Genomic DNA, 126,030 nt, shown 5'->3' with positions numbered 1-126,030 from the left:
ATACTTATACACATTTTGCTGAATGTATCATGATACAGATACAAGATACCCAAATCGTATTTTAATATAGTATCTAATATACATATACCTTTAATACTGCCCAGCCCTATAAGGAACACACTCGATGCCAACCAGTCTAGACGCCATAAACTTAGCTAGAGCTCACATTTCGAAAAGTAGACTTAGCATTATATATTTTGGCAACTCAAATTTGATTTAATGAGCACATACATGGGAGAAAAATGTTGGGCTAGTTGGTCTATATTGCAGAATTCCACTATAGCTTTACATCCAGTGCCATTCTTGTTCTCGTCCTAGTCTTTTTAGCGCTAGTTAAATACGTGCCACTTCAGGGACTCAGTCGAGTTGAGACTTGGACTAATGTACGGTTCTGTGTGAGTCTGAGTGTTTGCCGACCTATGGATAGGATGCAAAGACCGACATCAGTGGAATAAAGAAGTAGTCTTCATGCTTTCATGCTACGATGCAGTGGTAATCGGTAGCCATGTATTAACTGAGTGTACCCTTAAAAGGTGGGTCGTGCTGTACGTCTGAGAGTGTGAAACCTGCCATACCCACTGGCTGCTATTTATGTGAGTATGAATATCTCTTTTGCCAACGGAACAGGCCATTTTGGTGAATAGTTACCAAATACTTTGTTGTTGTTTTTCATTTTTTCTGCTGCTTTAAAATTTTTCCATGTGTGCCGGCTGTTCACTCTCGCATCAAAGCTTACCTTTTTGAGTTCATATGTCAACTTGCTATCGTTTCTGCATGGGCAGCATGCAGAAAAGGTCGAGGGCTTTCCACCTTAGGGACAACCTACCTCACACACTGCGACTATTATCCTAAAGAGAGGTTCACAAGAGTTGGAGAGCCACTCATGTCAATAACAGAGTGTAGGCCATGTGACCTGCTGCTGATATAGCACCACTTATGCTAGACCATGGATTGAGTGAAGAGAAAAAGCAGAGAAATTTTCCCCTTCATATTTTCCCAGCTGTTGTGGTTTTGGACAGAAAAGGTGGCTGCAACGGCACCTTTTTCCTAAACACAGAAAAAGAACAGGTCATGAGTACTTAAGTGGAGGAGGTGGAGGGGTTATAGTACAAGACTGTTCCAACAGCAAAGCACGGAGTGCTATTAACCCTTCGAGACGTTGTGTACACAATCGTGTATGCTAAGAAAGTGTGTCAACAGCAATAGCATTGATGAAAGCAATCGTACTTAAAATGTGTTGCATACATCTTGAAACTGTTCTTATTGGAATCGTGTTGCAAGTTTGAATAATGGGTTCAAAATGGTGCTATTATGTCATTGTATGTAGTGGGTGTACTCCTTTCATTGTTTTTCACAGGGTGTTGCATCAGGCATAAATTTCAAGTGCCTGGATGAGTGCATTTCAAGCCTGCTAGACATGAAATAGTTGATGTTCTCATATGTAATGTTCCTTTAGTGAGTTTTTGCATGGAGTCCATGTTCTGTAAACTTGACAGAACTCTACTAAAAAATTGAAAATTCTTAATCTATTCTGCAACTGCATGCTTTTTATTATTCTGAATATGCAAGAAATGTGGCGAAAGTAAGTTTTCAGCCAACAGAGCTCATTGGCGTCTGAAAAAGTTAATGCCGATGGTTGGTTTGGGGATGAATTAGTTGCAAGGCATATGCATAAAATAAAAACGAACAGAAAAGGACATTAAATCAATGCACACAGCCCTGTATGATGCACATACTCCAGCAATGAGTTTGCACATTTTTTTGTCCATTATCTCGCAAGTACTTTTTGTCATTAGGGAGTTTTAGTATAGCGGAAAATGCTTACGTCAGCGTTAGCGTGCGACGCAACGCTAACACAAAGAAATGCTGCACTGTGCGGTACAAGGTAGTGTTTTAGAATAGCGGAACGGAGCAAAACGCTAAAGCTAACGCAAATACACTTGGGCGCCATCTCGAGGCGGATACAGCAAACATGAGCAAACCCTCTCGTTAAACTTACTTTGCTGCTAATCGAGAACGTATATCGAAAACAGCCTCCATTTGTCACCTGTACACCGCTGTCGAAGCATCATCACACAGATCTAAAGCAAACACGAGCATTAGTGGGGAACGAATGAGCCGAACAGTCCAGGCCGACGACTTGATAGATCCGTAGTGGACGGCTCTCGCTTCAACAGGCGCCGCCATCTTGCCCTACGTACGGAATCCCTTGCGTGCGTTAGCGTTGAACGCTATATTCCGGAAATAGCGTACGTACATAAGAGTTATGCCTACGTTTATGTTCTGCGCATGCGCAGTTTGCAGCACGCAACGCTAGCGCCAAATCCTTGCGTTTTCTGTTTTCCGCTATACTAAAACTCCTTATTATCTCACCTCTGGAACATTAGGCTTAAGTTTGGCCTCCCATCATGTTGCACCTAATACCACGAGTACCAGGTCACACTCGGTGAAGGTGTCGAGTGTCCTCCGTAGATGCAAGTAATCACTAATCATTGTTCCTCTGCCAGAGGCTGTGCAATGTTCAACTTCAAATGCCTGGTTACATTCTCGCTTTTATGCCCTGGCTGAAGCAGAATGGGTGCAACTAAAATTATGTCATGGTGTGGTTGGTGTTATGATGCAAGCAGCACCCATGGCCAAATCAACATCAACCTGGTGTTTCTTGGTGCAAAGTGCATCGCCATGTTTCTTTCGTGTGCTTGCCCCTTTTATATGTCATTTCAGTGCTTACTGAAGGCAGATGGTCTGTGGAGTAGCAGTCAGGTGACTAGTTAGTCTGCAAGCCTATCTGTTGTGCAAAATACCCATTTGATGACAGCCTATTTGACAGCCCATTTGAAATACCCATTTGATGATTGATGTGTCTTTATGTGTAGAGAAAACATCTGTCATGTTCAGCTGTGCCAACCATATTTTTATATGGTGACTACTAGAGGGCAGTATAGTGTTGCAATCACTCTACCTCCATGGCAAGCATGGCTAGCGCCAGAGCTTTTTTTCTGTGGGCTTATCACAGGCTTTGTTGCGAAAGCACCATGTGACTGAGTTTTTTTATTTCATATTGTTTCGTTGTCTCCTTGCCTTACAACTTCCCCTAACAGCAACTAAGCCTTTCACATTAGAACTAACTATAGTACGATTTGGAACGTCATTCTTAGTGCTGCGTGTGACCAAATCACAACTGCTTGTAGCATGCGTTTTGCTGAACCTGGCTATACAGCACAACCCGACTAACGTAATTTTCACGAGAAAAGTGAAAAATATGCAAGTACTACATAGCTGGACAGAACCAAGGTAATGTTGTTTGCCGTCGCTTGGCACAAGTCAGACTACTTTTTATATTTTGCCTGATTACACCAATTATTTATTATGAATTAACTTCATTAATTATTACATTCAGAGCAAAAGTGTAAATGAGCAAATCGTTGATCATCCTGAAAAATACCCAATCCAGCTTTCTGTTGCTGAATACGTGCTACATAAAAGTTTTTTCCAAGCCTGAAAGAAAGCTCGTGAAACACGAAAAAGTGCTGCACGACTGTAGTCGCGTACAACTTAAGAAGGCAGGAGAGCCCCGCCCAAGTGACCAAGTTGCGGCAGCAGATTGCCTCCGCAACTAAAGAAACTGTCGTAACTTGTGTTACTTTTGGGTTTGATCATCGAGACAGAGACGCATGTCATCAAGACCCAAGGTACACTCCCTACTGAAGCGCCCCCTCAACGTCCTTTATTCAACTACCCAGACAACTACCCACATCTCTCTTCCCCAGTCGGAAAAGACGGTCAGTCCCGGAATCTGATGGGTTTCACAATGTGTCACGCATATCTTGAGAAGACACCCACTTCGTCACTTCGGTTGGGGTCAACGCTCTCCTCTTCATCTCTTGGTGTAGTCGTTTTCGTTTTGGGCCTTTCCTCCTGTTGTCAGGAAGTTGGTTCCATTTTATCCCAATCTGCAATGTCTACGTGGTCTTCCTGGGTTGCCACGACGGGGATCAAATGGTATGTGTTCCGAACAAGTTTTTGCTGCGGAGTATTTACGACCCAGGATCTTGGGTTGGTCTTCATGAGCCTGCCCGCTGTGTCAGGTATTTTCACCCACACTGAGCTTCCTGCGGTCAGCTCACCTCGATCGATGACGTTGTGCTTCTTGTTGTAACTTAGGGCTTGCTTCCACTTCTCTTCTTTATCTCTTCTGTGGAATTCCTCATAGTTCGGCAACTTAGGGGTTAGCTGGGATGGCATGGTAGGTAAAGTCACCCTAAGCTGTCATCCCATTAAAAGCTGCGTTGAAGTTTATCCACAACGTCCAGGACCCGTCCTGTACATGAGCGTACTAAAATTGGGTCTTCAGCTTTCTTGAAGATGTCTTTGGAAATTTTCACTATCCTTTCTGCTTCACCATTGCTCTTGGGATAGTGCGGACTGCTCTTGACATGCTTTATTTGCTACTCCTTTGTGAAGTTGACAAACTTCCCGGACGTGAATTGAGGTCCGTTGTCTGACCTATACGTCTCTGGTATTCCATGACGGGCAAACAATGACTTGAACAGAGCTATCACTGTATCCGTAGTCGTCTCTCGTAGATGACAGACTTCTAGATATAGGGAGTAATAGTCTACAACGACTAAATACTGCTTGCCTCTCAGTTCAAACAAGTCAGCAGCAACTTCCTGCCACGGATAATCTGGTAGCTCCAACTCTATCATGGGCTCTACTCTCAGAGTCCGTTATTGAATACAGGTGGGGCAGCTTGCAACAATCTCTTGAATTTGAGCACTTAGCCCGGGCCACCTCACTGACATTTTTGCCCTTTCTCTACTCTTTGACACCCCTTGATGGCCCGTGTGCAGTTGGTAAAGCACTTTCTTCCAGAGAGTATTTGGGATCACCAACCTGTTGTCTTTTACCAGCATATTGTCTTGCACTGTGAGACTGTCTCTGTATTTGAAGTACGAGGCTATCTCGGGTGGAATTATGTTATTGCTTGGCCAGCTTTTGGTGCAATATTCTATCATCTGTCGACACACTCGATCGTCCCGCTGTGCACTCTCTATTTCTGTTAGGTAGTTGCCCGATGCTGGTAGCAATCCTGTCACTACCTGAACATATGCCTCAACTTCCTCTTCCATGCTCTCTGCAGGTTCTACTGGGGCTCTGGAGAGTGCGTCCGCAGTCCACATCTCTTTCCCAGGAACATGCTCGAGGGAATAGTTAATATGCTTGAGTCTCAGCTTGAATCTCTGAATTCTTGCTGGGAACTTGGAACTCCTAGGAGTGGAATCGGAGGTCTATGGTCAGTTTGCACATGAAACTTCTTCCCTATAAGGAACTTTTCGAAGCGTTCACATGCCCATGTAACAGCATATGCTTCTTTCTCAGTCCTTCCGACGCAAAAGCAACTACGTAGTTTTACACGACCGTCATTGTCCTTCTGCAATAATACAGCACCAAGACCGTAGGAAGAGGCATCTGCAGAGACTATCGGCTGTTGTTTGGGGTAATACACAGTGTGTACCGCTGCTTCTTGGATGACTTTCTTCACCTGGTCGAATGCCTGCTATTGTTGCACATCCCACCTCCACTCCATGTCTTTTCTGATGAGTTCTCCGAGGTATCTCATCTTGTCGGACAGGTTCGGTATAAACTTTCCCACTTGGTTTGTCATGCCAATAAACTGATAAACTTCTGTTACTGTGCATGGTACAGGAAATTATACTATTGCTTTCACTCTTCCTGGATGGATGTGGTTGAATCTCGTTTTCACTCAGGATGTGACCCAAGACCTTCACTGAAGTTTTTGCAAACTCACATTTTTCATTCAGTGTCACCCCTGCGGCTTTCAGCCTTGATAATACTTCCTCCAGCCGCATGTCATGTTCTGGAAGTGTAGCTCCAGTGACCAAAATGTCATCCATGTGACACACTACTTCCGGTACGCCTTCCAGAATCTGAGTCATTCTCCTCTGGAAGTGTTCAGGCGCTGAGGATATCCCAAAAGGCAACCCCTTTGAAAGTATTACCTTCCAAATGGGGTTATGAATGTTGTGAGCAATTGTGAATCTTCAGAGAGTTTGACCTGTCAAAATCCGGCTTTTGCATCCAGTTTCGAAAAAAACTTGGCTGGCTCCTGACAGTCTTCCTAATGTTTCTTCCACTGAAGGAAAGATCAGTCTCTCCCTTTCAACGGTTTTGTTGAGGTTAGTCACATTTACACAAATTCTGACTTCTCCATTCGATTTGGGAACTACTACCATCGCTGAGCACCATGTGGCTCTTCCACTTTTCGGATAATTCCTTTCCTCTCCATGTCTTTCAGCTGGGCCTTGACCTTGCCTAGCAATGCCAAGGGTAATCTGCGGGAAGTACTGACGGATATTGGACTGGCCTCTGTATTCAGCTTGATCTGGTATTCTCCTTGCATTTCTCCAAGACCAGTGAATAGTTCAAAGAACTTCGCTCTGTACTTCTCTAGTCGACCTTCCATGATTGGCTGTAGAAGTTGCACAAGCTTCAAACCCAAACTTGCTCGACATCCAAGGAGAACCTTGTCAAAGGCTTTCCATTACATACAGTTCATCACGGAAGCTGTTTTCAGCACACCTAAGCACGGCGGTTAGCTTGCCTAGTACATTTAGCGGCTGTCCCCCAGCGCCGTACAGTTTTATCGTGGATGGAGTAGCAGTTCTCAAAGTAGTCGCTATTCCCGGTGACACTGCATTTACATCTGCTCCCGTGTCTATCTTGAAGCTAATCTGTTCTCAGACGATGTAGATAATCTTTCTCACGCCTCTGCTGTTTTGTTTGAACACAGGGCTCCAAAAGTCCATATCTGCGTTGGCATTGCTTCTTCTTTTACTTCTCCGAGTGTTTTAGTTCGACACATTTTCCTCCAGTGCCCTTTTTCCCCACATGAATGGCATTTTGTCTTCGATGCAGGGCAACTAATTTTGTCATGGATGCTCATGTCCACCACATCTGGCGCAGCCATGCTGCATTTTCCTCTGCTTCAGCGACCACTTTTGTTTGTTCGACTTTGGAGGAGTTCCACTACTCAGCCGTCGCACGACATCAACAGACATTTCTCCGGTTTCCGGTTTCTCCGGGTCTTACAACAGCTTGTTGCTTGCAGACTGCTTCCGTCTGTCGGGCTTTTTATACAGTCTTCTCTAAGGTAAGATCGGGATAGCTTTGCAACATTGCCGACATTTTGAATCCTGTAAGTCCACAACTAGCCTGTAACAGACCATTTTATCTTTTAGAGCTCCGTACCCGCAGCGGGACACCAGTCTGTGCAAAGCTGTTACAAACGCTTCCACTGTCTCTCCAGGTTCTTGTCGCCTCCTGATTGAATCTTGCTCTTTCATATATGATATTTCTTTTACCGATGAAATGATTTTCAAGCATGTCAACACTTTATCAAAGGCTTCCTGCTCTTCATTGGTTAGCGTCGACGCCGCTAGAATATCCTCCGCGTCTCTCCCGAGACAATAAATCAGAGCGTCTACTTGGTCTGCTACATCTTGCTCTGTCAAACGCGAGACTCGCCTGTATCGCATGAAGCATTGCTGCCATGCTGTCCACTCTTCTGGTCTCTAGAAGTCCAACGGTGCTGGTGGCGTGAACCCGATGTTCGGTTGCGTCTGCCGGAGACCACCTGTCGCCATTGTGATCTCTCCTTAACTGTTGTCATGGTTCTCGTTGCGTTCGTTACTCAGGCTCAAGGGCAAATCCTCGTCTGTTTCTCATGGACGTACTCTAGACGCTTTGAATTACGCGTTCACCTGCCCTTGTAATTCTGGCGACACCGATGGCACGAGACCGACACACGTTTGGCTGGGCTTCTACATGACCACCATGGCGTTCTCCATGCTGCATCCACTGGTGCCTCTTGATTTTGCCGTCAGCCAGTGAAGTCTCCTTCAGCTGCTGTCGTTCCTCTTCGCTCCGCTCGCATTTGACACTTCTGACACCATGTCGTAACTTGTGTTAGTTTTGGGTTCGATCATCAACGAGACAGAGATGCACGTCACCAATAACCAAGGTGCGCTCCCTACTGAAGCACCCCCTCAAAGTCCTTTATTCAACTACCCCGACCGTTTAATCCCACAGAAACAGTCCCGCTGATGCGACTCGGCCCAGTTCGAGTCACGGGCTGCCACATTCTCTGTTGGCGAGGTCACTGGCCGTCCAGCTCATGCCGTCAGTCTAGAGTGTGCGCCCATTGGTGGAGGCTCGTGTGCATCCACCTTTGAGGGGCAAATGCCGCTGCCTTCTTAAGTTGTACCCGACTATAGTTGCATGGCACTTTCTTATGTGGGACACGTGGTATGCGGCGGTTATATGTGCACCAAATGCAAGTGCCTGCAAACAGGCGTATATAATAACCCTTGTATGCCGATTGACACTGACAAAGTAGTGCTAGTAAGCGCACCTCTGTTCTGCGTAATAGAAAAGCAAATTCCTACATAAAACCCTAACTTATAAGCTCGTTTCAGAGGTATCTCAAGCAAACTCGCCTCTTCATGGAATAGTTAACATGTTCAATTAACTATTAAACCACAGGCACATTCAATATGTGCCTGTGGGTGTGCGCTTATTCTTCGCTAATCCACAAGAATGGGGATGTCCCACTGTGACACAAAACGTACAGAATAATTAAAGGTAGCTAGAGATAGTGTCGTGCACCTCTGCGCACGCACCTGTCATCACCACTCTTCCCTCGACAAGCATCATACACTGCCTTCGCCATAGTGACGTCACTGCACGTATGTTTCACACTGTGCATCCGCCTGATTTGGCATTTGAATGTCGGTGCACCTTGCGAGCGGTGCAGTGCATAGAAAGAACTTGGAGGAGCTTAAGCTTCGCGTTTAAGAGTGGTACGCGGTGGCATTCAAAGACCCCCCGAGTGCTTCTCACGCTTTTCGGCTACTGTAGCTTATGTAAGCGTAATATTTAACGGGAAATGCTGGCGGCGTATGCCATGCACGAAGGCGAGCTTTTTGGTAGAAATGCAGCCTCTGGCGTGGGGCGATCCCGGAGGGTAGTGCACAGCCGCGCCACAAATTTACATCATTTTCAGGTTTCTGTTATTGTTCCACACTTTTAATATTTCAGTCTGAGAACATTTAACATAAAAGGCATGTGCTATCGGTGTTTTGATTCATGACTTACGTTTGTGGGCTGTCATTCTCAAAATTCCAAGGCATAACTTTGTCAATAAGGCAAGACAAGGTATGAGCAATTTTAGTGATAGAATGGTGTGGCAATATAATCCGCATATACTGCGTGTCATATAGCAAGGTGCGACATATACATATACCTAAATATATACGGAAATTTTCACTCGCAGACAACAACGCCAACACCGGATTTTCTACGACACGGGGCCCTTAATGCTTTTGCATTAAAATAAAAATTGCATGAGATTAATGTTATAACCTTTGTGGTGCATAAACACAAACACCGAATGAGATTACATCCTATATAAAAGAAAAAAATATTATGGGGTTTTACGTGCCAAAACCATGATTTGATTAAGAGGCGCGCCGTAGTGGGGGACTCCGAAAATTTGGACCACCTGAAGTTCTTTAACGTGCACCTAAATCTAAGTACACGGGTGTTTTCGCATTTCGCCCCCATCGAAATGCGGCTGCCGTGGCCGGGATTCGATCCCGCGACCTCGTGCTCAGCAGCCCTGCACCATAACCACTGAGCAACCACGGCGGGTGAGATTACATCCTGAATATGCTTACAGCGCAAGGCTAAACACGTAATCATATTCAGGATAACCCTCCAACCAACCGAAACTTTTGCCTTACCAATGAGATTACGCGTTGTATAGGATGAAAGCAAACACATTTGTACACATTGTTGTTAATTGTATAGCATTTAATTAATTGCTTCACTAATGCTTCGTCTCACATAAATATCTAACATGTGCATAGGGTTTCAATTATCTTTTTTTTTTTACCAATGTCCTCACGCATATCTTTATTGCTACATGCAACAGCAAATATTGCTCTGCGTAACGACGTCACGATATTGAAGATGCCGGGTACGGCATTTCGAGATTAACTTTAGTATCGCGTTAAAATACCTCGTCAGTGCTTCCCAACCTTGCTAGATGTCATCCTTTTACGTGCAAGATGTTTTGACTACTATGAAAATCTGTTAGTGCTCCTTTAACATTGTGTTTGTGCCCAGGCAGATGAATCTGTTACATGCATGACAACCACATTGATCTAATTGCACACAGAGCATTATTGTTTATGCTAACAATAAAGTGGAATTCTGTCGAGAGAACTGCAGGTAGTTTGAGCTATTACCTACCACAAGATCATTTTGACCTTGGTCGATCTCTATCGGAGTGCCACATAGTATCTGCTACACTACTAAAAGTAACACTTAACACTACAAAAAAAAAAAAAAAAAAAAATTACTATACTCAAGTCAACTAACACCATGCAGTACTTCTGCAGATGTGACGTTACAGAAGTGAACGCGAACACTTTTTGCACAAAGAAGCACTTTCACAGCAGAGGCGGTCTAATAAAAGCAAATCTACTGATCTACACACATTCAGAAGTGGCGAATTCGACAGCCGTCAGTTGGCTGCACGGTGTCACTGTGTCTGTCAAATTTTGAGAAATTCCACACATTGTTTGAGCACACCTTTCAAGCTGGCCTCCCTGGCCTGTTATTTCATGCTGTGATGTACGTATGCAGTGTGTAAACTGCATGTTGTAACACTGTGTAATCTCCAGACTATGTATTTATTGAAAGTATTTCTAGACTAATAAATGAGCTTCACTTCATCCAAGCACCTTTCTTTTGTTGTGTGCATATGATCATCAGCTTCCAGACACACTAAGGCACCAACAGGTGATGTGCAAAACAGGGTGTCTACGACGTGTTTCCGACTCCACATGGCTTCAGGAACATGCAGTCAGCAAAAGCATGGCCTTAGAGATCGGCAACTGTTACCAGTAGACAGCCATCGCTAAAAAATTGGATTCTGGGGGGTTTTATGTGCCAAAACCACGATCTGACAATGAGGCACTCCAGAGAGTCATCACTGGGGTGTAGATATGGACACCACCTATTTGCACGATAGGCAAGGTGATAAGGTTCAACAACCTCAAGAAATGCAGAGGTTGTAAAGAAACACCATGGCGGAGGCTCTGGATTATTTTGACCACCTGATGTTATTTAGCATGTTCAATGCGCATGGGTCACAGGTGGTTCACAGCAGTTATTTTCCTCCTGTATAAGGCTTTCCTGTAGTGTGCAGGCGACATAGTTGCTAAATATCAACGGAGATAAGACGCATTGTGGCACCATCTCTCAGAGGAAGTTTCAAAGGAGCACAATTCCCGGGCGACCCACCGGTGGGTCACCACGCACAGGAATTGAGACTTCGAAAAGTGCTGCACGTGAGAATTCTTAAAATTTAGCCCTTTTTGGAATATGTTATCCGCTGCCAGGAATCGAACCTGCGACCTCGAGCTAGGCAGCAGAATGCCATAGCCACTGCAGCGGGTAGGTGACAAGCCAGAAGTGCGCCTTATACAGCTGTCGCACGCTCGCACCTTCAATGACCACTGAAACTGAAGACCATCGAAGTCTACAACGCCCATCGGCTTCCTCCCACGATTTTTAGTTTCAATGATAATTGAAAGTGAGCATGTGAGAATCGTACCATTAGCCAAGGTGGCAATATCCCAGTGGAAATGAAGTACCTAGAAATATGTGTACGGTGGACTTGTGTTATACGAAGAAATCTCGAACAAGGACGTTTTGTTGATGCATCTTATGGTTATGCCGCATGTTTAGTACTGGAGGTTACGTAATCTCAAGTTTCGCAGACACTTGTAGCGAGAGGCAGACAAAGCGTTCCCTCCTCACTGCCAGCGCTTTTCACAGTGGCGTCAACCCACAGCGCGCGCCACTATCAGCCGCGAGGGCGAAGTGGATGCCAATACGTGGCTAGCTTCTCTTCGTGCCGCCGATGTGAAGATATCGTCGACACAACACGAAACCGTATCTGTCGTTGCCGACTCTAAAATTCAACATGAATATTTTTCTCAATCAAATTTGCTTTTTCCAACTGCCCGATAATTCAGAAAATTTTGCGACGCCTTCTGTGTAAATAAAACCAATTGGCAACTGTACTTATTTGCATTAAGGGTGAAATTTCAATCTAACGAAATTTATACAATGATGCAAATTGCCGATTTTACTGATTTCGTTATGTATCAAGGTTTAACTGTATAACAAAGGTAGTTTCGCATGAATTGTGACTTCGTTACAATGAAGGTCGCCCGTACCGCTTTGTCACTTGAGAATTAAGTGTAACAAAACAGTGCCTTATGCTTTTCAAGTCTGATGCAAGTTGAGCACGCATACGTGCAAATACCCGCGACACGGAGACAGGCAGAGACGCCACTGACCTGTACGAAGTTTATTATTTTCCTCTACAGTGCAGGATGACAAAACACGATTCAAGCAGCATCTCCGTACTTCACCGTGACCATCTTTACAGTAGATTCATGCCCATTGTTGGCTCGTCCCATCACGACAGCTATAATGAGGCAAACAACCCACTCTCGATCAAGTCCTTTTACGGGTATAAGTACCCAAAAACAAAATCAGATATAATGAACACGCGACATCCTTCAGTTTATACATCTCATCATTATATGTACCTTCCACTTCAGCAGCTCAGCAGCAACACCAGGTGTCAGTCTTTGAACACAGCAGATGTGGTTACAAATACAGAAGGGTATATAGTGGGCACATCCTTGGTGGACATACAACCAAAAGGCTGCGGCCGACGAGGTGGTGAGGCGATCACTCGAGTAGCTCATCATCTTCCCGAATCTCCTTGATGCTGATGACCTCCACCTGACCGCAACCTCGGCTCTCCTTGCTCACGAGCTCATCCACCTGCTGGAAGTTGCCTGGGTCCGTCAGGAACACCTGTGCGACCGGCATGGGTGCCAGAAGTCACATGCTTGAGAAGAACTTGTTCTTGGCCTGTTTTATTTGCATTGTTTTATTTTAAAAGGTGTTTATTGTAAACAGTGTCCCTTTGTATGCATGGCAATTTGCTTTGCACAAATCAGAATGCAAAAAAAAAAAAAAAAGTGAGGTGCTGCCACACAGTTCACATCGTAGTCAACATGCCCCTTTCCATTTGCAAATGAAACTGCTGCATAGGTTCAGCATTACTTTACTATCACTTTTTATATCTACTGCCAAATAATGCTAATCTGCATTAAAAAAATTAGTGGCAGGCTGAACTGTAGTTGACATCTAGGTAATGTGAAGCATTTTTGTTTTGTAGAGAATGGTCCGCATTGATCTTCCCGGCGAGACACGCATGAATCGTTGCTGAACGCGCATGCACACGTGCGTTGTTACTTGCTGACTAACATCATTTGTGAGGCAGCGTGCCTTCCAAGTCTCAAAGGGGATCGCATCTGTTGGGGGAACAGGTGACACGAGTGTTCAGAAGTGTGGCTACTGCAAATTCACATCCCGAGACAGACCTCGCTAGAGGGAGGCATAGGAAGGAGTGGAGGGTCCGTGCCATTAAATCGTGCTCGCTTGAGACTACAATCGCAGCACACTGCAGCCACCTCTCGACAACAATAAAATGTCAGATGTGACTCTACATTATTTGGCGACAGAAATGACGTTACACTGAGCGCCTTATAAACGCACACAGCGCACGGTCGCAGTGCAGGTGATGACAACTGTGAACACGAGCCGAGCCTTGGCTAGGGAAGCTCGTTCGTGCGTCTCTTGCTCCAACTAATACGATAGTGGACAAATGGACGTAAGAGGAGGCACTCGCAGACCGCGTCGCAAGTGCGCGACGAGTTCACACTCAACGTGCTTGGCTGGTTCTCTGCTGTCATACCACTTCACAGTCACTAACCAAAGCCTCAGCTACTTCCCATCCCTGACTGCAAATGGTGGTGGTTGTCTGCTCGTTGACTTACAAGAACACCAAGATACACCGCGAGATTACCACTACGAATACTGGCTTGACTAGTAGTAGAATGCTTCACATTAACACCTTTGCTCTACCAACGCCAGAACACGCCCAGTATTCTACAGCAAGTAGTGACAAGGGCTGCAACTTTGACAGGGCAAATAAATTTTCCAGGACTTATGTTTTAGATGTTTGTGTGTTTCCGTTCCCTTTCTTCTGGTGGCCTGAGTAGCCTCCGAGCAGTCCAGGTCAATGTATATTTTGGGGCCGACGTGGCAATTTACGTGGAAGCCATAGACAGCAAAGAGAGAGAATAGGTGAATCTTTTCAGTAGAGTAGCAGTCTGGGTCAGTTGGTACATACTGAATATTAAAAACCAGTCAAAAGACGAAGGACAGAGAAGAGACGTGGCACACACGACGACTGGACTAACAACTGTGCTTTATTGAAAAACCCCGTCTCTCAGGAAAACCCGGCGAGCATGCGCAGCTCAAAAGCCGACACCCACACACAAACAAAGGTGATTGCAAAACGCCACGTAGCTAACGCCAGTGCGATAGGAAACTAAGTTCCTTCTGCATCAGTGAGAGAGAGGTAGAACTGATGCAATTATCCCCTTGCAAATTGATATGGTAAGCTTCGAGAATTTCACGCTCCGTCTTGCCCTTGCCCCTACCAAGGATTTTAACATTGGAAAAAAGCGGGACGCAGCCGCATTCCCGACAATGGCAAGGCAGATTTGCTCCATCAGAGGTATTCCAAGAATTGTAGTGTTCTCGCAGCCTCTCATTAATACACCGGCCTGTTTGACCGATGTAAACTTTTTCACAAATCAGCGGAAGCTCATACACCACACATGTAGCACAAGGAATGTAACCGTTGTCATGACACGCGGGGGGTCTATTCCTGCCGCGCGCCACACGTGAGCAAAGGCCTGAAAGTTTGCAGGGAGCAGAAAAAACAACGTTAACGCCCTGCCTCGCAGCAACTTTCTTGACGTTGTGGGAGACCCTATGAACATAGGGCATCACTTCAAGTTTATTCCATTCAGCCGCCGTTGGGTCAGCCCTTTTTTGCTCTCGCCTCTTAATCTTTTGCAGCAAAGTTTCTGCCACTGCCTTCAAAAGCGCTTTTGGGAAACCAGCGGCCACCAAACGATCGAACTGGTTGTCAAAACTTGATTTTATGCTGTGGTGGCAACTCTTTTTCAAGGCATTTCGAAAACAATACATAGCAATCCCTCTCTTAACGACTTTTGAGTGTGCGGACGCGTACGGTAACAGACGCGTACGGTAACGCACTGGCGTTAGCTACGTGGCGTTTTGCAATCACCTTTGTTTGTGTGTGGGTGTCGGCTTTTGAGCTGCGCATGCTCGCCGGGTTTTCCTGAGAGACGGGGTTTTTCAATAAAGCACAGTTGTTAGTCCAGTCGTCGTGTGTGCCACGTCTCTTCTCTGTCCTTCGTCTTTTGACTGGTTTTTAATATTCAGTGTGAATCTTTTGATCACACTGTTGGTCTTGCATGCTGCAGTCATCTGTCAGCAGGAGTGAAAGACTTGCAGGCATGCAAAAAGCATGCTTCGACATTAACCTTGAAGAACCGCGCATGCTAAACGTGACAATAAAGGTCACTAGTGCACTGACCATCTCGAGGGTGCCCGTGTCACCCTGAATGGTGGCCATCTCTACGGAGGACGCGAGCGCCTCTAGCCGTGACCGAATGGCCTTGCCCTGGGGCAGCACAACGCGCAGCTTCATCTGTGTCCACTGCAGGGGCATGATGTCTTTCAGCTGATGGATTGCCTCCAGGGCCTGCAGCAGTGGACATTAAAATACAACATTCAATTCAATAACGCAGTTGAATTTCCAAAACCAAGGCACTATGAGAGACACATAAGTGTGCAGACTGATTTCGACCGCCTGATGTTCCTGAATGTACTAAGCTTAATAAAGCACGATACACACGCTCTTTTTCATTATGTCCCTGACATAATGAAAAACATGCACGTGGCTGACTTTAACTTGGGCCAACATTGGAAATGTTGTGAAAGTGATATTCCTGAAAAGGTTAGAGAAAAATGGACCAGTAAAGGTGGCCCCTGTGCGTTTCCAAACAGTACAGTGCTCCTGCTCATTGGGAGGCTTTTGCCAAAGCTTTCTTTCATCGCAACGTCCTTGAAAAAATAAAAATTAAGTTCTGGGGTGTTGATGTGCCAAAACTACAATATGATTTCGTGCCACACTGTAGTGGGTGTGGCACGAATTAATTTGACCAGATTAATTTTGACCACTTAGGAACGGTTGTTTAATGTGAAATTCGTGGTACATGGATGTTCTTGCTATTCGCTCGTCGAAATGTGGCTGCGATGGTTGGGATTCGCTCCCACACTTGGGTTTAGCAGCGCAATGCTAATGCCACCACGGCAGGTACAACATCTTTGAAGTGCCTAATCATGCTTGTACGCACTCACCGCGATCACAACAATTGAGCACTCTTGCTACTTTATTATTTTTCTTTCTTTTCGACACTGATAGGTGCTCTCCATATTAGCATTATTGAAGTTTGTTCCATACTTGTATCAACAATATTCCAGTGGCCAGAACAACTGAAAAACTTGAATTATGAAAGCAATAATTTACTGTGCAAATGAGAAACACTCTAGCATCATTTTTATACATAATCTCTCCCTCACCCAAACAAACGTCAGCAATATAAGCTCTCTGGGCTACCCGATAAAAGAAATTGAATACTTTAAAACTTGAACATGCGGAGAGTGTTCAAGTTTACAAGTAATAAGCATACAACCTCCATGCTACGGTTTACTTAAAGTACTAAAAAAGTAACAAGACTTATCAATGAAAGGCGATAAAAATAAATGTGGAAACGACCACATTGGTGCCACAGCTTGTCAATTGCTCAGGCAGTTAGGTTTGGAAGCGATATGCAGGCATTATACTTTCATTAATAAATACTAATGAATACTGTTCAATGTCACAGGACTGAAAGAAAGTTTAGCATGTGCATCATGAAGTTTTTCATAGCCTCCAAGATTTACGACTTTCCGCTGTTGTAACAATGTGTAGCACCATAATCTTGAAGGCCGTGCTTCTGGCGCACTGCTATGTTGCTGCTTATCTGCAGGCAAACAAAACACACTGCATGCTAGCTGAAGTATACTAGAAAAGTCAAGCTGGTTCTGCTGAATTAACCCCAGAAAGGCCACACACCATTTCACATAAAATCAAAACTTGTTCACGTCTATTTCTGGCTATCCCTACTAAAACGTTCCGCATGCACTGCAATAATTCATTTGTTTTCGATAGTTTCTTACAGAAATTACACAAAATATATATGGAATCCAGGTAGATTCGTAATAACTATACGGAAATCATACAGAATTATTGCAATGGAATATTTTTTGTAAGAATATGGTAAGTACATGTGCAAAAAAAATGATAAATTAGTCATAATAATTACAATTGTAGTTAACTAATAACTGGTTGGCTGAACTACATTACAACTAAAAACTCTCTCCAGCGTATCGGAAACGCTACAAAACTTGGAGTACGTTTAAGCTTCACCTTTAAGAGTAGAACACAATTGGAGGCCGTTTACGCCGACACTGACACCGTATTTTCTGCGACATGGGGCCTGATCAAAATTTAATGGCATCTTCGAGTGGTCGTTTCAGAGTGCTCTGGCCGTGCTACAAAAGTGGTGAAAAACGACTTTAAAGCTGTATTACGAATATAACTGGGTGTGGAAGTGATGATCCTGCTTCGTTATCATCAGAGGGACCCGTTTCTGCAAACGGTAACGCTTAGTAACCGTTTTACACGACCTTTGTAGCGCTACCAGAGCGCTCTAACATGACCAGCCGAAGATGCCATTAGAAAGGCACGGTTTTCAACATACCCCTCAATGTTGCCTCAAACAAAAGTGCAGTGAAACACGATCAGAATTGGAGGACGCTTAAGTTTCGGCTTTAAGAGTGGAATGCGATAGCATTCAAAGATCCCTGGCTGCATATCAGCCTTCATTCTCGTATACAATGTAGACCGCTTATAACGTAAGTCGCCGGAGTCGCGAATATCTGCACTATAAGCGGTACCGCACTATAACCAAAGCAACAATTTTCAAGGCCTGCACATATGCAAAACATGTGCACCGAGCCGCCACGCGTATGCGACAGTCGAGGAATGTGGCTAGAACGTTTGCATTCAATGTACAGTCGAATCTCGCTAATTCGAACCAAATCACATGGCGGCGCCTCCGACCGGCATTGCTCCGGCACCGCCATAGAGTAAAAGCTTAGGAGAAACCCCTCAATGTAGTGCGCGAAAAAAAAAAAAAAAACACGGTGGAAATTTCACCCTCTCTCAAATGGCAAGGTAGCCGATTCTGCGCTGCGTCGGAACATGCGTGTACGTGCCGACGTCTCAGCCACGCTACCGTAGCCACGTGTAGAAAGTGGCAGTGAACCCTTCTTTCTCCTTTATGCTTCCTCTACTTTCTAGTCATGTGTTGACCTTGCACGCTGTGGCTACGGCGCAGAGGGAAGCAGCGGCGCTGTACCAGGCCAGCCAACGAAACTGCCCACGCCGGCAAACGCCCGCTTCCCGATAACGGCAGAAAACGAAACTTCGGGGAGCTGGCGCCGGGCTGGCTGGAGCTGGCAGCGCCTGCACGGCGGCGGGCGCGCACGGTGACAGTCGAAAGTGAGGGAGCTATGAGGGAGGTCGAGGGGAGCCACCAAAGCGGCGGAGTTGCCAAGGGAAATCCACTTCCCTGCCGTCCTCCTCCCTCACATTCCACGGTCTCCGCGTGCGCCCTTTGCCGTGCTGTGCCGGTGCCGCCCGCTCCCTGAAGTTTCGTTTACTGCCGTTATCATGAAGTGAGCGTTGGCCGGCGTTGGCAGTTTCGTGGCCCTTGCTCGCTATGCGCGCCGTGATATTTCACGACTCACACTCAAGATTCTGGTTTTAGCCTCACTGGCTGTTCATTCGTGCCACGTGCCCTTCTCCTCCACTTCGTCTCTGTTTCTTCCTCGAGCACTCCTTGGGGCGCCCGTTTGAGGCGAGCGTTCGCCGTCTCCGCTGACTTCCGTACTCCCAGGCAGCCGCACTGTAACCGGCATTTCATTTCCCGCAACTGCACTATAAGCGATACGTGTATACATGGAGTGCTATGGGAAAATTAACGGGAGTCTGAAAAGATCGCACTATATCCGGTCCTGCACTATAAGCGGTTACGTTATAAGTGGTCTATACTGTATTCAAATTACAATCCGATGCTATCACGTCTGCCGGTTGTGGTTAAGTCATACTTTACGATTTTTCTGATGGATTTCACTTTGAGAAATTCAATTTTTGTTCACTAACGCCTTGCGTCACGCGAAGGGCCCGGGCCGCCCGGTCGGGGTGGTTCGGCATGATTATTTCCGCCAGACGCCGATGCTTACGCCGCCACCGACGCCGGGTTTTATGCAACACTGGATCCTTTAACGATATCGCATTAATATACTTTTTGTTAAGCGTTGAGTGCTTAATTATTAAGAGGAAGCTTTAGCTCATGGCCAAATCTGATGCCGCCTATTCAAATACATGAAAAATGCATAAATGCTTTTATGAGGCAATCTCTGAACCGATCTGAATGAAATTTGTTGCAATTAAGAGAGAAAATTAAATTCTAGTGACTGTACGAGGCAAAATTTTGATTTAGGCCCTTAATCGTTTTACCCAAATTGCCCAAAATTGGCAAGGTAAAAAAAAACAACAATAGAAGCACGAAGTTTACGAAAAGTTTTGGCAACTTTAGGGCTAGAGTCCGCCTCCGCTTGCCAAGATGGTTGAGCGAAAGGCGGGCTTTGCTAGCAGCAGATGCTGCACTGCAAGCCCCACGTTTGCTCAAGTGTCTAGGGGAGCGAGGGCGGGGTCTAGCATGCACTGTATCATCGACCACAAAGAGTTTCTCACTATAACACCTAGAGGGTAAACTGGCGCCACCGTCTATGCGAGTTTCCTAAAGGGAGCCGTGCCCTCATGGGAATGACAGGATATGTGTCTGCGAGGCTTGTGTTGGCTGGTGTTGAACAAGGCTTCGTCTAAAACGTGGATATGGCTACACAAATAATGCGTTCTTAAAGTAAAATCTACATAAAAGGCTTTCATTCACCTATATTACATCTCTCAATAATGTTTACTCACCTACAATGCAGAATCAAGCGAAGAAAAGCAAGAACAGACGACAAGTTGTTCCAAAGCGAGCGATAACCTTGTCGTCTGCCCTCCAACTTTAGCGGCCAGCTGATGCTTTTTATGTTACATATAATTGTGCATCCAATATAAGTGCTCATAATTAAACAAAACATGTTTTTGTGTAATAATAAAGCTAAAGCAGTTTTTTACGAGCTGTTTTAGCAGGAAATGAATCATTGTAACAGACGGAACGGTGCTAGCCAGGCACATCTTCCAAGGCGTTCTGGCTCTCCAAGAATGATGCCAATCCGAAGTCACAATATACCGGCATTCCCATGGATACCACAGTGCAGCAGAGCCAGTTTGCCCTCTAGGTAATATAGTGAGAAACTCTATGATTGGCCATGCCTGGTTATTCTGGCCACCAGTAGCTGACGCCACAAGTGGACATGCCTGCTCCTGCTGCCATTTGCTGGTGCTCGAAGCAGCTGCCGCAGAGGACAGGCCACGTGCCTGTGTGTTCTCTTTTACACCCGATGTACATTCCCAGCTAGGAAGCGCCACCCACCTGCTGCTTAGTGCTCTTGTTGGGTCGCACCGAGAAGTGCACCTCCTTCATGGACTTCTCGATAATGGCGACGGGGTAGGGCCTCTTGGTCTCCAGGTTGACGCACATGTTGGCCACCATGGTGGCAATGTCCCGGTAGTTCGACTCCAGCTGGCAGTGTCGCTCCTTCTCGGACACCTGCAGCTCGCCCTTGGCCAGGATCTGGACGGGGATTGATCAGCGGGGGTCAATGGGGCCAATTGTGACAAAATCTCACTTCGGCTAAACTGGTTTTAAATGGGAAGCCATCATCTTTTATGCCCACTGAAGGAAGAACGCCTCTCGAAGTGATAGCCAACTACTCAGCTACATGATGTCAGCCAGCTGACATCATCTTATGCTTGCAAATCTAATTTCAGCACACCGCCTAGTTCTTTGCCGTCCCAGACTGTGCTTCCCTTCTCTTGGCACCCATTCTGCAACTCTAATAGACCTGCCCTACCGAACTCTATTTTTGATCTCAATGTAAATTAGAATATCGGCTACCCCCATTCGTTCTCTAATTCACACCACTGTCTTCGTGTCTCTGAATGCTACACCTATCAAATAAGCAGTACACACTATCCAAGCAACCTTGGCAAAGCTGCAGGACTGGTAATTGTCTAATCGTCTTAAAAACGGCCTTTAAACAGCACATAAGCAGAAGGCACGAGAAAGAAATTTACAGAAGAATAAAATTGGGTTGGAGTGCATATGGCAGGCATTTACAAATCCTGACTGGGAGCTTACCACTGTCGTTGAAAAGAAAAGTGTACAATCATTGCATCCTACCGGTGCTAACATATGGGGCAGAAACTTGGAGGTTAACAAAGAAGCTCGAGAACAAGTTAGGACCGCACAAAGAGCGATGCAACGAAAAATGTTAGGCCTAATGTTAAGAGACAGGAAGAGAGCGGTGTGGATCCAGAAGGCAAACGGGGATAGCCGATATTCTAGTTGACATTAAGCGGAAAAAATGAAGCTGGGCAGGCCATGTAATGCGTAGGATGGATAACCGGTGGACCATTAGGGTTACAGAATGGATACCAAGAGAAGGGAAGCGCAGTCGAGAATGGCAGAAAACTAGGTGGAGTGATGAAGTTAATAAATTTACAGGCGCAAGTTGGAATCAGCTAGCGCAAGACAGGGGTAATTGGAGATCACAGGGAGAGGCCTTCGTCCTGCAATGGACATAAATATAGGCTGATGATGAAGCAGAAGACACTTCCACGTTGTGATTAGCGTACAGGATGTAAACAAAAGCACATCATCTCCGAGAGTTCTCAGTGTGGCGTGGGCAGCACCCAATGTCGTAGATCATGCCACCAAGCAGTCAGTTGCTATGGGTTGTGCACCGCTTCTGGAAAGCAGTAATGGCAGCATTTTTTTTTTTCAGTTTAGGTATTGAAAACATATAGTACTTTTACAAGCTTTCCATAACACATTCACTCGTACTTCATGTGTAAAATATTGCGTGGAAGCTACTTGAGATCTAGACTCTCTGAAACTAGGCATTTTTACGTGGTCCAAAATTTCGTTGAAGTTGGACCTGTTGTGTCTGGCGGTCCTTCGGGACAAAGGAGGCCTCATCAACAGACGGGAAGCTATCAAGTGCTCTTCACGCTTGTCGGTCCTCGCGGCCGGGGAGTGTCACCTGGGACTGATGGATGAGCAATTAGTCTCCAGGCTGCAATGAGTCATCGGCCTCATGCGTCGCTAAACGGCAACATCGCCCTTTGGTGCGTTTCCGTGAATTACCAGCGCTGCCCGAACTACGACGAGGCCCGGCGCCGACTGGGATGCGCCAACCTGGAGCCCCCCTTTCGAGACAACAGCCACCGCCCTCCCTGGAAATGGTGGCTTCCGCGAACTGACCACTACGGAGAGGCGACTCTTGCAAAGGGCCAGCGTCTAGCATTCCCGTGGGAGCCACATCAACGTTTGGTTCCCAAGGTGTCAACCGCTGCCTGTGTTCGGGGGCGACCAGGCAAGATTGGAGCGGAGCCCGGTGGGAAACGATGGCACATCATGTGCGGGATATGGCAACCTGGTCGAAGATGGTGATTGGCTAAGAGGAACTAAAGGGCATTTCCTCGTCGAGTGAAAGAGGGAAACGAAAGGGATAAAACGCGGGACTGATGAGGATGCTCGACCATGTAGAGGCTCGGAGATCAACGCTAGAACATGCAAAGATGCTAGCATGTAGACAGCTCCAATATCATGGAGCCCTTGTGACATACCAACATGTACAGTGTATATAAAACAGTTTTCTGATCTCCCTGGATATCTCCTTCTCTCGGCACCTGGCACGACACCACCCATGGAACCTTCGTGGGCTGCTCGGACCTTCGGCTTTCGCAACAGCCCTTAAATAGCAGCTAAGCAGACAACGTTGGTGCCTGGTAGTTCATGGATTATGACAGATTCTAGAACATGGCCACCTAGATTTTCGTAGCACCACGGGTGCAGCTTAATCCCAGAGGTCATGCCCAGATGCCACACTCGTTACGTTCTAGATTATGGTCATTTCCAGCGAGCAATAGAGGCAGCGTTTGGATATTAGCTAACTATTTGGATTTTGACATTAGACAGTTTTAGTATTGCGGAAACGGCACCACGCTAAACGCAAAAAAATAGCGGGGTCAGACTGCGCATGCTCAGAACGCTATTTCAGTTTTGTGCGTAGCGTGCGTCCGCTATTTTTCGAATATAGAGGAGAAGCTAAACGCTCACAAAGTTTTTAGCGTTGTAAACATGGCGGCACCCTCGGCTTGAGCGCTTGACCATGCAGGCTCTTTTCAAGGCTTGGCGTGGATCCACACAGCTAGTTTGGTTGTCGAGCTGTTCAGTTTGCTGCTTTGACTACTCGCAGCTAGATGGCGCGGCGAAGTTTTGCGCTTAGTGGCGCATCGTTGTCTTACGCTATACTAAACCCCTATCGAACAGCGTTCCCCAAAGCTTTAGCGTAACACGCTAACGCTAACATTTTCCGCAATACTAAAACTCTCTATTTACAAGCTAGTCAAGCATGGCACCTTTCTATTTTCTCCTTTTTTCCAAAGCCTGATAGAGGGAACCTGATTTTCCCATCACAAGAGTTGTTTTTGTTTATGAAACAGTAATGTTACACAGAAGACAGAACATTACCCAGCTACTCCATACATTTCACTGGCCAGTGACAGCATTTGCAGTGACAACAAGCTCCATTACCTCTTTACAGATCTCGGTCTGGTCTTCTGAACCAAAACAATTCACCAGGTCCTCCGTCTTGGCAGCCTGGCCCTTAGCGACATTTGTGTACACTGTGTGCATCTGAAGAACTTCATCAATGTCCTTCTCCCTGTGCAAAGAAACAAAAACAAAAACGAAGCAGATACTATGCAAGATGTTCCACATAACCTAAACGAACGGAAAAGAAAGTAAGGAAGTGGTACTTTGTAGATGGATAACACGTGAAGCAAACACCAGAGTTCTAATCAGTTGACAACGCCAGTCTATAGCTTATACCAGTGTCACACGTACACTTCTGATCAGTGCTTGGGGCCGATATGGATCCCGTTGATCCGGATTGGGTGTTGCTACACGGTCATTTGCGATCGCAATCTTTCAGGATCCGGATCGGGGCGATCGAAGAATCGCGATCAGGGGCTCCTCGAGTGTGATCGCAGGCTGACGTCTGCGCACCCTAGCGCAGTATTCTGAAAACGCTAAAAACAAATAGTGAAGTCAGCTCAACAAAAAACGTTTAAGAACTCTTCATTAGCAAAAGTAAGCTGTAAAATTGAAAAATTGTCCAAATTTAACCATATTTTGCAAATCTGAATTTGTAGCCAAGGCATTATGCAGTCCTGAGAGTAGCCGATGACCAGCATACGATAATAACTCTATTCGAATCATGGGACCATGTAGCAGCGACCATTGTTGATTGCAATCAAGAAACCTGATCTGGATCAGCCCCGATCATGATCAGAAGTGTAAATGTGACACCGGTATTATTTCATGAAGGGGTTCATACCAGTCCCATGCACATGCTTCGCCCACAAAAGCAGGTAATACTGTGAACTCAATCTGGACTAAGCCTGCAGCGTGAGAACGAACTGCAATGTAATACCACGCTGCAACAATAACAAACAGTTATTTTTTTATTTCTCTATACAATAGTCTATACACACTATTTTACATATAAGCAGTGGTCACTTTCCCGTGTTTGGAACAAAGTTGCTGACATGGCTGTCTGGTCTATGCTGGAGGCCAGTCGCTCCTTTGAGCCAGTGTGTAGGTCTTATTCTTTGAAAATACACACGACAGCGGCTTCAGTCCAGAAGAGCATGCATGCAGTAATTTCACTATTTTGTCACAATTCAAACGATACCTTCTTAGTCAGGTAAAATCAGGTAACATCATAAAAGCAACTTCACTAGTTGTTTTTTAATTTGGCTACAATGTTTCAAATAACAATTGTACAATAAAATTTATAGAATTTCTTTTATGTGTGTACTGCAAGTATTTTTCATCATAAGATCAATTATGCACTTCTCATATAGGCTAACTTTATTGTGAAGGAACTAAATCAGTTGACAGCGGTGCGAGCATCCGTGCAAGTCTGACTGCTTACCCAACTGATCACATAACACATTTTAATTTATCATCACCAAAACACAAGCTTTGTTAGCATATCAGTAGCACTGAGTAAACATGCACAATCCTGCTCATGAATGTTCACAGCTAATCACAAAACTTGTGTTTTGTCTTTAAAAGCTTTGCTTGAGACGTATTAAAAGAAAAAGAAACTTCTTTGTTCCCTTGTTTTCCCTACCTTGTACCCAAGTATGTTAGACCCGAGTTAAGCTAGTATTTGCTCTACAAATATCTTGTGTAGTTGGCTGAAAAATTTCAGACAAAGTGAGCGGGTGCCAAATGGCCCCTAAGCAACACTTCTGGTGGGTCAGCGGCTGCCGTGAGCAGCACTAGGTTGAATATGTGGCATGTCATTTTTTCTTTGCTCCACATGCTTCTCTGGTTTCTCCTTCTCGTGCAATGCGCTCTTTGAGAGCTGTGGTGACGTGCTTCTGTCTTGAGAGCACTAGCATCACTGAAACTGAAACTGCATGCTGATACCAGCCACTGAAACCTGCCATTCTTGACTGTTGAAATAACTTCTTCACATCATATGACCTGCCAAAACTTCACTTCTTCCTAGTAATCTCAACCAGAATGTCAGTTTGCTCTCTAATCCACACACCCCTGTTGTTCCAGTCCATTAACATTCCATCTACCATTATCATTACTCATTGAGCAGTCCTTAGATTCCTCTCAAGCCTCTGTTATCCTTGAAGCTTCGGCCCTACAGGTTAGCACTGTTTAATGATCCAACTATCATTTTATTGCATACTGCAATGCACAGCTAATGGAGTGCATAATATGAAGGACTTCAGCGTTCGTTATCCTGAATTTGACTTCCGAAAAATACAGTCTCAATGCAAGCTCTTAAATATGGATGCCTTTTTCTGTTGCACAAAATACATGTTTAGCACAAGACTAAACTGCACATAAGGCAGCCATTAATTCACCTGTCCTCTGTGAAGTTGCATGTGTGTTTTCAGAGTAAGAAGTGTGTGCTGTTCATGTACCTTTTACCATGAACGAGAGAGAGATGAACACTTTATTTAAAATCAATAATGGAGCTAAGCTAAATTATTAACAGCTGCCCATGGACTTGCATAATCACTTGCAAAAGCAATTGTACAGCCACAAGCACTTACATAACTGTCTTATTAAGTAAATTTACTTCAAATTGGGCACATACCACTTGAAAATTGAGCTAGCTACAGTTTTTACATGTTTCACAAACGCACGTATTCGTTAAAAACGCAGTTGCTCGTGTGTACAGACTTATCGCTATCATTAGGAGCACTGTATAGTGTACCCAAGGATATTTTATTGCGATATCAATTATATGGACACTCAAAGCGGATTTCTGCCATCGGCGTCGCCGTGAGGTTCCGTATGATGTCCAACGGCGATGAAATCGTGCCCGCGCGCCGTATGCTGTATGTGCGGGTGAAGGGACGCGCGCTTTCACGGGGAGCAAGCGCACGGCGGAAAGCAAACGCGCGTTCTGCGCCGTGCTCCCTGAAGGGCTGCAAATTTAAGCGTCTCTTTCCTCCTTTACAATCACCATATATATAGAGCTGCTCGACGAGTGTCCCGTTCTGATCTCGTCGAAAAGCTCCGAGCCGCCCCCAGAGGCACCGGCAACAGTCACCAACGCCGCGCGCGTTCGGAGCGAACGCGGGCAAAACGCCGACGGCGTCGTCAACAGTTCTGCGCGTTGCTGGTGCTGCTGCATGTCCAAGTTTATACAGCTGATGAAAATACTATCCTTACTCCGTATAGCTCTCTACTAGTAAATTTGCTATCGCAATTGATGATTCGCCTTTCGGGTGAAACTGCGACATTTTTTTTTTTTCGACCTTTTATTTCTATAAACTGTACAGCCAAAGCCTGCTGACGAGGCTTGAACCTCATGCAGGCGTCACAACGTGACACCTCCACCCGTCTCATGCAGCTGACAGCGGCAACAAAAAAAAAAAAAAAAAAAAAAAGAAAGAAACAACAGCCCATCTCGACATATGACGCTTTATGATAACAGCTCGCTAATGCTGCTTCATTTCACGCAAACAAACGGCGGCCTATGCGAACACCACCTATGGACAACGTACACGTATTCCGTGCCCGAACTGCGTCACTGAACGTGACTGTCCCGCGTTCCAAACGTACACGTATTCCGTGCCCGAACTGCGTCACTGAACGTAACTGACCCGCGTTCGTATGGGCGTCCGCAAAATGTCGACCGTACCTGCGCACTTTCTGTACAGTGCCTACTTTCTGCGCAGTAAATGATCATGGCGGCCGTCGCTTACAGGCAAAAGAGGATAAACCAAACTTACACGTTGTTCCTCCAAGCCTCAACCTTGTTCTGGTAGCAGGCGATCTCGAAGCGCTTGCCACATTTCTTCATGCGCACTATGGCAACATGGCTAGTGGGCGTAAATGTCGACATTTTGGAACGTTAACTAATAAACGAGCGCTTTAAATGGAATGTTATCGCGCCACCGTGCACAGCGAGAGTATATGACTAAGAGCTGTTACTCAAAAACTTGCTCGCAAATGTGCCAAAACTCTGCACTCCTCCTTGCCGTAATGCAGACAGCAAATACGACGCAGACGAGAAACGGTGACTACAATGTCGATTGGACTTTCGAGACTCGCTTTTTATAGGAGGCGTTGGTATCACTTGAGTCTAGGGCGCGATTGGCGCGATCTTGTACGCGTTCCAAAATGGAACGGAGGCGGTCCGTTCCATCGAGCCGCACACGATTGGTCAATTTGATCGTCACGGTTCAAATTGACCAATCGTGTGCGGCTCGATGGAACGGACCGCCTCCGTTCCATTTTGGAACGCGTACAAGATCGCGCCCTAGTCTTATCACTCCTTGAGTAATAATAAGACTAGCCTAGAGCAGAAGTTTATAGTTACAGCTCAAGGTGTTCGACTAGAGGGAGATGAGGCAATGGAACATATAAGAACAATGATGACAGAAAAATTTAAAGAACGAAACATAGCATGTGCTCAATCAGGTGAGGATGGACTAGTCAGTGCAGTGGCTCCACTGGCACAAAGCGAGTGGGAAAGGGCAGAGAAGAGGGTTCTTAGTAGCACGTCGACAGGTCCTGATGGCATCCCAATTATGTTGATAAAGACATTGGGCCCAAAATCTAAGAAAGCATTAAGAGAGGCAGTGAGCAAAATGATAATGGACGGTAAAGCCCCCGACGGGTGGAGACTGAGCAGGATGAGCATGATATATAAGGGAAAGCCGACATAAACAACTACCGTCATAACAGTGACGTCAGTGGTTTACAGGGTGGTGATGCTGCAGGCATGGGTGGAGAGCGAGGAGGTGCTGGGGGAACTACAAAATGGGTTCCGGAAACAAAGAAGGCTAGAAGATAATCTGTTCTCATTGACACAGCGTATTGAAATAGCAGAAAAGGAACACAGGCCCCTATGGCTTGCATTTCTGGATATCAAGGGAGCCTATGACAGTGTAATCCAAAAGGATTTGTGGGACATACTGGGCACTCTAGATGTGGAAGATGGAGTAAGAAATCTTTTAAAAGATATCTATAAAAGTAACAAGGTGCTTATAAAATGGGAAAATAAGGTATTTGGGCCTATAGAGATACAGCAGGGGTTTAGGCAGGGGTGCCCTCTGTCACCTCTGTTGTTCATGTTGTATTTACAAGGATTAGAGAAAAAATTGGAGAGGAGCGGACTTGGCTTCAACCTTTCCTATTTCATGCAAGGAGAATGGATTAAACAGTCATTACCAGGACTGATGTATGCGGATGACATTGTACTTATGGCTGACAGCAAGGAAGACTTGCAGAGATTAATGGAAATCTGTGGTAAAGAGGGAGATAGCTTTTTAGGTTTGAAGTTTAGTAAAGAAAAATCGGCAGTCATGATTTTTAATGATAATCAGGGCAGCGAGCATAGGATACAGGAGGTTACGCTGGAGGTGGTGGATAAGTACAAATATATTGGAGTGTGGATAAACAATGGGGCTGAGTACCTAACGGAACATGAAAATATGTAATGGCTAAAGGTAGCAGAAATGCAGCTGTGATGAAAAATAGGGCACTGTGGAATTACAATAGGTACGAAGTGGTGAGAGGGATTTGGAAAGGGGTGATGGTCCCTAGTTTGACTTTCGGCAATGCGGTCCTGTGCATGAGATCAGAGGTTCGAGCAAGGTTGGAAGTTAAGCAGCGAGGGGTAGGTAGACTGGCTCTGGGAGCACACGGAAATACACCAAATCAGGGGGTACAGGGTGACATGGGATGGACGTCATTCGAGGGCAGCGAAGCCAGCAGCAAGATAGAATTTGAGGAGCGATTGAGAGAAATGGCAGAAAAGCGGTGGGCAAGGAGAGTTTTCAGTTATTTGTACATGAGGAATGTTGATACAAAATGGAGGAAGCTGACCAGAAAACTGTCAATCAAATATTTGGACTGCAGGAGGGGTGCAAACCAGGAAACAGCGGTTAAGAAAAAGGTTAAGGAAACAGAGAGGGGTCTGTGGAAAACAGGGATGCAGACGAAATCAGCACTGGGAACATACCGAACTTTCAAGCAAGAAATTTCCAAAGAAAATATCTACGATAATTCTAGGGGAAGCTCTTTGTTGTTTGAAGCCAGGACGGGAGTATTGCGGACTAAGATGTACCGAGTCAAGTACCAAGGTATAGACACGTTGTGCTGTGCGTGTGGAGAAGAAGAGGAAACGGCTGAACACCTCATACTTTTCTGTAAAGGGCTTAACCCTACAGTGCAAAGCAACGGGGCTGATTTTTTCAAAGCATTGGGGTTTAGGGACAGTGAAGGCAAAATAGACTTTAAGCGGGTAGAAATAACCAAACAGAGGTTATCTGATTGGTGGATAAAATCAAGGCAGGGGTGAAATTTCACCCAACACAAAGTACAAAATAAGTTAATAGTCATGGCTAGGTGGCGTATGCCACCACCCGATTTAAAGGGTTCAGCCTCATCATCCATCCATCCATCCATCCGAATGAGCGGCCCCGCTCGCCGGCCGGACGCTTGTCGTGTCGGAGACCCTACCGCAGCTGCATGGAGCTTTGACAGGCGGATACTCGGTAGCGGTAACACTGAGATTATTGCCCACCAATCTATCGTAAATAAAATGGAAAAAGAGCGGCGGAAAGAACGCAAACGACGCAACAACGACGGTGCGTCGAGCAGACGACAGCTACTCAGCCCGCGAGCTCGCCTCAGCCATGAGCGCTGCCGAAACAGCCGGAGCCAACGTTTATTGGCCGGAGATTTAGAATAAGGCAACGGCAGTGCCGGCACATTTTCAGCGTTTTTTGCTTCACCCTAGGCGCTTGCTAAGGCGTCCGCTGGACCCACTCCCCCATTCTAGTACACTCTAGTCCGGGATTGTCAGAGACGGATAATCGAAGAGGCGTGAGCTCCGCGTGGGTTCGCGTCAAATAAAGCACGATGTCGCAAGAAGTTCCCCACCACTAAACCATTTATAACCTAATGTTGAAAGAGTAGTAAAGTTAATTTTTGCTAGAACTTACTTGAAAGTCTCGCACACTCGTGAACTCGTAAAGGCTCATAGGACGCGTCGTCTGCTCGGCGCTTCCGGTTCAACCGCTGACGGTTCCGGCGCACGATTTTCCGTTCGCGGGGCCGGTCGCACTGGCTCTCTCTGCACTTTCATCACAAGGTATCGCCCACGCTGCAAATACCTAGAGCCTGTCACGGTCGCATTGATAACTGACCATTATATCTGAGCATAGGCAGTCATTTAAAATAATTTTTTTTCTAGCCGAATCGACCGAACACGTGAATAGACCGATCCCACCGACCGATCTGCGCATGCGCCGGTTTTCCTGAAGTAGCACGGCCACCATCTTGGTTGTAGTCAACTGGTCAACCACACTATACAGTGCCTAGAATATACTTACGTAAGTATATTCTAGGCACTGTAACCACACTACTCGTTGAATACTGCGCACGGGCTTCCTTGACATCTCTGCGACTCCACCACCGAGAAGCATTCGCCATGTATTTTAAGAAATTACATCGGCTGTTCATTGCAGCATGCGAGGCGAACGTTGAAAAGTGCCTGCTGCTCTTTCATTTCTGTTGCTACCCGCTGATTACGCGTTGAGTATCGTATTTTTTCGAGCTTTGTATGTAATACATGCTGATGTACGCGGTCGTTCTGCGTTACTATTTTTGCACACGTGCATCTCGGTGACTGCAACGTCATGTTTCCTTAGCGACGGGTATAATAGGATTTGTATACCTGTTGGAGACAGGTTTGAAATGCAGAACCCAAAACTGTCATGCCCTAATGATGCTTGAGTTTCGCGCACGACTTGCAGACTTCGGTAACAGCGATATATAGAGTTCTTAGGTAAGCTAGGCGGCGTTTTTAACATAAAAACGCCGATAGCCAATCATCGCCAAGTCATCGACAGCCAATCAATAGCTAATCGATCACTAATCAATAAATTCCGGAAAATTCTGGTAATGACTTGGTAGTGCTGGCTAAGCCCAAATACGTAGTCAATACCTTGCAATAGCCAATCAATAGCTAATCCAATAATCGATTCATAAACAATAAATTCCAGAAAATGCTGGGCATGACTTGGTAGTGCTTAGCCTAGCCCAAATACGTGGCCAATACCTTGCGATAGCCAATCAATAGCTAATTGATAATCACTCAATAATCAATAAATTTCGGGAAATGCTGGGGATGACTTGGTAGTGCTTAGCCTAGCCCAAATACGTGGCCAATATCTTGCTATTGCCAATCAGTAGCTAATCGATAATCGATCATTAATAAATTCCGGAAAATGCTGGGGATGACTTGGTAGTTCTTAGCCTAGCCCAATACGTGGCCAATACCTTGCGATAGCCAATCGATAGCCAATCAATAGCTAATCGATAATCGAGAAATAACCTATAAATTCCGGGAAATCTAAGTACACGGGTGTTCTCGCATTTTGCCCCCATCGACATGCGGCCGCTATTCGTCCCCGTGTTCTCGAGCTGTGTATTACCAGTGCCACCTATTCATCCGTTGGATCCACGTCTCTCGAAGCTTTCGCTCTTTGGAAAACACACACAATCCCAAGCCTTTGTCCTTTGTGTGGTTGTTGTAGCACCCAGGAACGCAGCAGGTCAATCCTCCCATCGCACGATGCCTCTACACGAACCATAAAGATTGCCAAAAATCGTTCGGGAACAGGACGCACAGGCACTCCGGGCGGCTGGAGCGGCCGGTTGACTACAACTACCAGCATGCACCGCGGCAGCGGTGGCGTCATGAAACTGGCCGTAGGGATCGGTATGCGTGCTGTCGCAGTCGCGGGCTTATCATGAATGACGAATCGCACTTGTTCTCAAGGGAATTCTGTTCGGATCAACGATGTTAGTGATCTTGTAACATTTCAGTCGTGAATATCAGATTTGTGCTAGAGCCCGTCGTATACACTAACGTGTTCGCCTTTTATAGTATTTGATAAATCGTGTTGCGCAAGCGCCGCGCAGCTAAGAACTTTCCTAAAAAAATACCTTCCACACATTTAGCTTTTCGAACTTTTATACCACTGATAACGTAGATGCTTGGACAAGTTGGTATGACATACTAGGAATTTTATATCATTTTATAGCGAACCTTTATAGGTTTTGCGACGTTTACCTACGAATCCTGCATGTGTTATTTTGTAAAATAACTTGCTGTCCATGTTACTTACAATATTTCATAGAACATGCTTAAAGCCCGTTTCACATGGTGCGACTTTGCAGTGCGTTTTTCGCAGCTACGATTTCCGCAGATGCGAAATTCGCAATATGGATCTACGGCAGCTGCGTTTTTCGCATAGCTCGTACTGGCGATGACGTTAGGGAGCCTACATGCAACGCTGTTTTAGGGTGGTGACAGCCTTTGTAAGGGCACTTGCCGCCGCCAGCTAAATCAGCGGGTTAAATCTGGGGCACAAAATGGCGAAAGACCAGCCGACAGACCACACTTCCCGCAACGCTTGGTGACGTGAAATTATTTACTGCTTTCAATAAACTTTGGACTCAGCAGCCAGAGACAAATGGCGCGTCTGAGCACCGTACACGGCACGTCTACGTTTTAGTTAAACAGATTAGTAAGGACAGTCTTTATTACAGCACACTTCGAAAAGCACCCTTTATATATTATGTACGACTGGAAGGCAACGACAATGCTTAATGCAGTTCACATTCTTGGCGTGAGATAATCCTACCACGAGCACGCCATCGTGACTTATAATTTCGACCACCTGGGGTTCTTTAACGTGCACCTAAATCTATGTACACGGGTGCTTTATGCATTTCGCCACCATCGAAATGTAAGCTGCCGTGGCCGGGAATCGAACCCGCGTCCTCGAGCTTAGCCGTATAACTTCTTGCTTTATATGTGTCGCACGACGTGCAATAGAAAAGTAAGTTTGATGTGGTAAAATAAAAGGAAAATACAACTAGTATATTAAAGATGTATGCAGGTTTCTTGTGCGCATTGGCGTAAAACTAAATTAAGGAAATTTAATAGATCGCGTGCCAACATGAGTACATCAGAGCGTGACAAAAAAGGCAGAAAGACTGGGGACCAAAATGGCTACCCACCAAATTTGGCGGTAAATAGTGGTCAAAATCTTGGTGTTGTCACCACCCTAAAACGGCGTTACATGTAGGTTCACTAGATGACGTATGAGCGAGCCGCCTCCTATTGGTCGTCTGATTCCACCGCTACAGTGGCTACCACCGCATCTGCGTTTTCGCAGAGAAGTTCAGCACGCCGAACATAGAAAAATCGCACGCACGAAGGGTCCGGTGGCCTATTTCCCAGTGCAAATTCGCAGCTGCCTGCCGGCCCCTGCCGCCGACTCTCTCTGGGCTCTCGCCCGCCTGCGTCGACAACGGCGTTTAGCTGTTCCGTCACGTAGCCCGCGTTTTGACAGCGGTCACACAAAAAACGCGCACAACTGTTGTTGACGGTGGCGGCGTTTTGCCCACGTTCGGTGACGTGTTTATGAAGAACGTGCCAACCTTTGCCGTACCCTATGGCGGTGTACCGTAGCGACCATAAGGCCATGGTCCCTGTGGTCACTAAATAAACGAAAACCACCGGATCATATATATTTCTCATTCTTTAATAGTTCAAATAACCAATTACACCATTACATCTTATTAGTCATAACTGGAAATACATAATTCCCACCATAGTACAGCTTCGCTGGTCTTCCATCTCCACCCCAGTGAAAGGGCCGACAGTTTTTTTTTTTTTTTTTTGTATGGCTCCTCTCTTTAAAAATTATATCTAGCATAGACGTTCATAACAAATTTAGGATTGCTTTTTATGCTATCAAATAAGTGTATACATTGTGACTGCAATAAATATCCTTCATGATCTTGGTTAAAAAGAGAGCTTTGGTGATGCTTGTCACCACTGGTGTTGCAGATTGTGTCCGTGCCTTTGTTTTTTTTTTTTGTATACATCTATACTGTGCTAACTGTGCTATACTGTAAAATAATTAGTTCCTGCGATAGATTCACATTGGATGTTCAAGACGCCTGTCAAATATGCCTTTTAACAAGTTTTCCAAACCGAAACATCAAAAAAGCATGAAAGATTTCTGCTTATATCGTGTCTGCCCTTTGTTCATTTCAGGTGTTTAATATACCACACACTGCTACGCATAGACCACCGTTTAAGATGACAGTCATGAACTACCGCTGTTTTGAAGATAGCAGATGCCGTCAGATAACATTAGTGCAAATATCGAGAACTTGCAGCGCTCCTCTTTTTCAATAACCCAGGTCATCACAAAGGCTGAAATGATCGAGTACTACGATGTCAGCGGTTGCTACATCCTGTGCCCGTGGGCCTACAGCATCTGGGAGAACATCAAGGAATTCCTCGACTCGAGGATCAAAGTCATCGGCGTTCAGAACTGTTACTTCCCCATGTTCGTGTCGGCTCAGGCCCTGAAGCGGGAAAAGACGCACGTGGCCGACTTCGCCCCCGAGGTCGCCTGGGTCACCAACTCCGGCAACAGCGACCTGGTCGAGCCCATCCCCATCCGGCCGACGAGCGAGACGGTCGATCATGTACCCATCGTATGCCAAGTGGATCCAGTCGCACCGCGACCTGCCGCTCCAGCTGAATCAGTGGTGCAACATCGTGCGCTGGGAGTTCAAACACCCGCAGCCGTTCCTGCGGACCAGAGAGTTCCTCTGGCAGGAGGGCCACTCGGCGTTTGCGACCAGGGAGGAGGCTGTGGAGGAGGTCTACAAGATCCTCGACATCTACACGGCCGTCTACGAAGAGCTGCTAGCGATTCCGGTACGTGGTGCGAGGCCGCAAGACCGAGAAGGAGAAGCTCGCCGGCGCCGACTTCACGACGACCGTGGAGGGCTACGTGCCGGCCAGCGGTCGCGGCATCCAGGGCGCCACGTCGCACCACCTGGGCCAGAACTTCAGCAAGATATGTTCAAGATCCCAGGGTGTCTACCAAGTTGACATTTTCCGATTCCCTGAGTTTTCCAGGTTTTCCCTGAGTGATACTGCTACATTCCCTGAGTGAAACGGAACTTTCTTTTACATCAAGATGGGCTGACACCATGCTGCCTGATGCTGTCACTCTTTAGTAAGCATGTTAAATAAAATGTCACAGTTTCATGCGAAAGGTGAAGCATCAATTGCGATAGCAAATTAGTAGAGAGCTATACAGAGTAAGGATAGTAGTTTTATCAGCTGTATGAACTTGGACATGCAGCAGCACCAGCAACGCGCAGAACTGATGTCGACGCCGTCGGCGTTTTGCCCGCGTTCGCACCGAACGCGCACGGCGTTGGTGACTGTTGCCGGTGCCTCTGGGGGCGGCTCGGAGGTTTTCGACGAGATCAGAACGGGACACTCGTCGAGCAGCGTCCCATGTCTTTACCAACTTCTCGCCTCACAACATTTTTATATAAATACGCATTTGGTGCCGCAGCTAAACGTCGCCTCCCCTCCCTCCCTCCATTACCGCAACTTTCGTTCCCTTTCAATAAAATTACAGTTAATTTGAGTAATTTTCCCTGATAGAGGCACAAATTCCCCGAGTTTTTCCTGAGTATTTCCAGAATATTCAAAATCCCTGAGAATTCCCTGTGTTCCCGGTTGGTAGACAACCTGGATCCAGTTTGAGGTGCCGGAGATGCGCGAGAAGTTCGCGTTCCAGAACTCGTGGGGTCTGACCACGAGGACTATAGGCGTGCTCGTGATGGTGCACGCTGACAATCAAGGAGGGGTGCTGGCTCCCCGGGTGGCCAGCTACCAGATCGTCATCGTGCCGGCAGCATCACGGCCGCCATGACGGAGGAACAGACGGCGGCGCTCATCAAGTTCTGTCAGGATTTCGAGACCCCACTCAGCAAGGAGGGCGTCCGGTGCAAGGGCGATTACAGGGACAACTACTCGCCGGGATGGAAGTTCAACCACTGGGACAGAAAACGCAGAGAAATTATCCCCTTCATATTTTCCCAGCTGTTGTGGGTTTGGACAGAAAAGGTGGCTGCAACGACACCTTTTTCCTAAACACAGAAAAAGAACAGATCATGAGTACATAAGTGGAGGAGGTGGAGGGGTTATAGTGCAAGATTGTTCCAACAGCAAAGCACGGAGTGCTATTAATCCTTTAAGACGCTGTGTACACAATTGTGTACGCCAAGAAAGTGTGTCAACAGCAATAGCACTGATAAAAGTAATCATAATTATCTTGAAACTGTTCTGATTGGGATCGTGTTGCAAGTTTCAATAATGGGTTCAAAATGTTTTAGTAGATCGAGTGGGAAGGTAGACGGTTACGTTTACTTGCTCGGTGCGAGTATGTCGTATGTAGTGGGTGTACTCCTTTCATTGTTTTTCACAGGGTGTTGCATCAGGCATAAATTACAAGTGCCTGAATGAGTGCTTTTCAAGCCTGCTAGACATGAAATAGTTGATGTTCTCATATGTAATGTTCCTGTAGTGAGTTTTTGCATGGAGTCCATGTTCTGTAAACAAAACTCTCCTAAAAAATTGAAAATTCTTAATTTATTCTGCAACTGCATGCTTTTTATTATTCTGAATAAGCAAGAAATGTGGCGAAAGTAAGTTTTCAGCCAACAGAGTTCATTGGCGTCTGAAAAAGTTAATGCCGATGGTTGGTTTGGGGATGAATTTGTTGCAAGGCATATGCATAAAATAAATCCGAACAGAAAAGGACATGAAATCAATGCACACAGCCCTGTATGATGCACATACCGCAGCAATGAGTTTGCACATTTTTTGGCCATTATCTCACAAGTACAGACCTCTGGAACATTAGGCTTGAGTTTGGCCTCCCATTATGTTGCACCTAATACCACGAGTACCAGGTCACACTCAACGAAGGTGATGAGTGTTCTACGTAGATGCAAGAGATCACTAATCATTTGTTCCTCTGCCAGAGGCTGTGCCATGTTTAGTCACATCGAAATGCAATGTTCAACTTCAAATGCCCGGTTATATTCTCGCTTTTATGCCCTGGCTGAAGCGGAGTGGGTGTAAGTAAAAATCTGTCGTGGTACATTTAAGTGGCTGGTGTTATGATGCAAGCAGCACCCATGGCCAAATCAACATCAACCTGGTGTTTCTTGGTGCAAAGTGCATCGCTACGTTTCTTTCGTGTGCTTGCCCCTTCTATATGTCGTTTCAATGCTCACTGAAGGCAGATGGTCTGTGCAGTAGCAGTCAGGTGACTAGTTAGTCTACAAGCCTATCTGTTGTGCAAATACCCATTTGATGACAGCCTATTTGACAGCCCACTTGAAATACCCATTTGATGATTGATGTGTCTTTATGTGTAGAGAAAACATCTGTCATATTCAGCTGTGCCAACCATATCTTTGTTTCTACTAGAGGGCAGTGTAATGTTGCAATCACTCTACCACCATGGGAAGCATGGCTAGCGCTGGAGTTTTCTTTCTGTGGGCTTATCACAGGCTTTGTTGTGAAAGCACCACGTGACCGAGTTTTTTTTTATTTTGCATTGTTTCGTTGTCTCCTTGCCCTACAACTTCCCCTAACAGCAACTAACTGTTTCACATTAGAACTATTACTATTTGGAACATCATTTTTAGTGCTGCGCATGAACAAATCACATCTGCTTGTAGCATGCGTGTCGCCAAACCTGGCTATACAGCACAACCCGACCGACTAACGTAATTTTCACGAGGACAGTGAAAAATATGCAAGTGCTACATAGCTGGACAGAACCAAGGTAATTTTGTTTGCCGTCGCTTGGCGCAAGTCAGACTACTTTTTATATTTTGCCTGATTACACAATTATTTATTATCAATTAACTTCATTAAATATTACATTCAGAGCAAAAGTGTAAATGAGCAAATCGTTGATCATCCTGAAAAATTCCTGATCCAGCTTTCTGTTGCTGAATACGTGTTACATAAAAGTTTTTTCCAAGCCTGAAAGAAAGCTCATTAAATACGAAAAAGTTGCCGCATGACTGTAGTCGGGTACAACTTAAGAAGGCAGGAGAGCCCCGCCCAGGTGACCGAGTTGCGGCAGCAGATTGCCTCCGCAACTAAAGAAACTGTCGTAACTTGTGTTACTTTTGCATTCGATCATCGAGACAGAGACGCACGTCATCAAGACCCAAGGTACACTCCCTACTGAAGCGCCCCCTCAACGTCCTTTATTCAACTACCCAGACAACTACCCACATCTCTCTTCCCCAGTCGGAAGAGACGGTCAGTCTCGGAATCTAATGGGTTTCACAATGTGTCAAGCATAACTTGAGAAGACACCCACTTCGTCACTTCGGTTGGGGTCAACGCTCTACTCTTCATCCCTTGGTGTAGTTGTTTTCGTTCTGGGCCTTTCCTCCTGTTGGCAGGAAGCTGGTTCCATTTCATCCCAATCTGCAATGTCTACGTGGTCTTCCTGGGTTGCCGCTGCGGGGATCAAATGGTATGTGTTTTGAATACGTTTTTGCTGCGGAGTATCGACGACCCAGGATCTTGGGTTGTTCTTCTTCATGAGTCTGCCCGCTGTGCCAGGTACAGTAAAAGCTCGATGATACGAATCTCACGGGGTCACGAAAAATATTCGTATTAGCCGAAATTCGTATCATCGAAACACAATTAAAACTACTGTCGAATCTCGATAATTCGAACACGAAGGGGCCCGAAGATTTGTTCGAATTAAAAGGACGTATTTTTGAAGTATTCGTGCACCATAGCACGATGCACGAACGGTGCGAGTCGTGAAATATCGCGGCGCGCAAGCGCATAGCAAGCGCGGGCCACGAAACTGCCCACGCCGGCTAACGGTCGCTTCCCGATAACGACAGAAAACAAAGCTTCAGGGAGCGAGCGGGCGGCGCCGGCACACGGGTGCGCGCGGAGACCGTCGAAGGTGAGGGAGGAGGGCGGCAGGGAAGCCGATTTGGCCGCGTCAACTCCGCCGCTTCGGTGGCTCCCCTCGCCCTCCCTCTCAACTTCCTCATAGCTCTCTCACCTTCGACGACTCCGTGCGCACATCTGCGTGCGCGCCCGCCGCCGTGCTGGCGCCAGCTTATTTTAGCCGCCCCCTGAAGTTTCGCTTTCTGCCGTTATCGAGAAGCGAGCGTTTGCGGGCGTGGCAGTTTCGTTGGCCCGACTGTGCCTCCGCCGCTGCTTCCCTCTGCGCTGCTGCCGCAGCGTGCAAGGTCAACATGTGACTAGAAAATAGAGAAGGGTTCACTGCCATTTTATCCGCGTGGCTGAGACGTCGGCACTATTGTGTGCTAGAATACGGTTGTCTAGAACACTCTAGTCGGCACGTACTCGCTTGTTCCGGCGCGATGCAGAAACGGCGACCTTGAAATTTCCGCCGTGGGTTTTTTTTTTTTTTTTTTCAGTTCCTTCGCGCGCGGCATTGAGGGGTCTCTCCTGAGCTTTTGCTCTGTGGCGGTGTCGGAGCAATGCCGGTCGGAGGCGCCTGCCGGTCGGAGGCGCGCTGCTAAGAGCATTGTCGGTGCGCGGTATGTTCGAAATAAGCGCGTTCGAATTCGCTTGCTTCGCGTTGACGTTGAACGAAAGCACGTTTTTCATGATAGTCTCGCTGTGCAACAATTGTGCTCAGTGTTGACGTTGCGAGGCCTAGCTCCTTAGCCAACTCCGTCCGCTTCCTCTTGGGATCCTCATCGACATTTCGAAGAATGTCTAATTTCTCTTTAAAGGAGAGTGCTTTCCGCTTGCGAGACATAGCTCGCTGCGACTAGGCAAAATGGCGCAAACACGAAGAACGCGGCCCGAAGCGCAGCAGCCACTCCATCTGACGGCTCGAAGAAAAGGAGAAGTACAAAAGCACCAAAAGCGCCACCGCTTCAAACTCTTCGCGCCCAGTCGCGGAGTCCGCGCTGTCCGGCGCTGCGCCTCCGCACCAAAAGAGAAGGAGAGAAAGCGCGTGACTGCGCGCTGTTCTCTTTCGCGGCCGTCGGTGGGGCGGCGTTTATTCGTATCAACCGACGCAGGCTGAAAATCGATTTGTAACAACCGTTCTCTAGCACGTTGCAAAGTAATGGGGCTCGGCCGGGACCACAGAAAAATTCGTATCATCCGGAAATTCGTATTAGCCGTGATCGTATCATCGAGCTTTTACTGTATTTTCACCGACACTGAGCTTCCTGCGGTCAGCTCGCCCGGATCATTGACGTTTTGCTGTGTTGTAACTTGGGGCTTGCTTCCGCTTCTCTCTCTTCTGCGGAATTCCTCATGGTTTGGAAACTTAGGGGTTAGCTGGGATGGCAGGGTAGGTAGTCATCCTAAGCTGTCTTCCCATTAAAAGCTGCACTGGAGTATATCCACAACGTCCAGGAGTCGTCCTGTACACGAGTAAGTCCTAAACTGGGGTCGTCAGCATTCTTGAGGATGTCTTTGGAAATTTTCACCATCCTTTCTGCTTCACCGTTGCTCTTGGGATAGTGCAGACTGCTGTTGACATCCTTTATTTGTTACTCCTTCCCGGACGTGAATTGAGGTCCGTTGTCTCTCTGGTATTCCATGACGGGCAAACAGTGACTTCAACAGAGCTATCACTGTAGTCGTCTCTTGTAGACGACAGAATTCTAGATATAGGGAGTGAGCAGTTCAGGAAACTTCGCTCTGTACTTCTCTCGTCGACCATCGGTGACCGGCTATAGAAGTTGCACAAACTTCAAACCCAAACTTGCTCGACGTCCAAGGAGAGCCTCGCCTAGGCTTTCCACTACATACAATTCATCACGGAAGCTGTTTTTGCCACACCTAATCACGGTGGTCAGGTAGACTAGTACTTTTAGCAGCTGTCCCCCAGCGCTATACAGTTTTATCGTGGTTGGAGTAGCAGTTTTCAACGTAGTCACTATTCCCGGTGGCACTGCATTTACATCTGCTCCCGTGTCTATCTTGAAGCTCATCGGTTCTCCGTCGATGTAGATAATCTTTCTCCACGCTTCTGCCAATTTATTTGAACGCAGGGCTCCCAAAGTCCATATCTGCGTTGGGGTTGCTTCTTCTTTTACTTCTCCGAGTGTTTTAGTTTGGCACATTTTCGTCCAGTGCGCTTTTTCCCCACAAGAATGGCATTTCGTCTTCGATGCCTGGCAACTGGTTTTGTCATGGTGTTTATGTCCATCACATCTGCCACAGCCATGCTGCATTTTTCTCTGCTTCAGCGACCACTTTTGTTTGTTCGGCTTTGGAGAAGATCCACTACTCAGTCGTTGCACAACATCAACAGACATTTCTCCAGTTTCTCCGGGTCTTACAATAGCTTGCTGCTTGCGGACCGCTTCTGTCTGTCGGGGTTTTTATACAGTCTTCTCTAAGGTAAGATCGGGATAGCTTTGCAACATTGCCGACATTTTGAATACTGTAAGTCCACAACTAGCCTGTAACAGGCCATTTTATCTTTTTAGAGCTCCGTACCCGCAGCGGGACACCAGTCTGTGCAAAGCTGTTACAAACGCTTCCACTGTCTCTCCAGGTTCTTGTCGCCTCCTGATTGAATCTTGCTCTTTCATATATGATATTTCTTTTACCAATGAAATGATTTTCAAGCATGTCAATCACTTTATCAAAGTCTTCCTGCTCTTCTTTGGTTATCGTTGACGCCTCTAGAATATCCTCCGCGTCTCTCCCGAGACAATAAATCAGAGCGCCTACTTGGTCTGCTACATCTTGCTCTGTCAAACGCGAGACTCGCCTGTATCGCATGAAGCGTTGCTGCCATGCTGTCCACTATTCCGCTCTCTAGAAGTCCAACGGTGCTGGTGGTATGAACCCTATGTTCAGTTGCGTCTGCCAGAGACCACCTGTCGCCATTGTGATCTCTCCTTAACTGTTGTCATGGTTCTCGTTGCGTTCGTTACTCAGGCTAAAGGGCAAATCCTCGTCTGTTTCTCATGGACGTACTCTAGACGCTTTGAATTACGCGTTCACCTGCCCTTGTAATTCTGGCGACACCGATGGCACGAGACTGACACACGTTTGGCTGGGCTTCTACATGACAACCAGTGACGTAGCCAGAAACTTGGTTCGTGGGGGGGCTCAGGTTGCAGCGCGGCCTCCTCCTTATAGAATTTGTCGAGGTATCAAATACATGAATAATAACTGCATTGCCAATACCATTGTATATTAGATGCTGCAAACGAATTATTGAACGCTACGCACTGTCAAGTAAAATATGTATTTTTTCATAAATGAATATATTCGTATATCCCAAAAATTCTGGCAGAAATAACTGATATCAATGTGGCCACGTTTTTTTTTTTGTCTATTTAATAAGTAAAGAAAATATCACACGGACTTTAGAACTATATCAGTTCGAAACCAGCAAAGCAGTGCATACAGCTGATATGAAGAACGTAAAGGCCATGAAATGAATAAGTTGAGGACAAATATTTTGATGAATGTTCGTCATTCAAGAACCTTCTTTACATTCTTGCACATATGCAACGGCCAGGACAAAAACCTCAATGACGCTGTCCCTCGTTGCAATAGATTGCGCAGGAGCAGCTGTTACCGGTCGTGTATTGTAATTACACCGAGATTATACTCGCAACAGTGAATACAAATAAAAAGTAGGAGAGAGAGAGAGAGAAGTCATAAGGGAAAGGCAGGGAGGTTAACTATGCTGAGCTCGGTAGGCTACCCTGCACTGGGGAAGGCGGAAAAGGGATTGAAAGAGAAGGAAGAGAGAAGTTCACACGTTGCAAATTTACAGTTAAGCGTTCATCGCTGAGTTTCGTCACAGGCGATCATACAGGCTTGTGCACTTGAAAAAATCACAGCATATCCACGAAGTGAATGATGATGAGTGGGCGAAGCACCGGGGGATCATTCGGGTAAACCACAGCTACGGACAAGAGATAAAGAGAGCGCGCATCGGGAACGAGAGAGAAAGAGAGCGCGCGTCGGGAACGAACGCCCTTGTGCAATGCAGCGCCCCTAGCTACGGACGAGAAAGAGAGCGCGCGTCGGGAACGAACGCCCTTGTGCAATGCAGCGCCCCTAGCTACGGACGAGAAAGAAAGAGAGCGCGCGTCGGTAACGAGAGAAAGAGAACGCGCGTCGGGAACGAACGCCCTTGTGCACCACAGCGCACCTAGCTACGGACGAGAGAAAAACGCCGGAAGCGTTCTCCGGAAGCCGGAAGCTGGCTTCCGGAACCGGAAGTGGAAACGGAAGCGGAACCGGAAGCGGAACCCGAAGTGGACACGGAAGCGGAAGTCGGCTTCCGGTTATACTATACATATATATGTATATATGCGTATACATACATACATAGCGGTCTCCATGCCACCCAGAGCTACGGACTTACGCCATCTAGTGAACACTTCATAAAACTACAGGTGGCTACATACGGAGGAAGGACAGACCCACGCCCTACGGAGCTTCACCCCTAAAAACGCAGCAGCGCGTTTGTAGCCCTGCACATAGCAGACGCACGAGGCCACGTGCCCAAGATATTTTCCTCCGTAAAAGGCCTGTCGTCTAATGCCCCAAAGCCGTCCGAAGGGAAATCCTCTCATCTTTGTATCAGTGGCAGTCACATAAAAGTAAGAGTTCTGCAAAATATACATTAGAAATGCGAAGATAGCATAGAAAATTACAAATGCGAAGATACAACTCGCTAAAGGGCAAAAAAGAGTAGCTGGAAAAAGTTCACTGCTCGTATACACAACACCTCGCAACAAGATATTTAAATGTATACGTCTAAGTCTCCAATAAATCTACGTATTTAAGCAAACGTCACTGTATATTATGTGTCAAACAAGACAAATAAACACGTTGCGGAGTCAGAGATAGTAAACTTTGCGCACAGAAAGACAGATGATCTAGGCAAGAACAAAACTATGATTCCAGAAATCGTGATACGTACTCAGGCCATGCAGCGGTCGCGACAGCACCATACAGGTAGAATAATAGAGGAATAATGCAGAAATCAATGCGAAAATGTGTAATTGAACTGCCTGCAGAGCGGGAACAATTATTCTGCACCCAAAATTAAAGGAGGGTTTTGCTTCGTTTCAAAAAAGAAATAAAAGAAGGTAGCTAAAATGGAAAGAAAAGGACAAACGAAAGGTACAGATGATGCGGCAAGTTGAACTACCCAATATCCGAGATTGTTTTTGGCAAATGCCGCATGGGCCGGGCTTTCAATGAGCAAGGTCGGTCAAAATTGGTTATTGATGTTCTGGTAATTTTCGTATTCGCATGATAATGTTGAACATATTGCTAACTGCTAGAATAAACGGCTAAGATTTCTGCAGTTTTAAAAGCTTACAAACAGTCATACGTTTTCATAATTATGAGCTTATGGACCTGAAGGAACAGAGCTTTTCACTTGCATTGATTTTTGCTGCTTCGCTATCTAAAGGACTAACTTCTCTTGGCGGGGAAGTTGAGCGAAGCGGTCAATGACTTCGGACACGTTGATGCCGACGTCTCTGTCTAACCATGCATTCCACAGACATTGTAGAGCGCAAGTGTAGTTTTTTAGTAAACTCTTGTTAAAAATATTCTCTCTGCGCTGGCAGTGATCACTGGAAGGGTGACTAGAACCTGGAACAGTTTGTACACATTTACATAGAACCTGCAGTCGCAAAGAGAGAGGGCATCTATTCCGGTGCTAAAACCTAAAACACTCCCTCGATGCCGTTGGCATCCTTGTTTAGGTACCTTGCATAAACCGTAGGCTGTTCGATTCCAGTGATGTCCGTCGTTTCGTCAGGAAGTATGGAGAAGCACCCTGCTTTTGCAACTAGGCTTTCTTTGATAATTTCGCCACAAATTTCTATAATTTGGTTTTGTGCATCTGGGCTTAAATACGAGGCATTACTGGGGCAACTTTCCAAATGGTTCTTCAGATATGTATCTCCACAATCAGCTCGCATGTGAAGAAGCGCTCTGAAAATACCTGTACTTTCAGCGGGAGCTATGCTTAAATCCATAGGGCCACTGTGCCTGTGGCCACGGAGAGCCAGACCTTGTAGCCTGCAAAAAGAATTTCCTCAATAATAGGCCATTTACTTTGTCCTGTTTTCTCATATTTTACTTTGCCTGCCCTGGTCCAGCTGATCGATCACATTGGGCACGCTTCCTGAAAATGTTTGGAGAAAATTATCAGCTGCTAGCTCACAGACATGGTAATATTTAGTATTTTCGTGTGTGTGAAAGATTGCGAGCGCGTGCTTTCATTTCTGGAATGGCTTGGACACGAGGGCTCCAGTGCACGCATGTTGGTGCAAGTTTATAACAGCATTAACCCCATAAAGTTCCACAATTGAAAATCTTTTAAAGCCCGCCTTTGGAAATGTCATTGCACTTTTCGCGTCAAAAGTCTATGAGAACTTTATACCCATAAAGTTTGAGAATTGAAATCCATGCGCTCCGTAGATTCCGCGGCCGCTGCGAGATGCCGCAACGCGCTCGCTCCCTATCGAAAAGCCCTTGAAAGCTTGTGCTCGGATGGGGCTCCTTGCGTTACGTGACCCCAGGTGCCACGAAATCCACCCCAAGTGCCACGAAATTCAGCCCGAGTTACTGCCGGAATGTCTTTCAAGCGCGAAAAAGACATTGTAGACAGAATGCAGAATGATTCCCGCCGTCGGTGGTAGATTTGGTCGGCGGTGCATGCCGGCACGAAAAAATTTCGGGGGGGGGGGGCTGAAGCCTCATCAGCCCCCCCCCCCTGGCTACGCGCCTGATGACCACCATGTCGTTCTCCATGCTGCATCCACTGGTGCCTCTTGATTTTGTCGTCAGCCAGTGAAATCTCCTTCAGCTGCGGTCGTTCCTCTTCGCTTCGCTCGGATTTGACACTTCTGACACCATGTCGTAACTTATGTTAGTTTTGGGTTCGATCATCAACGAGACAGAGATGCACGTCACCAATAACCAAGGTGCGCTCCCTACTGAAGCACCCCCTCAAATTCCTTTATTCAACTACCCCGACCGTTTAATCCCACAGAAACAGTCCCGCTGATGCGACTCGGCCCAGTTCAAGTCACGGGCTGCCACATTCTCTGTTGGCGAGGTCACTGGCCGTCCAGCTCATGCCGTCAGTCTAGAGTGTGCGCCCATTGGTGGAGGCTCGTGTGCATCCACCTTTGAGGGGCAAACGCCGCTGCCTTCTAAAGTTGTACCCGACTATACTTGCGTGTCACTTTGTTATGTGGGACATGTGGTATGCGGCGGTTATATGTGCACCAAATGCAAGTGCCTGCAAACAGGCGTATATAATAACCCTTGTATGCCGATTGACACTGACAAAGTAGTGCTAGTAAGCGCACCTCTGTTCTGCGTAATAGAAAAGCAAATTCCTACATAAAACCCTAACTTATAAGCTCGTCTCAGAGGTATCTCAAGCAAACTCACTTCTTCATGGAATAGTTAACATGTTCAATTAACTATTAAACCACAGGCACATTCAATATGTGCCTGTGGGTGTGCGCTTATTCTTCGCTAATCCACAAGAATGGGGATGTCCCACTGTGACACAAGACGTACAGAATCCTTAAAGGTAGCTAGAGATAGTGTCGTGTACCTCTGTGCACGCACCTGTCATCACCACTCTTCCCTCGACAAGCATCATACACTGCCTTCGCCATAGTGACGTCACTGCACGTATGTTTCACACTGTGCATCCGCCTGATTTGGCATTTGAATGTCGGTGCACCTTGCGAGCGGTGCAGTGCATAGAAAAAACTTGGAGGAGCTTAAGCTTCGCGTTTAAGAGTGGTACGCGGTGGCATTCAAAGACCCCCCGAGTGCTTCTCGCGCTTTTGGTTACTGTAGCTTATGTAAGCGTAATATTTACCAGGAAACGCTGGCGGCGAATGCCATGCATGAAGGCGAGCTTTTTGGTAGAAATGCGGCATCTGGCGTGGGGCGATCCTGGAGGTAGTGCACAGCCGCGCCACAAATTTACATCACTTTCAGGTTTCTGTTATTGTTCCACACTTTTAATATTTCAGTCTGAGAACATTTAACATAAAGGGCATGCGCTGTTGGTGTTTTGTTTGATGACATTTGTTTGTGGGCTGTCATTCTCAAAATTCCAAGGCATAACTTTGTCAATAAGGCAAGACAAGGTATGAGCAATTTTAGTGATAGAATGGTGTGGCAATATAATCCGCATATACCGCATGTCATATAGCAAGGTGCGACATATACCTAAATATATACGGAAATTTTCACTCGCAGACAACAATGCCAACACCGGATTTTCTACGACACGGGGCCCTTAATGCTTTCGCATTAAAATAAAAATTGCATGAGATTAATGTTGTAACCTTTGTGGTGCATAAACACAAACACCGAATGAGATTACATCCTATATTAAAAATATATATATTATGGCGTTTTATGTGCCAAAACCACGATTTGATTATGAGGCACGCCGTAGTGGGGGACTCCGAAAATTTGGATCACCTGGGCTTCTTTAACGCGCACATAAATCTAAGTACACGGGTGTTTTCGCATTTCGCCCCCATCGAAATGCGGCTGCCGTGGCCAGGATTTGATCCCGCGACCTCGTGCTCAGCAGCCCAGCACCAGAGCCACTGAGCAACCACGGCGGGTGAGATTACATCCTGAATATGCTTACAGCGCAAGGCTAAACACGTAAGCATATTCAGGATAACCCTCCAACCAACCCAAACTTTTGCCTTACCAATGAGATTACGCGTTGTATAGGATGAAAGCAAACACATTTGTACACATTGTTGTTAATTGTATAGCATTTAATTGATTGCTTCACTAATGCTTCGTCTCACATAAATATCTAACATGTGCATAGAGTTTCAATTATCTTTTTTTTTTTTACCAATGTCCTCACGCATATCTTTATTGCTACATGCAACAGCAAATATTGCTCTGCGTCGCGACGTCACGATATTGAAGACGCTGGGTACGGCATTTCGAGATTAACTTTAGTATCGCGTTAAAATACCTCGTCAGTGCTTCCCAACCTTGCTAGATGTCATCCTTTTACGTGCAAGATGTTTTGACTACTATGAAAATCTGTTAGTGCTCCTTTAACATTGTGTTTGTGCCCAGGCAGAAGAATCTGTTACATGCATGACAACCACATTGATCTAATTGCACACAGAGCATTATTGTTTATGCTAACAATAAAGTGGAATTCTGTTGAGAGAACTGCAGGTAGTTTGAGCCATTACCTACCGCAAGATCATTTTGACCTTGGTCGATCTCTATCGGAGTGCCACATAGTAAGTGCTACACTAAAAGTAACACTTAACACTACAAAAAAAAAAAAAAAAAACTATACTCAAGTCAACTAACACCATGCAGTACTTCTGCAGATGTGATGTTACAGAAGTGAACGCAAACACTTTTTGCACAAAGAAGCACTTTCACAGCAGAGGCGGTCTAATAAAAGCAAATCTACTGATCTACACACATTCAGAAGTGGCGAATTCGACAGCCGTCAGTTGGCTGCACGGTGTCACTGTGTCTGTCAAGTTTTGAGAAATTCCACACATTGTTTGAGCAGGCCTTTCAAGCTGGCCTCCCTGGCCTGTTATTTCATGTTGTGATGTACGTATGCAGTGTGTAAACTGCATGTTGTAACACTGTGTAATCTCCAGACTATGTATTTATTGAAAGTATTTCTAGACTAATAAATGAGCTTCACTTCATCCAAGCACCTTTCTTTTGTTGTGTGCGTATGATCATCAGCTTCCAGACACACTAAGGCACCAACAGGTGATGTGCAAGACAGGGTGTCTACGACGTGTTTCCGACTCCACATGGCTTCAGGAACATGCAGTCAGCAAAAGCATGGCCTTTGAGATCGGCAACTGTTACCGCAGACAGCCACCGTTAAAAAATTGGATTCTGGGGGGTTTTATGTGCCAAAACCACGATCTGACAATGAGGCACTCCAGAGAGTCATCGCTGGGGTGTAGATATGGACACCACCTATTTGCACGATAGGCAAGGTGATAAGGTTCAACAACCTCAAGAAATGCAGAGGTTGTAAAGAAACACCATGGCGGAGGCTCTGGATTATTTTGACCACCTGATGTTATTTAACATGTTCAATGCGCATGGGTCACAGGTGGTTCACAGCAGTTATTTTCCTCCTGTATAGGGCGTTCCTGTAGTGTGCAGGCGACATCGTTGCTAATTATCAACGGAGAAGACGCATTGTGGCACCATCTCTCAGAGGAAGTTTCAAAGGAGCACAATTCCCGGGCAACCCACCGGTGGGCCACCACGCACAGGAATTGAGACTTCGAAAAGTGCTGCACGTGAGAATTCCTAAAATTTAGCCCTTTTTGGAATATGTTATCCGCTGCCAGGAATCAAACCTGCGACCTCGAGCTAGGCAGAATGCCATAGCCACTGCAGCGGGTAGGCGACAGGCCAGAAGTGCACCATATACAGCTGTCGCACGCTCGCGCCTTCATTGACCACTGAAACTGAAGACCATCGAAGTCGACAATGGCCATCGGCTTCCTCCCACGATTCTTTAGTTTCAATGATAATTGAAAGTGAGCCTGTGAGAATCATACCATTAGCCAAGGTGGCAATATCCCAGTGGAAATGAAGTATCTAGAAATATGTGTATGGTGGACTTTTGTCATACGAAGAAATCTCGAACAAGGACGTTTTGTTAATGCATCTTATGGTTATGCCGCATGTTTAGCACTGGAGGTTACGTAATCTCAAGTTTTGCTGACGCTTGAAGCGAGAGGCAGACAAAGCGTTCCCTCCTCATTGCCAGTGCTTTTCACAGTGGCGTCAACCCACAGCGCGCGCCACTATCAGCCGCGAAGGCGGAGTGGATGCCAATACATTGCTGGCTTCCCTTCGTACCGCCAATGTGAAGATATCGTCGACACAACATGAAACCGTATCTGTCGTTGCCGACTCTAAAATTCATTATGAATATTTTTCTCATTCAAATTTGCTTTTTCCAACTGCCCGATAATTCAGAAAATTTTGTGACGCCTTCTGTGTAAATAAAACCAATTGGCAACTGTACTTATTTGCATTAAGGGTGAAATTTCAATCTAACGAAATTTATATAATGATGCAAGTTGCCGATTTTACCGACTTCGTTATGTATCAAGGTTTAACTGTATAACAAAGGTATTTTCACATCAGCTGTGACTTCATTACAAAGGGGTGAGGCCGACCTTCATTCTAACTTTAGAGTTAAGTGAAGTGTAACAAACAGTGCCTTATGCTTTTCAAGTCTGATGCAATTTGAGCACAGACACATGCAAAAACCCGCGACACGAAGACAGGCAGACACGCCACTGACCTGTACGAAGTTTATTATTTTCCTCTACAGTGCAGGATGACAAAACACGATTCAAGCAGCATCTCCGTACTTCACCGTGACCATCTTTACAGTAGATTCATGCCCATTGTTGGCACGTCCCATCACGACAGCTATAACGAGGCAAACAAGCCACTCTCGATCAAGTCCTTTTACGGGTATAAGTACCCAAAAACAAAATCAGATATAATGAACACGCAACATCCTTCAGTTTATACATCTCATCATTATATGTACCTTCCGCTTCAGCAGCTCAGCAGCAACACCAGGTGTCAGTCTTTGAACACAGCAGATGTGGTTACAAATACAGAAGGGTATATAGTGGGCACATCCTTGCTGGACATACAACCAAAAGGCTGCGGCCGACGAGGTGGTGAGGCGATCACTCGAGCAGCTCATCTCCTTCCTGAATCTCCTTGAGGCTGATTACCTCCACCTGACCGCGACCTCGGCTCTCCTTGCTCACGAGCTCATCCACCTGCCGGAAGTTGCCTGGGTCCGTCAGGAACACCTGTGCGACCGACATGTGTGCCAGAAGTCACACGCTTGAGAAGAACTTGTTCTTGGCCTGTTTTATTTGCAATGTTTTATTTAACAATGTTTTACTATGTCTGAAGTTTTTTTGTTTTATTTAAAAAAAGTGCTTATTGTAAACAGTCCCTTTGTATGCATGGCCATTTGCTTTGCACAAATCTGAATGTAGAAAAAACAAAAAAAAGTCAGATGCTGCCACACACAGTTCACATCGTAGTTGCGCATTTCCATATGCAAATGAAACTGCTGCATAGGTTCAGCATTACTTTGCTATCACTCTTTATATCCACTGCAAAATAGTGGTAATAAAAAATTAGTGGCAGGCTGAACTGTAGTTGATGTCCACGTAATGTGAAGCATTTTTGTTTTGTAGAGAATGGTCCGCATCGACCTCCCCGTCGAGACACGCATGCTGCATGTGCATGCACGCGTGCGTTGCTATGCTGATTAAGGGTGGATGTGGGTTCTAAAAAAATTTATTTTTGCTTCAATCTTAACTAAACTTCACAGTTATGTTCAGTTTTTCACACTGGTTTCAAATATATAATTAGTTTTTTGATAGCTACTCTGGTTCAGAAAGTATCGAAGTCTGAAAATAAATTTATATGGGTAGTTCTTACAGGACTTTTTGGCAATTTCACCTTGCTAAACACAAAAAATAAGTGCATGACCCTAATGCCAAAGACTTGCTCTAGGGGGTGATGCTATTTTTATTTGTTTGAAAGCATTCTTAAGGTAAGAAAGTAGCCCAACATTTACTGTGAATATTTTTTCCTTATTTTCACTCATTATTACTCTTAATTGTAATTTATAAAATAATGCTAGAGTAACAGAAATAGCATCACCCCCTAGATCATTCCAATACGAATACACTGATACCAAACTTGTTATTGTGACTCAAGAACATCATAGAAAAAAGCCCCGTAAGACTGAGTGCGGTGTGTAAAAACATCGAACTGAGAAAAACGCATTTGAAGTTTAGACAGCTGTAACTTTTTCTAGAATGCAGCTACAGCAATATTAATGACATCATTTTGTAGCTCTATTCTTCATGAGAATATACACACTAACTATAAGGTTGTAACCTCCCAGAAAACCGGGAAAAGTTTGTTACAAAAAGCCATGTACTGCCCCTAAACCAGCAGGAGAAACTATATTTACCACTTCATGTGCCCTGCAAGCTAAAGGAATATAAAAATTTTGTAAGGTATCCTTGCCATAGGCAAGTAAACTTACACAAACACACATGGAGTATTTACTCAATTACCTAAATTTATTATTGTCGTGCACCAAAAGAACACTTCACTCTACAGCATGCCAGGGCTGTACGCAGGATCCTTTGCTGGCTTGTGCCGTTTCGATAGCCTGGCCTTGGTAACACGACTGTCCACATGCTCCTTTTGCGACTTCTGAAGCCTGCTTTTGTCCTTTTCAAGGCTGTGGCGCACAAAGCAAGACCCTGCACTGTAGCCCAGCTTCTCAGCAATTTGAGTGTTGCTCTTCGTGATGCCTTGATTGAAGCGGCTGATAGCCTCAGCCACTGCCCTTTCAATGCTGCGCAGTGAGGCATGCTGGGTTTTTGGGGCCTGCTCCCAAATCATGGCATGCAGGCTTTCATTAGAGTTTTGGGTGATTCCATCACTACATCGCTCCAACAGAGCTTCACTACCAAGACGCCTAAACACAGGCTCCAGCGCCTCGCCAACAAAATCTGGCAGGCTGTTTTTATGTGGTGGAGGCTCCTCATTGTTAGCCACAGCTCTATTGAACCTGCACCATGACTCTGGGCCTTTCGGGCATAGGTCGTGTCTGGGTGCCTTGTCCGTCGAGGACATGTGCTGCAGTGTGGCCTGCACAGCCTTTTGCATGCCTGGCACATCGTTTCTGTGGCTCCTCAAGGTGTAGCCATAGTAACAAGTGATCTTTTTGATCCTATCTTGTGTGAGTCTTCCTTTACCACCAAGTGGCTCACCTTGAGCTTTCTTTTTGTCGACAAGTGTGCGCAAGGCAGCTCCCATGCGCTTATGCACGTGGTTGATGCAGTCTTTTTTTTTGCACTTTTATATAGCCATAGACTGCATCTTCCGTCAGGGCGTGAAATGTTCGGCTATGACCATCCGAAAGCATAGTCGTGTAGCGAAGCTTGTGCTTCTGTAATGAGTGCTGGAACAAGCGCAGGGCTGCTTCCACTTCCATCTGGTCAGCCTTACAATCTATGTTTTTTTGGCACAGTGGAGCATGCTGACTGAGACAGGCAGCATGTCCGTCCTCATTTTCTTTTGGCCCGTTGGTGCAGCCCAGGCAAAAGTTTGACAGAACAACATGGTCTATGACGAGACCAGTGTACATCTCAATTATGGATCCTACACAGATGTGGGATCGATGTCCGCGAGTCAGCCAGCTGCCGTCGTAGATAACGTCGATGTTTCCTGGCAGGTTGCCAAACTCCGCGTACAATTCTTTGACCCGAGCAACGCTAGCGGCCTCGCACTCAGTAGCAGTCGCACTGCATGCTTCTACCATAACCTTCATGTGGCCCTGGAAAGTCTTGTGGTGCAGGTGACGATGCGAAACGTTCATAGCGGTGAAAAAGTCGGACAAAGCCGTTGCTCCCTTGCCGATGCTATTCATGGCCTTCATAGCACGCAAGTTCACTTCGAAAGGCGTTATTTTCGCACCAGCATCACCGGCTACCCTTGGAGAGGAGAACCGCTCTTCGCGCAAGTTGCAGGTGCGACAAGAGAGCACCAGCTTCGAACACAGTCCAAAGTCTCTGCTGTCCGCCTTCGACAAAGTCATGGTTTTCGTGCCGCACTCGGGGCAAAGCGCGATACCGAACAACGTGTTTATCACGGCCAAGTCCACAATAACAAATTCAGTGCCGTTTTCCTTGTCGTCACTCACCAGTTCAACGCCTAGCAGCTTGAATTTCCGCTCCGTTGCGCACTGCGATGCCAGGCTTTCTTTCAAAATCGCCGCACTTCTCGCGCGCTCGGCCGACTCGCCCACTGAATAGAACTTCGTGTCAACGCGGTCTTGGATGCCGCTGGATGTGCCGGCTGTCGATCCAATGGCACCAGATGTAATGCAGCTAGGCCCAGCGGAATCAACGGCGTCGGTAGACTGATTCGGACGCATCAGGTGGTTCCGGCCGTTCCTCGGTAGAATGCTCCGCTTCGAGCGCAACAGAAGGTCGTTCCGTCAGCGCGCCGTCATCCGTGATATTCAGCCGTGCGTTCCATGGACGCTTTCGTTTTTTCCCGTAAGACTGACGCGTCTTCTTTAGGCGAGCGTCTCCTGACATTTCACTGTAAGATGAAAAAAATGTGCGTGAGCCGCGTGAACGCAAGAGTAGCAGACGACCGCCGATAACAGGGAGCAACGGAGGCAGACGGAGGACTGATAGCGGCGCGCGCAAAACGCAAATAAAAAAGCAAAATGGCCGCCTCGCTCACTCGCGCCAGCCAATGGGAGGCGCGAGACGGGGGGCTCGTCTTGCGCGCGCACGCTCCGCCCAATCAGAGGCCCGGAACCACCCTTCGGGAAAGTGGCGAGAGCGGTCGTTCAGCTTGAGCGGCGCCATTTTGAGCTGGCGCAAAATGCTCACAAAGAAACCAGCTACAAAACAAGCCCAAGATGGCGACGATCGGGTGGCGGCTGCGCCCGCGGGAAGTTTGAACAAATTTTGCCTGTCGCAGGTCGTTTCGCGGCTCCCGTGGCGTTCGCAAAATCGATTTTTTCTTATTTCCTGATCGAAATCATGGTTAATAATTTGAGGGCAGGTGCTTGAAGGCCCAAACATTCCTAAAATGCGTTTTCCTAAAAATAAATTTTTCGGCCGTTTTTTACCATTCTAGAACAAGCGTCCCCTTAACATCAGCTGTGATCGCAACATCAGCTGCGAGGCAGCGTGCCTTCCAAGTCGCAAAGGGGATCGCATCTGTTGAGGGACCACGTGACACGAGTATTCAGGAGTGTGGCTCCTGCGAATTTACATCCCGAGACAGAGCTCACCAGAGGCAGGCATACAAAGGAGTGGAGGGTCCATGCCATTCAATCGTGGTCGCTGGAGACTACAATTGCAGCACACTGCAGCCACCTCTCGACAACAATAAAATGTCAGATCTGACTCTGTATAATTTGGTGACAGAAATGACGTTACACTGAGCGCCTTATAAACGCGCACAGCGCACGGTCGCAGTGCAGGCGATACTGCGAACACGAGCCGAGCCTCGGCTAGGGAAGCTCGGTGCGTCTTTTGCTCCAGCTAATACGATAGCGGAAAAATGGGCGTAAGAGGAGACACTTGCAGAACGCGTCGCAAGTGCGCGACGAGTTCACACTCAACATTCTTGGCTGGTTCTCCACTGTCGTACCACTTCACAGCCGCTAACCAAAGCCTCAGCTACTTCCCATCCTGGACTGCAAATGGTGGTGGTTGTCTGCTCGTTGACTTACAAGAACACCAAGATACACCACGAGATTACCACTACGAATACTGGCTTGACTAAGTAGTAGAATGCTTCACATTAACAACTTTGCTCTACCAATGCCAGAACACGCCCAGTATTCCACAGCAAGTAGTGACAAGGGCTGCAACTTTGACAGGGCAAATCAATTTGCCAGGACTTGTGTTTTACATGTTTGTGTGTTTCCGTTCCCTTTCTTCTGGTGGCCCTGAGTAGCCTCCGAGCAGTCCAGGTCAATGTATATATTGGGGCCGACGTGGGAATTTAAGTGGAAGCCATAGACAGCAAAGAGGGAATAGGTGAATCTTCTGATTGCATTGTTGGTCCTACATGCTGCAGTCATTTGTCAGCAGGAATGAAAGACTTGCGGGCATGCAAAAAGCGTGCTTCGACATTGAACTTGAAGGACTGCGCATGCTAAACGTGACACTAAAGGTCACTAGTGCACTGACCATCTCGAGGGTGCCCGTGTCACCCTGAATGGTGGCCATTTCGACGGAGGATGCGAGCGCCTCTAGCCGTGACCGAATGGCCTTGCCCTGGGGCAGCACGACACGCAGCTTCATCTGTGTCCGCTGCAGGGGAATGATGTCTTTCAGCTGATGGATTGCCTCCAGGGCCTGCAGCAGGGGACATTAAACACAACATTCAATTCAATAATGCAGTTGAATTTCCAAAACCAAGGCACTGTGAGAGACACTTGAGTGTGCAGACTGATTTCGATCGCCTGATGTTCCTCAATGTACTAAGCTTAATAAAGCACGGTACACATGTGCACGTGGCTGACTTTAACTTCGGCCAACATTGGAAATGTTGTGAAAGTGATATTCCTACAAAGGTTAGAGAAAAATGGGCCAGTAAAGGTGCACTTCCAAACAGTACAGTGCTCCTGCTGATTGGGAGGCTTTTGTAACAACTTTCCTTCATTGCAGCATCTTTGAAAAAAATAAAAATGAGGTTCTGGGGTGTTGACGTGCCAAAACTACATTGATTTTGTGCCACACCGTAGTGGGGGACTCCAGATTAAGTTGACCACTTGGTCTTTAATGTGAAATGCGTGGTACATGGATGTTCTTGCTTTTCGCCCGTCGAAATGTGGCTGCAGTGGTTGGGATTCGCTCCCACACCCTTGGGTTTAGCAGCGCAATGCTAATGCCACCACGGCAGGTACAACATCTTTGAAGTGCCTAATCATGTTTGTAGGCACTGACCGCGTTTACAACAATTGAGCACACTTGCTACTTAATTACTTTTCTTTCTTTTCGACACTGATAGGTGCTCTCCATATTAGCATTACTGAAGTTTGTTCCATACTTGCATCAACAATATTCCAGTGGCCAGAACAACTGAAAAACTTGAATTATGAAAGCAATAATTTACTGTGCAAATGAGAAACACTCTAGCATCATTTTTATATACATAATCTCTCCCTCACCCAAACAAACGTCAGCAATATAAGCTCCCTAGGCTACCCGATAAAAGAAATTGAATACTTTAAAACTTGACCATGCGGAGAGTGTTCAAGTTTACAAGTAATAAGCATACAACCTCCAGTGCTACGGTTTACTTAAAGTACTAAAAAGGTAACAAGACTTATCAATGAAAGGCGATAAAAATAAATGTGGAAACGACCACATTGGTGCCACAGCTTGTCAATTGCTAAGGCAGCTAGGTTTGGAAGTGATATGCAGGCATTATACTTTCATTAATAAATACTAATAAGTACTGTTCAATGTCACAGGACTGAAAGAAAGTTTAGCATGTGCATGAAGTGTTTCATAGCCTCCAAGATTTACGACTTTCCGCTGTTGTAACAATGTGTAGCACCATAATCTTGAAGGCCGTGCTTCTGGCGCACTGCTATGTTGCTGCTTGTCTGCAGACAAACAAAACACACTGCATGCTAGCTGAAGTATACTGGAAAAGTCAAGCTGGTTCTGCTGAATTAACTCCAGAAAGGCCACACACCATTTCACATAAAATAAAATCAAAACAACTTATTCACGTCTATTTCTGGCTATCCCTACTAAAACGTTCTGCATGCACTGCAATAATTCATTTGTTTTCTATAGAATATATATGGCATCCATGTAGATTCGAAAGAACTATACGGAAATCATACAGAATTATTGGAATGGAATTTTTTAGTAAGAATATGGTAAGTACATGTGCAAAAAAATGATAAGTTAGTCAATAATTACAATGATAGTTAACTAATAACTGGTTGGCTGAACTACCTACAACTAAAAACTCTCCAGCATATCAGAAACGCTATAAAACTTGGAGTATGCTTAAGCTTCGCCTTTAACAGCGGAAAGCGATAGCGTTATTGGACGCCGACACCAACACCGTATTTTCTGCGACATGGGGCCCGATCAAAATTTAGAAAGGCTCTGGTTTTCAACATTCCCCTCAATGTTGCCTAGAACCAAGGTACAGCGAAACACCATCAGAATTGGAGGACGCTTAAGCCTCACCTTTAAGAGTGCAACGCGGTAGCATTCAAAGACCCCTTGCTGCTTATTAGGCTTTTTTCTCATATATTCAAATTACAACCTGACGCTATCACGTCTGTAGGTTGTGGTTAAATCGTACTTTACGATATTTCTGACAGATTTTACTTTGAGAAATTCAATTTTTGTTCACTAACGCCTTGTACCACTTGGAGGGCCTGTGTGGTCGGGGTGGTTCGGGATGATGTGGTTCAGCATGATTATTTCCACCAGACACCGATGCTTACGCTGACGCTGGACTTTCTGCGACACTGGGCCCTTAACGCTATCACTTTAATATACTTTTTCTTAAGTGTTGAGTGCTTAATTATTAAGAGGAAGCTTTAGCTCGTGGCCAAATCTGATGCCGCCTATTCAAATACATGAAAAATGCAGAAATGCATTTATGAGGCAATCTCTGAACCGATCTGAACTAAATTTGTTGGATTTAAGAGAGAAAATTAAATTCTAGTGACTGTATGAGGCAGAATTGTGATTTAGGCCCTTAATTGTTTTACTAAAATTGCCCGAAAAAGGCAAGGTAAAAAAGAAAAAAATAGTAGCACAAAGTTTACAAAAAGTTCTGGTAACTTTAGGGCTAGAGCCCGCCCCCTCTTGCCAAGATGGTTGAGTGAAAGGTGAGGTTAGCAAGCAGCAGACGCTGCACTGCAAGACCACGTTTGCTCAAGTGTCCTGGGGAGCGAGGGCGGGGTCCAGCATGCACTGTTTCATCGGCTGTGCCTGGTTATTCTGGCCACCAGTAGCTGACGCCATAAGCGGATATGCCTGCTCCTGCTGCCATTTGGTGGTGCTCGAAGCAGCTGCCGCAGAGGACAGGCCTGCGTGTTCTCTTTCACAAAGGAACCCGATGTACATACCCAGCGAGGAAGTGCCACCCACCTGCTGCTTAGTGCTCTTGTTGGGTCGCACCGAGAAGTGCGCCTCCTTCATGGACTTCTCGATAATGGTGACGGGGTAGGGTCTCTTGGTCTCCGGGTTGACGCACATGTCGGCGACCATGGTGGCAATGTCCCGGTAGTTCGACTCCAGCTGGCAGTGTCGCTCCTTCTCGGACACCTGCAGCTCGCCCTTGGCCAGGATCTGGACGTGGATTGATCAGCGGGGGTCAATGGGGCCAACTGTGACAAAATCTCGCTTCGGGCAGTCATCATCGTTCATGCCCACTGAAGGCCTTTCCAAGTAATAGCCAACTACTCAGCTCTTGTGCCAGCTGACATCATCTTATGCTTGCAAATCTAATTTCAGCCCACCGCCTAGTACTCTGCCGTCCCAGACTGTGCTTCCCTCATCTTGGCACCCATTCTGCAACTGTAACAGACCTGCCCTATGCATTCCATGTCCTGCCCAACTATTTTTGCCCTCAATGTCAATTAGAATATTGGCTACCCCCTTTGGCTCTCTAATCCACACCGCTGCCTTCACGTTTCTGAACGCTACAACTATCAACTAAGCAGTATACACTACCCAAGCAACCTTGGCAAAGCTGCAGGCCTGGTAATTGTCTAATTTTCTTATAAACAGCCTTTAAACAGCACATAAGCAGAAGACACTTCCATGTTGTGATCAGTGCACAGGACGTAAACACAAGCACATCGTCTACTAGAGGTCCGAGTGCGGCGTGGGCAGCACCCAATCTCATAGATCATGCCAAGCAGTCGGTTGCTATAGATTGTGCACCGCTTCTGGAAAGCAGTAATGGCTGCATTTTTTTTTTTCAGTTTTGGTATTGAAAACATATTGCCGCCAGCATTGCGAGAACAAAGACGACCGCCACATCCTGTGTTTCAAAGAGCCGCCACACCGCAAGCGTCAAGCAAAGCACCGCAAGACAACGCTGGGCCGGTGCTGACAGACCGGCGGCTCGTGCGTGAGAATCGTAAGACTGGCACGCGACAGGAGGCGACAAAGAGGAAAACGAGGTTCGAAGAAGTGAAGCTCGAGGGACGCTTTTGTTGAGTGTACAACCTTTAGTTGACTGGCACAAGTTCGCCCAGAATAAATTAGTTTTTATAGAAACGGCTGTCGTAACTGTTGGTTACATATCTGGTGGAGGTGCGGGGTATGATTCCAAGCCCCACACGCGCCAGAGAAGGTAGGCCGGATCCCCGAAGTTTGGAGCCAACGGAATTAACGCCTGTCCACCAACGGACAACTCGCCGCACACGAGGTAAGGCCCCCGAGTTTGGTCCTCTCGTCGATTCACCAAGGGCAGCGGCGGCAGTCAGCCTAGTAGCCAGTGTGATGGCTACTCAAGTGATCCCTCCTTACGCCGTCGTTGACTCACCCCTGATGCCAGAATCCTTTCACAGAGACACATTCGAGGATGCCGAGGACTGGCTCGAAAAGTTTGAGCGTGTCGCCAGATGTAACGGTTGGGACGAAACAAAAACTCCGGTATGTGTACTTCGCGCTGGAGGAACCTGCACGCACGTGGTTTCAAAACCACGAAGCGTTCGTTATCATCGTGGAACGACTTCCGACGAGAGCTGCTTGCAATGTACCCGAGCACAGACCGCAGAGAGAGGGCAGAGCTGCTCTTCAGGCGAGGAACCAGCGGAACAATGAAAGTGTGACCATGTACATTGAAGACATGTCCCACCTCTTCCGCCGAGCCGACCCAAACATGGCTGAGCACAAGAAGTTGCGGCACTTAATGCGCGGTGTGAAACAGGAGCTCTTTGCCGGCCTGGTTCGTAATCCGCCCCGCACTGTAGCCAAATTTCGATCAGAGGCGACGACGATGGAGAAGACACTGCAGCAGCGTGCAAGGCAGTACAACAGAGATGTAAGCGTCGCATCATTTGACGTCGGGTCAGGAGCCCTACCCAACAACATGGACATCCTACGTGAAATGGTGAGGTCCGTCGTAAGGGAAGAGCTGCAGAAACTTCAGCTGGCCCAAAGCCCTCCTACAGTGTCCTTACTTGCCGATGTCATACGCGAAGAAGTCCGGCAAGTAATTTGTGAGCCAGAGCCTCGGGAACGGCCCTGCGCACAACCAGAGCGTCAGCCGCGGATATCGTACGCCCAAGTTTTATGTCAGGACCTAGGACGCACCGACTTTGGACGAACCGCCACAATACCCCAGGGACTTCCTCGCAATGTGCCACCCATGCAGGAACGAAGAATACGTAAAAGCGATGTATGGCGCACTGCAGACCGGCGTCCCCTCTGCTACCACTGTGGAGAGGCTGGTAACCTATATCGCGAATGCCAGTATCGCTGAGTAGGACTGTGTGGCTTCTCTGTGAATGCACCGTGTCCTCGAAACGGTGAGCGTCCTTATGAAATTAAGGCATTTTTATCTACGCGCCAGACTATTCGGAACCCCCCGCAACATGAACCTCGATCGGCAGCGCCTATGCGTTATAGGTCGCCTAGTCCGCGTCCATCTTCCAATTCACCGAGGTGTCACTCACCAAGTCTGCGACGGGAAAACTAGAGCCCGCGACCTGTGGAGGCAAGGCCGCTGACGCCCAGAAAACCGAAGGCCCTCCATCGCCAATCCGACAAGACGACGGCAGTGATGAAACGACGAACAAGTGCGGTGATGACACCATTACTTCTGAGTTGCGTGTCATCATTGATGACTTCGAAGTGACTGCGTTGATAGACACTGGTGCGGACTATTCAGTTATTAGCAGTGTACTCGCCAGAAAATTGAAGGTATTGACCCATTGGACCGGATCTCCAATACGTACAGCTGGGGGACACTTAGTCGACCCCGTAGGAATGTCCACAGCAAGAATCGGAATTAGAGGCTTTATATACGTCAACAGCTTTATTGTTCTTCCTTAGTGTTCCCGTGATCTGATATTGGGCATGGACTTTTTGCAAACGAATGGTGCAATTATCGACTTGCAAGAATCTCGCGTGTTGTTTTCTACAGAAAATGCTGTTGCCATTTCTGATACGGAACAGCCACATATTTCCTCTCTGCGTATTGTGGATGACCATGTGACGGTGCTGGCGCGGTGCAGTGTGACTGTTGTTGCAAGGAGCGACGTATTTCATGACTACGAGGGACTTGCAGACGGAAATATCGGGCTGCTACTGGAAAAGCAAATATGCGTGGCAAGGGACATAGTTCACCTGCGTAATGGATGTGCGGATGTCCTCTTGACTAACTTTGGCAATGAGGCACAACACGTGGCAAAGGGAACAGCCATAGCGTCTCTTCATGACTATGCACAACTTGCGGATGTGTCAACCCTTGATGCAGCATCACCAGCTTCTGCCACTTTAGACAGTGTCCTTGCCTCTATCAATATTGACCGACAGCTGTCATCACCACAAAGAGATAAGATTGTGAGCTTGGTCACAGAGTTTGCTGAATGCTTTTCGACTTTATAGAAAGTCCGTCGTACTTCCGTCGCAAAACACCGCATTGTAGTCGAAGAACCTGCAAGACCAGTACGCCAACACCCGTACCGAGTGGCTCCAAAAGAAAGAAGCGATAAGAAGTCAAGAACAGGAAATGCTCAAGAACGATGTAATACAGCCATCCAATAGCCCATGGGCATCTCCGGTAGTCCTGGTTAAAAAGAAGGATAACACCTTACGATTTTGTGTTGATTACAGGAAACTCAGCCTTGTCACGAAGCGGGATGTTTATCCACTCCCACGCATTGATGACACCTTGGACAAACTACGAAATGCCTACTTCTCTTCTTTGGATCTCAAAAGCGGATACTGGCAAATCGAAGTGGACGAGCGAGATCGCGAAAAAACGGTTTGTGACACCGGATGGTCTATACGAGTTTAAGGTGCTTCCATTTGGTCTGTGTCCTGCGCCCGCCACCTTCCAGCGGATGATGGGACACTGTTCTCTCCGGACTGAAATGGCAGTCGTGGCTCGTCTACCTTGATGATGTGGTGGTCTTCTCCACTACATTCAAGCAGCACTGCAGCGACTGAGAGCAGTTCTGGACGCTATTCGCACGGCGGGGTTGACCATAAAACCTGAAAAAATGCCACTTCGACTTTCGCGAGCTCCGCTTTCTCAAACACATTGTCAGTGCTGAAGGCGTCCGCCCCGATCCTGAGAAGATCACTGCAGTAGAAATGTTTCCGAAGCCAAGAGACAAATAGGACTGTGTGCCTACTACAGGCGTTTCGTAGAAAACTTCTCTAATATCACCGAACCACTCACGTGACTGACAAAAGATGTCCCTTTCGTGTGGGAGAACGAACAAGAAGACGCATTATCTGAGCTACGACGGCGTTTGCAGAGTCCTCCTATACTTGCCCATTTTGATGAAAATGCCGAAACAGATATCCACACCGACGCGAGTACCGTTGGTCTCGGAGCTATACTTATTCAGTGGCAGAATGGAGAAGAAAAAGTCATCGCGTACGCAAGCCGTACCTTATCGAAAGCCGAGACAAACTACTCAGCTACAGAAAAGGAATGCCTGGCGGTTATATGGGCCATCAGTAAGTTCCGGCCGTACTTATATGGCAGACCGTTTCAAGCCATCAGCGACCATCATTCATTGTGTTGGCTCGTGAACCTCAAGGACCCTTCTGGAAGGCTCGCTAGATGGAGTTTGCATCTACAGGAGTATGACATCACGGTCGTTTACAAGTTCGGTCTCAAGCACAATGACGCTAATTGCTTATGAGTTATCACGCGCATCAATCGAATCAACGTCATCAGAATACGAGCAAGATTTCCCATTCCTTGGGGCTGTGAATACGGCGGAAATGGCTCATCATCAGTGTACTGATCCAGAATTACTCTTGCTCATGGAGTACCTGGAGGGTCGACAAGTTAAAGTGCCTCGAGTTTTCGTCCGCAGATTGTGTTCGTATGTCCTCTGGAACGTCCTCTACAAACGAAACTTCGAGCACAGTGGTGAGACGTTTCTACTTCTCGTACCATCATCGCTGCGAGCCGAGATCTTAGAAGCTTGCCATGATGACCCTGCAGCTGGCCACTTAGACGTTAGTAGGACTCTGGCGAGAATCCGCCAGAAATATTACTGGCCGAAGTTGATGAATTCAGTGCAGCACTATATCAAATCGTGCCAAGATTGTCAAAGACGCAAAACACAGCCACTCAAACCAGCAGGTTTTTTGCAACCGATACAGCCACCAGCAGCGCCATTTGAACAAATAGGAGTGGATTTACTTGGACCATTTCCCATTTCAACCTCAGGAAAGCGGTGGATTGTGGTAGCAACCGATTATCTGACCCGGTATGATGAGACATCTTCTCTTACAAAAGGAACCGCCATTGAAGTGGCTCAGTTTTTTGTCACACACATAGTGTTACGACATAGGTGCACCCAAGGTAGTCATAACAGACAAAGGAACAGCTTTGTGGCCTGTTTGATGCAGTCTGTTATGAAACTAACACATACTGCTCATAGAAAAACCACAGCGTGCCACCCGCAAGCAAACAGCCTGACTTAACGGCTCAATAGAACGCTCGCTGACATGATTTCAATGTACGTGGATGTAGAGCATCGGACCTGGGACAGTATTCTACCATATGCTACCTTTGCGTATAATACTGCAGTACAAGAGATGACACAATTCAAGCCATTTGAACTTGTTTACGGTCGGACAGTAACAACGACACTAGACGCGATGTTACCTGTAAACAGCAGCGAAGACGACCCTAACGTTAGTGAGTACATAGAAAGGGCAGAAGAAGCACGGCAGTTGGCAAGGCACCATATAGTACAACACCAGTACGTCGATGCAAACCGGTACAACCTAGGGCGAAGAGAGGTGCAGTACAACCCCGGAGACAAAGTGTGGGTATTGACGCCTATACGTATGATCGGTCTTTCGAAGAAGTTACTGCGCTGTTACTTTGGCCCCTTCCGAGTAATTCGCCGGCTAAGTCCCTTAAACTACGAGGTAACTCCTGAAGGCCAAGTCTGCTCCACACGTACGCAGGACTCGCCCAGAGGTCGTACACGTAGTATGAATGAAGGCATGAAACTTACCATGAAGGGCATTGAATAACAATTTGCACATGCGATCAAGCCTAGCACCAGCCATCCTCTGGCTAGTGTCCCTTTAAAGCAATTCGCCTCTCTAGGCCCTTTCGACGCATCGGGACGATGCTTCTTCGGAGGGGGCTAATGCCGCGAGCATTGCGAGAACAAAGACGACCGCCACATCCTAACTGTGTTTCAAAGAGCCGCCACACCGCAAGCGTCAAGCAAAGCACCGCAAGACAACGCTGGGCCGGTGCTGACAGGCCGGCGGCTCGTGCGCGAGAATCGTACGACTGGCACTGCAACAGGAGGCGACAAAGAGGAAAACGAGGTTCGAAGAAGGGAAGCTCGAGGGACGCTTTTGTTGAGTGTACAACCTTTAGTTGATGGGCACAAGTTCGCCCAGAATAAATTAGTTTTTATAGAAACGGCTGTCATAACCGTTGGTTACAATATAGTACTTTTACAAGCTTTCCATAACACATCCACTCGTACATCATATGTAAAATATTGTGTGGAAGCTACTCGAGATCTAGACTCTCTGAAACTAGGCATTTTTACGTGGTCCAAAATTTTGTTGCAGTGGGCCCTTATATAGCAGCTAAGCAGACAATGTTGGTGCCTGGTAGTTAATGGATATGACACAGATTCTAGAACATGACCATCTATATTTTCGTAGCACCGCGGGTGCAGCTTAATCCAAGAGGTCATGCCCAGATGCCGCACTCGTTACATTCTGGATTATGGTCATTTCCAGCGAGCAGTAGTGGCAGCGTTTGGATATTAGCGACCTATTTGGATTTTGCCATTTACGAACTATTCAAGCATGGCACCTTTACATTTTCTGCTTTTTCCAAAGCCTGATAGAGGGAAACTGATCTTCCCCTCACAAGAGTTGTTTTTGTTTATGAAACAGTTTTGCTACACCGAAGACAGAACACACCAAGCTACTCTGTACATTTCACTGGCCAGTGACTGCATTTGCAGCAACAAGCTCCATTACCTCTTTACAGATCTCGGTCTGGTCTTCTGAACCAAAACAATTCACCAGGTCCTCCGTCTTGGCAGCCTGGCCCTTAGAGACATTTGTGTACACTGTGTGCATCTGAAGAACTTCATCAATGTCCTTCTCCCTGTGCAAAGAAACAAAAACAAAAAAGAAGCAGATACTATGCAAGATGTTCCACATAACCTAAACGAAAGGAAAAGAAAGTAAGGAAGTGGTACTTTGTAGATGGATAACACGTGACGCAAACACCAGAGTCCTAATCAGTTGACAATGCCAGTCTATAGCTTATACCGGTGTCACACGTACACTTCTGATCATGCTTGGGGCCCGATATGGATCCAGCTTGATGCGGATCGGGTGTTGCTACATGGTCACTTGCGATCGCAATCTTGCAGGATCCGGATCCGGCGATCGAAGAATCGCGATCAATTGATCGCAGGCAATTGTGATCGCAGGCCGACGTCTGCGCACTCTGGCGCAGTATTCTCAAAACGCTAAAAACAAATAGTGAGGACAGCTCAACAAAAAACATTTAAAAACTCTTCATTAGCAAAAGTACGCTGTAAAATTGAAATATTGTCCAGATTTAACTATATTTTGCAAATCTGAACTTGTAGCCAAGGCATTATGCAGTCCTGAGAGCTGCTGATGATCAGCATACGATAACTCGATTGGGATCATGGGACCATGTAGAGGCGACCATTGTTAATTGCGATCAAGAAATCTGATCTGGATTAGCCTCGATCATGATCAGAAGTGTAAATGTGACACCGGTATTATGTCATGATGGGGTTCATAGCAGTCCCATGCACATGCTTCGCCCACAAAAGCAGGTAATACTGTGAACTCAATCAGGACTAAGCCTGCAGCGTGAGAACGAACTGCAATGCAATACCACGCTGCAACAGTAACAAACAGTTATTTTTTATTTCTCTATACAATAGCCTATACACACTATTTTGCATATCAGCAGTGGTCACTTTCCCGTGTTTGGAACAAAGTTGATGACATGGCTGTCTGGCCTATGCTGGAGGCCAGTCGCTCCTTTGAGCCAGTGTGTAGGTCTTATTCTTTGAAAATACACACGACAGCGGCTTCAGTCCAGAAGAGCATGCATCAGGGGCGTAGCCAGGGGGGGGGGGTTGGGGGGGTTCAAACCCCCCCCGAAATTTTTTTCGCAACCCCCCCCGCCCCCCACCCCACTTACCCACCTTTTGTTCTCGTCGTTTTGCGCTGACATAATTCATGAAACTGGTGCTACCATCACAATTTCATTCCTGGGCGCTTCCGTTTGGGTTGGTAATTGACAGCGAATCATGTCTGCATATGCAAAAACTGTGACGGTGTTTTGTCAAGGCTTTGACACTGTGAGGTTTTGGGCGAGAATGTGGCGGCCGCATTCTGAAGCAACGAATGCGGCAGCTGCATTTTAGATGATGGCGAAAACGCTCGAGGCCCGTTTACTTAGATTTAGGTGCACGTTAAAGACCCCAGGTGGTCGAAATCTCCGGTATACATTTCCGCCGCTTCCCTTCAGGTGCCGGTTAGGCCGCGCTCGCGCGGGATCTTAGGCTACGTTCACACTTGGTCTCGAAACTGTCGAAAGCGACAAAATCTTGCAAAAATCCGCCCACCTAGGCGGCAAAACAGGCGGAAAAACAGGCTGCGAGCCAAATCGGTCTCGGGCCAATTTTTTCGCCATGGCGAAGAGGAAACACGGCGGAAAGTCGTTCTGCTTCACTGGAAGCTAGACTAGCAATTAAACAACCGGTCGTAAAATTGAACATGGCACCAAAAGTGTAGGCTGTAATGCTGATCGACGCGATCAAGAACCTTGCTCTACGACAAGACTGGCACTAAAACGTACTGTCAGCAATACTCGCGTAGTATTCAACGTCGCGCGACCGGAGGTGCGGCAACGAAGCCTTGGCGTGACCTAACTTCTCGCGCTTTTGCAAAGCCAGACGAACCCACCACCGCCGTTTCCGAGGTGTCCGCGTCTTGCTTTTATTCATTGTCCATTTCTAGAAAACAAGTAGGTAGAAGTATAAAAGCCATTTCTTCTTCCACTTCCATGGCAGACACTAGTTAGGCAGATTCCTCGTTGGCGCTCCATAATTATTCTCGCACGTGTACGGTATGTTGCAGAAGTCGCGGGGTGCTTTTCTCATCGCGACGATAGATTGGGAGCGTAGGTCTCACGTAGGACGCGCAGGCTTTGGCGAGCCCCAACACAAGGGCCAGCCCGGGTTTTAGCTGTGGTGTTTCCGTTGCCCCTTTGGTGTCCTGGAGGCGCCGACAATACGAAAATGAAATGTTATTACAACTTGTAAATAAAAGTTATTAAAGAAATATTATCACGCCTAGGCACCAACCTGTGACTCAGCGCTACCGCGCCCGTTTGAAGAGAATTACGGAACGTCAACGAGGAATTTACCGAAGGTCGCAGATGGCACGCGAAGTTGCGTAAAATGATCCCTTTTGATGACGGTACGTGGGTCAAAGAATGAACGTACCGCTCGAAATAATGCGATAATGAGCGCCACCACGCCGACAAACGTACGCAGACTAGATGGATCTGGACGAAAACGGCAGCGGCGGCGGTAGCAAAAGAAATATGAACAACTTGGACAGGCGCGGAAAAAATTTTCCGGCCGCTTTGACCTTTCCGCCCGCTTGCCGCTTCCAAGTAGGAAAACGTCTCTTGTTTGCGATTGCGCCCCTACTGAAGGCTGGTAATTACTGTTGTGTTGTTGAATCCCAAACCAGCAATTACGGAAGGCTGGTAGTTGCTGTTGTGTTGTGGAATCCCAAACCAGCAATGTAAACACGAAGGGGTTCATGACAGCAGTGAAATTCCACCGACTCGCAACAGAATGCACGAAACAGACAGCCGACAAGCATGAATTACTGCTGTGCGCAGTAGAGTAAGTAAACTCTTGTTGCAGGCGCTGACAGTTCTCGTCGGAGTTCACACGTCCTGAGAAATTGATTATGTGCACTATGCACTGAACAAGACCACAAAGTTCATTCCTGCATCACTAGTACACCAATCAGTCGAGATTCTGTGAGGTACAAGGCCGCTTCCTGTTTGCACCGGCGTAAGTGAAGTAGAAATGAGCTGCACGCACTACTTAAAGTGCATACACATGCTATATCTATGCTGTGTGGTGAAATATTCTGTACAATTCTGAATCTGTTGACGTAAAGGCAAATGACCGCTGCACGCTCGCACACAGTGGAAGACACAGCGGCCCATGCACTTGCCGCAGGAAATGCAACCCTCTTGTATGAGGGAGCAGGGCGATGAAAGCTTCGAAAAAAAAAAAAAAAAAGCCTTACGCATTTTTGCGCGTATTTAAGTTTTCTAGCGCAAAGACGCAGCGAACAAGCTATTGCTATGGGAGTAGGTATAGCCTGGTCACACGTGCATTTTCACGCATATAGCCGTCCTTGACTTGTGAAACGCACTTCGCCCCGACGAGGACGACGCCATCTACACTTAACGGAAATTAACAATTAATGATGTCTTCTCCGATCGCACGGGTCGTCTCAATGGTGCGTTTTCGAAGACTGGTCCATTCAGTGGTGCGATGAGAGACCGTTGCTGCACACGCCCAGTGTACCTGTCCTACTTACTGTAATTTACTGAGCTTACTTTACTTTTTACTTAATTTCTTCACAAGCACACACACACATGAGGGGGGGGGGGCGGTCTCGTGTCTTTGATATACATGTATAGAGTCTGCTTAAACTACCGATATCTATTATCGATCACGTGACGTAGAGGAAAGCGGAAGCTTGCCCCCCCCCCCGGTCGGGCCGGTGAACCCCCCCCGAAAAAAATTTCTGGCTACGCCCCTGGCATGCATGCAGTAATGTCAGTATCTTGTCACAATTTAAATAATACTTTCATAGTCCTAAAAAACAGAAAAAAAAAGAAAACAGGTAACTTCATAAAAGCAACTTCACTAATTCTTTTTGAATTTGTCTACAATGTTTCAAATAACAATTGTACAATAAAATTTATAAAATTTGTTTTAAGTGTGTACTGTAAGAGTATTTTAACACGAAAGTGTTTTATGCCGGGGTCCACCAAGACTTCACTGACGTATTTCCGTCACGGAAATACGTCAGTGAAGTGAGTCGTCAGTGAAATACGTCGTCAGTGAAGGCAGTCGTCAGTGAAATACGTCAGTGAAGCTGACGTATTTCCGTCACGGAAATACGTCAGCTTACAATGTACACGAACATAATACAAAGAAAGAAACCAGAAGAAAAAGTTCCACAAACATGCAAAACTTGGAAATCGAACCCACGACCTCTCGGTCCGCGACGATAGATCGCCGAGCGTTTAACCCATTGCGCCACAAACGCATCTGCAGAGAGCTACACAGACGCGCCTTATATATCTAACACTCCTCCGTGTACCCGCGCTCTTGCTCGGGGCGGTGCCGCCGCCTACGAGCAGAAAAGAGAAGTACTGCATTATGACACTAACGCGCACCGACAGTGAACGCTTCGGTGGTCTCAGCACTACTACGCCTCGATGCCAGCATTCGAAGGGACGCTGGCATCAAGAAGCACTACCAACGCCTAGGTGGCGTTGGTGGCGTTCACCGTACTACTAGGTGGCGTTCACCGCACCTAGTAGTGAACGCCACTACTAGGTGGCGTTCACCGTACTCAGCACAGCGGAGCGTGGCCTCCGCAATTAGCTCTGAAAATGTTTCTGAAGTTGATCGCGGAGGCTGCAATTACGACGCGCTGTACGCGCTGATTTGACTCGGTGACGATTCAGTTACGTGCTTTGTCTTGCGCGTTGTATTAGTGTGTCAGTTACGTGCTTCGTCTTTCGCGTTGTGCTAGCGTGTGCAGCGTAGTGCAGCTTCCATATGCACGACGGTTGCTCATGGTCATCGACGTTGGTAGTCGTGATGGAGGAGACGTGCCACCAGGCGTCAGCGTGGGTGCATCAACGCCTAAGGGCGCTTTAGCCACAAAACACCAATAGACATTATATATCAATGTGCAATAAACATTACACTACTTCTGTGAAGACACGTTTCACTTTCGTGTTCTATACCGATTCCTATATAAGAGGGATCAACCACATTTTTTTCATCATAAGATCAATTATGCACTTCTCATATAGGCTAACTTTATTGTGAAGGAACTAAATATGTTGACAGTGGAGCAAGCATCCGTGCAAGTCTGACTGCTTACCCAACTGATCACATAACACATTTTAATTTATCATCACCAAAACACAAGCTTCGTTAGCGTATCACTAGCACTGAATAAATATGCACAATCCTACTCGTGAATGTTCACAGCTAATCACAAAACTCGTGTTTTGTCTTTAAAAGATTTGCTCGAGACGTACGAAAAGAAAAAGAAACTTCTTTGTTCCCTTGTTTTCCCTACCTTGTACCCAAGTATGTTAGACCTGAGTTAAGCTAGTACAGTTAAACCTGGATATAACGAAATTGACAAATTCCCGAAAAACTCCGTTATAAAGAGGGTTTCGTTATATGCAGGTTCGGCACGAAAATTCGAAAAAGAAACGCTTACCATATTTACTGGATTCAAACGCGCCCTTGATTGTAACGCGCACCCGTTTTGTAATTTTATTTATTGGATACCGTGAGCTTAATAACAGGCCCATACAGGAGTGAACAGTCAATGCACAGATCAATTTCACAACATAATAACAGAACAATAGTTATCCGTTACCTCAGCACAAAGTATTACGTGACAATGCTGTCTACACACTCAAGAGGAACGGCATATAATTTCAATTTTACATGGAGCAGTGTTACATCTACACAAGTCTCAGAGTGATTTTTTTAAATGTCGACTATTGCAATGTCAAGGGTTCACACAAAAAGAAATTGCTCGATTTTAGCGGTAAACACCTCCAAGGATTCAACATTCATGCAAGCATGTGGCAGAGCATTCCATTTTTCTATGGTAGACGGGAAGAAAGAACACCTGTATGTGTCACAGCGTGTTATATATGACCTGGTACACTTTCTATGCTTAAGTCTGGAAGAGCACTGATAGGGTGGTTTGAGGTAGTCGTTCTTATTAACAGCAAGCTTATTGTAATATAACAAGTACCTCATTTTCAAAGAGGCAACGCACCGGCAGCTTTGAAGTGTCTGTATTGCAGCGCAATTGCGCAGTAGCGTCACAATGTCTTTCCTAGAGTATCTAGAATAAACGAAACGGAGCGCCTTGTTTTGAATTGCCTCTAACTTCTTTATAAGATACCCTTGGTGACCAAAAGAGAGGGAAAAAACATCCTTTACAGTACCACGCACCTCATGCTTTCATACAGAAATACAACTATTGCTGAAGATGTACTCCTAATACACTAAAGTTGCGATGAATAAAAAAGTCCCAGTTTCGCCCAAAAGGCGAAGCACCGATTGCGACAGCAAATTAGCAGACAGCTATATTAAGTAAGGATAGTAGTTTTATCGGCCGTATAAACTTGTAAACATTCGCTGTTTAATTAAATTGCTAGACTAATGCCTAAGCACACGTACTACAGCACATGGTCGAAGCTACGAGAGCTAGGCTCGATGTGCGTAGGAGGCGGCCATATTGAAATGCCGACGGCGATATGGTAGCGCAAATTTAGGGTCGTACTCGATTCTAACACCGCAGGCAATTTTCGGACCCGTTTTATCGGAAAACAAAGTGCACGTTAGATTCGAGTAAATACGGTAAGTAAGCAAAAGGGTAACAGATGGCAGAGCTCACCCAAAACATTTATTTCGCAGTAAAAAACTGCGTAATTTTGCTTTGTTGTTTGTTCATGATGGACGGCAGCACTGACCGTTCGCACGCAGTGGGATCAGGTTTGAATGAAGGGAGGGGGAAAGGTCACGCCCGCGGCGGCAAGATCGCTGGGTCGAGGGATGCAGGCCCGCCTCACACACGCTTGCACGTATGCACACGTGCACTCGCTCTCGCAGTCGCCGTGAATTCGAGCGCGCCGCCACCACTTCGCATTCCGTCGCGGCGGAGAAGGTGCTTCCGGTTGCTGCTCGCGCAAAAATGACAAAATTTGGGGTGAAATTTCTAGGTTGTCGGCGGGGAAAATTCGTTATTTCGAGGGGGTCTCCCGCTGCCACTCCGTTACATAGAGGTTTCAAACACATGTGCTTCTATGGAGTAACGGCGGGGAATAGAAAAACTTTGTTATATCCAGGAATTCGTTATATGGAGGTTCCTTATAAGCAGGTTTAACTGTATTTGCTCTACAAATATTTTGTGTAGTTGGCTGAAAAAAGTTCACAGACCAAGTGAGTGGGTGCCAAATGACCCCTAAGCGACACTTCCGCTGCGTCAGCGGCCGCCGTGGGCAGCGCTAGGCTGTAAAATGTGGCATCTCATTTCTTTTTGCTCCGCATGCTTCTCTGGTTTCTTTTTCTTGTGCAATGCACTCTTTGAGAGCTGTGGGGATGTGCTTCTGTCTTGAGAGCACTAGCATCATTGAAACAAACTGCTGATACCAGCCACTGAAACCTGCCATTCTTAACTTGAAACTTCTGCACTCCCCCATCATATGACCTGCCAAAACTTCACTTCTTTCTAGTAATCTCAACCAGAATGTCAGCTTGCTCTCTAATCCACACACCTCTGTTGTTCCAGTCCATTAACCTTCCATCTACCATTATCATCACTCATTGAGCAGTCCTTAGATTCTTCTCAAGCCTCTTATCCTCGAAGCTTTGGCCCTATAGGTTAGCACTGGTTAATGATCCGACTATCATTTTATTGCATACTGCAATGCGCAGCTAATGGAGTGTGTAATATAAAGGACTTCAGGGTTCGTTATCCCAAATTTGACCGTTCCCAAAATACACACTCAGCACAACACTAAATGGCACATAAGGCAGCCGTTAATTCACCTGTCCTCTGTGAAGTTGCATGTGTGTTTTCAGAGTAGGATGAAGTGTGTGCTGTTCGTGTACCTTTTACCATGAATGAGAGAGCAATGAACACTTAAATCAATAATGGAGCTAAGCTAACCTGTATTAACAGCTGCCCATGGACTTGCATAATCACTTGCAAGCAATTGTACACCCACAAGCACCTACATATCTGTCTTATTAAGAAAGCTTATGTCAAATTGGGCACGTGCCACTTGAAAATTTAGCTAGCTGCACAAACGCACGTATTCGTTAAAAGCGCAGTTGCTCGTGTGTACAGACTTATCGCTGTCATTAGGAGCATTGTAGTGTACTCAAGGATAATTGCGAGAGCAATTATAGGGACACTCCAAGCGGATTTCTGCCGTCGGCGTCGCCGTGAGGTTCGGTATAAAGTCCAACAGCGATGCAATCGTCGCCGCACGTGTTCACGGGGAGCGAACGCACAGCGGAGAGCAAGCGAGACTTCTTCCGTCGCGCGAGAAGCCGTGGGGGGACGGGAGGGAGGGGAGGCGACGTTTAGCTGCGGCACCAAATGCGTATTTATATAAAAAGGTTGCGAGGCGAGAAGGTGGTAAAGACATCTGACGATGCTCGACGAGTGTCCCGTTCTGATCTCATCAAAAATGTTTGAGCCGCCGCCAGAGGCACCGGCAACAGGTTGGTAATATGCATAAATGATTAATGAATTAGAAGTGTCCAGCAAGACGATTAATCTTCATCGACGTCCACCTTTCATTTAATAGACTTAATCAATTAGACATGTTCGATTAATCGTTTTAGAGTTTGAAAGCAGTTGCACGAAAATGTTGAAATCGTAGTAGAATGGCGGAGCATGAGGAGTGACTGTGCGGCTATGGTATGTAGAGTGACTGACGACTGTTTTTTCCGAGCCCCAAGTGATACCGAGCCAAATGCTTCCCCTCTCTTCATCCACACTGCACACGCCACCATGGCACCCAAAGCCCGAGGCTTGAAATGCCCTCGCAATTCAAGGCATACTATAGCAACCCAGTCATTGATCGTGATGTCACTCCCAGTCCACTAAAGACGTGGCACAGCATGGGCGTCGGTTTGGAGCACGTATTTGACCATAACGAAGTCATGTCAATTCCAGCAAATCTGTAGCTTCCGAACGTCTATTCTTGCATGCTGGTTGTGCGGCCATTCAAATAAGGTGTTGGTTTCACCCAAACATCCCTGCCACTTGACATTCCGGTAGATTCCTCGTTGGCGTCACCTATTCTCCTAGCACGGGCGTGGCACGTCGGATGGACTTTCTCACGCCAGTGGTGCTTGTGCTGTATCAGTCATGCCGGATTATACCTTTCTCGCGCCACTGATTTTCCTGGGGGAGCAGTAGGGGCCATAGTGGAGACCGGGCCTGTTGTCTTGAAGCAGTATTTTCGCCCGTGCCAGGCTTTTCGTATGCTGCTGTCTGTGACTTTTCAAAACATTTTAATTCAAAGAAAATGCTTTTGAAAAGTCATGGGAGAGCACTTAAACGAAAAGACTGGCACGAGCTAAGATACTACTACAGGAGAGCAGGCCCGGACTCTACTACAGCCCTTACTGCTCCCCCGGGAAAATCAGTGATGCTATTTTGAAGGTGGAGTGCCGTAAAGCACGAGAAAGGTATTATCTGGCATGGCTGATACAGCACGAGCGCCGCAGGCGCGAGAATGTCTGTCCGACGTACTGCGCACATGCACGGAGCGCAGTTACGCCGAGGGGAGCGCGGTTATGCCAACGAGGAATTTACCGACATTCCTTCACTCTGTAGAAAAGAGCATGTGGCTTAAAATCCTACACCATGATTTTGGGGGTGGCAGTGGTGTTGCAGCAGGCGGGGTTAGCCTGGCATAAATAGGCGGCAATTGTTCCACCCGAGCCTCCTATGAGTTGAGATCGAGGGTGTGTGACCAGGTGTCGATGAGCCCCGTGTTCACAGGAAGGCGATCAGCACTCGTTGCACTCTCTTCCTCATTGCCGCGGGCCCTCTTCAAAGAGGGCCCGCGGCAAAACACATCTTCAAAGGTCCTGTGCGAAAGACCACTGTTTTGCAGGCTGTTGACCATCGCGTTTCTTTCTGTGTAGAATTGTGAGCACAGCCAATCAAATTATCAATGTAGTCAATATCACTACAGAAGGCACAGAGTGGGGAAGCGCAATGTCCAGTCTTGAATGACCAAGCTGGGCATGCGGAGTCGGTTCTGATGTGTTGCTCCCTCGCGAATAAGTCCATGGATCACACAGATTTGGTGTGGAGTCTTGTGGATCGCCCTAAAGTGATTACGGATTGCATCCCTGGAGTTCTGAAAAATGCTTGGCGCTCTCACTTTTGGGACACATGTCAGCGCTAGGTGTGCAAGAGAGTCAGCTTTTTCGTTTGCTTCAATTCCTACGTGGGATGCGATCTATAGAAATTTTATGTTAAATTACTTGCGCATTAGATCTTTGATCTGTGCTAGAGATTACCTCGTAAACTTCTCTTGATGTAGGCCAAGATGTAATCGTTGTAATGCCGACTTTGAGTCCATCAGCACCACGATATCTCGTGCGGAATAGGCCCGTAGTTTTCGCAAGGCTGCGGCAATTGCGTTGCTTTGTACTGTTGTAGACGAAACTATGCGATCCAGGCGGCCAGACCATGATAGATCAAGGGAGGGTATGCCAAATGCCTGTGCTCGAGGGTACAGTACAAGGAACTCGGCTTTGGCAGTTGGAATGGTGCGTTTCGCTGGTAGCCGGGATACATTGAGGATGCAGGTAACGTCCGAAAAAGACCATGGTGGGTCGAGACTACTCCGTTTAGGCCATTCCAAACCTAAAAATCGAAAGGTGTTCAGCGCTGTATGGAAATGGGAGCGAGTTCTTGTTCTTAGCCGCCGGAGAAGCGCCGTGCCTACAGGGGACTTGCCCAGCCTTAATAACTGCATGAACAAGGCCTGAGATACCAAAAGGTGGAGTGGAAGAGACTGCTTCATTAGTAACCTTGTATGAAGTTTCCTGAGGAACTCCCATCGCCAAGCAAAGTCCCTTTCTATATACTGCCTCCAAGCGCTCGAATTGACTCGGTGATGGTGATATGAGTGGCAGCTGATAGAGAATGCGGCTTGTTATCAATGCAGCGTTCAGTGTAAGCATGGACATTGGATTGTTTCCCCAACGTACACCTGCCAAGCGACAAAGTGGGTTGAGCTTTTGGACTGTTGCAGCCACAACATTTTCAAACACGTGTCGCCACAGTGGCTTCCTGTCTATGACACCCAGGAAACGAACACTAGTTGCACTACGAATTGGATGGCCTCTGATATCCAGCGTCACACGTGTTGACTTCCGCCTCACTCCAGTAATTTTCTTTTCCCCTGTGCATATTGCATTTCCTTGCATATTTTAGTTGGACTTCACCTTTCCCTTCTGCCATTTTTCTTATTTATTGTTTAACTGTATTGTACAGTGCCATTTATCTTATTTAATGCTGCTCTAAGGGCCATTTTATAACATATGTTTATATTTTCAAAGGCCAATAGTGCGAACTCTATTTAGTCTTTAACAAATTAAAGATTAAACTTCACACACTTTTATTTCAACCTTGGTTCCACTCTCAAGCATTAAAATAGGGCCCTAGAAAAGTAAATAACTGTGTTTCAACCATTTTAATGTGCCCGGCAAAAATTTCGATTATTTGATGAAAAACCCTGCATCGAAAACGATTAAAGGATAAAATGATGAATGATTAATCATTAATCGAATAAAAACATTAATTGACCATCCCTATGCCGTGCGCTGCGAACGCTAGTGAAACGCCGACGGCGTTGACAACAGTTCTGCGCGTTGCTGGTGCTGCTGCATGTCCAAGTTTATACCCCCAGCTGAGGAAACTACTATCCTTACTCCGTATAGCTCTCTACTAATTTGCTATCGCAATTGATGCTTCGCCTTTCTGGTGAAACAGCGGCACTTTTTTTTGTTTCGACCTTTAATTCCTATAAACTGTACAGGCAAAGCCTGCTGACGAGACTTGAACCTCATGCAGGCGTCACAACACGACGCCTCCGCCCGTCTCATGCATCTGACAGTGGCAAAAAAAAAAAAAAAAAGAACAAGAGCCCATCTCGACATACGACGCTTTATGAATCACAGCTCGCTAATGTTGCTTCATGTCATTTCACGCAAACAGGTGATGATGATAATTGGCATCCCCTTTAAAACGGGGTGGCGACAAATAGTCACCTAGCCTGCTTGATTTAATCAGGTATACTATACATGTTATTTATCTAGCACTTTTGTATACCTCTCATTATTATTTTTCTTTTTAAAAAATTTACCTTGTACCGCTGCCTATGATTTTAAGAGATTAGGTCGTATCCATCTTTTCCCTGCTTTTTTTCCACCAGTACTCTAATCGTCTCTTGCTGATCTCTACGGCTGATCTGTTATGTTTCCTTCCACGTTACCTACGGTTCTCGCTGGGTGGATCCCGTCGCATTCCATCAGGATGTGCTGAGTGGTTTCTGGATCTTTACTGCAGCATACACGTCTCATCTAGTTCCGAATATTTGTTCCGATATGTTTTCGTCCTTAGCCAACTGGCTCGAGCCTCAAATAGCAAGGCACTGCCCTTTGTGTTATCGTACAGATTTTCCCTTCTCATTTCTTTCTTCTCATTCTTGTAAATCTCCATTGTCCTTTTTGTTTCCATTCTTTGCATCCAATTCACGGTCTCTATTTCTCTCACTTTCTTTCTGATGACTCCTGGTTGTCTATTTACAGTTTCAATTATCCTGTACTTGGTTGTCAACTTCCTTGACCTCTTCCTCCATTCTGTGTCCATGCTTTTCATGTAGAGATACTTGTGCACTTTAGCCGCCCATTGGTTTTCATCCATGTTTCTGAGCCTTTCTTCAAAACTAATTTTGCTCTGTGCTTCTCTGACTTCAAAAGAGGCCCAACCCTATGTCACCCTGCACTGCCTCATTTGTGGTATTACCGTGGGCTCCCAAAGCCAACCTGCCTACTGATCTTTGGTTAACTTCCAAACCCGCAAATATATCCGATTTTAAGCATATAATGGCATTTGCGAATGTTAGCGCTGGCACCATTACTCCTTTCCAGATTCCACGCACCATCTCATACTTATTGTGGCCCCACAGTGCTGTGTTTCATTATTGCTGCCCCCCCCCCCCCCCCCCCCTTCCGCTTCCCCTTTATTTTCAGATTATCTTGGTGGTTGCTTGAGTAATTCTGTCCTTCATTTATGTGTACGCCGAGGTACTTATATTACTTCACTATGGGTATTACTTTCTGTTGAATTGATACCACGAAGTCACTCGTGTGTTCATTAAAGATCATAATTCCTGATTTCTCTGTGGTAAACTTAAGGCCTACATTTGTCGCTGCATTCCCACAGATATTCGCAAGTATTTGTAAATCTTTTTTATTGTCCGCTAGTAGCACAATGTCGTCAGCGTACATCAGTCCAGGGACCTTCTGTTGCACCATTTGTCCATTACGCGTGTAGGATAAATCAAAACCTAATTCGCTGTTTTCCAGTCGTCTTTCTATACCCTTGACGTAAAGCGTGAACAGTGGTGACAGAGGGCATCCTTGCTTCAATCCTTGGTGAATTCCCACCATTTCATTTCCTTTTCTACCTTCCCATAGACGGCGGCCTGTGCGAACACCGCCTATGGACAAAAAAGAAACCAAACGTACACGTATTCCGCGCTGAACTGCGCCACTGTACGTAACTGTCCCGCGTTCCAAAAGTACACGCATTCCGTGCCCAAACTGCGTCTCTGAACGTAACTGCTCCACCAAGCCCCGCGTTCCAAACGTACACGTATTCCGTGCCCGAACTCCGTCACTGAACGCAACTGCCCCGCGTTCGTATGGGCGGCCGCAAAATTTAGACCGTACCTGCGCACTTTCTGCGCAGTAACTGATCATGGCGGTCGTCGCTTACAGACAAAAGAGGAGAAACCAAACTTACACGTTGTTCCTCCAAGCCACAACCTTGTTCTTGTAGCAAGCGATCTCGAAGCGCTTGCCGCATTTCTTCATGCGCACTATGGCAACGTTGGTCAACCGTATCTGGTTAGTGGGCGTAAATATCGACATTTTGGAACGTTAACTGATAAACGACCGCTTTAAATGGAATATTATCGCGCTACTGTGTACAGCGAGTGTATGACTAAGAGCTGTTACTCAAAAACTTGCTCGCAAATGTGCCAAAATTCTGCACTCCTTCTTGCCGTAATGCAAACCAATGTGTGCAAGCACCAAATACGACGCAGACGAGAAACGGTGACTACGATGTCGATTGGACTTTCTAAACTCGCGTTTCAGAGCCCTTGGTGAGTTAGTGAGATCCGCGTGGGTACGCGTTAAATAAAGCACGATGTCGCAAAAAGCGTCCAACCACTTAACAATATACAATTTATAACCTAATGTTGAAAAAGTTGTTAAGGTAATTTTTGCGAGAACTTACATGAAACGGTCTCGCACACTCGATTCCTTCGATTGCTTAGTGGCGGCCCCTGCTCGCTTACACCAGGAAGCGAAAGTTAAAGAAAGTTTTCATTCAAGTGTTCCTTTCTCGGCAATCCGTGACTGCGTGGTGCAACGCACCGCATCCGCTCCGCTGAGTTTGCGCTCAGGAGTCGGGACAGTACGGCTTTTCTGGTTGTGACAGGCGGCGCATCGCGTTCCAAGATGCAGCTCAAGCTAAGCTGCAGCAAAACAGAGCCCCCCGTGGGTGCCCTCATCACTGCCGCGTACGTCAAGCCGGCCGTCCTTGTCAACGTGGACTGGAACAACAGTACGTGCTTGCAGCTCGACGGCGGCAAGTCATTCGGATCGTCCGCGCTCATCTCGCGCTACCTGGCCCGTGCGGCTCCCGACGGCCAGCTGTACGGCAACACCGTTCTCGAACGCACCGAGGTCGACCACTGGATCGAATTCGCAGCCGCGCGCCTGTCTCGCGCCGCCGATGCCGGTTTCGCCCATGCGCTGGGATGCCTCGACAAGGCTCTCGGTTCGGTCACCTACCTCGTGGGTCGGGCGGTCACGCTAGCCGACATCGCCGTCTGGGAGGCTCTCTACGGGAACCCGGCGTGGCACACGGCGCTGGCCGCGCAGAGATGCCCGCAGAACGTCTCCCGCTGGTACCGCTTCATCGCGGAGCAGCCCAACGTGAAAGACGTCGTCGCCAGCCTGCCGGCCGATGTCGCCGCGCGCGAGCAACCCAAGGCGGTGACGGCTTCTGCGGACGCCGGCAGCAAGATCAGCAAGGAGGAAGGCAAGTTCGTCGATCTCCCGGGAGCCGAGATGGGCAAAGTGGTGGTCCGCTTCCCTCCCGAGGCGAGCGGCTACCTGCACGTGGGTCACGCCAAGGCGGCCCTGCTTAACCAGTACTACCAGCAGGCCTTCAAGGGCAAGCTCATCATGCGTTTCGACGACACCAATCCGGAGAAGGAGAAGGAGGACTTCGAGAAAGTGATCCTGGACGACGTCAAGAAGCTCGAGATCACTCCCGATCGCTTCACGTTCACGTCGGACTATTTCGAGCTCTTGCTTCAAAAGTGCGAGGAGCTGCTCAGGAAGGGCCTTGCCTACGTCGATGACACCGACGCGGAGACGATGAAGGCCGAGCGTGAGCAGAGGGTCGAGTCGAAGAACAGGGCCAATACAGTCGAGCAAAACCTGAAGCTCTGGGAGGAAATGAAGAAAGGCAGCGAGCGGGGGCTCAAGTGCTGCGTCAGGGCCAAGATTGACATGAATTCAAACAACGGTTGCATGAGGGATCCTGCCTTGTATCGGTGCAAAATCATGGACCATCCGCGGACAGGGAGCAAGTACAAGGTATACCCCACGTATGACTTTGCGTGCCCAGTCGTCGATAGCGTCGAAGGCGTGACTCATGCTCTAAGGACTACCGAGTACCATGACAGAGATGAGCAGTTCTTCTGGGTTCTTGACAGTCTAGGTATGAGGAAGCCGCATATCTACGAATACTCAAGGCTCAACATGATGAACACGGTGCTCTCAAAGAGAAAGCTTACGTGGTTTGTCGAAAACAAGATTGTGGACGGTTGGGATGATCCGCGCATGCCCACTGTACGTGGAGTTCTTCGCAGAGGCATGACGGTAGAAGGTCTGAAACAGTTCATCATTGCTCAGGGGTCGTCCAGGTCTGTTGTGATGATGGACTGGGACAAAATCTGGGCATTCAACAAGAAGGTGATTGACCCGGTGGCTCCTCGGCACACAGCCGTGGAGGAACAAGACGTTGTGGTAGTTGATGTGCCAGGTTTGAAAGAAGAGAGGCTACAGGTTGCAGTTCATCCTAAGAACCCAGCTCTCGGACAGCGTGAAGTTGTTGTGGCACCGCAGTTGCTCGTTGACCAGGTTGATGCTCAGGCCATGAAGGCTGGTGATAACGTCACTTTCATCGGACTGGGAAACTTGAAAATCAAAAGTGTAGACAAGGGTGCTCAGGGAAAAGTAACCAAAATTGTAGCAGAGCCAAATCTTGATGACAAGAACTATAAAAATACACTCAAGGTCACATGGCTTGCAAAGACACCTTCAGCACCATTGGTTCCCTGCAAGTGCGTCTTCTTTGATCACATTCTGTCCAAGCAAGTGTTAGGCAAAGACGATGACTTCAAAGATTTTGTGAGAAAGAATACCCGCCTTGAGGTGCCCATGCTGGGTGATCCTCTTCTGGCGAACCTCAAAAAATACGACATCGTCCAAATCCAAAGGAAAGGCTTTTTCATTTGTGACCAGCCATACGATCCAGAAGCGGCACGACACACAAGCGTGGAGGGACCCTTAGTGCTTTTCCACATTCCTGACGGAACACAGTCAACGTCAACACTTCCAGAAGTGGTCCAGAAGTTTTATGATGCACGAGAGAGCCTGAAGGAACAGCAGCAACGAACCAAGGGCAAGGCATCCGAAAAGTCTCCAGTCGAAGACAGCAAGCCTGTGGTCGCGCAGTCTAAACAGCTGGAGGAACTGGGCAGCAGGATACAGGATGTTGGAAATGAAGTCAGGCAGCTAAAGGCGAGCAAAGCGCAGAAGCCGGAAATTGACGCCAAAGTTCAGGTGCTGCTGTCACTAAAAGCCGAATTCAAGAAGCTTAGCGGCAAGGACTGGCAGCCAACTTCGGCAGCACCTGCCGCAAAACCAGGTAACCCGCACAATGCCCCTCCTGCACAAAACTCCACTTCTGTAACCGACCTGGACAGAAGCATCCAGGCACAGGGAGACAAGGTCAGGAAGTTGAAGGCAGAGAAAGCATCAAAGGAGGCACTGGAGCCTGAAATAAAGGAGTTGCTGAGGCTGAAGGCAGAGTACAAGGCAGCCACTGGAAATGAATGGAAGCCTGGCAACCCGACTGTGCCTCCGGCGTCCGGCACCGGTGACATTTCAGCAGCGATCGGAGGTGCACAAGAACTGGACAAAAAGATTCAGGCACAAGGGGACAAGATCAGGGCCCTCAAGGCTAGCAAGGCTGCCAAAGACGTCATTGACCCCGAGGTAAAGACCCTGCTCCAGTTGAAGGCAGATTACAAGGCCGCTACAGGCCAGGAGTGGAAGCCAGCAGCGGCAGAGCAGTCGTCAAGTAGCGGCACAAAATTGTCATCCCAGGAAAAGCAAAAGGATCAAGGTGACAAGGGTAAAAAAGCAGACAAGCCCAAGCAAGCAGAAAAGGCCAAGAAATCGGCGTCGAAGGAAAGCACTCCCACACCGCAGGACGGTCCCAAGAAGGTCACACGTCTTGGACTGGAAGCCAAGAAGGAAGAGAACCTTCCAGACTGGTACTCACAGGTACGGCATGCCATGCAGTTTCACAACTGGCATTTATGTTCCTTTGGTCATTGCTGTTGAATAAGCTGTCCCAGTGGAGGTTTGCATTCCGTCTCATTTTGTAGGCATGTGGTCACTGATTGGTAAAAATTTAATTTTTACTAATCAGGCCGAAAACTGCCTTTCATTATTGGAAGATAGTGAGTGTTTTCTAGTATTTTGGGGCATTTCTGTACTTCTCCCCAAATTTCGGCAGAACCAATGTTGGGTTGATATCTTTGTAAGCGTTCCTCAGCATACATAATTTAGTAACCGACACATCAACACATGTATGTACAGTCGCGATCAAACATTGGAGACCATGGTACCAGCAAAAAATTTAAATATATTCAAGCGTGGAATTGGTTTAATGCATTGTATTGGCCAAACAAGCGCACGTACGGTTGCATACTTGATTTCAGCCGGAATGCCCAGGCTGCGAAACAAAAATTAAAATCCCGGCACCTTTGGTCTCCAAACTTTTGATCGCGACTGTACATATTTACATATATGCATGTTTACATTGATTACTTTTCATGTTTATTTCTTTTTTCTCAAGTTTACATTAAATGTTCATGTCTTTTTCTTCCGTATGATTTTCTTCTGATACCTCTTGAATCTAGTCCCGTTGATATTGTATGCAGATGCAACACACACGGAAGAATCAATATGAAGCAAAGCTCTGTTTATTAGTGATGTCTTTTTATTGCTGTAGAATGACTGTTGCTTTGAGCAGTTTTATGTTGCAATTGTAGTAAGACATGCCCATTATGGAAGATTGGCCAGGAATGGGGCTACACCCACTGCCACATAATGAATAGCTAAATCAAAGAAAATAAAGGAAATCGAATTTATTTAATATAATTCACCATTTTAATGACAGATCAGTGTGCTTTAGCGATATCTGTGAGCTGACTATATATGTTCAGGTTTTTTGGAGAAAGTTATTTTTTGGGTGGCTTATATGAGAGGTGGGCATACTTAAGTTGATGTTAAAAGAGGGGACATGAGATAAAAAGCTGTTGAATTCAGGCACAACTCTGGCCTATAAAGATGTGTAAACAGTGCAGGTATGTTGCATGTGTAGTAATTTAATCGAGTACCGTTCCATATTTCTAAAGTTGTAGAAACTCTACCACACGCTTATAGCTCATGTAAAGGTGATGCTTAACAAGTCTTAATGTTGAGAAGTACTTATGAGATACTTGACACTAAAGTTGATTTTCGAATGCTAGGCCTAGTGTCATCAACGTTACCGTTATGTCATGGGACAGAGCGAAATTTTCAGACATTGTATATCATTAAAGTTGCATACAATGACGCTGCTGATAAAAAAGATAAGAGTCCTGTGCGCATTTATTCTGACTAAGCTCCAGTGCAGCAGTAACAGAGTGAGCCAATGTATCATGCTGTCATGACGTGGCCACCTCCTGTGTTTTAAAACCAAAACTTGCATGTCGAAACAAGTACTGTATTCACTCGTGTAAGTCCCGCACTTTTTCTTTTACAATTTTTATTGAGTACAGGCCTTACACGAGCAGGCGCTACTCACTGAAGCCCCGAACTGCACTCAAACTGCTATGCAAATAAAATGCAACCCCTGGTGGCCAACTATTAACGCATTTACAGTCGGTGGCTTATTTTTCGGACACGGGCTAGTGTCATCTTGTAGTGGCTTGCGGTCATTAACCAGTATGCGAGTATGCATGTGACGCTTAGTGAAACTTTCTTCCCCAACTTTCGCACTCCTATGTGGGGTGTGGGCCTTACACGGTGACAAGCCTTACACGAGTAAAAAGGTATTATAGCCAGTTAATCAGGGTGCTCTGACAAGTGCCAGTATTTTTTCTATGGTTTAGAGTGTTTGGACCTGTACTTAATGCAAGAAAATGAGAAGTAAAAAGTTTCATGTCAGTATTCCTTTAAGCATCACAGTGTTTCTTGGTGCTAATCTAGTGATTTCATTGTGACCTGACTTTACGTGATGAAGGATCCCTGAGTGGTGCAATGAGTATTAAACAGACACTTGAATAGGTATGTTCCACATTGCTTAACTTGCAAGTCAGAATGATTGAGAAATGTGGAAATAAAAGAGTACTGGCATAGTGGAGACACATTAGCATAGATGTCTACTGGAATACCTGAGGAATATCTGACAAGAGCAGAACTGATGACAGCATCTTGTGACACTGACCAACCATAACAGGCTTGAAATATTTTTGTGTTGCATGGCTCCTATCTTTGAAAAGGATATCTAGCATAGACGTTCATAACAAATATAGCATTGCTTTTTATGCTAGCAGATAAGTGTATACATTGTCACTGCAATAAATATCCTGCATGATCTTGGCTAAAAAGAGAGCTTTGGTGATGCTTGTCACCATTGGTATTGCAGATTGTGTCTCTCTCTTAGTTTTTTTTTTTTTGTATACGTCGATACTGTGCTAACCGTGCTATACTGTAAGACAATTAGTTCTTGTGATAGATTCACCTTGCATGTTCAAGACGCCTGTCAAATGTGCCTTTTAACAAGTTTTCCAAACTGAAACAGCAAAAAATCATTAGATATTTCTGTTTATATTGTGCCTGCCCTTTGTCCATTTCAGCTGTTTAATATGGCACACACTGCTACGCATAGACCAGCGTTTAAGATGACACTCATGAATTACTGCTATTTTGAAGATAGCAGATAGAGTCAGATAAAATTAGTGCAAATATTGAGAACTTCGCGGCGCTCCTCTTTTCTTTTTCAATAACCCAGGTCATCACAAAGGCTGAAATGATCGAGTACTACGACGTGAGCGGTTGCTACATCTTGCGCCCGTGGGCCTACAGCATCTGGGAGAACATCAAGGAATTCCTCGACTCGAGGATCAAAGTCATAGGCGTCCAGAACTGTTACTTCCCCATGTTCGTGTCTGCTCAGGCCCTGGAGCGGGAAAAGACGCACGTGGCGGACTTCGCCCCCGAGGTCGCCTGGGTCACCAAGTCCGGCAACAGCGACCTGGCCGAGCCCATCGCCATCCGGCCGACGAGCGAGACGGTCATGTACCCATCGTACGCCAAGTGGATCCAGTCGCACCGCGACCTGCCACTCCAGCTGAACCAGTGGTGCAACATCGTGCGCTGGGAGTTCAAGCACCCGCAGCCGTTCTTGCGGACCAGGGAGTTCCTCTGGCAGGAGGGCCACTCGGCGTTCGCGACCAGGGAGGAGGCCGTGGAGGAGGTCTACAAGATCCTCGACATCTACACGGCCGTCTACGAAGAGCTGCTAGCGATTCCGGTGGTGCGAGGCCGCAAGACCGAGAAGGAGAAGTTCGCCGGCGCCGACTTCACGACGACCGTGGAGGGCTACGTGCCGGCAAGCGGTCGCGGCATTCAAGGCGCCACGTCGCATCACCTTGGCCAGAACTTCAGCAAGATGTTCGAGATCCAGTTCGAGGACCCGGAGACGCGCGAGAAGAAGTTCGCGTTCCAGAACTCGTGGGGTCTGACCACGAGGACGATAGGCGTGCTCGTGATGGTACACGCTGACAACCAGGGACTGGTGCTGCCTCCCCGGGTGGCCAGCTACCAGATCGTCATCGTGCCGTGCGGCATCACGGCCGCCATGACGGAGGAACAGAAGGCGGCGCTCATCAAGTTCTGTCAGGATTTCGAGTCCACGCTCACCAAGGAGGGCGTCCGGTGCAAGGGCGACTACAGGGACAACTACTCGCCGGGATGGAAGTTCAACCACTGGGAGCTCAAGGGAGTTCCCGTCAGGGTGGAAATCGGTCCGCGGGACATGCAGCAGAACCAGTTCGTGGCCGTGCGGAGGGACACGGGCGAGAAGCTCACGTACAGCGCGGCGAGCGCGGTCAAGGACATCAAGACCCTGCTGGAGACCATCCAGAAGTCGATGTACGATCGGGCCAAGGCGGACCAGGTCAAGTTCCAGGCGGTCACCAAGAGCTGGGACGTGTTCCTGCAGAAGCTGGAGCAAAAGTGCGTCATCATGGCCCCCTTCTGCGGCGACATGGACTGCGAGGACGAGATCAAGAAGAACAGCGCCAAGGACAGCGGAGAGGCGGAGCCCGGGGCCCCGGCCATGGGTGCCAAGAGCCTGTGCATCCCGTTCGACCAGCCGGCTAAGATCGAAGAGGGAGACAAGTGCGTCAACCCTGGGTGCACGAGAAAACCCGCGTTCTACACGATGTTCGGACGAAGCTATTGATCGGGACTCATCTCGCTTCTTAATTTAACAGGATCTGACACAATAAACGAGATTGTTGTTTTTTTGTAGCTGTCGCGTTGTAGGAGCACTCTACAGCTTTCTTGTGTGAGCCGTTAATGGCGTCCCGCTTCTGAGCGTGGGTTCGCAGGTTCGGTTTTGGTTTCGCGTGGTGGTTACGCAATCTGGTGGACACGGAATGCGAAGTTGCCGGTGTCCTAGGATTGCGGTGCTCGAAATAAGGAATACCAAGTGGTTGCGGTCTATCTGTAGCCCCGGAAGTACTGAATCGGCCACTGACATGATCTAACGTGCAGCCTGAGGTGCGGTCCCAGGGTAGCCTCAAGAGGTGAAGGGGGCTGCCTCCTCTTCTCTCGACTCTCCAATGCGTGCAGCAGCATCAAACATGCCCGTCACATAAAATATTCCAGCGATATATGGAATCGACGAAAAAACGATACTGCATGCCATGCATTAAGGTCGTTTTTTTTCCCCCTCCCTTATAGTCGAATAAATTAGGTGTGCGCAATCGTGTATGCGTAAGGGTATCGACGCGTACAGGTATGCGCTAGAAAGCGAGCTATTTAATTTCTACAGAAGATCGCTTTTTCCCTTTAAATTCGTGGAGCCATTGCTGTGGGAACTATAGCGTGCACTCTTGTGCAATAAGTGCAGGTCGGCAGCTATAACAAACCGCGTAGAGCCGGTAAGGCGAAGGCGGTTTGAACCGGATCGAATGATGCAAGCGCACCTGCTCGCCGAACCCTCTCACGTAACCGTCCCAGTCGTTGGCTCAGCCGAGTGCGTGGTGCAGCCCGTGAAGGTTGCTCGCAAGCCTCGATCCTTATCGTGCTTGCTTATTCAAAGCGGTGCTAGTTTTCACTGCCAAGTTCCATTTACCGCTACGCGGAGGTTCGTCGACCACTGAATATGTATTGCGTCAGCTCCGCTTTTGGTTTGTTTTGCTTGTGCGCTACTGTCCGCATCTGCCTTTATGGACTACATTCGTGCGCCTAGGGCGCGCAGGAATGTTCGCGTTTTAGACAAACGCTGAACCGATTTGCACGGAATTTATTGCTGACTCAGACAGGCTTGGGCGCGAGCTAGTTGGTTCGGACCATTCATTTGACACAGCACCAAAAAACACGGACAAGGGTGAACACGGGACGAGCGCTGACTGCCAACTACATCTTTATTGATTGAAGCCTGCACTAATATACACCATTCAGGGGCTCTGGAACCGGGGGGGGGGGGGGGCAGTGGGGACAGTCGCCCCCACAGGTTCTAAACCAGTGGGGGCATGCCCCACACTCAAAGCTGTTCCGCCCCCCCCCCCCCCAAACCGTTCTTGTTTTCTCTTCTGCCAGCACCCGTGAGGCTAGCGATTTCTTTGACTAGTTAAAGGGTGCTCCCTTCCTTTAACGAATGAAACAAAATTTTCTGGAAGCTTGACTTCAGAGACTCTCTACGTTGCTGCTGTTTCTGCGTCGAGAGCTCTGCCTGTTTTCGTGTGGTTCAACGTATCTCCCATCCAGAAGTGGTTCTCAAGTTTGATTTTCTGAAATTGCGCTTTTCTAAAGGAGTATAGATGTGTATATTTGGAGAACGCAATAGACCTTGCGAACATCGCACCTACGTGCTCAGCTCTGAGGTGGCAGTTTGTTATAATTTGAAGAATGTATGAAATTTGTTAGATATATCGTACGTAAGTTAACCCGCAATCCGCGGGATTTCCTAACAGTGCCGGACACCATAATTAACTGCACAATAAATAAATCACGCTTTTTGTGTTTTATTAATAAAGCCTTCTTTCATAAAGAGCAGCTATATATTGCCACGGGTCTTCAAAAGGGGCTGACGACGTTTATTGGGAGCGGCTGGGGCTCTGGCGAAAACGGCAGCGAGAGGCAGCTATCGAGCGGGGCGGTTAGCACGCGCACTTCTTTCTTCTTGCGCCTCTGCGCTTGCCCTATGCCCACTACTACAGGTGACATTTCCCCCCTTCCTCGGAAAGAGCATCGGCTCGATGCTCAAGAAGTGGTGTGGGAAAGGAAAAAAAAAAAAAACAACAACAACACACGCTCAATGAAGATGCTCGCGCACAGAACACAGCGAGAGCTACAGCAGCGTAGCTAGAAACAATTCTCTACCTCTCTAGAAACGAAGAGGTAAGTGCATTAGGTGCAAATGGGCGCGTAAAAATCACTAACGCGCAACGTAAGGCTTCATGCGTACGACGTGAACTACGTCAGAACTAGGTGGTTGTCGGCGCCGTGTTTGCGCCGCACTGTCAGGAACGACTTCATAGTTCACGTCACTAATGCGGCGCAGCACTTTGTACGGGGCCAAAATACCGGCTGAGCAACTTTTCACAAAGGCCACGGCGGCGAACAGGGGTCCACACCAACACTTGGTCGCCGGGACTGTAGCGCACTTGCCGGTGACGGATGTTATAGCGCCGTGCATCTGCGTGTTGCTGCTCACCGATGTGAAGCCGCGCGAACTGGCGAGCCTCCTCAGCGCGCTGAGCAAATTCTTCGGCGTCAGTAGTTAGGTTCTCGGCGTCGTGGCACGGAAGCATAGCGTCCAGCATCGTCTGTACTTCGCGGCCGTAGACAAGGCGAAATGGTGTGAAGCGCGTTGTTTCTTGTACGGCGGTATTATACGCGAAGGTCACATAAGGCAGGATACGATGACATGTTTTGTGCTGGACGTCGATGTACATAGAGATCATGTCTGTGATGGTCGTGTTTAATCGCTCCGTAAGGCCGTTGGACTGCGGATGGTAAGCGGTCGTCTTTCGATGCCTGGTGTTGCTTAGTTGAAAAATTTCGTCCGTGAGCTGTGCCGTGAACGCCGTTCCTCTATCTGTGATAACAGTGGCTGGGGCACCATGGCGCAATACAATGTGACACATGAAGAACTGCGCTACCTCAGAAGCCGTGGCTCGTGGGAGCACCTCTGTCTCGGCATAGCGGGTTAAATAGTCAGTGGCGACAATCACCCACTTGTTGCCGTCGGTTGACAGAGGAAAAGGCCCAAGAATGTCCAAGCCGACTTGGTCGAATGGCTTATGAGGTGGTTCAATGGGTTGCAATAACCCGGCGGGCTTCAGGGGTGGTGACTTTCGTCGCTGACATTCACGGCAGCCTTTCACATACTGCTTGACGCTTGCTGAAAGTCCGGGCCAGTAATACATCTCGCGCACTCTAGCAAGCGTTCGTGAGGAGCCGAGGTGGCCAGATGTAGGCTCGTCGTGGCAAGCGAAAAGAATATCGTCCCTCAAGTCTTTGGGAACTACTAGGAGGTAGGCTCGATCATTCGGGCGGGCGTTCTTCTTGTACAGCACATTGTCTCGTAGACAGAAGGACGTCAAGACGCGACGTAGATGGCGTGGTATGGTTGTATCACGGCCGTCTAAGTGGTCGATGAGAGGTCGAATTTCAGCGTCGTCACGCTGCGATTTGACCAAGTCCGACGTAGTAAGGGCGCCCAGGAAGCCGTCGTCGTCCTCTGACTGTCGACTGAAAGATTCGGCGGGAGCACGCGACAACGTGTCGGCGTCTTCGTGCTTGCGGCCAGGGAATATATATATATATATATATATTTATTTATTTATATATGTAGTATGACGATTATTCAATGGGCCAAGCGTATTTAGAAGAGAAGCACAACTTCGCAGTTATCTGTTAATTTGATGCATCCCTTGAAAAAGGTCGGTCTGCCGACCGGAACTGTTGGGTAAATAAACCAAAGATAACCGCGAAGTTGTGCTTTTCATCTTTATATATATATATATATATATATATATATATATATATAGAGAGAGAGAGAGAGAGAGAGAGGTGAACTACACGATGGCGACATGAGGCCCCAGACCAGGCCCCAGACTTCCGGAGCCCCTGATACTATTCACAGTGGGCTGAAATATATAAAATAAGAAATGAGATGCGAGTCATCGTCAGTCAACTCTGGCTGCGCATGCGTCAATAACGTGAAGCTAAACAAATGTAAAAATACACATTGTGCACACAGGTGAATCTGATTACCTTCTAAGGAACATATGTTCCTTATCGCATAGAGCTATAGAAGGAGCGCTTACGCAAGTGGCTCCCCACTGACACATAGAAAAGGCAATAAAGATTTCCCTGTCTATCTGATCGCTGTACCTTCTCAACACACGTGTGTCATCTAGGCGGGGTGAACACCCGCACTTCGCACAATGAACAGCCAGATTACTACCAGTCATATCTTGACACGGTGCGCATGCTCACGCAAGTTCCAGGCAGTTCATTAAGGCAGCGTCCAGTTTGCCCTTTGTGGTTTACGATGCATTTCTGAATACGGAGGTAAGTTTAGTTAAAGAAAGGGCCAAATAACCGTCAGGTATTTCTCATCATTATGATGATTAACTATAATCATCAGCAATATGGCTGGAGCACCGTCGTGTTCATCCGCAGCTGGCTCGTGCTCGTCACGCGCTCGTGCCACTGCTCCCGCGTTCGCCTTGGCCGTCTGCTTCCACAGCTGGCTGCGTTGCCGCTAATCACTCCAGCGTAGAATATCACTGCCCTTCTGTCGTCGTAATGGGGAGGCCGCGTTAACGGGTGTATGAGCCATTGTTTAAGGGGGTATGAGCCATTGCTTAAGGGGGTATGAGCCATTGCTTAAGGGGGTATGAGCCAATTATTTTTCGTGTCGTATCGCGTGTCCCGCCGGCGCGTTAGGACACGTCATTTGCTCCTCTGGGGGTGGTAGGAGAAGGACGTGCGTTGACGTAAGGTCGAGGGGCTAGCGCCATTAAATGCACTTAAGAGAACATTAAGGTCGCCTTAACCTTTTTTTTATGCTCAGTTCTACCCACTGTACACGCAGAATTTTCCTTTAGGGTCTTCGAGTCTTTACAAGCCGAAAATGAGTAGGCTTAATTTTGTCTTCTATGGAATAGATGACGGAAACCATTCTGAAACGTGAATTCAGTCAGAAAACTTGGTTAAAAGTATTTGCAAAGCTAACCTTGGGATCGAACTGAACTCGATACAAAGGGCACACCATGTGGGTCGTTACAGCGATAGGTTCAAAAGGCCGGTCTTAGTAAATTTTTTCTTCACATAAGGAAAAGCAGGACGTCCTGTCAAATGCTCACAAGTTCAAGGGATCACCCTACAGTGTGGATCAGGATTATTCATCCGAGACCCGACAAATACGCAAGCATCTGTGGGAATACGCAATAGTTAAAAAAGCGGACAGCAATAACAAGTTAAAGCTAAACTTCGACAAACTCGTTATTAACGGAAAAACCTTCACGTGGGACAGAGAAAAAACGAAGTTGTTCATTCAGGAAACAATGATGCAATAGAAAGGAAATGAAACAAGTATGCCGTGACCTCGTTGCTGTTGTAATAAATTGTAGGAGTATAATAAACAAAGTCGACGAATTCGCTGGTCTGATAGAGTCCGTTAAGGCTGACATCGTTTTTGGCACAGAATCGTGGCTGAACCCGTCTATCGCGGATAGCTATCCCTAAAGAATTCATTGCTTATCGGAAGGACAGGCCCAGCCTCGGTGGAGGGGTGTTTTTGTTAATTCACTCTTCTCTTAAGTCGTTTATGCTCGATCATGATACCAACGATGTTGAATCAATTTGGTGCTCAGTCACCCTACCTGATAACTGCTCGTACGCTGTTGGATCATTCTACAGACCACCGGGTTCAAATTTAAAACCGTTACAATCTTTGTAGTGATATTGTTTCGGAGGCATCCCGACAGCCTATTTTGCTTGCGGGTGATTTGAACTTACCTGACTTGGAATGGCCAGAAGGTGATTGTGTATACAAAGTTGACAGCCGAATTAACTTATAAATGAAAAACATTGTAAACACCTTCGGACTATTACAGTATGTCAATGCTCCAACTCGGAATAGTAATATTCTGGACCTTTTGTTCTGCAGCTCACCTACGCTTATTAGCTCGGTTCATATAATACCAGGAATAAGCGATCACCACGCTGTCATTGCAAACATTAAAACAGGTATTAACCGATCAACGTCACCCACATCAAGGAGAGTTTTTTTCTTCGAAAAAGGTTATTATTCTAGTATCTCTCAGGAGCTCCTCGATCACTTGCCGGTTTTTGAATGTCTTGCTGAGGATTACGACATCCATGCACTTATGGCGGGTATTTAAAGATAAACTGCTTGAGCTTACGGACAAGTATGTTCCAAGCATAGATTCCACCAAACTCAAAAAACGCAAGAAACCCTGGGTGAATTCGCGTATTCTCAGAATAATTAAAAAAAGAAAGAGAGCATTTAATAGATACAAAAAAAAACTAAAAGTATGAATCAGCATAAATAAGTTATCTGAAGTAACACAGGAGTATAAGTTTGCTATAAAAAATACGAAGGAAGAGTACTTTAAGACACTTAACGACAGAATGAAATCTAATCCTAAACATTTTTGGAGGTTTTTAAAAGGATGCGGATCAGATTTTGTAGGAATAAATGAAATTGTTTGTAATCAACAAATAATTACAGACGATACCGAAAAGGCAACGTGTTTGAATACATATTTTCAATCTGTCTTCCTACCTAAATGAAACCATAGCCCTACAGCACATGCAAGCACACTTCCTTTAATGGAACAAGTTGAATTAAGCGTTAGAGGCATCGAGGCACTCCTAAAGGTCATAGATGAAACCAAAGCAAACGGTCCGGATGGTATATCTCCACGTATACTAAAGCGGTGTGCTACACCAATCTCGATGTACTTTTATCTAATCTATGTGAAATCGCTATCCACAGGGCTCTTACCTAATGATTGGAAAACCGCTCAAGTTGTGCCTATTCATAAAGGGGGTTCGAAAGAGGATGTCGCGAATTACAGGCTATCTCACTAACATCCATCTCGTGCAAATCATTGAGCATATTTTATATACCGAGGTAATGCGTCATATAACAAATATAATATACTAATCAAAGAACATGGGTTTCGTAAAGGTCTATCTTGCACAACTCAATTAGTTGAGTTTTACCATGAATTGGCATTCGATGTTGACGAGGGAGGACAAATAGATTGTGTCTTTTTAGACTTTCGCAAGGCATTCGATACAGTGTCACATCCACTTCTTCTTACTAAACTTAAAATGTTAAATATTAACTCAAGTGTGCTCGCATGGATTGAAAATTATCTTTCTCAGCGTCGACAATGTGTTGTTTTGAACGGCAAAAGCTCGGCATACGCTGATGTGACTGTCAGGAGTCCCACAGGGCTCAATCTTAGGGCCACTTTTTTTTTAATTTATATAAATGATATTTCTATAGGTATCTCTTCATGTATATGGTTGTCTGCCGACGATTGTGTTGTTTATAGGAAAATTAAGAGGGAACAAGATGCTGCCATGTTACAATTAGACTTAGAATGTATTAATACTTGGTGTTCCACGTGGAAGATGAATTTGAATTTAAAAAAGTGTGTTCAGGTATGTTTTACAAGAAAGAAGAAATGGATTGTAAGTCTTTACCAGATAAATAATACCCTGATAAAAAACGAACCTATATACAAGTATCTAGGTGTGACGTTATCATCTGACTGCTCATGGTCTGCTCATGTGGGTGACGTCATTGTAAAAGCTGGTAGGGCACTCAATTTTATTCAGAGGAACTTGGAATGTTCACAGCCGAACCTAAAGAAACCTGCTTACTTAACATGTGTGAGACCGATTTTAGAATACGCCTGCGCCGTCTGGGACCCCGCTTAAAAAAACTTGATTGATAAACTGGAAAGAATTCAAAACCGAGCTGCTAGGTTCGTCCTGGGGCGATATGGGCGGAGAGAAAGTTGTACTCAAATGAAACACGAATTGAATTGGGAACCGCTTTCCTCTCGGCGGAAAAAGTTGAGACTAAAGTTTTTACACCTCATATTTAATAATAAGACAGGAATTAGCAGTGAAATCTACTTGAAACAAACCACATTATGTTTCTAGGCGTAATGACCCCTCTTTTAAAATCCGCGAGTACCGTGCCAGGACGAACTTGCTTGCGGATTCCTTTTTTGTCAAAACTATTGTGGAGTGGAATCAGCTGTGTGAAGAGCACGTGTGCTGTACGAATGAAGATTTTTTTTTTCGCTCCTGTAACCCCCCTGCTATAACGCCTTCGGGCAATGCGGGGTAATAAAGAATAAAGGCTTCCGGAAAAAATAAAGCACCAGTTAACAAAACCGAGACTTTGAGTCTCTGCACCAAAAACGGGTATCCCAGGTGGGAGGCGATTTTTACACTTACGTGTAACCTAGGGCCCGCACTGCGTTTGATCTGCCCAGTCATGAACACTAACTCCAGTATAACCTCCAAATTGACATGTTACAGTGACTCAACGTATAACAGCTAGAAAACAGAATATTCTTGCACCTAGAAAATCAACATTGATGTACGATGTTTCACTACCTGGTAAGGAATGTAACAATTTGTATGTTCTTTCTGTATTTATTCCACTCCTGTAATGGCCCATTGTGGATTGACAGTATCAATAAATAAATAGCTAAGATGAAAACGGCACCTACCTAACCCCCCCCCCCCCCCCCCCCTATTCGTAGAAAGTCGGTAGATTTAGCCTCTTCTTTTAAATGCGACAAACCGGATCACCATGGGTACAGTGAATCCCCCCCCCCCCCCCAAAAAAAAAAAAAAAGGAAATAAATATCCTTTCCCATGTATTTAGGTAGCTGCTGTTGTGCGTGTGAGATGACTTCGCCTTATCGACGTTGGTTCAACCATAGTCCGTGCGTGCGTGTCTATTTCTTAGGTGGTGAACGTTCAAAATTTACACACTCGATTTGCAGAAATCTGAATACGAATTGACGCATCAAAATGCGCTCGAAAGCGCACACATCTGAAGTAGACGGAACCACAGCTGTAAAATACACGAGCTCGAATGTTATCTTCCTTTCGGCGAGCCGTTGCCGCGTAAGGATGCCTTGCCGCGACATGTGGCAATTGTGCTTGCTGTTCCGGGTTGATCAGTGACTCGCGACGGGACAGTGGTGACAGCTAGCCGTGGGTAGTCTTCGGCATAGTCATAACGGTTTATGAAAATTCTGTCGACATCGTTCGCTTATTCAGTGCTTGTTGCAGCTGCATGTTTTTCTCTCTTCGTCTATTAATTGTACCTTTGTGTGGGATCCCAAAGAAAGGAGAGAAAGATAAATAAGATACGAAAGGCAGGGTTGTTAACAGGAAGATAAATATCCAGTTTGCTACCCTGCACTCGGGAAGGGGAGACAGTAAGTTAAAGAAGAATGGCACACGCAGAGAGAGAGAGAGAGAGAGAGAGAGTAAAAAGACAATATTTTCTTAGTTCCCATTACAGTTACTGGAGCCTATACAGTAATTCTAGTTACTATGTGGTCCCAGACCTCCTGGCGGCAGTTGTGAGCTGGCTCTTTCTCTTCTCCGTGCTTGATTTATGTATGTAAACTTTAATAATAATAATAATAATAATAATAATAATAATAATAATAATAATAATAATAATAATAATAATAATAATAATAATAATAATAATAATAATAATAATAATAATAATAATAATACATGTTTCTTTAGGACCGGCTATCCAGAAAACCGAAATAGTTGTCTCATTGTAAATAGTCTAAATAAACCCCTTATTCGAACATCTCCCGCGCGCAAAAATATTGAGGGAATATATACTGACATCGAGTCAAAGATCTGAAGATGTACACTGCAAATTTTCATCCGGACGCGAGACAAGCCTATACAATTGGCATAATTATGTAGCACCAAACACGGCGCATGTAACGCCACGTTCGTTTCGCCAACTGTGAATGATTATATATGTGGGCGAGCGGCTGGACCAACGCGCTATTTGCAGATGGCTCGTCGCGGTAGCGGATCAATCTAACATTGCGAACTGAGATGGCCTATCTAAGTAAGCACCGCAAATTTTTAATTAAACTTGAGGCAATCCTAATTGGCGTATAGATGCCAAATGTGGATTAACTGAGGTCCACCTATAGTGGACACGTCCATTTCGTCTGCTGCTGAAGTGCTGATTGGCTGGGAGCGCCAGTGTACTTCTGATGCGCGTACCCTAGCCCAGCCATTCAGCACTTCAGCAGCAGACGAAATGGACATGTCCACTATAGGTGGACACCTAAAGAATACCCTTACAGAATTGATACGACCGGGTCTGTTACAGTCATAGGTAGCGGTACAAGGTAGATTTCGAGGAAATGAAAAAAAAGAAAAAAAAAAACACATTAGGGGATGTATACAAAAATGCTAGATAAAAAAATAAGTACAGCATACTTGATGAAATCAAGCAGGCTAGGTGACCACTTGTCACCGCCCCGTTTCAAAGGGGATGCTATTGAATAATCATCATTATCATCCCTCAGGATGAAGAAAAGTTCGGGGAGAAGCAATGAAGGAATCGACGCGTGAGCTTGTCGAGAGTGTTTCGCGAACGAACTGAAATACAACTGCGTGCGGAAGCAGTGAGGAAAGCTGAGCGAAGGAAAACAACTACGTCAGCTGCTTGTATCGCAGTAGATATATATGACTCAAGGCTGCAAGGAGTCGGCTTCAGTCGCTTTGCTTTTTTTTTTTTATCTCCCCGCGTCACGCCTTCCCCAGTGACCTTCAACTTCTCCTTTTGCGTTCGTTGGCGAAAATGTTGTTTATTATTGCAATTACGCTTTGCTTATACCGTGTACACTGGCTAATCTGTCATGGGAAGGCAGTACATAATTGCTGAATTGAAATGGGAGTACGAACAAACCATGCAAAAAAAAAAAAAAGTTGTCGAGTTTCTTGAAAAGGTCGTCCACAATTTCGCCGTGAAAATTCGTAACGGAACGTGCTTGAGACGTAGGTTTTAATCGCCACTTTACGTAGGCACACGTACAGCAACAGTATCGTTTCGGAATTCCACTTTGTGATAATGAATGATCGCAAACTGGTTATGTAGCAGACGCAGATTAACCAGTTATATTATGTACACTACGTTGTGAGCGTCATGTTAACGGAAATGTTTAGTATGACCGCCGTTTCAACGGACCTTATTGTATCCTACCACGCAGACCGAAAGACTGTACTGATATTGACAGAGTAGGGTGGGGATGTACTGCGAAACATTTCATACTAGCACATAGTAAACTCACACTACATATACATAGAAGCTGCTCAGTCAAGCGCAGATATCTCGAATTATTGTCTACGTAGTGGACCTATGTGAGCGTTGAAATATGCCGTGAATATACATATACATGTATATTAGGCGTTTCTGTTTTAAACCTTAACAGAATTTTCTTAATTGACTAGGATAACACAGTTAATTCTACTGCCCGGGATAGATCATTTGAGGAGGAGCCTGCGCAATAATTACACGAGAAACCTCAAAGTTTATGGTTTACTAATCAGTTTAGGGCGCATGTTGCGATTGATGATTTGAAGCCGTTGAGTTTTCAAACCGCGTCCACTCTGAAGTCGGAACGAATTTTGGAAACTGGCACGCGTTTTGAAGTAAATGACGTCAAACTCGCGGCAAAATGCACCGCTGCGCCACCTAATTTTTCAACAAAACGTCTTAATTCTTAACTAGTGCGAGGCAAATTTTGCTGAAACACTTATGGGTCATTCTACGCCAAGTGTCACAGAAGTATCGCTCGACCATCTCAGATTTTGCTTTAAAAAATCATGGCTGTTTATTAGCTTTGGCAGAGTGACTTTCCAAAATATTTCTGCTGAAAAAAAAATTCTTGTTAGGTGACGGCGTGCTTTCAAAGTTTGCTCAAGAATGCGAAACATGGTTCTGCAAGAAAATTGTCGTTAACGTTATTTTAGTGCCTAACGCTTCATAACTTCGCCTACTGAACACTACAAAGATTTGTTTTCAATATGCAAAGGGGCGCATTGGAAACTTCGGTCAGAAAAGGTCTCTTAGAAGTCCAGAATACTGAACAAAAGCAGCCAAATTGACTAACTTTTTTTCTAGTAAACCTAGTATCGATTAGTTTATTTCAATTCTTCTTCTGAATTGTTTCTGAAGTCTATATTACCCTAAAATTAGTTAGGCGTTAGTACATTGTATGAATTTTTTATATTACTGGTCGGACATAAAGAATACAACTTCAAAATACAAAATAGTACAAATACAAATACAAAGTTTCGGTTTTGGTCCACTTTCGTTCACGATCTCCTCAATGAGGTACTCCTCGTAAAAGTATGACCCAAATAGCATTAGATGGACTTGCTTTATGGCGTTTCTTCTGCATCAGTATCGCATTTTTATTTTTCATTTTAAGCGGTATATGAATTCTTGAATTTGGCCCCTGCGCAACGCCCGGCGTAGTTCCGTGCTTCCACTTCACCGCACAGCGCAGTACGTGGCCATCTTGCTTCAAACAGTCGGCGCGCGTACTTTGGTGCGGTAACGTGACCTTCCTCAGCACGTGAGCGGTTGACTGGGTGGCTAGTCCCACTAACTATTATAAAATACCGCGTGTCCCAGCTAACGTTAGCCAAGCTGTACAACGAAAAAAAAAAGGGGGGGGGGGGAGGAACGGAAGATTGCAAAAACATGGTGCAAGGTACAATTATAAGACCTACGGCGTTTGGACGTCAGAGGTCGGACGAGCGAACGCCACAGGAACTTAACATATATACCTTGCACCGTGTTTCTTTTAATAATTTTTTTTCAGTTGAACAGCTTGGCTAATGTTAGCTGGGACACCCCATACCGGGTGTCCCACGTGACTCGAGCCAAACTTTAAAAATATGCGAATGCGACGTAGCTGGACAGAATCAAGGTAATGTTGTTTGCCGTCGCTTGGAAATACTCAGATTATGTTTTGCATTCCGCCTAATTAGATTAGTCCTAATTAATTAATCAACTTCTCAATTATTATAGTTAGATGAAAAGTATCAATGAGAAGATTCAATCAATCAATCAATCAATCAATCAATCAATCAAATTTTATTATTTCACAAAAAGCTTTTGCAGATAGAGGTATACAGAAGGAGGTCCCATAGTAAAAACTGAATTGGGACCTCCTGTTCATGGTTAACATAAAAGTTACAATGGCAAGAACGGTAGCTGAATGAGTGCAATTGCAAAAATGACAAATAATAATACAGATATAAGTAAATAACGATATTAATAGACAACAGTGTATCGGCAATAAGTAATATAGTGAAACTAGGTAAAGCTAACATGTAAGTGGAGGAAAAAAAAGGAAAAAAAAGGAAAAAAAAAGAAAAATTAAACAACAACTTAAGCAACATGTTGACGTACATAAGAACGGCAGGTATAAAACGAAAGCGGGTTATACAGTACACTATGTCACATACATATCACATAACAAAAAAATTTTCAATTCATGGCAAAACCTATGGGCTTTCTGTAGTTTTATGACACATGGTAATCTATTCCATGATGATATGGCTGCAAAGTGAACTGTCTGTTTGCCATAATTAGTACGTACTTTGGGCAGAATGAAGTTATTATGAAGCGCGAAACGTGTTGGGTTGGTGTTCGTTAGAGATGACATAGGAAATAGTGGCAATGTGATCTTGTCATTTATTAGTTTGAAAATAAAAGTGGCAAGGTTGAACTTGACAAGGGCGGCAACGTCAAGAATGTTATTTTCTTGTAGTAACTGTTTAGCATTTGCGGTGTGTGGACCCGACGTGATTACTCTAATAGCCTGGTTCGGGATAGTTTGTAAGGGTTTTAGGTGAGTAGTGTACGTGTTACCCCAGGAGGTTGTGCAGTAATTAATGTGAGAGTGTACAAACGCGAAATAGAGTGAGAGCAACACAGGTCGTGAAAAAGAATGGACGTGACCTAATGAGAATTCGTATTCCATATGATAACTTTTTTTATATGAGTTATATGGCGCTGAAATTTTAGGTTACAGTCAATAATAACACCTAAGTATGTGCAATTCTTCACTTGCGGATAATAAATGGTTACCAATGGAAATGGGCGGAATGCATAGTGATGATTTATTTTGGGATGAGAAGAGAAGAAATTTAGTTTTAGTGGGATTGATGGTAAGTCTATTCATTTTGCACCATCCTAACAAGTTATGAAGCTCAGTATTAAGCCTGGTTACTACCGTTGACAGACATTCATCAGAATTAATAATTGTTGTGTCATCGGCATATAGTATACACTTAGATGATGTGAGGCAGTTAGGTAGATCATTAAAATATAGTAAAAAGAGCAACGGTAGTAACGGAGTATCCTTGTGGTACACCTAAATTAGTCATTTTTGGTTTAGAATAAGCATCGGAAACACTAACAACCTGATATCTGTCTCGTAAGTAGTTGCGCAGTAGTAGTAATGGAGGACCTGTTATAGCTATTGAATCTAGTTTAACACTAAGAACCTCGTGGTCAATGCTATCAAATGCCTTTGAAAAGTCTATAAATAAAGACCCCGCAAATTTACCGTCATCAATGGCTTTCTTTAGTTGTTCAGTGAGTGATACAAGCGCTAGGTCAGGAGAGTAACCGGAGCGAAATCCAAATTGGTCGGGTGAAAGAATATTAAATTTGTTTAAGTATTTTATCAATCGCTTTTCGATTATTTTCTCGATGGCCTTGCTAAAGAATGGTAAAACACAGATAGGCCTATAGTTAGATGGTAATGATCGATCACCTTTCTTAAAAACCGGATTAACCCTACCACGTTTAAGCTCGCGAGGAAAAGTGCCTGTTTTAAACATGAGGTTAATAATTTCAGACAGAACAAATGATATTGATTTGGAAATTAATTTAACATGACCAGGATGAATGTTATCCAGCCCAGCGCTTGTTTTTTTAAATTGTTAATTACAGATACCACCTCTTCAGGAGTGGTAGGAAACATATAAAATGATTGTGCAAGGCACTTTGGTGAATATAAGTTCTGTTTTGGCTGAGTAGAGATATTAGGAGAGAAAGAATCGCTGAAAGCATCCGCAATCATAAGTGGCTCTAAATAAGAATTGCCATCGTGGGATATTCTGGCTATATTATCGGCGCCCTGTCTCCTATTCAAAAATTAATTCACTATTTGCGATTTTTTCTTTACATCAGAACCGCATTTAAGTATTTTTTCTTCGTAATATAAGGTTTTCGCTTATTTAAGCCGAGCAGAAAGTCAGTTGCAGTATTTCTTGTACCGCGCTAGATTGTAGAGCAACATGAGAAACTCCCGATACAGATTTCTGTTGCTCAATACGAGCTACATAAAAGTGTTTTTCCGAGCGTGAAAGATGCCCGCGAATACGCGCAAAACTGCCGCGCGACTGGCCGCTCGAGGCACTTTGCGTGTATTCGCGGGCTTCTTTCACGCTCGGAAAAACACTTTTATGTAGCACGTATTGAGCAACAGAAATCTGTATCGGGAGTTTCTCATGTTGCTCTACAATCTTCTCATTCACACTTTTCATCTAACTATAATAATTGAGAAGTTGATTGAAATTGAGAAGTAATTAGTACGCAAAGGGTTGAAAAGTCGGGTGATAAGCACCCTTACACATCGAAGTCCGAATTTTTGTAGGTTCAGTAGAAACTTTGAAGCGTCAGACACTAAAATAACTTTTGTAGTAATTTTTTTTCAGAACCACGCTTCGCGTACTTGAGCAAACTTTGAGAGTACGTCACGTGACAAGAATTTTTTTTTTTTTTGTTTTCAGCAAAGTTATCTTGGCAAATCACTCTGGCCGAGGTACTAAATGTCCATTATTTTGTAAAGCAACATCCGAGTTGGTCGAGCGACACGTCTGCATGCGACACTATAGGCGTGGAATGGCCCCTATCAGGCGCGTAGCCAGGAGGGGGGGGGGGGGGGCTGATGGGGCTTCAGCCCCCCCCCCCCCCCCCCCCGAAATATTTATCGTGCTGGCATGCACCGCCGACCAAAACTACCACCGACGCTGGGAATCATTCTGGATTTTGTCTACAATGTCCTTTTCACGCTCGAAAAGACATTTCGGCACGAACATTGCGAACTCGGGCTGGATTTCGTGACAACGCCCTTGCAGCTGGAGTCACGTAACGCAAGGAGCCCCATCCGAGCACAAACTTTCAACGGGCTTTTCGATAGCGAGCGGGCGCGTTGCGGCATCTCGCAGCGGCCGCGGAATCTACGGAGCGCATGGTTTTCAATTACGAAACTTTATGGGTATAAAGTTCTCATAAATTTTTCACGCGAAAGGTGCACTGACATTTCCAAAGGCGTGCTTTAAAAGATTTTCAATTCTGGAACTTTACGTGGTTAATGTTCTTATAAACTTGGGCCTACATGCGCGCACTGGAGCCCTCGTGTCCAAGCGATTCCAGAAATTGAAGCACGCACTCGCAATCTTCCACACACACGAAAATACTAAATATCACCGTGACTGTCAGCTAGCAGCTGATAATTTTCTCTAAACATTTTCAGGAAGCGTGCCCAATGTGATCGATCAGCTGGACCAGGGCAGGCAAAGTAAAATATGAGAAAACAGAAGAAAGTAAACCGACCTATTATTGAGGATTTTTTTTTTTTTTTTTGCGGGCGACAAGGTCTGGCTCTCCGTGGTCACAGGGACAGTGGCCCTATGGATTTAAGCATAGCCCCCGCTGAAAATACAGGTATTTTCAGAGCGCTTCTTCGCATGCGAGCTGATTGTGGACATACATATCTAAAGAATCATTTGGAAAGTTGCCCCAGTAGGGCCTCGTATTTAAGCCCAGATGCACAAAATCAAATTATAGAGATTTGTGGTGACATTATCAAAGAAAGCTTAGATTCAAAAGCAGGCTGCTTCTCCATACTTCCTGACAAAACGACGGACATCGCTGGAATCGAACAGCCTACTGTTTCTGCAAGTATACCTAAACAACTTAAAACAAGTATGCCAACGACATCAATGGAGTGTTTTAGGTTTTAGCAACGGAATAGATGCCCATCTCTCACTGCGACAGCAGGTTCTATGTAAATGTGTAAATACTGCTGCAGCTTCTAGTCACCCTTCCAGTGACCACTGCCAGCGCAGAGAGAATATTTTTTAACAAGAGTTTACTAAAAAAAAAAGAGAAAAACTACTTGCGCTCTATAATGTCTGTAGAATGCATGGTTAGGCTGGCGCTGCGTGTCCGAAGTCATTGACCGCTTCGCTCAACTTCCCTGCCGAGAGAAGTTTGTCCTTTAGATAGCGAAGCAGCAAAAATCAATGCAAGTAAAAAGCTCCGTTCCTTCAGGTCCATAAGCTCTTAATTATGAAAACGTATGACTGTTCATTAGCTTTTAAAACCGCAGAAATTTTCGCCGTTGATTCTAGTAGTTAGTATCATGATCAAAATTATCATGCGAATACGAAAATTACGAGGACATCAATAACCAATTTTGACCGACCTTGCTCATTGAAATCCCGGCCCGCGCGGCGTTTGCCAAAAACACACTCGGATATTGGGTAGTTCAACTTGCCGCATCATCTGTGGCTTTCGTTTGTCCTTTCCTTTTTAGCTACCTGCTTTTATTTCTTTTTTGAAACGAAGCAATACCCTCCTTTGATTGTGGGTACAGAATAATTGTTGGCGCTGTGCAGGCAGTTAAATTACACATTTTCATACTGATTTCTGCATTATTCCTCTATTATTCTACCCATATGGCGCTATCGCGACCGCCGCATGGCCCGAGTACATGCATATCACGATTTCTGCGATCATGGTTTTGTTCTTGCCTGGATCATCTGTCTTTCTGTGCGCAAGGTTTACTATCTGTGACTGCGCAACATGTTTATTTGTCTTGTTTGACGCATTATATCATACAGTGACGTTTGCTTAAATACGTAGATTTATTGAGACTTACGCGTATTTTTAAATATCTTGTTGCGAGGTTTTGTGTATACAAGCAGTGAACTTTGTTTCCAGCGACTCTTTTTTGCCCTTTAGCGAGTTGTATCTTTGCATTTGTATATTCCATTCTATCTTCGCATTTCTAATATATATTTTGCAGAACACCTACTTTTTATTTATACTCACAGTTGCGAGTAGAATCTCGGTGTACTTACAATACACGACCGGTTACAGCTGCTCCTGCGCAATCTATTGCAACGAGGGACAGTGCCATTGAGGTTTTTTCCTGGCCGTTGCATATGTACAAAAATATAAACAAGGTTCTTGAATGACAAAGATTCATCAAAATATTTGTCCTCAACTTATTCATTTCATGGCCTTTACGTTTTTCATATCAGCTGCATGCACTGCTTTGCTGGTTTCGAACTGATATAGTTCTAAAATTCGTGTGATATTTTCTTTACTTATTAAATAGAAAAAAAAACGCGGAAGCATTGACATCAGCTATTTCTGCCACAATTTTTGGGGCATACAAATATATTCTTTTATGAGAAAATACATATTTTACTTGACAGTGCATAGCGTTCAATAATTCGTTTGCAGCATCTAATATACAATGGTATTGGCAATGCAGTTATTATTCATGCATTTGATCCCTCGACAAATTTTATAAGGAGGAGGCCGCGCTGCAACCCGAGCCCCCCCCCCCCCCCCCCCCCCGAACAAAATTTCTGGCTACGCCACTGGCCCCTATGCATGTTTTTTGTTGCACAATATGAGAACGCATATCTCAAAACTCGTGCCAGCATCATAATTCCTTCTAAAGAGGATATACATGTATTTGCCTTGCAAGCTTGCCGGCTACAATTTGTAAAACGCAATATTTGCCTTAAGGGGGGATGCGGGTCTAACCTCGCGATTTAAACGCATTTTTTAGATTTATGTCGTTCAGTATTCCTCAACTAATAAAGAAGCTTCTGAAAGCTTGGTTCATATGTGTGCTGTATAAAAGAAAATTAACTTTTTTTTTTCACCTGACGGTGGCACTTGCTTGCCGTAATCAAATTTATTATTCGATTACGCATCTCAAGATATATCGTGCAAATAATGTCTGTCTCTTCTAGTAATGCACCTTAGGGAGTAGCTAGAACTGTGTAATGTGCCACTGTGATTGAAAAATTTCAATTTGAAATTTTAAAAAATTTGTGCATTTAGACTATAACTTAAAAAAAAAATTGCACCCTTTGGGGCACATTTAGTTCCCAAACAATGATCGTCATCTCTCCTGCTTACCCTTCTTTTCGTAATGTAACGCTTCGCTCCGGGTTCCGGGTTCGTTCCGGGTGTGGATGTTTTATGCCGTGATTTAATATTTTATGGCCCAGAACAGAGGTGAGCTCACTGACACTACTTTCTCGGTGAACGTTAAGTGCTATGTGTAAGTCGTCTCTTAGGCGATAAACTTTCTCGCACTCTAAAAAAAGAACCCGAGAAAGGCAAAGATAGCGAGTTCAGCACATCGACGGTGATAACCAAGCCTAGCATCATGGTAGCAACGCGCGGCGAATGTTCCATAAACGAACACGACAGGCGACACATCTGTGTAACTGTAGTCCTCTAATCGCTCGACCGAGTATTTTTACTCGCGTACAATGCTTATACATGTATAGTTTCGACTATGGCAGATAGTGTATGACCATCTTTACTGTAGTTCATTCAGTGATCAATAAGTCTTGACTTCCAACGTTTCCCGCTTTCTTCGTGTGTTGCCAAGGGTCGCCGCAGCGACCATCTCGGAAGTTTTCCACGGTTGAAGGCTCGATTCCCGACTAGCGGTGGGATCTGCGCACTGCATTCTCTGTATATACTCGTAGTGTGACCGGTAAGGCGGCTTGTCCGGGGGGGCACTAATCGTGACTCGGTGGGAGCTGTGCTCGAAAACTAGGCTGGTATAATGTAGGGATTCCTGTCGCTCGATTCTATAACTTTCTTATGGTCCGGCCGATCTCGCTGATAACATTGGCGGAGCGCCACTCGGACCACTGTCGAAGTGCGAAGGAAAAGCCATTCGAACGTAGTCGTTACAATATCCCAACCTTGGCTGTCGCCGCCGTTGTTCTTACTTCTAAGAACAATGCGTCTGGAAGTCGTGTCATGGCGCATTAAAAAAAGCACGTTGAGCCCATGAAAGCGCAAAACATCCACGACATTCATTGCGCGGAGAGATAGGAAAGGACATGAAAGAACAATGAAGCTACGAGGCGCTCTAACAGCAAACGAATGCGCCCGAAAGCGGGTCCAAACAATGAACTGATTTTCCGTTTTTTTTTCTTTCTCACTTCCCCACATGTTTGCAACGCAAACAGCGCAGATCTTTTCTAACTTGCGCCGGCACTGCGCCAGCGTCGAATGCATGTGCGCGAAACCTTTCTCGTGCTCTTCGTTCTTTGTGTCGGAAGAGAAAAGCGCATGCAATGATAGCTCCGCATATATTGCCGACCGATGGCATGCAAATCAATGTTTTTCATGAGATATCGTGCACTCCTCTGTTGTAGTAACACAAAGCCACGTTAATTAATCAGAATAGGGAAAGAGAGAGAGAGAGAGAGAGAGTTTAATAAAAGCTCAACATATCAACCCATGCAGGGCTTGCTACTTCAGATGGAGCAACCAGAAAGGCATGAAAAGGGAACTAAAAAGAGAAAAAAAGAAAAAAAAGGGAAAGCAAGAAATAATAAATAATATTTGGCAGCGATCTCGTTTTCGCAAGCCATTTGTTCATCTCCCGACAAACTTTCAGCGCCCCGTTTTATCAAACCTTCCACCGCGGATGTTTTGTGAGACGAATCTATGAGAACAGCCCCGGGAATTGGTAAAAAGCCGACAATGCTGCCCGTGTCCTATTATTATTATTATTTTTACAATATAACACATGATGACGCAACACAGCCACGTGCACATGCGCATTTGTCCTGACAGCTCTGTGGAGCAACACGAATCGTTAATAAGAATGGTGCTGGAAATAGATCTTTCCTGAGTGCCCATTGTGTCCAGGCAGGTGCGATTATTTTTTTCAAGTCAGATAGTAGAGGTTTAAGATTAACAAGTACCACAAAGGCTTCGAGTGAACCGACACCACGCTTCGGCTCTATGGGGTGCTCTCTTTCCCTTCCTTCAGTGGATGATCGATAACGCCCCCTAACCATAGTATGTCCTATTACTTATATTTCCTAGTAGGAGGGGCGAAATGAGAGAAAAAAAAACAAATTGCTCGTGTACTTAGGCTTAAGTGAACCTTAAATGTTTTCAGGGAGTCAAAATTAATCCGGTGCTCTCCACTACAAGTTTTCTCCGTTGTTGTTTCTGGCCGTTAAAACACATGAGAGAGAAAGAGAGGCGCTCTTTTATGATAACTGAAGAGGATTTTGTGTGGTCGTACACCTGGCATGCTACTGCAAATGAATCCGATGGAAAATGAAAAGATACGCACAGTACATACGACAGACATATAACACACACAAAACGAACGCCATAGAGAATTAAAGTGTCTATAGTTGAGAGTAGTTGCTCGCAGAAAAGTTAAAGGCGCCTTCGTAGCGCGGGACGCACAGGAAGCTCACTGGTCCATGGTACAAATACTTGTAGGCCAATTTGGCGCGATCCCCGAGGTACATTCAGTTTCGATCCTTTGCATTGTGAAGAGGCTACAAGAGCAGAATAAGTGTGCGGCTGTCTTTTCGGGCACTACACGCATGGCATAACGGTGACACTGTCGACTTTATTTTATGGCACGAAGTACTTTTTGCGCCGACCACGTTCGGGCGAATATGGTGCAGTGTTACTCGTCGAAGTCACGCGACGTGCGGAAATGTCACATTAGGTGGCATGCAAGTGCAATTAGACGTGCACTCTTGCTCAGGGTCGGTCCTCGTAGGACGTTGCGAGCGCCACGCGAGGCACGATAATGAAGCTGAGCCGTCACTCCTAGAAAAAGCTGTCGGAATCTGCCGTGAGCAATTACCGTTTGCCGAACCAGCAGCGAAGTCAGCGTCTGCATTGCCCGCTCTGCCGCAGTGATAGAGGGCAGTGACTGGCAGTACAGCGGTGTGCAGCAACTCGCAGGTAAAACACATGAACCAGCCACCCTATACAGTAACGATCGAGTGATGCAAGCGGATGCCAGAAAGTAAGGGTACAATGTGTCCTGCCAATATACACGGTGTCCCAGCTTTATTATTAATGCGAAAGCATTGATAATAATGCTTTGGTGTTTATTAAGGTTAATAAAGGTGAAGGTAATTGAGGCACATGTAATTAGGGTAGAGTTAATTAGGGCACATTAAGGTCGGACCCTCGACCATTGGTGGTCGCAATGCTTTCGTATTCATCCACGCCTAGAATTTTTTTCTCTAATTACTCAAGTGATTAGTACACAAAAATTACTTTGGTGGCTGAAGAGGTTAGATGACCGTATAGGTATCTTAAGCGCACAATGTGCCAGCTTTCTTTTAAAAGCATAGCTAAAGTAGCTTGGACACCCATTATTACGTGCAGCATTGCTTTCGATGATCGAGTTGAGTACGTGCACCGCGTCTCGTCGCGTTCGTTCCCCACGTGATTCTCATCCTGAGGACGCGCAGCCGTGACTCTGACAAAAAGAAAAAAAGGTAAAAGAAAAAAATACGAGGAAAGGCAGATATCACAGTTCTCTAAACTGAATCTGTTAGAGCATCTGAAGCAAACTTGATTTATAAGATTACAGTTTACGAGACATTGTTACAATGTTTACGAAGGTTTTGCGAAAGTCATACTCAGAAATGAGCAATATGCTTCAGAGCGGTGTATACTACATCAATTTTATCCCCTTTAGATGCGTTATTAGACGCATTTTACAGAATTGTGATATCGTTATCTGTTGGTGAGTCTCAGAGTTGTAACTTGATACTTGTTATTCCTTAATTTTAACTTAAGAAAGCATATGTTCCTTGGCGTGCGGCAGAGAAAACTATCTCAGTATTTTTGTGCTGCTTCGTTCAGGGAAAGCTTTCTTGCCACAAAGGTTCACCTACATGCACTTTTTCCCCAAGCTTCAAAACGTGTGTTCGCTTCTTTCTGCGAGTTTTGGTTTATAGTTCGGTGCATGTCCGTGCATGTGAATTTTGTTGCGTTAAATATATTATATTATATTGAAAGTATGCAGACATTCAAATATTGCTCAGCATATCGCTAAGTGAAGCACACATACCAAGAAATGACGATGTGAAGCAGTTTGCAGGCCGTTAAAAAAACAAAATTGTAGTTTTCCGTGCTAAAATCACGATCTAATTATGAAACACGCCGCAGTGGAGGGTTCCGGGATAATTTTGACCACACGGAGCTCTTTAACGTGCACTACAACACTAGTACACGGGCGTTTTTCAGAGCGGTCACCAAACAGTACGGGGGCTTTCGCTGCCGTCCTTTTACGGTCATGCGTGATGTGCAGTGTTTTCGCGTGTTATATACTCGCCCGAAACAAAGTGACGACACGCACGTTGTTCAGGCCCTTCCGATTTATCCGGGAAAGCCACAGGTACCGACGTTTATCCGACAGCATTCTTGTGCGTTCTCACTGCCATGTTATTACTTTTGGTGCAGACCTACGCCCGGTTCTGCGTATCTCGGCTTCGCGGCAGTGGTACTTCTTGTGCAGCAACCGAAAATCGCGCAGATTAGCATGATCACAACGCGAGAAGGAACTTCGGATCAACAACGCGTCAGCGCGGCAAGCCTGCTCCAGCATGCTTCCGCAGGCGCGCAGGTGCCTAAAGATGGCGGACAGGCTCGCGGACCGGTGCGGAAGTGACGCGCGTGCAAACTATGTATAAAAAGTAGCGCCAACCACTTCCCTCCTCCTCCGTTCCGCTGTCGCGCTCAGCGCGGCCAGCGCGATCGAGGCGCGATATCGACAGTGGCGCCGCCTACGTCGGGCCTGCCGTGGCAGACGACAGCTGACGCGCTACCAGAGGAAATCCGCGGAAAACTTCGATCGCGCCCTGCGGAGCAGTTATTGAGGCGCGATTTTGCTTCGTCAGTCAGTAACTGGCCTTAATAATGCCGTTTTGGAAGTAGCAACGCGACGATGCGAGACGGCGCAAATACCAAGTGTGCAGTAAGCGTTTGTGCTCGCCGGATGGTAAACAAAAAAAGCCTTTTGCTCTCGCCTTGTCGGTTGTGGCAACTGAAGGCGCAGCAGCATGCCATCACAACGAAGTTATTGTCCCTAACACGTTTGATCCGTTTGTGCGTACAGCACTTTCGTCGCACAGGCCCGAGAATGGTGGTCGGAGCGCGCTGGAAAGAAAAAAAAATATATACAAAAGCGCAAGGCGTGCTTCCACGTGACACGGATTGGCCAATGGGGGAGAAGGTGACGCTGGGGTGACAGGAGGCGGCGAGGAGGAAGCGCCGGGGTGAGCGCGGTGGTGGCTAAAGCTTTAGGTGGTGGCAAGATCTAAGAATGGCGCTACTTTATATATATAGGGCTCTAGCCGATACGCGGCGGCAGCGCCGCTACCACCACTGGTGGCTACCGAAAATACTACTGGAAATAATTCACAAACAAAAGAATGCCTCCATGACGTCACTGATGAGGTCCGAAGGTAGAGGGAGAGGGCGCGCAGCCGGGAGAAGGAGGGTTGCCGCTGAAGCCCTCCTTTCCCACTTGTTCGTGCTCTCTTGCAGGTCCGCTGGCTGTGCGGCGACATTGGCCAAATCGCGGAGCAGAAACCGCTGAAGTGTGTCGTGTATTAGGAAGTGCTTTCTTCCTACCAGGTTTACTTTGCAAGCTGCTATTCATTTTCTAAACCACTGGACATCGCTCATACGCACCAGTGCCAAGCAATTATAATGAAGAATATTTATATAGCGAACCGTTGTTAATTACCAATATTCGCTGTTAATATATTACATTTCGTCACTTCGTGAAAGTAGTCGCTTTGAAAGTCCTAACTTGCGGTTACGTTTAGGGTTACACTTCAACTAGTCGACAGATATAGTGTGAGGGGGGGGGGTAGCATAAAGAAAATAACTTCCTGGCACCATCAATTGTTAATTTTGTTCGTGTGTTGTGAAGTGGATCAACTAAAGCTAGCCGATTTCTCGGCCAGCCAAAACTCAACACTAGTAAAGGTTGAACGCTTTTGTTTTTATTCACGCATTCGGTACTGGAAAAAGACTGCATGACCTCCACGCAGTGCAAAAGTGACACTCTATAAAAGCAATTTTCATTCACAACAGAAATTTGTTCAGAATGAGTGAAAACAGATTCCAGTAGATCCAAACCAATGCGAAAATTATTAACCACCACGGCTGCGTCTTTCTTTTCTTTTAACCTTGGCTGTGCATGTCGTCAAAGAGCGAACACAATCTATAGCCCAAAAACACGCACTCAAGCCCTTCATTAAAAGTATTTCACCGGCAACAGAGGGGCTGCCGTCACGACGAATGGGTCGAGCGACACTGCTCCTATGTCAGTCCACTCAGGCTTGCACAGAACTGGTTTACTTATGCAAAATGAATACCTGCTCGGAAAATAGAGTGAAATACTTGTGCTTACCCGTGGTCATTAGGAAACCTGAGAAGCTTCGCAGAACTGGATTTGCCGGTGTTCGAACACCACAGAGCTGCGCAACACATGTGATGCCCCGGTTTAGCCATCTTCGTCTAATGCTTGGTCGATTTTCTGCGTCGTCAATTCGTTGCATGCATGGGCCGGTATTTTGTAGCGATGCCATATGGCTTATTCTATACTAGTCTTATCATCCACCACTCACGGCCGGCTGATCCCGTTGATAACACGAGCAGACCGTCGCTCTGACCACTGACCAAGCGCGATAAGCGCGAAAAGGCATTAGCACCGGCAAGGCATCGCTACAAAATACCGGCCCTGATGAAGCTTCTCTGTCTTATGTTTCCCATCTTCACACTTGGGACAACAGAAGCAGACGACCAAGCGCGATCTGACTTGTGATATCGCTGAGCGAGTGACAAGGGTTAGCGGAGGCAAGCTCGACGAACGCACGATGGCGATCACTTCCCGCGCTTCGCCCGCTTTAAAATTCACAAAAAGAGTAATAAGAAAAACAACTTAGGATGTCCGGCAACCGCTAGGAGCGCGCATGTTCCTTGAAACCGAAACTAGCTCTACTTTCCGGGCCTGCCAGAGCCTCCGCCAGTATGGTGGCGCCATCTAGGTAAGGAGCCTGCAAACGCAGCATGCCCGACATGTAAGTGCATACAGCAATTACATGCTGCATGTAACTGGACCTGGTTCACTCGAGCAGGCTAGGTGACTATTTGTCACCAGCCCGTTTTGAAGATTCCAATAAACAATCATGATCATCACCATCAACAAACAACAACTACGTACCGTGCCACGGGTCAAGGTATGTGAGAATTGCGCCACGTATTCTGGATACCGCTTCGGTACACATTATGGCATCTCCTCGCAAGGTACGAATCACTGCTGAAGAAGCGAATCGTAGAGCTACGTGGGCGGCTACAACCAGGCTTGATCGGGCTCAGCAGACTGCTGTGCCGAGAGCATTACAAGCCGCAGCTCGCCGTCGACGCCGGGCGGACAGTTCAGATCGTTCTCGTCAAAATCGAGGCGAAGAGACTTTTCCGCAAAGACCCTGTTGTGCGTGGTGCCGAAATTGGAGCTACTTTTGAGCTGCTCCACCAGCTTACGCTGTGACTGCGCTGCGTGTGTCGCGCAGGCCTGTGACTTAAAAAAATCCCGAAGAAGTAATCTCTAGGGTCTGTAGGACGCAGATATTTTATTTTTGCTAGCGATAAATGCGGAAAATTGCAAATATAATTCAAGTACCAAGTTTTAGAAAAGAAATTATGGGGTTTTACGTGCCAAAACCACGATCTGATTATGAGGCACGCCGTAGTGGGGGACTCCGGAAATTTGGACCACCTGGGGTTCTTTAACGTGCACCTAAATCTAAGTACACGGGTGTTTTTCGCATTTCGCCCCCATCGAAATGCGGCCGCCGTGGCCGGGATACGATCCCGCGACCTCGTGCTCAGCAGCCCAACACCATAGCCACTGAGCAACCACGGCGGGTCAAGTACCAAGTTTTGAACTATGTAATTCAATAATAAGTATATCGCAATTCTGTAAGCAGTGCCTATTAAGATACCTGAAGCGGACCCTCTCATCACCTTTATTTGTCTTCTTTCTTTCTTTTTTTTCCCCTCGACGAGCATCATGCGTCGCCTTCGCGACATCGCTGCGTCCACCTGTCACACTGTGCCTCCGCCTGATTTGGCGTTTGCACTTTGACGTACGTAGCTTGTCACGGGTGCGTGATGCTTAAAAATAAGCACTGACATTACGCTTTGAATAATCAAGCTTTGCTTAAGTAACGCATTTGCAATTGCCGATTATTTATTTATTTATTTACTTAAATATTGATTACATACTGCCGGCCTACTTTTGAGGCATTAGGCAGGAGGGCGAGAAGGGATACAACCTAAGCTCAGTACACAAAAACAGAACGAGAGGGGTAAGAAAAAAAAACAAATAGAAATCAGAGGAGGGGACAAACACGCGCCAATGCGTACACGCAGAACGCTAGCACGTAGCCTACCTCCCCTTGTTTGTACATCTAAATAAATTGACTCGCCATCCCAGCCCTGCATAAGTACATGCCCACCGAAGCTGTTGCTAACCACCCCTACAACTGCTGAGGAGGGTATGCAACGCTTTATTGCTTTAGAGTAATGGTAATTTTGACAGCGCACGCCACCGCCCATAGCGGTACTGCAACAACAATGAAATCAGTTGTTAGACTGGTTCTTTTATGTATGAAACTCTAGTGACGTCACTCCCCACGTCGCAAGCTGCCGTCGCCGCGGCAGCTTGAAGCCTGCGGGCCGGCCCGGTATTGGTATACCTCCGGTATCGGCCCACATTTTTGCCCACGCACGCCGGACACGAAAAATGCCGACCAACTAGAAGCTAACAGCTTCGCTGCAAAGTTTGTACAGAAAAACCCCTGACGATGATTGCCCATGTAAGCGAATTCACCGTATGCTTCCACTGAAAGCTATTTGCTTTTTATTAGAGTGGCTTTTATATGTACCTGGTGTCTCTTGAAAACTTGCGATTTCGTGCACACCTCGATTTTTCGCCTGCAGTGAGTCAAGTGTTGGTGAAGTCCTCCCAAAATGCCATGTGGAAATGCTGTAACCATGAGGTCACAATGACACGCATACTTCTATCGTACCAAAGAAGCACTTTGAAACGCGTGGCACGTGCATCACGTTAGTTTTTAATATTCCTTCCTCGTGGCAACTAGCGCTCTGAACGCTGTGTTAGACTATCCCCCCTGGCATGTTTCCTAGATCTACAGCTGCCTCCAGCGTGCGATGTAGCACCGTAGATCTGGATCTGATTTTGGTTTCACTGAGTAGGCCCCACCCAATCAGGTAGGGCCTTGCAAAAATTGGCCTATAGGCTCATTGGAGTGTCCCTCCCCGCGGTAACCTTTAGTAAAAGGCGAAAGGTTAATGCGTGTGGCTGCTGAGGAGAGACCTGAGCGATGATGAGTAAAACACTGGGCTTAGCAGGGCCGCACTAGAGCAGACCCTCGCACTTTAACAAGTTTTTAGCCGTAGTTTTGACGTTAGGAATTAATTTTGTACATTTTATTATAGATAATTATTTATACCAGCCGACAGAAGTAACTTTTGTCTACAAGGCCTTTATTTGAGCTTTATTAGATCATTAGATTTTAGAGCGTAGTATTGGAGAAAGTGTTTAGCGGCACCATGTACCAGGACCCCGGAGCAGTGCTGGCATGTCTAGCGCGCAACGAAAGCAGTTTTTAAACCTTGGTAGAAAGCTGGTCAGTGTGTTATGTGGCGATTTCTAAGCGTGCGTTTATTAGACAATGGGTAGAAAGCATCCGGCAGTGGTGCTTCGGGCTGCTGTGCTTAGGGAGCCGTGTATGAGAACAGTAGGACATATAATTTAAGATTATTCGCCTGCTTTAGCCATCATAAGTCTATCTATCTATCTATCTATCTATCTATCTATCTATCTATCTATCTATCTATCTATCTATCTATCTATCTATCTATCTATCTATCTATCTATCTATCTATCTATCTATCTATCTATCTATCTATCTATCTATCTATCTATCTATCTATCTATCTATCTATCTATCTATCTATCTATCTATCTATCTATCTATCTATCTATCTAGTTTACCAGCTTAGGCCATTAGGTATGTGTTCGTGGTCGTGATGACGTCGTGGTCTTTCCATCGTCGTCATTCTATCTTCGTCATCATACTCTCGTCATGCCGTCATCGTCATACTATCGTCATCATTTCAGAATCGTCATCGCGTGGTCGTCAGACCAGCTTCCTCGTTCCATCGACGTCATTCCGTCGACATCATACAGTCGTCGTCACGCCGTCGTGCTGATGGCCGATCTTCGCAAGTGAGTTCCGTAGCAAATATGGCTGATGCTGAGAGAGATAGAGTACCTAATTGTCGTTGTGGTAAGGGAGTCGAAAACCCTTAATCTACGGTCTCACTGGCGGCGTAGTTCAGCGCTGGGCTGACATAGTCCACGAGGTACGTTCGGTCTTGTAGGCTGGCTGTCCGAGTCAGCCACTCGGCGGTCGTATTGGGGTGAGTTCAGTGTGGTATGGCAGGGGAGTGGGAGAAGGAAAGCAGCCCCAGAGAACGTGCCGTGGAATCCACAATGTCGGCAGAGCGGAGGCTCATCTGTGAGGAGGCCACGAAGGAGGTGTATGCGCGCAGGATTGAGCAGTGTGTTTTTTCCAGGCGAATGAGGGTACCCTGTGTGCGAGTGAGGCCAGCGCAAAGCTTTGGAAATTTTACATAGTGCTGAGGCGGGTATGCAGCGCTTTATTGCTTTAGAGTAATGATAATTTAGAGTAATGGTGATAATTGGAGTAATGGTAATTTTGACAGCACGCCACCGCACACAGCGGTGCTGCAGCAACAATGAAATCAGTTGCCAGGCTGGTTATTTTATATACGAAAGGCTAGTGACGTCACTCCCCACGTCGCAAGCTGCCGTCGCCGCGGCAGCTTAAAGCCTGCTTCAAATCCGCCTCGGGTCGGCCCGGTATTGCACTACCTCCGGTACCGGCCCACTTTTTCGCCCACGGACGCCGGACACGAAAAATGCCGACCAACTATAAGTAAAAGCTTCGCTGTGGAAATTGTACAGAAACCACAGACGATGATTGTCAATGTAATAGAATTGCCGAATGCTTCCGGAATATTTAAGTGGCTTTTATGTACCTGGTGTCTCATGAAAACTTGCCATTTCATGGACACGTCAACTTTCACCTCCAGTAAGCAAAGTGTAGGTGAAGTCCGCCTAAAATGCTATATAGAATGTTCACACGCATGCTTCTACTGTGCCAAAGAAGCGCATGGAAACGCGTGGCCACGTGCATCACGTTAAGTTTTTCATATTCCTTCTTCGTGGCAGCTAGCGGTCTGAACGTTGCGTTCGACAATCCACCCAGAGATCTGCGCTGTTACATTATATTCGCGACCTCTTAATGAGAGATGGGTCAATACTTTCACAACTCTCGCCAACGTGTGAAGTAGCCCATTCAGCACCTGAGAATTGGTTCTGATTTTGGTTTCTAATCGCAGGCCCCACCCAATAAGGTAGGGCCTTGCAAAAATTTGGCCTATAGGCTCATTGGAGTGTCCCTCCCCACGGTAACCTTTAGTAAAAGGCGAAAGGTTAATACGTGTGGGTGCTGAGGAGGGACCTGAGCGATGATGAGTAAAGCACTGGGCTTAGCACTGCCGTAATAGAGTGGACCCTCGGATTTTATCAACTTTTTAGCTGTCATTTCATCGTTAATAATTAATTTTGCATATTACATTACATATAATTATTTAGATCAGGTGACAAGCAACGTCTGCCTACAAGACCTTTATTTGAGCGTTATTAAATCATTCGTTTTCAGAGCGTAGTATTGCAGAAAGTGTTTAACATCACCATGTACCAGGACCTCGGCGCAGTGCTGGCAATGCTAGAGTGCAACGAAAATAGTTTTTAAACCTTGGTAGAAAGCTGTTGAGTGTGTTATGCAAGGAGATTGAAAAAACATTTCTTTTCAACCTGCTTGGTGTAATGTGGCAATTTCTAAGCGTGGCATTATTATACTCACGGACAAATTCCTGTGGCAATGAAGGGGAAGCTATGGGCGCGTGGCTGCTGCACGTGTGTTACCACGCCTAGTAGTCCGGCAGCGTTTGACAGTGCTTTTGGTTGCTCGGAACACGCTGAATCGACGCAGGTTCTACGTGCGACGGTTTCGCGTTTGCACAGACGCGGAAGGGAAAGGCCGCAAAAGTAAGTAAACTTTACACTCAGTGGTGTGTTTTGTCTTATTTAACTGTTGCTAGTAAGGTGTTTATGTTTTCTCTGCCCAGCCTCAACTTCCGTGGATTAAAACGCGGAACTCTTTTGAGAAGCGCGCTCATGCTCACGCCGCCTAGCAGAAGAAACCCAGTAATTTAAATAACTCTGCGTCTGACGAAAATAAAGTTTTCCCTCCTCCTCCTCCATGCACTTGTGCACACTTTGCCTCCGTAGCTTTCCCTACATTGCCGCAGAAAGTTGTCCGCGAGTATAGACAATGGGTAGAAAGGATCGGGCTGCTGTGCTTCGGGCTGCTGTGCTCCTCCTCTCCCAGTGCAGGGTAGCCAACCGGGCGTTGCAACCGTCCCAGCCCGGATTCGATTCCCACCCAGACCGAAACGTAACAATTTTTTTTCAAGGCCACTAATTTACTTTGTTTACGGGAAACCTCCCTGAGAAATGTGACGTCAATCCGAGCATTTTCTGCGGCGTCGGCCATTTTTCGTCACTGCGCAGTTTCGCCAGGGTCACCGCCAAGCGTACGCCAAGGGCAGCGCCAACATAGACACCTAAGGCTTTCGCCTTAATAGTTCAATAGTGAATAACCCATCATTCGGCGTGTCTTTAACTCGCGTCAAACGACCGCGGAGTAGTTGTTGTTGCCTATCATGTCTGTGGCTCCTACCCACGATGAGGGATTGGCCAAGGAATGGATGGATTGGAGAAATCATGCAATCTCCGTCATGCGATTGTCGTCAGCGTCGTCGTCTTGCTGCTGTCGACATACATGCTCGACACAACTGCTCGGCTTACTATCGGTCCACCCGGTAACACTCTGCGGAAACCTAAACGACCCTAGATAGCCGCAGCTAGCTGCGATTGCTTCACATAAAATTGATTCCCAGAGTGCGTGGGACATGCGAAATTTTCAATTACGACTAGGCTTCAAGATTATCGCGTGACGCTCCCTCCCATTTTCCTTTCGCCCAGGATGTTAACCATCTGGACTGCAAAGTGTTACGGTAAGCCTTTCTTCCCTTTCCTATATCCCTACTCTCCCAGTGCAGGGTAGTGAACCGGGCGTTGCAACCGTGCTCACCTCTGTCTGCATGAGCTGGAATGAAGAAGATGAGCAGAACACAGAGGCCAGAGAAAACCTGTTGTATATTCAACAAAATATCAAAATCTTGTTCTTCGAGCGAAATGACAGAAATTAATGACGTTCAATCACTCACGCTTAGAAGAGACAGGGACCTGAATTCCTAAAGCCTACTTTGAGCCAACATATATAATCCCTTGTAATTGGAGATCGCAGGGAGAGGCCTTCGTCCTGCAGTGGACATAAATATAGGCTGATGATGATGATGATGATGATGATGATATAATCCCTTTACCCATTTCCATATTCGTCACAGTTATCGATTATAGACCCACTCGCCATCGTAGTCGGGACGTGCCAACACCGTTTCATGCACGAATCAAAAACATACAATAGTATAGTAGTAGTAGTAGTAGTAGTAGTAGTAGTAGTAGTAGTAGTAGTAGTAGTAGTAGTAGTCAAACTTTATTATATTCAGAAACCGGACAGGCTCCTACCCCAGTCCCAGGAGGGGGTAGGGGGGGGGGTTAAAGATGGAGTTTGTCCAGTAGGGTGGCGCCCCTATTCCAAGGCCCCACTATAGCACGAGCCATCAGCTCAGCTCGTTGGATCAGTCGTAGCTGATCTGCCAGGGCCGGGCTAGGGAGCCTACATGCAACGCCGTTTTAAAACGGCGCTTGCATGTAGGTTCCCTAGGCCGGGCTAGACAGCAGCGCCTCCTATTCGTTCCATGTGCCGTTTGTTTCGTGTTCTTCTCCGTGTTCTGCACACTCCCACGTGATGTGAAAGTGTTTTCTTTTCCCCCCATGCTGTACCAGAATGCCATTGTTTAATTGGATCTAGGTCCTAATCTCGCAATAATAATTTTTGGTTTTAAATGCGAACCATTTCTTGGCGAAAATTTGCTACTTTGACCGTATCTATCTATCTAGCCGCCTACGACTTTGTGCTATAATGGTCGTTTGTTAACTTCGTATGTACCAAAATTGGCATACTATGACAGGGGTGTATGATAAACACAAATGATATGCCATGACATGAATATCATGACATACGTGTCATGTAGGTCATGACGATGACCCAGCGAAAAAGGTTAACACTCAAAAACCACTCAAATGGGTTGGGACGTGGGTACTAAGTGAAGGAAACACTACATGATGCTGGTAAAAGTAACAGTCATGAGCATGACTCAGGAAAATGGCAATGACTAAGCGAAAAAAGATTAACACTCAAAAACAACTGGAATGGGTTCGGACGTGGGCACTAACCACCGTATTCAGAAATGCAACTTAGCTTGAAGCTCATACCCGACTTGATTTAAAGGACGCCTGGCGTGAACATGCCCAGGACGCTCATTGCGTTTGCTCCGGCGCGCTCACAATAGGCGTCATTTAAATCAAGTCAAGCACTGACTTGAAGCGAAGTTGCGTTTCTGAATACGGGGGTAAGTGAAGGGAACGCTAAAGGACGATGGTAGAAATCGTAGTCATGAGGATTGCTCAGCAAAAATGACAATGACTCAGCGAAAAAATATTAACACTCAAAAGCCATTGAAATGAGTTCGGACGTGGGTACTAAGTGAAGGAAACACTACAGGATGCTGGTAGAAGTCATAGTCATGAGCATGACTCAGCAAAATGACAATGACTCAGCAAACAAAGTATACCACTCAAAAACTACTGAAATGGGTTCGGACGTGGGTACTAAGGGAAGCAAACACTAAAGGATGCTAGTAGAAGTCATAGTCATGAGCATGACTCAGCAAAATGACAATGACTCAGCAAACAAAGTATACCACTCAAAAACTACTGAAATGGGTTCGGACGTGGGTACTAAGGGAAGCAAACACTAAAGGATGCTAGTAGAAGTCATAGTCATGAGCATGACTAGGCAAAATGACAATGACTTAGGGAAAAAAGATTAACACTCAAAAACCACTGGAATGGATTCCGACGTCGGTAGTAAGTGAAAGAAACACTAAAGGATGGTGGTAAAAGTCATAGTCATGAGCATGACTAAGAAATAAACGTCAATGACTCGGCGAAAAAATCATTAACACTGAAAAACACTGAAATGGGTTCGGACGCGGGTACTAAGTGAAGGAAACACTAAAGGATGGTGGTAGAAGTCAGTCACGAGTATGACTAAGGCTTTCGCCCTAAGGTCTCTTAGGTGTAGCTAAAGGAACTCCTGAGGAATCATGATATGAATATCGTGACATGCGTGTCATATAGCTCATGAAAGAGCCACCTACGTCTTGGTGCTCTCATGGTTGTTTCGTTAACTTGGTAGGCTCCCCGCCGCACACTGCGTCGCATAACATCGATTCCCACAGGGCGTGGGATCTGCCGGCTTTTTTCATTGGTGCATCATTGTTCATGGTTAGCTTGTTTTCACTGTAGGTATATTTCTTGCCCTCCATGCTTGGGAGGGGGGAGAGGGGGGGATGCGGGGGGCATGTGTCCGCAGCAGTAATAATAATAAATAAAAAACTAATAAATGACAACCATTTGACAACCAGGAGACGGCCTTTATTCTTTCCTCTATGCACGACGAACAACAACTGGTGCACAGTAGTCGGAGTTGTAAACAACGTGTTTATGTAGTGGGTGCACATTTTACTTTGGATGCATCGGAGCGGCGGCTCGTCACTCGTTGACAAAGGATCCATTAAAACTTGAGCGCGAAGGGAGAAGGGAATGCACGAGGGTGTGAGGATGATCACCAACGAATGACCGAGACAGGATGTCGGGTGGCACAAAAGTACACAAGACTACACAGTGAGCGGGGCAGGCGCACTACGCAGTCCGCGGGCATAGATTGGGGCATACATGACGGATATGTGACGCCGACAAGACAGGAGGTGGATGACGATGCTCTTTTTTTTTTCTTTCACTATTTGTCTTTCTGTGTAGTGTATAGGTTCGACGAACTCCGCGCCACACGGCAGTGGGCGACGACTGAATGAGATTTTTGGTATAGTAGAGGTAGTTCTGCTATCGTATTTAAGCTAAGCAAATCAGGAACTATGCCATGGCACCAACGCTACAGTGTCGTTCGTACCGTTTTCTCCAGTTTGGTTTATTGGAATGCCCCGCATGGGTTATCTACTCCACCGTGTGAAAGGTACCTACGCGTGCAGGTAATGGAACATTGAACTTGAGCAACAGCCAGTGCAGATACTAACTCATTAGGTGCACAACATTGTACCACTTGTACGTCGGGAGAAGGGACATACTTATGCGGCCGCAAAAATAGCGTGGGCGAGAGAAAAGATACAGCGTACGCATACACTTCACATTTAATACACTTGAAGCACCAAACAAATATTGCACCGGAAAAATTGCAACTTTTGCCAGAGCGATCAAATCGTCGGATGCCTCAAATCCCTCGAAACGACAGATATGTCGATATGAAACACAAAAGACGAGAAAGGCAACCAATACACTGTGCCTTAATTAACTTCGTCTGAAAGCCAAAGGTGGTGGATTCGACTACCACAAAAGCTCGAGGGTACGACTCCCACCGAAGGTCACGGGTTCGAGTGCCTGAATCAACTCTATCTTAATTAACACGATAACGACGGTGACCCAAGCACCATCAAAATTGTTGCGCGGGCGTTTGCATATATAGGTAAGACACGATGCGTCGTCATCGTGTACGATTTCGCGTCGACGACACGGCTATCGCTAAAGGACGTTGAAGGTCGACTGAACGATGAGACATATAAGGCTTTCGCCTTAATAAAGGCCAGATTTCACATTTGTATTTCGTGCCTGAACCTCAACGCCGGCGCGCAACTGTGATGCCGCGGATTTCGAAAATATCCTTTGGTATTTGGGCCGTTTTGCCGCCGGTAAAGTTCTCGAAAACTGCTGGGCAGAGTAGTCGGTTCTTATGCAATGCAACGGTGGTCCTTATTTATGACTGGACCCGAGTACAGACGTTGTGGAAATCCGCGAAGCCAAGGCGTGGCCTCCGCGATCAGCTCCGGCAGCGCGCTGCCGGAGCCGATCGCGGAAGCCACGACAGAGGTGAGTAGTTGCGGGAAATTCCCGGTGGCGTCGCCACCAGTTGTTTGGTTTAGCGTCCCTTGTCCGGGTTACCGAGCCTCCGCTCGTAATAAATGTGGTCGTTCTGCCTGTAGCGTGAAGCGTGATTCACAAATACGTCATAACATTCTATTCATCTTCAGTATCCTTTTAAACAATCAGTAAGTATACAAGCCAAAATATGCGTACACGCACCAACGTACTGAACGGGCACAGTAAAAAGCAATCGCGGCGATTCCTACCGGATTGGGAGCTCAGGGGGAAGGCGTGGAACAATGGGATTTATACTATGCTCACAGGTTAGCGGCACGGGTTTTTACATTGTAAATAGTACCAGCTGACTAATTAATGTATTTGTATGTGGTCTCAAAAGCTGCTTTCAAAACTGTTGCACCAAGATTTTCGTTTGTTGCAATTGCTGCACAAATTTTCTATTGCCCGATCTCAGGAGGAGATTCCGTAACGTCCATGTTCTGTCTTTGACCCTGCACTACCAGGCTATGTGCTGCTACCTCCTCTCTCTCTTTCACATTGTAACGTTTCCGCATGCAGCCGAATAATTTCGTATATTCCCAGCGCTATTCTTCGCGACTTGGACACAGGGTGCGCCAGCACGAATTCCGCATCATTTCCTCGAGGATGACACCGCAAACATATGGAGTTACTGTACCGCATTACGAAACGTTCTGGTATATACCTGTCTCGTTCTAACGGATCTTCGATTTAAAGTATGAAAGCTCAAGCTCTGCCGTGTGACGAAGGTGTTGGGGCGTGTATGTACGTGTATACGTGAGACCACGTGGGGGCTACGTTTAT

At 46.2% G+C, this 126,030-nt stretch overlaps 2 protein-coding genes, 1 long non-coding RNA gene and 3 pseudogenes across 6 annotated transcripts in view; 2 read left to right on the top strand and 4 right to left on the bottom strand.

Annotated features, from left to right (window-relative positions):
- Window positions 1–12,451: 12,451 nt before the first annotated feature.
- LOC119445620 (ribosome maturation protein SBDS) lies at window positions 12,452–81,012 on the bottom strand. 4 transcript variants are annotated; one of them, XM_049663460.1, is made up of 6 exons: window positions 80,709–81,005; window positions 66,762–66,891; window positions 59,685–59,885; window positions 56,745–56,912; window positions 51,726–51,800; window positions 12,452–12,909 (listed from the first exon to the last, which is right to left on the bottom strand). In XM_049663460.1, exons 1-6 carry the CDS (start codon window positions 80,834–80,836, stop codon window positions 12,856–12,858), a joined length of 756 nt encoding a protein of 251 aa, XP_049519417.1. In that variant the 5' UTR covers window positions 80,837–81,005; the 3' UTR covers window positions 12,452–12,855. The 4 variants fall into 4 exon arrangements, with proteins under 4 accessions (XP_049519417.1, XP_037565808.1, XP_049519418.1 ...); XM_037709880.2 differs by having other exon boundaries at window positions 12,452–12,843; window positions 51,660–51,800; window positions 80,709–81,004; XM_049663461.1 differs by lacking the exons at window positions 51,726–51,800; window positions 56,745–56,912; window positions 59,685–59,885; window positions 66,762–66,891 and adding exons at window positions 15,650–15,817; window positions 20,772–20,972; window positions 24,000–24,129 and having other exon boundaries at window positions 12,452–12,984; window positions 80,709–81,012.
- On the top strand, window positions 34,540–39,241 carry LOC119444607 (bifunctional glutamate/proline--tRNA ligase-like; annotated as a pseudogene).
- Window positions 81,013–81,304: 292 nt separating the features above from the next.
- LOC119445618 (bifunctional glutamate/proline--tRNA ligase) lies at window positions 81,305–88,855 on the top strand. The gene is made up of 2 exons (XM_037709879.2): window positions 81,305–84,556; window positions 87,336–88,855. The coding sequence occupies exons 1-2, from the start codon at window positions 81,431–81,433 to the stop codon at window positions 88,788–88,790; spliced, it is 4,581 nt and encodes a 1,526-aa protein (XP_037565807.1). The 5' UTR covers window positions 81,305–81,430; the 3' UTR covers window positions 88,791–88,855.
- A 28,253-nt stretch (window positions 88,856–117,108) lies between these two features.
- On the bottom strand, window positions 117,109–117,236 carry LOC119446983 (U5 spliceosomal RNA; annotated as a pseudogene).
- A 2,107-nt stretch (window positions 117,237–119,343) lies between these two features.
- On the bottom strand, window positions 119,344–119,472 carry LOC119446972 (U5 spliceosomal RNA; annotated as a pseudogene).
- Window positions 119,473–123,678: 4,206 nt separating this feature from the next.
- The window catches only part of LOC119445617 (uncharacterized), a 26,050-nt gene continuing 23,698 nt past the window's right edge, over window positions 123,679–126,030 (bottom strand). Inside the window, exon 3 of the long non-coding RNA XR_005190645.2 lies at window positions 123,679–126,030. This exon is cut by the window's right edge and continues 276 nt beyond it. This is a non-coding gene — a long non-coding RNA (uncharacterized LOC119445617).

Source organism: Dermacentor silvarum, chromosome 3, assembly GCF_013339745.2.
Source record: "Dermacentor silvarum isolate Dsil-2018 chromosome 3, BIME_Dsil_1.4, whole genome shotgun sequence".
Taxonomy (NCBI): Eukaryota; Metazoa; Arthropoda; class Arachnida; order Ixodida; family Ixodidae; genus Dermacentor; species Dermacentor silvarum.
This window is presented reverse-complemented; position numbering and strand designations above follow the sequence as displayed.

Coding starts and splice junctions, on each gene's coding strand:
- LOC119445618 (XM_037709879.2), top strand. CDS start 81,431: ATGCAGCTCAAGCTAAGCTGCAGCAAAACAGAGCCCCCCGTGGGTGCC. Junction 84,557..87,335: donor TTCCAGACTGGTACTCACAG/GTACGGCATGCC, acceptor TCAATAACCCAG/GTCATCACAAAGGCTGAAAT.
- LOC119445620 (XM_049663461.1), bottom strand. CDS start 80,836: ATGTCGATATTTACGCCCACTAACCAGATACGGTTGACCAACGTTGCC. Junction 24,130..80,708: donor GTGGCTTGGAGGAACAACGT/GTAAGTTTGGTT, acceptor TTCTTTGCACAG/GGAGAAGGACATTGATGAAG. Junction 12,985..15,649: donor ACACGGGCACCCTCGAGATG/GTCAGTGCACTA, acceptor CCGGTCGCACAG/GTGTTCCTGACGGACCCAGG.